The following is a 134,913-nucleotide window of genomic DNA, read 5'->3' on the forward strand; positions in this document are numbered from 1 at the left end:
TGGAAGTCCCTGCCTGAGGGCACCCTCTATGGGGGCCACTTCTGGTATAGTTCTGCCCTGAGGAGCTCCATCCCTCATCACTCCATCCTTTGCCCAAACATGAATTGCCTGTACACTGAGCTGGGCCCTACACTGGGTGTTGGGACCCAAGAATGGCTGAGGAAAGTTCTGTTCACAGGGTTTTCAGTCTGGCAAGAGACACACTTAAGCTGGTAAATTACTAGAGTTTAAGTCGATTTGCTGGAGGACCCATCCATCCAAGTACTCTTTTATTTCTTAAACACTGATGACTATACTGTGTTAAGTGCTGATTACTAAGAAAAATAAGATGTATTCCCGCCTTTAAAGAGCCTTCTGGTCTACTAGGTTCCAGGCTTCTGTGTGTGTGCAAAAGCCTTCCATCAAATAATGGAATCATAGGTGCCCCCCCCATAATATAACATAAAGTTGGAGCTGCTCTATGAAAGGAACCAGACATAAAAGAGTATAAATTATAATATTCCAGTCCAGCAGCATCAGCTGGGATGGAAATCCGTTAGAAATGCAAATTATTGGGCCCTACCTCAAACATACTGAATCTGAAGCTTTGGGAATGGGGCAATCTATTTTAACAAGTTTTCCAGATGATTCTGATCCATGCTAAAGATTGAAAACCAGGACTTCCCTGGTGGAGCAGTGGTTAAGAATCCGCCAGACAACACAGGGGACACGGGTTCGAGCCCTGGTCCAGGAAGATCCCACATGCCGTGGAGCAACTAAGCCCATGCACCACAACTACTGAGCCTGCGCTCTAGGGCCCTCAAGCCACACCTACTGAGCCCATGTGCCACAACTACTGAAGCCCATGCACCTAGAGCCCATGCTCTGCAACAGAGAAGCCACCGCAATGGGAAGCCTGCGCACCGCAATGAAGAGTAGCCCTGGCTCACTGCACTAGAGAAAGCCCACGTGCAGCAACAAAGACACAATGCAGCCAAAAATAAATTAAAAAAAAAAAAAAAAAAGATTGAGAACCACTAGAAAGTATACAAAAAGGCAAAACTAATCTATGCTGTCAAATTAGGGTAGTATTACTGAAACCAAGTCCCCCTAAAACCAAGATTCCTTACTGAGTTTATGATTAATCTCTCTATCCAAAACTTTACTCTCTTTTATGTTCCCTCTGACTTCAATCCTGTGCTAAATGAACACTAATCAACCAGAGTCAGGGACTTCCCTGGTGGTCCAGTGGTTAAGACTCTGTACTTCCAGGCTTCCCTGGTGGCGCAGTGGTTAAGAATCTGCCTGCCAATTCAGGGGACACAGGTTCGAGCCCTGGTCTGGGAAGATCCCACATGCTGCAGAGCAACTAAGCCTGTGCGCCACAACTGCTGAGCCTGCACTCTAGAGCCCGCGTACCACAACTACTGAAGCCCGCGTGCCTAGTGCCCGTGCTCCACAGCAAAGAGAAGCCACTGCAATGAGAAGCCTGCACACCACAACAACTAGAGAAATCCCGTGCCCGCAGCAATGAAGACCCAACACAGCCAAAAATAAACTAAATAGAATAATAAAAAAAAGACTCCACACTTCCACTGTAGGAAGCATGGGTTCCATCACTGGTAGGGAACTAAAATCCCACGTGCCTTGTGGCATGGCCAAAAAAACAAAAACAAACAAACACAGAGTCAGAAGTCTAAAATTGCTGCTGTCAATAACATCATTAATGTACTGAAACTGCTATTCTAGATATCATCATTAACATACAAATTCAAGTTGTTTCTCTAAGACAAGATGAGGTAACAGCTCATCAGCCCCTAGCTGTGGACCACCTGGCCAGATAATCATAAACCAGAGACATTCTGACTCCTGAAACAACGATTAAGAAATGTCACAGGTGCTTCCCTGGTGGCGCAGTGGTTGAGAGTCCGCCTGCCGATGCAGGGGACATGGGTTCGCGCCCCGGTCCAGGAGGATCCCACATGCCGCGGAGCGGCTGGGCCCGTGAGCCATGGCCGCTGGGCCTGCGTGTCCGGAGCCTGTGCTCTGCAACGGGAGACGCCACAACAGTGAGAGGCCCGTGTACTGCAAAAAAAAAAAAAAAGAAAAGAAAAAGAAAAAAGAAAAAAAAGAAATGTCACAGAAACAATTACGAAATGTCACAGAAACGTCACAAGATGATGGCTAATCTCAGCCTCTTTGTTCTTCCCCTGTTTTTTTTTTTGTTATTTTGGGGGTTTTTTTGGTCACACCACGTGGCATGCAGAACTTCCCCCACCAGGGACTGAACCTGTGCCTGTTGCCGTGGAAGCGTGGAGTCTTGACCACTGGACCACCAGGGAAGTCCGGTTCTTCCTCTTTTTTATTTTTTTACTTTATTTTTTATTTATTAAAAAATTGTTTTTCTTCCCCTTTTTTAAAAAAAACCCAACATTCAAAGACCGAGTTGGAGTGGAGCTGAGGCTTGGCTTTTATTCCCCTGCTTGGCTCCCTGCAATAAACCCTTACTTTGCTGCAAACACCCTGTCAGAGCTTGGCTTTTTGCGCTGCAGGCACATGAGCGAGCCCTATGCTTGGTTACATTACCCTTAGGAGAGTTGTGATAGGCCAGGAGCACAAAAGAGGCTTCCTGGATGATAGTAATACTCCTTTGCTTGATCTAGGTACCACTTACATAAGTGTGTTCAGTTTGGGAGAATTCAGCAAGCTATGTATTTATGACATGTAAATTTTTCTGTGTGTGTTATATTTCAATACAAAGTTTTAAAAAGGGAACCGTTCTGGTTGAAGCCCTGGGAGGGGCAGGGAGAGGAAGGTCTAGGAGCCCATCCACAGCTGTGCCCTTACCCTGCACACAGTCCTTGAGGGATTTCCAAGGGAACCAAAAGTTCCTTAGAATATAGCTTGAAATCATTGATCTGTCCCAACAGAGAGTCAGTGACTTGTCCAAGGTCCCACAGATCTAGCACCAGAACCCAGTTCTCCTGACTCCTGAGCCAGGGATCTGGACCCTATTCCTTTGCTGAAGGGCCAGTGTCATAAGTGAGGACAGGGGGCAGCTTGTCAGCCTCCTATCCCTCCCCAATCCCTTAACTTGGGTCTCAGGAAGAGGGCCAAGGCTCTGGTGTGGATGATGCTTTTCTTATCCTGGAGCAACTTCCTTTCTGGGAACTGGGTGTCTCCTTCTGGGCAAAGACAATAAATTTTATCCAAGGGGTCAGAGGAGCAGGGCTTCTCCTGCCCCCGCCCGGACAGGCATCACGTGGCTCCCGGGTTAGCAGTGTAGGAAAATCCCAGCCCTTGCACACTCAGCCTCCCACACCCATCTACCTACCCACCCCGACACACTCAAGCCTCCCTGACCCACCTTGAACATTCACCAGCGCACACTCCCTGCACATTTCTTTCACCCTCAGCTTCTGCCATCTCTTCCTGGGTAATATTGCCAGCCTTTCCTTAATCCCAGAGCTGCAGACTTGCCCTGTCCCTCATCCCCAACCATGTCCATGGAGCCACTGAAATTCCAGGCAGTGGGTGAAGAAGATGAGGAGGATGAAGAAGAAGAGAGCCTGGACTCTGTAAAGGCGCTGACGGCCAAGCTGCAGCTGCAGACACGGCGGCCCTCATATCTGGAGTGGACGGCCCAGGTCCAGAGCCAGGCCTGGCGCAGGGCCCAAGCCAGACCCGAGCCCGGGGGACCTGGGACCATTTGCGGCTTCGACTCAATGGACTCTGCCCTTGAGTGGCTCCGACGGGAGCTGGTGAGTCTGGTGGGGAGGGCAGCCTTGCAGAGGGCCTTGAGGGCAGTCCTTAGGGCACAAGACACTGGGTATGGGGAGGGGATGAGAATGACCCTGCCTCTAGCAAATGCCCACTCTTGTGGCTTTGTCACAGGGCTGAGGAGCCAGGCATGGACTTGTCCAGTGTTTTATTCAGGGAGCCTTGCTGAAGAAGGAGTCCATCCAATCTACTGACCTTGTGGTCCTGTGGCTCAGGGGACAGAGTCTGCCCTTGTGGGACAACCAGTTATAGCTGGGGAAGGCATGGCCTCCCATACTCTGGGAATTGCTATACCCCAAAGATACAAAGGAGGTACTGACCACGCTGTACAAGAGGCCAGTGTTGAATAGGTGGTTCAATCCAGTATGTGCAAATATAAAAATGTCCAGCCTCCAAATTGGAGATTCCATTTAGTTGATTTAGGATTGGGCCCCAGGTACCTGTATTTGTTTATCTTGGTTTTAGAGCAAGATCTATGAGATGGGATGGATAGAGCTGGGGTGTGAGGGTGTGGGGAGGACATAGCCGGTGCAGAGACCCAGGGTGTTGACCAGGAGGGGAAAATGGGAGGTTCAGCAGGCTCACGCCCCCTCTCGGCCGCAGCGGGAGATGCAGGCACAGGATCGGCAGCTGGCACGGCAGCTGCTTCGGCTGCGGGCCCAGCTGCACCGGCTGAAGGTGGACCAAGTCTGTCACCTGCACCAAGAGCTGCTGAACGAGGCCGAGATGGAGCTGGAGCTGGAGCCGGGAGCCGGCCTGGCCCTGGCCCCGCCACTGCGGCACCTGGGCCTCACGCGCATGAACATCAGCGCCCGGCGCTTCACCCTCTGCTGAGGGGCACCCGCGTGCCTGCCTCGCCACCCGCTTCCCCAGCCCACCTGGGAAGAAGGAAAGGAGGGGTGCCCCAGAGGAGCCAGCACCTGGAAACCGGTTGGGGGAGAGTCCGGGAGATGCTCAGAGCTCTGGGAGCTTAAAGCCCCTGCATCCTGTTGCCCCTGCTGCCCCAGATAGGGGAGGGGGGACGGTGTGGAGGAAGGGGAGGAGTTCACAGACTCCCAGGCTTCTCAATAAACCTCTGCTTCCCATCAAGGTCTCTGCAGTCATTTATTCAGGCCCAAGGTGGCTGTATGTCACTTGTTGCTGGGACCAGGGATTCTACTGCCTGAGAGAAGGCTGACCTTGGGGGTGGAGATGGACAGATGGATCCCCATCTTCCCCACAGCTCCACTTCTGTTGCTCTATCTTATCAAGATCAGAACTGGAAAAGAACTTAAAATTCTAAATCACCCCCACGGAAGGTGACTTAGGTCAATGGGCAGCTGAAGAACGCAGGATCTGGTAGACCTGGGTTCAGTGGCAGCTCCACCGCTGATTTCTATTGATATGAGACTCTGAGGAGGTCCCTTAACCCCTGCATCTGTTTCTTTGTCTTTAAAATGGAAATGCTAATTCTCACTCCACAAGTAGTTGAATACCTCTGAAGTGAGATAATGCCCTGTAAGCCCTCAATAAATGTGCATTATTATGTATTATTACCAGCCCCAGTGGTGTTCTTGCTGTTGCTCTGAGGCCCAGAGATGGACTGTGACGTGCTCAGGTTCACAGCAAGGGGAGCTGGGGCCCGCAGCTGAGACTCTGGGCCCTGTGTCATTCGGTAGGTTTTTGGTTTTTTGTTTTTTTGTATTTCTCGGCTTTTGTTTCTGTGTTACCCTCTTTGTCTGACTTTCCAGCTCAGGCTTCCTCTTCCCCCCACCCATTTCCTGTCTCCCCCTTCCCTCTGCAGCTGAGGTGCACACAGCCTCGCAAACCCCAACAATGCTCTGTGGGCTCCCCTCCCCCAGCCCGCTCCCCCAGGGCAGGCTTAGGCGGTGGCAACATATTTATGCTTTCCGCCGGGTGGGATCAAGGCCCAGCTCTTGGGCCTGAGAGGGGCCACCTAGAGTTCCTCATAATGCTGGTGACCTGGCCCTCAGCCTCTGACGGGTGTCACCCTCAGCCTGGCTCCTGAAGAAAGGGAGATTGTTGACCTGTTTGCTGCTGTGACAAGGTCCCCGCCTCCTGCCTATAACAGAAGGCGCGGCCAGTCTGCTGCCTGCACCTGGGTGCCTGGGCAGGAGTGTCTGTTCTGTCTCCCACCTGTTGCAGGAGGTGGTGTCAGGCCCTGTGCCTCTGACAGGAGCTGTGGTCTTGCCTCTACCTGGTTAGAAGGGTTGCCCTACTCTCCAACTATAATTAGGGGGGGTTGTCCTGCCCTCTGCCCACGACAGAGGCTGTTTCTCTGCCCCCTTTAAAGACAAGAGGTTGTTCTGCCCGCTTTCTTAAACAGCCTGTTGTCCAGTGTTCTGTCCGTAAGAGGGGTGTTAGCCTACCCTCTGCATATAATAAACTATTGTCCTGTGCCCTGAGATGGCATGGCTGTGTCTAGCAGCTGTGTGAGCCTGGTATCTATCTGACTGGAACACGGGTGTCTGCTCTCCAGTGATGTTACAGGGATGCTGTCCTCTCCTCTGACTCTGAAGTGATGTTAATTTTGCCCTCCGACTATAATGAAAGGGTCACCCAGCTCTCAGACTGTGACAGCAGTGCTACTTGCCCTTCACTGCAAGCTGAGTGGGTGTCTGTTTGCCTCCTGCTCAGTGGGGTTTCAAGGCTGCCCTTGAATCTCTTGTCCAGGTGCACCCTGGGAGGGCGGGGGGAAGTTCTATCAAATATCCTCCCTCACCTCCAAGTGCCACCCTCAGGGTGAGTAGGACCTGGACTGGAGACGTATAGGACCCCTGAGGGCTGAGAGGCGGGGGGCTATGGCAGCAGGAAGCTTGGGGTGCTGGAGGCCTGTGGTTGGGCTGCTGGGGCCCTCAGGAGGTGGCAGGAAGTCAGGGTGGGACGTGGGCGCGGGGAGACACGCAGTGGCTACGACGGAGAGGGGAGCCGAAGCTGTGTCTGGGCAGCCAGGCTAGGCCAGGAAGACCATGTGAATGGGGCCAGAGGGCTCCTGGGCTGGGCAGGTAAGGAGTACTGGGAACAGGGGTCTAGGGGCTGCGGTGGGGACCTGATAGCAGAGGGCTGCAGCTGGACCTGGGGCCAGGCTCCCCAGGTATGCAGCAGCCCTTCAGGCTGGGGGACAGAAAAACCTGGCTGGAGGTCAGGTGGAAGACAGGCAGAACAGCCGGATGACCTCTTTCCTGCGTAGCTGTTACCTCCTGCCTCTGTCACACTGCCGGCCATCAGGCCCCACCTCACTGGGAGCATTTTCCTTGGGGATATGGCACATGGACCGTCAGGTACTACAAAGGCCTTCAGAAATCCCTAAATCCAGTCCCTCATCCCATGATGGATGAGCCCTCCTGAGGCCCAGACTGGGGCAAAGCACTCCCTCCCTGCAGTCCGTCAGCAAGGCAGAGGCAGGGAGGGTGATGGCCCTGAGAGAGGGTGATATGGCCTAGGGTGTGACACACACCCCCTATGGAGCAAGGTGATGGGCAGGCTTGAGTCAGGGGTCCCAAGAATACTTCCGGTTGCTGGGGCTGACCCCAATGACAAGACTGTCCTGAGAGAGAGAGAGAGGAGTCACCCAGAGCATCCAGATGGACACGTGAGAAGTGATTTTAGCCTCAGTGACCAACAGTTTTTGAGAGAAGGAGGAGTCTTCCTTTGGGAATGGATGGGCATGAGAAGGGATATTTATCATCTGGCATGGGGCCTCCCGGGTGGAAGTACCTGACCGGACTCTGGGAAGTTGGGGGGTGAGAGAATGATGGGAGACGGGAAGAGGAAGGGCTATTTTTATCCCGGACAGGGGTGCAGTTGGCCCCGGGCAAGGACCACGTGGACTTCCATCTGGAAAGTTGCCATTGTGTCCACAGGAAGTCCTCCCCTCTTCCCTTTGCTCCCTCCCGCTCTAGCCCCCCTCCCACTGCTGCTGTCTGTGTAGGGCCAGTGGGTCCTGCTGATTCCTGCTTCAAACCCCAGGAAGGTGGTGGCAGCCCAGGGAAGCAGAGTCAGCTCCCTGCCCACCCCCTCACTTTCTACCTCTCAGCCTGCTGTTTATGGGGCAAATCCCCACCTGAGCCACACTTTGCTGGTTTCCCCTGCCTCCCTCTCTGCCTTTGGAGTTTTTCTTGAAACACAGTTTCCACCGAGTCAGCATGTCCCAGCCTTTCTTTTGTCCCCAGCTCCAAGGCCTGCAGCCTCTTGTGGGGCCTGAAAAACATGCTGGGTCTCCCTACCCTCATCCAGACTCTGGACCAGCATAAGCCATCCCCTCTCCCACCCAGCCTGTGCTGATAGATGACTCAGGGTCCCTCACCCTCGGGGCTCAGGGACAGAGATTCTTCTCTAAGGGAAAAAAGGCCAAGTGATGGAGCAAGAGAATAGGCGGAGGGTTCAGAGGACGGGAGAAGGCTTCCCTTAGGTGATCCGGGAGGCTTCCTGGAAGAGTCAAGGCAGTTCTGAGAAGGATAAAGGCCCATTCTGCAGAGTACCTAGGACATGAAGCCAAGGTCACTGTCCCTGGGTTGTTTCTTGGGTCCCAGGAGGGCAGAGGCCTCAGGGCAAGACCAAACACAAGAGAGCCAGCGGGTTTGGTGTAGCGTGAGGGACATGCATTTCAGAGCCAGGTGGACCCAGGCACAGTTCCAGTTCTGCCATTTCCTTGAACAAATGGCTTCATTTCTCCGAACTCCAGTTTACTTATTGGTAAAGAGGCAATAATAAATCCCTCCTTACAGAGTGCCTGTGGGGAATCAAAGAGAAAATAATGGCTGTGATGTGCCCTGGGTGGTTCCTGGCATGCAGTAGGTGCTTAACAGAGGTTAGGCACCCCCTTCTCCTGCAAATTGTGCGCCAAAGGGTGGGGGGGATGTCTGCACCAGAATTACTCCTACTCAGCACCTTGGGCAGGCCAGTGAGCCACCCATTCCCTCACACTTGTGGTGTGGCTTTGCAAACGAGCTTGTTTCCTGTGTGTACTAGTGGGTGTGAGAACTCTAGACTGGGCCACAGGGTCTGTTTTAGAGGAGGGTCCCACACACAACTTCACACAGACACACACATGAACCCTCCCTCCCTAGCCAAAACACCATTCGTATCATCATTGGAAAATGTATGTGTGCACGTGTGTTCAGAGGCAGAGGCAGGGACCGCAGATCCATCATACACTGGGTCTTACAAATCCATCCACACACCCACAAGCTGATGGCTTGAAGGCCAAGCTCAACCTAGTGAAAGCGATGCTGAGGGGAGCTGAGTATGTGGGTGGGATGGGGGCAGGTGGGACAAAGATACCATCCAGGTGTTGGTTTGAAAGCACCTGGAGCTGCATTTCCAATGCTTGTTCTAAAGAACGCTAGTCCCATGAGGCACCTGGGAAGAAAACGGTCTGGGGCCAAATCGACATGGTCTAAGCTACAAAATGTCCTGCATTAACTTCACCATCAGCATTAGCTTGTTGAAGCTCTGAAAGTCTCCCCAGAGAAGGTGGCTCTTTGATTTTGTCTAACCCAGTGTTTTTCAGACTTCTGTGGTCGCAGAACCTTTTTTCCTGTATCCCCTATTCCATGCCTACACCTCTTGAGACAAGGAGAAGAGTGGAAGGGCAAGTGTACAGTTGATTCTCCTCAAATGCTTGTGTCTCTTAGCAGAGTTTTTGTGTTCGTGGGAGCTTTGTTGTTTTTTGTTTTTCAACTACAAAATTAGCACATGGCAGTTTTTAAAAATTTAAACAGTACAGAGACATACAAAGACATATAAGAAATACAGCTCCCTCCAATCTCACTCCTGGGCTATGCTCATTGTGGGCAATTTGGTGCACGTCCTTCCAGATTTTCCTATGTGTGGCCGCTGGAAAGCATACTGGTTAAGAGCCTAATCTCTGGAGGCAGGTAGACCGAGGTTCAGCTCGCCTCTCTACCACTTATTTGTTTGTTATGAGGCCTCAGACAAATACCTTTACCCCACTTGGGCCTCAATTTTTGCATCTGTAAAATGGGGGTAATAATAGCACTTACTTCATAGGATTATTATGAGAATTACATGAAGTCATGCAAATGAAGGCTTAGCACAGAGCCTGGCTTAAAAGAATCCCCTATACTCCATATTTAAATGCAAACAGACTTAAACTCTACATTCTGTTCTGTAACTTGCTTGCCGTGTTGTACCTGGGATGTCTTTCCATGTCAACACATGGAGATCTACCTCATCTTTTCAGCGGTTTTAGCTAAATGTCGTTAACTTGGTTAATGGGTAAGGGTGGTAATTTTGAGATGCTACTTCCTGGCAAATACTGCTGTTTTGTGTTGTCAGTTTGTCAGGGTCACAGACGTTACCGATCAGTGAGCTGAAGACAGGCCTTACTGCCTCCTGTGAAAATGGAGTGACCCGCCAGAGGGGCACCCACCTCTAACACAGCAGGCAGGGCCGAGTGGATGGGAGCCTCTCTGACTGCTCACCTCTGTGTCCCCAGCTCTAGATCAGAGCCTGGCACATAAGACATACCCATTAAATTTTTGTCGATAGGCTGGCCAAGTAGGAAGAAAATTATGTCTCCTCTAACTTACCAACAGAGGCCTAAGTCCAGAGTTCTGTCTCACAGTGTGGCATTTCCCCAGATATGGCCTGTGCATCACTGATGCAGGTGAGTGATTTTAGGGGGGTAAGGAATGAATATTTACAAATGTGAATTTAGGTATTAAAGTATGTGTTTATTTTAATATATACAGATTTCTATTTATGGCTGGTGATACTGGTTTTCCATTGTTTTTTTTTTTTTAATTGAAGTATAGTTGATTTACAATGTTGTGTTCTGGTTTTCCATTTATGGTAGTGAAGTTTCCATTTGAGGTAAATATATTAAAGGTGAAAAAGTGGCTCGTGGAAGTGCCAAAAATCAGAAAGGAAAATGAATGTATTTAAGGCTGGGGTAATGAAATACCCACGCAGGCCTCAAATAACTATTTTCATTTACTTAGTCCTTACTATGTACCAAGTACCATGTTAAGTACTTTATTATATGAGATCATCTACATATCACATATTACGTTCACAACGGCCCTAGACGCAGGTTCCTTTTTTATTCCCATTTTGAAGATAAAGGAACTGAGGGAGGTTCAGAGAGGTGTAGTAACCTGCCCGAAGGCCCTCTGTCAGTGAGTGACTGGGAGGCCTTGGGAATGAACTTGGTTCACTATGATATGGATATGATGAGCTGAGCCTCCCTGACCTGCAGAATTCCAGAAACTTTAATAAAGTGGTGTGGATCGCCAAACTGTAAGTAAGGCTTCATCCTGATAAAACCCCCATGATGCAAGATACAGACAAAGGTAAATGAGGAAGGGGGCTCAATAAAAGAAATTACTAGGTACATATAAGTTACTAGTTGGAGGGTCTCTATCAAAAATACCAGCTTTAGAATAATTGCTCTATAGCCCTTGTTTATGGCAATAACTAACCAGCAGAATCAGTTCTATGTTTAAACCACTCCCAGTTTATGAGAATAAATCCATCTTGTTTGCATAAGAGAAGGCTTATCTTTTTGTTCTCTTTTTTGTGAACTCTGTGAATTCACAGAGTTTATTCCAAAGTAGTATTGTATCAAAGAGGAACACACAAAAAAGGAGGGAATTCAGGAGACATCCTTGTTTTACCCACTAGAAATTATTTACCATGGCTGTCAACCCTGACTCTCGAGTACCATGGTGAGGGTTCTGCGCAGGTATCCACAGCTAAGGCTATTCATTGAACATATGCAACTTTGCCAATAACCAAATCTTGGCCAAAGAAAAAGGGCAAGAAAATGTTTTAAATTATTCCTGACAGATTTTGCCACAGGGTGGCCCAGAATGCAACAGTGGTCTGCAGTTGAAGAGCCTGCCTGCCCTTGACATAAAGCGTTAGCGCAAGAAACCCAGGCAAGAAGCTGGCACACATTTTGGACAGAATGTTCAATAAATGAATCGGTTTACGGTTTAGGGGAGGAAAAGTGTTAACATTTTTTTTTAAGGGGACAAAACACATTCTAGGCCCAGCCAGGCGAGACAATGTCTATGGAGTTGATAAAAGTGAACAAGTTGGCAAGAATCAGAGCTCATTGTGATATGATTCCTAAACAACCCTGGGATCAGAAACTCTAGTCCAGGAGCTTCACGCAGCCTGGGATTTTTGATCAATTCTATACAGAGTAAGAAGGGCCACTCTGTGTGTTGGGCTCTGTGCAAAGAGACAAGAGGGATGGTACCTGAAATCTAGCCCTCACTCCACTCTCCAAGTTTGAAACCCCAGGGAGGGGTGGCCCTTTATAACTGGCACAAGGTGCTCTGTGAACCATGGACAGATCTTGAGTTTGACCGAGAACATTTCAGACGCTAGTCAGATGAGGTCTAGAGTCTACAAAATTCCTCCTATTGACCTTGAATTCCTGAGTTGGGAGAAGAGAATGTCCTGTTTCATTCACCACAGAATCTGCCTTTGTTACTGGTTCTGAGGGTCCTGGGGATTCTCTGGATTTGTTTCCTTTTTCTTTCTTCCTTCCTTCCTTCCCTCCCACATTTCTTTCTTTCTTTCTTTCTCTTTCTTTCTTTCTTCCTTCCTTCCTTCCCTCCCACCTTTCTTTCTTTCTTTCCTTCTTTCTTTCCTTCTTTCTTTCTTTCTTTCTTTCTTTCCCTCTCTCTCTTTCTTCCTTCCTTCCTTCCTTCCTTCCTTCCTTCCTTCCCTCCCACCTTTCTTTCTTTCTTTCCTTCTTTCTTCCTTCCTTCCCTCCCACCTTTCTTTCTTTCTTTCCTTCTTTCTTTCTTTCCTTCTTTCCTTCCTTCCTTCTTTCTTTCTCTTTCTTTCTTTCTTTCTTTCTCTCTTTCTTTCTTCCTTCCTTCCTTCCTTCCTTCCCTCCCACCTTTCTTTCTTTCTTTCCTTCTTTCTTCCTTCCTTCCCTCCCACCTTTCTTTCTTTCTTTCCTTCTTTCTTTCTTTCCTTCTTTCTTTCTTTCCTTCTTTCTTTCTTTCCTTCTTTCTTTCTTTCTTTCTCTCTCTCTTTCTTTCTTCCTTCCTTCCTTTCTTTCTATGAGAAATTTATATTAAGCTTTAATGTTTAAAAATTTATTTATTTTCTTTATCTTTTTGGCTGCGTTGGGTCTTAGTTGCAGCATGTGGGATCTTCTGTTGCGGCGCGCGGGCTTCTCCAGTTGTGGTGCGTGAGCTTCTCTCTAGTTGTGGTGTGCGGGTTTTCTCTCTCCAGTTGTGGCACGGAGGCTCCAGGGCGCGTGGGCTGTGTAGTCTGCAGCATGCAGGCTCTCTAGTTGAGGTGCACGAACATAGTAGTTGTGCCCACGGGCTCAGTTGCCCTGCGGAACGTGGGATCTTAGTTCCCAGACCAGGGATCCAACCCGCATCCCCTGCATTGGAAGGCGGATTCTTTACCACTGGACCACTGGGGAAGCCCATAAGCTTTAATTTTCTTTTTGCCGACCTCATTTATTAACCTGGTTGAATCAGACTAGGATGGGACCCACATTTTGTACAAATAAATACATGCATATATGACCTCACAATTACATAGGGACACCCACACACTATACATGCCCCCATTTTGTTGCACATCCATCTGCACACAGGGGCTCCTACATACCCACGGGTATGTACATAAGCATGATGCTCAATGCTTCACATGCCTCATTGTGTGCTGACTTGCATTCACCAGGCCGGTAAATGTACACTCAGAAACATGCATTCCCAACAGAGGGAGAACTGCCTTAGAGAAAAAGGCTTTTGTTAACAGCACAGTGATCACATCTTGATGGAGAGTGGACCCTACTCTCTCAGACCTCCCTCCCTGCTCCATTGTCTGCATGACCTCTCAGGATTCCCTGCCCCCTTTAGTCTCCAGGGAGGGAAGAATAGAGCAGAGTACCTTGAAAAAGGAGGTGGGGCCTGATTGGAGTCCCGCCTCTGCCAAGAGCCCTCTCGTGCTATTGGGAAAACCACTTACCTTCTCTGATCCGCCACCTTCTCCATCTTTAAAATGAGATGGTGACTTACATGAGTGCTTCTCAGCTCTTCCCTGCAAGGACTCCTTTGCCCTTCCCCTGTTGTACTTTTCCCCTCTTCCCCCGTGGATCTCATGATTTTGAGGGTTTTGCTGACTGAATGACCTCATTTAGGTACTAATTTTCTTGTTTTCTAGTTCAAATTTTCATCAGAGACTTAAGTATGCATTGAAGAAACGATAATGCAATTTGTCATACTGAGAAACAAATCATAGTACCATTTCCCTTCAGATTTTTGAAATATTGAAATAACCTTCAACATTATCCTCGGGCTTCATAGGAGCATGTAGCTCCCAGTGGCTGAGAGCCACTCACCAAAATAACCTCTGGCATTGCCAGGTCTTGGGGTCTTCTGATTGCTGCCAGGCCCTATACTCCAAAACTCACGCTTTTGTATACGGCAGGGCCTGTTACCTGCAGCTGGAGGGCTCCAGGTGCACTAAATAAGCCACAGAGGAAACACGGGGGGTCAGATACCCAGCAGAGTTACTGAGTACCTTTTGGCTTAATTTAACACAGCTTAACTTTTTCTCGCTCCTGGCCCCAGTCCTTTTATTTATTTATTTATTTATTTATTTAATTGACGTAGAGTTGATTTACAATATTTTGTCAGCTTCAGGTGTATAGCAAAGTGACTCAGTTATGCATATATACATTTTTTTTTCTGATTCTTTTCCATTATAGGTTATTATAAGATACTGAACATAGTTCCCTGTGCTATACAGTAAATCCTTGTTTCTGTGCTATACAGTAAATCCTTATTGTTTATCTATTTTATATATAGTGGTGTGTATCTGTTAATCCCATACTCTTAATTTATGCCCCACCCCCTTCCCCTTGGGTAGCCATAAGTTTGTTTCCTATGTCTGTGAGTCTGTTTCTGTTTTGTAAGTAAGTTCATCTGTATTATTTTTTAGATTCCACATATAAGTGATATCATACAATATTTGTCCTTCTGTGTCTGGCTTACTTCACTCAGTATGATAATCTTAGGTCCATCCATGTTGCTGCAAATGGCAATATTTCATTCTTTTATATCTGGCCCCAGTCCTTTATGGCAGGCTGAGATTTATCCAGGGTATAGGTCCTGCCTGCATGCTCTTCTGGATGCTGGCCCAAGGCCTTGTGGCTCCTTTTCCCTCCCCACGTGACCCCAGCCTGAACAGGTACAGTTTCCATTCTTACGAGCTTCAGCCTTCAGAAGGTTCCTTCTGCCCCGTCTACCAGCCTCCCCTCACTGCTGCACCCCAGTTCATCCCATTTTCTCAACCCCAAACTTTTCTCATCTTTCTCTTACCCTTTTTCAAAGCCTCTGAGAATGTCAAGCCTGGAAGGGACCTTACTGATCTAAGTTGACACCTCATCTGACGTTGGTGTTCTCTGTGTAATATAACCAACCTGTGGTTTTCCAAGGCCTATTTGAATATCACAATGGGTTGCTCAGGACCTTACTAGACAGCTCGGCTCATCTTAGGCTGGTTCCAGGTTGTTATCAGTACTTTTCTGGAGGCTTTTGCTGCTGATCAGTTCTTAGCCATAATAAAATTAGCAATCAAAAAAATTAAAAAGCCATTTGCAGCCACAGAGCCGAGCAAGATTTCTCAAATGTCTCCCCAGGACTCCTAAAGTAGCGGGAGGAGTATATGCGTGTACATCTTTCCTTGAAAGTCTCTTGATTTGGCTTAAAATTCCATGTACATTTTGTATTTTCCTCTATTTGTAATAGATCTATGTCTGTTTAACTACGTGAACAAGGTTTAACTATGTGTTTGACACTCATGCTTTGGGAGGTACACACCTGTGACTTCCGGTACGCATGAAAGGTTATAAGTATCTCAGTTTAAAAAACATAAGCTTATCAACTATACTCCAATATAAAATAAAAATTAAATTAAAAAAAAAAATAGGGCTTCCCCGGTGGCGCAGTGGTTGAGAGTCCACCTGCCGATGCAGGGGACACAGGTTCGTGCCCTGGTCTGGGAAGATCCCACATGCCGCGGAGCGGCTGGGCCCATGAGCCATGGCTGCTGAGCCTGCGCGTCTGGAGCCTGTGCTCCGCAACGGGAGAGGCCACAACAGTGAGAGGCCCGTGTACCGCAAAAAAAAAAAAAAAAAAAAGAAACATGAGCTTAAAGCCAAGAGGATTATTTACCAGTCCCATTCTCCCACCCTCCAAAGCAGGGGTTGGTAGGGCAGAATGTGCACTGGTATAAGTCTTTCTCAGCTCTAAATCAAGCCAAAATTCATCTAAGCTTATGAGAAAGGGATGACAATCCCCAGTTGACAGAAAAGGCAACGTGAGGCTGGGGAAGAATGATTTCAGCAAAGAGACACAGTAAGTTATCAGAACCAGAATTTGAACATAACTCCGGGACCTATCCTTGAATCTTTTTTTTCTTTCTTTAATTAAGATATAATTAACATAGGTCCTTATGTCTTTTTTTTTTTAATTAATTAATTTATTTTTGGCTGCGTTGGGTCCTCGTTGCTGCGTGCGGGCTTTCTTCAGTTTTGGCGAGCAGGGGCTACTCTTCGTTGTGGTGCGCAGGCTTCTCATGGCGGTGGCTTCTCTTGTTGCAGAGCACAGGCTCTAGGCACGCGGGCTTCAGTAGTTGTGGCTCACGGGCTCTAAAGCACAGGCTCAGTAGTTGTGGCACACGGGGCTTAGTTGCTCCACGGCATGTGGGATCTTCACGGAAAAAAGTTTCCACTGCTAAAGCAGGGTTCAAACTCTTGTCCCCTGCATTGGCAGGTGGATTCTTAACCACTGAGCAACCAGGGAAGCCCCAGATCTTAAGTCTTGCTAACCAAAAAACCACCACTGGTCCCCATTTCTACTTGGTCCCAGCATGTATTAGCAACGCTAGCTTTATTCTGCCCCAAACAATTGTGTGAGTTTAAGCAGGCCTTTCTGGTCCTCTGTTTGCTCATCTAAAATCAGAGGTTAGACCTGGTGGTTTCTAAGACCTCTGTAGATGGGAGAATCTGTGCATCAACCCTCCACATACCAGTCAACATTTATTAACAAGAATAGTTCCGGGTGCTGGGACATTCAGGCAAATAAAATACAGCTTCTGCTCTTGATGAATCCCCCATCTCATCAAGGGGGTAGGAGAGGCAGGGGGACTGACACATAAATTAGCGTAATCATGGCACTCAGTGCCTAAGTTGATGATTGTGGTCTAAGTGGAATGCTGTAGGAGCAAAGAGCTTTGGGCATTGGGAAGGCTTCACAGAGAAGGTGATATCTGAGTTGAGGCTTGAAGGTTGAGTTAGAGTTCAACAGATGGGCAAAAGCATTCCAAGGCAGGTGAACCACATAAACAAAGGCACGTTGTAAGAAAAGAGCGAGAACTTTTTGGGAAGACAAGCTCAGAGCACAGGCTGTGTGAGTGTGTGTGTGTGTGTGTGTGTGTGTGTCTAGCAGAATAGACTGAGGAGGTGGACTTGATTCTGATATTAAAGGTTCTTGAATGCACAGTAAATTCAATTAAACTTTACCTGAGCAGTCCTGAGGAGCAGCCCTAAGGGAGGAGGTGCTGCAGGGATTCCCAGGAGCTTCAGAGTGAGGTCCCGCCGCATTCTGCTTCAGGCAAAACAGCTCCACTTTTACCTGCTTGAGCTATGAGGTTCGGCTTGATTTCATCTGACAAAAAGTTTCCATTGCTAAAGCAAGCAAACGAGTAAAAGGTATGGCCAAGAGGGCCGCTGGAGTGTTTTCTGCTGGGGAGAAGCAGAAAGAAGCCTCTGAAGGAGACTTCGTGTGTGGGGGCGTTTGGGGGAGCAGAAGCCTGATGGCTGACATTCGGGAGAAAGGGTCTCATATTCAGCTTCCTCGTCTGGAAAGGGGAATTGTAATTAGGAGGCGGGGCGCACACACCCCTCTGGTAGGGGAGGATCAAAACTTAGGTCTTCCCTAGGGCTTGGGGAAGTGTATGTGATCTCTAGTAGGTAGTCCCCCAACTTGGGGGATGGGCAGAGAGAGCGGGAGTGGGGAGAGGCAGGAAGTGGGCAACTAGACTAACAAAGGTGCCTGTGGCGGTTTGCCCAGCCCAGGTGGGAGGGTGGGGCCTAGGCCTCAGAAGGAGGGCATGTGTGACTTTACTGGGAGCTAGGACCCCATTTCAGCTTTTCTGTGGCTTATGAATGGGGGCTCTGGGGCTGCCAATCTCGGGTCCTTCTGGAAGTTCCCAGGGCTAGGCCTTAGCATGTCTGATGTTGCAGGGGTAGATCTTGGGGGAGCCCTTTCAGCCCCCTCTCCATTCCCCCAGGGACCATGGGCTGTAGCTGCAGCTCAAACCCTGAAGATGACTGGATGGAAAACATCGATGTGTGTGAGAACTGCCATTACCCCATAGTTCCACTGGAGGGCAAGGCCATGGTAAGAGGCAAGACAGGGGGCTTGGTGTGGGAGTCGGGTGGGTGTACGACCCGGAGAAGAGAAACGGGCCACCACTATAGATCCTTGAGATAACAGCGAGCCCTCTCCCCTGCAGCAGAAAGGAAAAGAACCCCGGAGAATGAAAGGGGTTCTCATAAGGTCACACAGCAAGTGGTTGGCAAATTCAGTGATAAGACCCAGCCAAGCTGAAGTGAAGGAGAGCAGGGCAGTGGGGAGGCAAGCCAGGGTCTGACCCAGCCCCCAGCTTTCTGACTCCACTTATACCCCACCCCACAGCTGTCCACCTGGAATGGCTCTGAAGTGCGGGATCCACTGGTCACCTACGAGGGCTCCAACCCCCCAGCTTCTCCACTGCAAGGTGACTTCAACCAGCAGGGCCTGGAAGAGAAGTCCTGTGGATCCTTGGCTGTCAGCCTCCATCTCCTCACCTACTCACCACCTGTCCTTCCTCCTTCCCCCTCAGTGTTGTCAGCTACCATGTAACTCCTGAAGTCGCTGTCCCAGCCTATTCCAGACAGGTTCTCCCTGACTCCCCCTGTCTTTACAGACAACCTGGTTATCGCCCTGCACAGCTATGAGCCTTCCCACGATGGAGATCTGGGCTTCGAGAAGGGTGAACAGCTACGTATCCTGGAGCAGTGAGTGTCCCCTTCACCCCATCCATCCTTGCCCTGCGGTAGAGTGTGAGGGAGTGGGGATCTCCGGTACTGCAGCCCCCCTGCGGTCCCTGATCTGGCTTGCAGTGGGTGCCCTTAAGACAAAATGGGAGGCTTCGGAGTGTTGAGCTGAAGGGTGGGGTGGCATGGCCTAACTGGGGGCTCCGAGGGGGGGTTCCAGCCAAGTCCAAGGCTGAGCAGAGCGTGCTAACCGCCGCTGTCGCGCAGGAACGGCGAGTGGTGGAAGGCGCAGTCCGTGACCACGGGCCAGGAAGGTTACATCCCCTTCAACTTTGTGGCCAGAGCGAACAGCCTGGAGCCCGAACCGTGAGTGGGGACTCATCGTGCGGGATGGCTGGGCGTAGATCCAGGGACCTCGGAGCAAAGGAGAGATGCTAGGGGTGGTGTGAATGCTGGAGGGTGATGGAGGAAGAACGGACCAACAGACGAAAGAAGCCCTCGCTTCTGCCTTGCTCAGCTGGTTCTTCAAGACCCTGACCCGCAAGGACGCGGAGAGGCAGCTCCTGGCGCCCGGGAACACGCACGGCTCCTTCCTGATCCGAGAGAGTGAAAGCACCACGGGTGAGCGGCTGGGCTGGCCGGGGGGCGGGGGGCGGGGCCGCGGGCTGGGGCAGCGAGCAGAGGTCCTGGCGCGAGGAGCCCGCGGGGTTGGTGTGGGATGGGTGTGTGTGTGTGTGTGTGGCGCGTCGGCGGAGGTGCGATTCGCTGGAGGCCACCGCCCCCCTCTTTTGCGCTCCTTCACCCTTTCTTTTTTTCAGGATCGTTTTCACTGTCCGTCCGGGACTTCGACCAGACCCAGGGAGAAGTGGTGAAACATTACAAGATCCGTAACCTGGACAAAGGCGGCTTCTACATCTCCCCCCGCATCACTTTTCCTGGCTTGCATGAGCTGGTCCGCCATTACATGAGTGAGCACGGCAGGGTTAGGGTTAGCACCTGTGCCCTGTCAGCCTGCCTCCCCCAGTGCCTCTCGGAGTACCCTCCAACCATCTCTCAGTATGCTCCTTCATTCCCCCCGCGGTGGGTGAGGTGCGGTACCTTGGAGCCCCAGGGATCAGGTGACAGCTCCACACACCTCCCCTGCCAGTCCATTTCCCCAGGTGGGGACTGGGTGGGCCCCAACCCCCAGTCCCGCCTTATTCACAGCCTTACCCTCCTCCCTTGTCCTCACAGACTCTTCGGACGGGCTGTGCACGAGGTTGAGCCGCCCCTGCCAGACCCAGAAGCCCCAGAAGCCCTGGTGGGAGGATGAGTGGGAGGTTCCCAGGGAGACGCTGAAGCTGGTGGAGCGGCTGGGGGCTGGCCAGTTCGGAGAGGTGTGGATGGGTGAGTGAGGCCCTCCAGGACTGCGGGGAGGGGAGGCATCTAAGGTCGTGAGAGTCCCACGACAGTGCCCTGTTTCGGGGCAGCTGCCTGGCTCTGGGGGAATGGGCTCCGAGTGATTCCCCCAACCCCTCCCTGCCCCAGGGTACTACAACGGGCACACGAAGGTGGCAGTGAAGAGCCTGAAGCAGGGCAGCATGTCTCCCGATGCCTTCCTGGCCGAGGCCAACCTCATGAAGCAGCTGCAACACCAGCGGCTGGTCCGGCTCTACGCGGTGGTCACCCAGGAGCCCATCTACATCATCACGGAATACATGGAGAATGGTGAGCGCCGCCTCCGTGCGCGGCCGCTGGGGGGCACTGCCGTCTCCTCTGCCCCTGCTGGAGGGCGGAGGAGATAGGCCTGGCTCAGCGCTGAGGTTTTTTAGAGGAATTTTCCTGAGCCCCCAAAGACTCACTTCCAAGAGCGACTATAGGGCGTGTGGAGAAGAGGGTGTGTTGTTCGAGCCCCGTCTGGGAGCCCAGCTTGAGGTGGCAGGCTCTGGAAGAGCATTCACCCCCACCCCCCACCCCCCTTCTTCTCTGACCTGCAGTCAGTCCTGTTTGCCTTCTTCAAACCCCACCTTGATCTAAGGATGCTTGATCTCAGGAGATGAGTAGGTCCCTAGCCCCATCTCTCTCCCTTCTGCCCCTGAGCCTTGGGAGTGCTCCAAAGCCCTCTTTTTCAGTTCTGGGTGAGCCCCTCCCCCTCCCTCAGTCCACTGTCGGACAGATTGAGAGCTCCAGGAAGGTAAATAGGAATTTCTAGGCCCAGCTTTGGGCCAAGTCCCTGTGCCACCTCTGATGCTCAGTCCCTCCAAGAATAACAGCAGAAATCTAAACAGGCTTATCCAGAAATAAGAGTAGTCATTAAGGGCTCTAGAGTCTGACTGCCTGGGTTAGAATCCTGGCTTCAGGACTGTGTGGCCTTGGGCTTGGTCACTTCACTTCCCTCTGCCATGGTTTCCTCATCTGTAAAATGGTGATAATAATGCAATAGCAACTTTCTTACAGGGCCTTTTTTTTTTTAATTTATTTTTGGCTGTGTTGGGTCGTTGTTGCTGCTCGCAGGCTTTCGCTAGTTGAGGCGAGCGGGGGCTACTCTTCATTGTGGCGCGTGGGCTTCTCATTGCGGTGGCTTCTCTTGTGGCGGAGCATGGGCTCTAGGCGCGCGGGCTTCAGTAGCTGTGGCACACGGGCTTAGTTGCTTCGCGGCATGTGGGATCTTCCCAGACCAGGGCTCGAATCCGTGTCCCCTGCATTGGCAGGCGGATTCTTAACCACAGGGAAGTCCCCTTATAGGGTTTTTGTGAGGATGAAAGTTAATGCATATAGAGCAGTTAAAACAGGGCCTACCATATAGTAACAGCTTAGTAAGTTTGTTGTTATCTGGCTCTGATTCTTTGGGAGTATAAGATCTGTCCCTCTTTCAGGAAGGGAAAAAAGCTGTTAATTGGCTAATGGATTCTGGAAATGGCAAATAGCGGACCACCTTCAATTGGTAGTTGCTTGGAGTTCTGTGTTGAGAAGGATTCTGAGGTTCATTGGAAGTGAGTACTGGGAATGATTAGCAAGATCTGCCATGGATACAATGAAGGAATGGCAGTTTATGTCCACATATTTGCTGCCTCTGGGTGAGGTCTTTGCCTTCAGTGACTAATTCGGCACTCATAGTGGAGACACTCAAGTTGTTGTCATCTTCACATAGGGTTTTAGTCTCTTGAGAAGGACCAGCGGTCACTAGCTCTGTTCCAGCCACTCCCATCCCTGGTCTTCTCCGAGTTACCCTCTGCTACCCTCTGAGGTCTCTCAGTCCTCCAGGATACCTCTTTCCAGATTCCATTTACTACATTCAGCATACATCTATTGCTGCTTACTGTGGGCTGGGAACATTGATTGATTGCTGCTATGAGTTACGCACACTAGGAAAACCAGAGTTTGTGCCATAGGAAAGTTCCAGTATACCATGGAGAAGGAAGATGATCATGTAATTTATTATACTTGGTAGATCTAGAGAGTCTTTCTAGAGGAATAGTCTAGCTGGGCCATGAACAAAAAGAATTTTTAGCATGAGACATGGGACAAAGAGACTTTGGGGTGAGAACCCAGGGGTCTATGTGGAAAATCTCACAATTGTCTAGGGTGGGTGGAGTAAAAGAGGCAGGAGTGGAAGGAAGAGAAGAAACTACAGATGTGGACCATGCAGGGCTTTGGATGACTCGCTGAAGAGTTTGGGCTCCACCCCATTGGTGACAAGAAGCTTGCAGACCCCTCCAAGTAGCCCCCTAGTCCCCGGGAAAAGGGCATCACTCATCCCGGGCATCCTCACTCTGAACACACACTCCTCCTTTTTCAGCTTTTACTCTTCCTTTCCACACATCAGACACTGCTTCTAGACTCCCAGTTAGGGGAGAAGGGTCTGAGGGCTTTCCCCTGGGGCAACTTGGGTCAGCAACTCTTGCTTCTGCCCACAGGGAGCCTGGTGGATTTTCTCAAGACCTCCACAGGCATCAAGCTGACCATCAACAAACTCTTGGACATGGCAGCCCAAGTAAGGAGACTGGGGAGGGGATGGGCATGGGCACAGGGCAGTGGGATAAGGATGTCGGGTCCAGGGCTGCTGACCTGTACCTGGCCTGCAGATTGCAGAGGGCATGGCATTCATTGAAGAGCGGAATTATATCCACCGTGACTTGAGGGCCGCCAACATCCTGGTGTCTGATACCCTGAGCTGCAAGATCGCAGACTTTGGCCTAGCACGCCTCATTGAGGACAATGAGTACACAGCCAGGGAGGGTAGGTACGGGACATGAGGGAAGTCTGCGGCCTGCAGGGTCTGGCCAAGCAGACCCAGGTGACCGCACTTCCTCCCTCCAGGGGCCAAGTTTCCCATTAAGTGGACAGCACCAGAAGCCATTAACTATGGGACATTCACCATCAAGTCAGACGTGTGGTCTTTCGGGATCCTGCTGACGGAGATTGTCACTCATGGCCGCATCCCTTACCCAGGTCAGGGTCAAGGGCAGGAGCTGAAAGGGTGATGGGGAAGGGCAGCAAATTCATGTCTTTCCACTTACTTCTTCCCAGGCTAAGAATCTGAAACTCTCTAGCTGCTTCTCCTCCATCATCTCAGGGGTGGCACTCCTACATCCCCGATTAGGTGCACATCTCCCAGGCCTGGCTTCCATCTCTGTCTCTGGATGTCTCTTCCCTCAACAATCCCAGCTCTTTTCTTTAGTTCTAACACTGGCAGCCTAATATGTAGAAGAGGATCTGGCCTGCGAGGTAAGAGGCCTGCTTCTTATTACCAGGTCTGCCACTTATGCTTTCTGTTTGGCTTTGATCAGATCATTCCTTTTTTCTCCAGTTGTAAAACGTGAGGTTAGAACAGTACCTGACCCATACGAAGCACTCAGGAGTGTTAGGTTTTATTATTAATCACTATGGGCAAGTGACTTGGGCAGGTGACTTTACCTCTCTGAGCCTCAGTTTCATGATATGAGAAACAAGATTATTTGTGAAAGAGCTTGACTCATAGTAGGTGTTCACTAAACACTGACTTCCCGTCCCTCTGAAGCCTTCCATGTAGAGTGAGAGAGACGTGTAAACAGCTAATTCCCACCCTCTCCCATTCCTCCTTCTATCTCCTGGACAGTCCTTTACCCCTGAATTCAGCCAAGACAGGAATGAAATTTTTTTTGGAAGGAACTTGCTAGGAAACTCTGGGGAAAGGAAATAGGATACAAAGACAGGGTAAGGAGGTCATGGAGCACAGTGGCCAGACTTGCAGAAGCTTCCTACATCCCCATCAGTGTGCACAGTACTTTGCTCCTGGGAAGGTAAAGACACCTTAGAATCAGGTTAGGGTATGCAGGCCTTCCCTGCCCTGGACTTGCCCCATCACAGAGTCCAGTGGCAGCGCCGGGGCTAGAAACACACTCGTTGTCCTGCCAAGAGTTCACAGTGCTCCCTTAGAGAATTTTTCTATTAGAAGAATAAAGGCAGTGAAAGCATGATGATAAATGGCAACTGACACATGGCTTCAGGGTCAGGGAAACTATGGGGAGTAATGGGGACCTGGGTGAACTTAAATCTTCTCTAGCAGATGGCTCCTATTAAGACATGGGGGCCCAAAAAACAGATCTTTGTTTTTTCAAGAGAAGCCAAAACTTGGAGTTTTAGGAAAATGTTCCCATTTCCAAATATTGGTGATGATTCACATTGTTTAAAAATGCCAAAAGGGGAGACATCCCCGGTGGTCCAGCAGTTAAGATTCCATGCTCCCAATGCAGGGGGCACGGGTTCGATCCCTGGTTGGGGAACTAAGATCCCGCATGCCAAAAAAAGAAAAAAATATATATATACACACACACAATAACAAAAAAAAAAAACACTATAAGGGACCAAGCCAAAGTAGGGCTGTGGGCTGTATTTAGGCTGGGTGTAGCCAATAGGTTTGTACCCTTGTTCCCTGGCCTATGTCCTTCAGTGTCCTGATTTTGAAATCTGAGTGACACATAGCTAGAGGTCCCCCAGGGGAAAGGCCTGGGGAAGAGAGGTCTCTATTGACTAGGGTCCAGTCTGAAGCTTTGTAGGAGTAAAACTTCTGTTTTGCTAGGACCCTCTAGGGGTTAGGCTCTGGGGACTGCCTGTCACAGTCTCTTCTCAGGAGAATGAAGGAGAAACCAGAGGCCATACAGGTAATTTAGAAACAGGGAGCTATATTTCTGCTGCGACCATGCAGTTCTCCAGAGCAGCTCCTCTTGGGGGTCTACATGCAAAGAGCCTACTATGGGGGCCAGGATCAGCACCAAGGGAAGGAAGTGGCCCAAAAATGATTTCATCTGGATCATGGAGGGGCCTAGTGAATCTTCTCTGCCCCATGCAGGGTCTGCCTTGCTGGGGTCCAGGGTCCATCTGGATTCCTGATGCAGCATCTCATGTGCCTGTTCGAAAAGCTGGAGAAGCCTCCCCATTGGCCTGGCTGTGGTCCCCCATCCTGCCCTGGGCCCTGACCACTCCATCCTTCCCTACCAAATAATCATCACTACAGGTACTCTTTATGCTGCATCTCCTCTTCCAGGCAGCATTCTCAATGCTATATATACACTTTCTCTTTCAATCCTGATAACACCTCTATGAGGTAGGAGCTACTGTTATCCCATTTTCCAGATGAGGAAACTGAGGCTTAGAGAGGTGCCGTGGCTCACCCAAAGTCTCACAGCCACATGTGTGCATTATTGAGTGTTTAAGCCACAGCAGACACTACAAGTGGCACGACTGACATTTAGCAATTACCGCGAGTATAGCTTTACCACTGATGAAGACCAAGATCCCTTTGGATTGGTGCTCATACTATACCAGTTGTCAAATATCTTGACCATCACCCCTGCCTGTGGGCTTCCAAAGCCTGGAGCCTTGATGTCAGTTCTCCCATCAACCTCTAGGGATGACCAATCCTGAGGTGATTCAGAACCTGGAGCAAGGCTACCGCATGGTACGACCTGACAACTGTCCAGATGAGTTGTACCAACTTATGATGCTGTGCTGGAAGGAGCTCCCGGAGGACCGGCCCACCTTTGACTACCTGCGCAGTGTGCTGGAGGACTTCTTCACAGCCACAGAGGGCCAGTACCAGCCGCAGCCCTGAGGAGCCTAGCTGGCTGGGGCTTGGAGCCCTCCCCCTGCCTAGCCAACCCGGCTTGGGGAGATGCAGTTCCTGTGTTACACCCATGTGGCCTATGCACATATGGACTCTGCATGTGAATCCCGCCCACATGCGACACATACACTTCTCGTGTCCTGTACCCGGGTTCTGTAGTTGGGTGGGCTCTGCACATGTGTCTTGTACATGTGTGGCCTGTGCATATATGTCTTGGACACTCATCCAAGTTGTCCCTTTCTGGGCCTGCCCACTTCTGAGACCACCAAAGAAAGGAGAGAGGCCTGTGATTGACACCAGCTTCTCTCCACCCCCTTTTCCTTTCCCCTGGTCATCAAGAAGCTCCTTGAGGGCCGGGACCTTATCTAATACCTCTGTGCGCTCCTCTTTGGTGCCTGGCACCCATAAGGAGCTCAATAAATGTCTCTTGGTGAAGATTGCACATCTTTCTGCTTCCCACTCCAATCTCCTTTTCCTTGGGAGTGGGGAGTGAGCGTTCAGAAGATGGAAACTGGGGCACCCTGAATTGGGGTGAAAGACGGGGTGAAGGGATGTCTGAACTTTTTCCAGCCCTGCTGATGTTGGGGGCCAAGAAGAGGTCCCTATACTTTGCTGTATGGGTTCTTTGAACCCCTTCAAACCCCCACCCCAAAAGGATTATGGGCAACCCCTACCCAGAACCTCCTAGAGAGTAGCTGTGTCCCAAGACACTCCCCCCTCCCATTATATAAATGCAACAGCATTTTTGAGAGCTACTGATTCAAGGACTATATTTGACCTTAGATATGTTCTGATTCACCTTCAAGGTGTTTTTAAACGTGAGTTTATTCACTCACCTAACAAATATTTATTGAACATCTACCGTGTGCTAGGCATGATTCTGGGCTCATAGGATATGCAGTAGATAAAATCTCTGGAGCTTACTCTGTGTAAAGGAAGATAGACAATAAGCATCACAAAGAAGTAAATGGTATGGTATGCTACAAGGTGATAGTGCTAAGGGGAAAAAAACAAGGTAAGGGGAATTAGGAATGTCATGTTTGAGGGAGGTTTGTAGTTTTAAAGAGGGTGGTCTGGGAAGGTCTCATTGAGAAGGTGAATTTTTTTTTTTTTTGCGGGTACGCAGGCCTCTCACTGTTGTGGCCTCTCCCGTTGCGGAGCACAGGCTCCGGACGCGCAGGCTCAGCGGCCATGGCTCACCGGCCCGGCCGCTCTAGAGCATGTGGGATTTTCCCGGACCGGGTCACGAACCCGCGTCCCCTGTATTGACAGGCAGACTCTCAACCACTGCGCCACCAGGGAAGCCTGAGAAGGTGAATTTTGAGCAAAGATTTGAAGGTCAGGGAATGAGCCACGTTGTATGTAGGATGAGCAGTCAGGCAGAGGGAACAGCCTGAGGCAGAAGCTTGCCTGGCAAGATCTGAGAGGTAAAGGTAGCCTGAGGGAGGGGGATAGATCCTATGGGGCCCGGGGCCTTGTGGCCTTTGCAGGAGCCATTTTGAGGAGCCTTTGCAGGGTGCAGACCCATGACTTGAGCTGACTTACATTTTAAAAGGATGGCTCTTACTGCTGTCTTGAAAGTAGACTGAGTTAGCAGTCAGTTTATAAAACTGAGGTAGTTTTGCATAAAACTCCAGATTTCTGCCTCCTCTTGAAAAAAATAGGAAGATTTGGCTCTTTTGGGCTTACCTGTCCTCATGGAGCTGAATAAGTGGCTAATGCCTTCAGGTGGGGTATGAGCTCTCCCATTGCCAGAGTCCCCTTCACACCCTATTGCTCCCAGACAATGAACCTGAGTGTTAGTGGTTATTTATCATCATGTTCGTGCTGTTGTTTTTATAAAAAGAGGAAAATGAAAAAAATTTTGCACCCATATTTCCATTAAAAAGTGGGAAAATTAAAGATCCCTGAAGATGGCAGTGTGTTTGAAGAAAGATGGGGAGAAGGACATATTTCTTTAGAAAGTGAAAAAGAATCCAATATTAAAAACAAGCAAAGTACCTGAATCAAACCAATATAAATATAAATCCACTCATTTACATCACCTGCGTGACCTCTGCAGGCATCTGAGTTTGTGATTCCTGTTCTGCATTTTGTAAAATGCTGCCACACCCATGACCTCATCTGATCCCCACCCTCCTCCTCCTTTGGACACTGCTGCAGCCACAGAGTTGGTGAACTTTGTTTTCTTACACTCTCCATTTTACTAAGAGGGAAATGGGGGCGCAGAAAGGTTCCTGGCTAGGAAGCAGCAACACAGAACTGGGAATAGGGTTTATTCCCTGGTCTTTTGCTGCTTCTATAATAGAAGTGCCCAGTCTTAGATCTGTTACGTTTGTAATTAGTGGCCCAAATGCAGTTCCCAGGTGAGGAACACAAGTGCCCAAGCAGTCTTTAAGCTGTAAAGAGGCATAAAACATATATCTATAGATCCTATAGATCTCTAGGATCATGAGTAACTTACTTCACACATAGTAAGCACTCACTAAATATTAATATCGTTGTAGTTGGTTTTTTTTTTTTTTTTTTTTGCAGTACGCGGGGCCTCTCACTGTTGTGGCCTCTCCTGTTGTGGAGCACAGGCTCCAGACGCACAGGCTCAGCGGCCATGGCTCACGGGCCCAGGCGCTCCGCGGCATGTGGGATCTTCCTGGACCGGGGCGCGAACCCGTGTCCCCTGCATCGGCAGGCGGACTCTCAACCACTGCGCTACCAGGGAAGCCCTGTGTTGTTATTTTAATAGCGCATCACAGTGCTTTTCAGTCTGTAGCTTTCAATAATGATTAGTTGATGACTGATCTAGTGCAGTGGCTCTCAAGGGTAGGGTGGGGGGCACTTTTACACTCCCTCCAATCCCCTCCCCCTTGCCCTGGAGACATTTTGCCACGTCTGAGGACAATTTCTGTTGTCACAGCTGGGGGTGGGTCAGGGTACTACTGGCATTTAATAAGGAGAGGCCAAGGATGCTGTTAAAAATCCTACAGTGCACAGGACGGTCCCCTACAACAAAGAATTATCCAAAATATCAGTAGCTTCAGTATCCTGAGAAACTCCGCTCCCAGTATAAGGGGACAATCAGTTTCCTCCCAGCTAAATGCACTCAGTTCTCACAGGTGACTGCACCAGGGACGTAGGCTTTGGAGTAAGAAAGGCTGGGTTCTGCCACTTTTTTTTTTTTTTATGCGTTACGCGGGCCTCTCACTGCTGTGGCCTCTCCCGCCGCGGAGGACAGGCTCCGGACGCGCAGGCTCAGCGGCCATGGCTCACGGGCCCAGCCGCTCCGCGGCACGTGGGATCCTCCCAGACCGGGGCACGAACCCGTGTCCCCCGCATCGGCAGGCGGACTCCCAACCACTGCGCCACCAGGGAAGCCCCTGCCACTTTTTAAATGTGCCTCTGATGCATAGTAGGCATTCAAAAAATTACGATTGAAAATTGAACGTAATTACTGTGTGACTCTGAGGAAGCCACAAAGTTCCGAACTTCATTATCTTTGTCTGTTAAATGGTGATAAAAAGGCCCCCTCCAGAGCCGTCGTGAAGAATAATGGAGATGACTGAGGTAATGTCGGTAAAGCTATTGCACAGCGTTTGGCCTACAGCAGTTTCCTGTCCTTTGTCAATTTATTTCTCCTGCTCCAAACTCAGCTGAGTGACCTTGCGCAAGTCACTTTCCACCGTAGGCCTCTGTCAAATGACAAACTTGGTCTCTGATCTCCAAGCACTCTCCCAAAGCCTAATGGGACAGCGAAGTTTGCAGTCCGGCTTTCTTCCCCCGGGACGAATGGTACGGTCCTGGGGCAGCCCCACCCCCTGTCGCGGACCTTGGTACAGGCCCAGGGGGCCCTCCGAGGCCTCGCCGGGCTGCCCTTGTCCCCCCCCGAGTTCCGGGCCGTCCCGGCGCCTCTGATTGGCTGGAGCAGTGCCCGGGCTGCGCGGCTATAGGTGAGCCCCGGCGGGGACGGGCGGAACGCGCTGGAGGCCCGCCCTCTCTCTGCTGGGTCTGACGCTGAGCGGAGCTGCAGGCGGGCGGGAGGGTGGACGGACAGACTGACGGGAGGGACGGGAGGCGAGCAAGATGGCGCAGACTCAGGGCACCAGGAGGAAAGTCTGTTACTACTACGACGGTGAGCACAGTCCTCGCGCCGGGGTCGGGGGCGGGGGCGGGGCCGGGCTAGGCGGCATCTGGGAGAGGGAGTCGAGGAGATCTGAGGGGGGAGGCTGAGGCGTTGGGGAAAGACTGAGGGAGGAGGCTGAGAGAAGGAGGCTGAGAGAAGGAGGTCGAGGCTGAGGGCGGAGGCTGAAAAAAAAGGAGGTCGGGGCTGTGGGAGGAGGCTAAGAGGAAAGGAGGTGGAGCCTGAGGGAGGAGGCTGAGGGGAAGGAGGTCGAGGCTGAGAGGGGATGCTGAGGGAGGAGTCCGAGGCTGAGAGGGTCGCCTGGAGAAGCCTGAGGTCACTTTGGAGGGGAGTTCTGAAGTCTGATGTGGAGTTTGCGGCGGCCTCCTAGAGGGGAGGCAGAGTCCGAGGGGGGAGGCAGAATCTGGTGGAGAAGGTTGCAGGGTTACGTGTTACTGCTGAGAATCCGAAGGTCTCTCACTGCCCCTTTCCTTCCTCATCTCTTCTGGTGAGAGGCCATCAGAGCTCACCACCTAGAGGTCACCAGCATCCCTCCCCATCTCCCAGCAGGCCCTGCAGTTGCTGCTGGGAAATGGAACCCCTGAGGTTGGAAGGAGAAGGATGCAACTTGTTAGAACAAACTTTATCGTTGAACAGAGATCTGTGGAGCAGCAGCTTCCTCTGTTCTAGGTAGCATTTAGGGGCTGGGGCCATGGGAAGACCAAAGCACTTGCCACCTTCCTCGCAGTCCGGAGGAGCAGGTAGACAATGACAAAGAATTGCTCTCCACTATCAGGCTGGGAGGAAGGACAGCTCAGAGTGTTCTGGGAGCACAGAGAAGAAGCACCCGCCCAGCCTGAGGAGTCAGGCAAGGAGGTGCCGTCTCAGTTAGGACCTGAAGAACAGGAGTTATTAGCCAGGCCCAGGAAGGGCAAAGATAACAGCAAGTTGAGAGGTAAGAGAGAGGACAGCACGTTTGAAAAACGGCAGGTCTATGTGCAGAACGGTGGAGGCATAGATTTGAGGGCACAGTGTTAGAAGGTAGAGAGCAGGGGTGAGAGAAAGGTTGCAAGTGATGAGGCTGGAGAAGTAAATGGGGACCAGATCATGAAGGGCTGGGCATACCACCCTAAGGAAGTTGGACTTTATTCTAAGGGCACTTGTGAATCATTGAAGTTGTATGCAGGTTAGTGACATCATCAGATTTATACCTTGGAACTATCACTCTGGGACAGAAATTAAACGCATGAATGGAGAAGTAAGGAAGAAGACAAGGATCCCGTTTCTGGTTTGGGCAGTTTGATGCTGAGTGTTTGTAGAAGGCAGGGTCAGTTAATAACTTTGGGTTTTGTTTTATTTATTTATTTACTTATTTGGCTGCTTTGGGTCTTCGTTGCTGTGTGCCAGCTTTCTTGAGTTGCCTTGAGCGGGGGCTACTCTTCGTTCGGTGCACGGGCTTCTCACTGCAGTGGCTTCTCCTGCTGCGGGGCTCGGGCTCTGGGCGCGGGCTCAGTTGTTGTGGCTCGCGGGCTCTAGAGCACAGGCTCAGGAGTTGTGGCTCATAGGCTTGGTTGCTCCGCGGCATGTGGGATCTTTCCGGACCAGGGCTCGAGCCTGTGTCCCCTGCATTGGCAGGCAGATTCTTAACCGCTGCGCCACCAGGGAAGTTCCGTTTTTTTGTTTGTTTTTTTCGGTACGCGGGCCTCTCACTGTTGTGGCCTCTCCCGTTGCGGAGCACAGGCTCCGGACGCGCAGGCTCAGCGGCCATGGCTCATGGGCCCAGCCGCTCCGCGGCGTGTGGGATCTTCCCGGACCGGGGCCCGAACCCGTGTCCCCTGCATCGGCAGGCGGACTCCCAACCACTGCGCCACCAGGGAAGCCCCGGGTTTTGTTTTTTGAAGAAATACTTGTTGAGATGTCTGGGGGATATCCAAGTAGAGGTGTCCAGTAGGCAGTTGGCCATTCAGGTCTGCAGTTTAGAAGACAAGAAGATAGAGATTTTTGGTGATTGTCAGAATACATACATACAGGTGATAATTTTATTTATAGGAGAGGATGCAGTCACCCTCACATCCCATGTAAGAAGTTGTATAGGGTGAAAAGAGAAGAGGGTCCAGGGCGGAATTCTAAGGAAGTGGACTGAGAAAAAGTCTAGTGTTCTTCATGCTCTGCACTCTCTTGCCATAGCATTTCTCAGTGTGTATTGGAATTGCCCATTTACTTGTTCATACTTCTTAAAGACAGTAAGGTCCTTAGGGAAAGTGATCATGTTTTGTCTACCTTTGTATGCTCAGTCCCCAAAACAGTGCCTAGCTCATAGTAAGCACATATTTTCTCAAGAAATACTTGTTGATTAAATGAATAAAGATACAAAGGGAATGACCAGAGATGTAAGTGAACCAAAAAGTGTTGGGTTACAGTAGCCAAAAGAGGGAGGGAGTGGCCAAGTGTTGGCAACAGCTGTTTCCTGTGCAGGATTTGGAACTGAAGCTGAATTGCAGTAGATTGAAGAATGAATGGATGGGTTAAGAGGAGACATTAGGTTGAACTTTTAAAATTTTTATATATTATTTTTGGCAGCGCTGTGCAGCATGCGGGATCTTAGTTCCCTGACCAGGGATCGAACCCGTGCCCCCTGCAGTGGAAGCACAGAGTCCTAACCATTGGACTGCCAGAGAAGTCCCTAGGCCGATCTTTTAAAGGAAGCTTGTTGGGACAGAGAGAGAGGGTTGTTGATAAAGGGGAGATGTAGTGGCTGAGAGTTGAGTCTATGCAAATTCTTAAGGAAAATAGCCAGATATTGGAGAGAGGGGCTAGTAATGATGGAGATCCCTGAGAAGAGACCAGGTGAGATGGAAACCAGAGCACAGGTAGGGACACTAGTCTTGCCAGGGGAAGTTCCTCCAGGACAGAGAGGTTAAGTGGCAAGGAAAAGTTCAGAGATAAGTTTGAAGGGGAAATGATGGGGAGAAAGTGGAGGGAGTTTTCAAGATGAGGTAAGAGAATATTCCTTTTCCTGAGAGTGGGGGAGGGCAGTTGGTAGAGTAGGAATCTTGAAGAGAGATAGCTGTTATGAAAGAGGGAGCCAGGAAAAAAAATTGGAAGGATTGCTGGACAGTGGTGAGGGCCCATTTGAGGCTGGTGTCTGTGACTCTGTAGCCTTATCAGTTTGCACAGTTTTGTGATCTCTACACTCTCAGTTTAAAAAGAGAAAAAGTGGAAAGACATCAGTCTTTAGAGAAGGGAGATTTCTTACTTTTTGAGAAACTACTTGTGAGTTTTGCAGTGAGGTCACTAGTTTGGGGCTCAGATTTGTCTCTACCACTCAGAAGCTTTGAAGTATTGGGCAAGTCATTTTACCTTACTGGGCCTCAGGTCACTCCCCTATAAAACTGAGAAACTATAAGAACAGTGCAAAAAGCTCTTTTTAAAAAAGTTTTAAAAAGTTTAAAAAAGCTGGATTGGTTCCACGACCCCAGTGCAAATATCAAAAGGATGCTCAAATTCCTTACATAAAATTGCATAGTATAATAGGCCCTCCTTAGCCAGGGTTAGTGGATGGGGAGGGCCAATTCTATATAAAAAGCATTATTTCTTTTTTTTTTTTTGTGGTAAGTGGGCCTGTCACTGTTGTGGCCTCTCCTGTTGCAGAGCACAGGCTCCAGACTCACAGGCTCAGCGGCCATGGCTCACGGGCCTAGCCGCTCCATGGCATGTGGGATCTTCCTGGACGGGGGCACGAACCCACGTACGCTGCATTTGCAGACGGACTCTTAACCACTGCGCCACCAGGGAAGCCCAAAAAGCATTATTTCTTTTTAAAGTCTCTCAGCAACCTGATTAAAAACTGTTAAGGAAAATGGTATCTTTGGGCCCCACCCTCAGGTACTCCCTTAGCTTTCTACATAAGTTATCTTAGTTCCCCAGGTCTAAACCTTGGCTGGATTCTGGGTTGATAGGCCAGAGATATGGGTAAGCAGGAAGCCAGTTATATCACATAGTAATGACCTTGTGACTCCTGACTGCCCACAAATTGGGGTCTGCATCTGGATGTCTCTGCCAGTGCCTTGAGAACCTGTTCTACCCACCCCACCCCGCCCCCGCCCCACCCCCCCCCCCCCGCCCCCGCCCCACCGCCCCCCATGGCTGATAAGATTGTCTGAGGAGCCCTGGGAACAAACTCTTCTGCCTGCCTTCCCTGCTACTGCGTCTCAAAGTCTGTCTGTATGGGACAATGGTCCCTCTTGAATGCCACTACATGCTGTGCTCTGGCTTGTGGCTCTGGTTGAGAGCACAGGCCTCACTAAGATTAAGAGAAGAGGATGGAAGGACATTAGGTGAAAACTAAGGAAATATAAATAAGGTATGGACTTTTAGTTAATGATAATGTATCAATATTGCTTCATTAATTGTAACAAATACTTTTTATTTTACTAATGTAAAATGTTAGTAGTGGGGAAATAGTATTGTAGTATCTAAGAATTCTGTACTTCTTTGCAATTTTTCTGTAAATCTAAAATTGTTCTAAAAAATAAAGTTTATTTAAAAAGAGAGAGAAGAGGATGAGATCCTAAATATCCAACTGTTTAGAAGTTTCCCATTATCCCAGGCCATGTCTGTGCCAAAGAGAATTGGAGTGGCTTGGATGCTGTTGGTGGCATTCCCCACAGTGCATTGCTCCCTGGAATGAAACCTGTTTCTGGCACTACCAAATCAGTGATTAAGAGGTTGGGGCCTTTTTTTCACTGGTGCTGAAAGATCTGCCTCATCCTGATGGACTTCCAAGGAGAGAACTTTGGGTGTGCAATTCACGTGATTTTGAAATATTGTTCCAGGAACTTTCTACCAAGTAGACTCACAGAGCCCTATTAAGTGCGAACTGAAGTAGGTACCTGGGAAACCCAATGTAGTTTTTAGCATTCCGGATTTGGAGTTAGAAGGGTTGACTCCCAGATCATTCATTAGCTGTGTGATCTTGAGCAGGCACATAACTTCTCTGAGTCTCACCTCAGTTCCTTGAATCTTTATTGAGCCTCTATGATGTACAGGGCATATTTGTCCTTGCCTTCAAGGAGCTAGTCTTGTAGACATAAAATAGATATGTAAATAGTTTAGATACAAAACAAAATTACATGCCATATATAAATTGCATGCAGAGGAAAAGACCATTTATTCTGATCAAGACTATGGTTGGAGCTTGAGCTGGGCTTTGTAGTATGAGGATCATCAGAGAAGGAATGACATTCCAGGTCCAAGGGACAGTCTGAACAAAGGATACTTTGGTGTGAAGATGAATGCCATGTTCAGGAAGCTGGTAATAATCTAGTGCATTTATAGCAGAGATTGGCAAACTTCCTGTAAAGGGCCAGATAGTAAATATTTTAGGCTTTGTGTACCATATGGGTGGGTCTCTGTAGTAACTATTTAACTACTCAACTCTGCCTTTATAATATGAAAGTAGTCATAGGTAATATATAAACTAATGGGCATCGTTGTGTGCCATAACATCTTATTTACAAAAAACAGGCAGCTAGGGCTTCCCTGGTGGCACAGCGGTTGAGAGTCCCCCTGCCGATGCAGGGGACACGGGTTCATGCCCCGGTCCGGGAAGATCCCACATGCCGCGGAGCGGCTGGGCCTGTGAGCCATGGCCGCTGAGCCTGCGCTTTGGGAGTCGCAAGGGGAGAGGCCACAACAGTGAGAGGCCCGCATACCGCAAAAAACAAGAGGTGGGGGGAGGGAGGGAGGGAGGGGGAGAGAGAGAGAGAGAGAGAGAGAGAGAGAGAGAGAGAGAGAGAGAGAGAGAGAGAGAGAGAGAGAGAGAGAGTGTGTGTGTGTGTGTGTGTGTGTGCTGGGGCAAGGTGGTGGTGGTAGGAAGTTGGAAAAGTGGATTAAGAAACTCCTTTAATGCCAGGCTACTGAAGTTGTTCTTTATTCTTTATCCTGTAGGGGATGGGGAACCATTAAGGATTTTTGAGTAGGCGAGTGATCTTATCAAAGCTGTATATTAGGAAAATAACTGGTAACAGTGTGGCAGATAGTTTGAATTGAAGGCAGAGGGACCAACTAGAAGGTTATTGCTATAGATGAATCAAGAGATGGTGAGTTTAGTCTTCTTATATATAAACTGGGAATAATACTCCCTGTCGTAACTATTTTACAGGGTTTTTGTGAGAATCCAGTAGGAAAATGAATGCGAATGTACGTTGACACCATAAAGTGTCATGATGTGCAAGAGGTGAACTGTGACTTACAGTAATTCTAAGTAGTGATGGTTATTTTTCTGTTGTGGGAATGAATTCCTTGGAGATACAATGAGGTGAGTCACCTCACTCGCTGCTGTTCCCCAGTAGATTTGGAATGACCTCCTCACACTATCCTAGTGCCTGTAGGCTCCAGGGGAAAAAACTGGGCTAGACAGACATCCTTAAATGCTCAGACATCCTTAAAAGCAAGGTCCCCTGCTTTTTGTTTGTTTTTTTCTTTTGGAGTTACCCTTCCTTGAGGTGGGAGAGAATCTTGGAGTCTAGGATGAACCAGAAAGAGAGTTTGCCTAGAAATTTGTTGTAAATATTCATGGGTTCTCCTGGAAGTGTATGTCTAACTGTGTCACTGAAACTGTCACTCTTTCTTCTTCAGGGGATGTTGGAAATTACTATTATGGACAAGGCCACCCAATGAAGCCTCACCGAATCCGCATGACTCACAATTTGCTCCTTAACTATGGTCTTTACCGAAAGATGGAAATCTATGTGAGTTACTGGGAGCGTCACCCCTCCCTAACCTCGTCAGCTCTGGTTCCCCATATGTCACTCATTATCTCATTTTTTCAACTACTCATTTATCAAATGTGTTGAGTGACTGTTACATGGCAGACACTGTAAATGATAGAGATTCTCTGTTTTTAAGGAGCTCACTCTAGTGCTGGTGACTAACATGTACACAAATAAATTGTACAGTATGTAAGTGCAACAATGAAAAAATGTATAAGATGCAGAGATAATAAGGTGTGAAGGTGGAAGGGAGCCTTGGAATGTTTTCTAGAGGTGATATCTGAGCAGTGTTTTAAAGATTGAATAGAATTTAGCCTGGAGTTCAGGAGGGGACTGGCATTCTAGGCTGAGGAAAGAACATACACAAAAAGGCAGAGGGGTAAGAACAATATGGTGTGTTTGGGGAAAATATAAGTAGTTCAGTGTGCAGGTATTGTAGTATAAAGTTCACAGGTGTGAGAGAGGGGAGCTAGAGCTGGAGAGGTCAGCAAGGATTGGATGTACTAAGCAACTCTGTGGCACCAGGGTCAAAAAATCCAATGGCTGGAGAAAAAAAAAAAAAAGAGTGATTGGAACTGTGTTGAACTAGATGCCAAGTCTCTAGTTACTAGAGAGTATGGACTGTCTAACATCTTGACTCAGCTCCATCTGATGACTTTTGCTCCATCTATCAGTTTTTAAAGAGAAGCCAGAACTCTAGATTATTATGTAAAATCTCCCAGGTTTAAAATATTGGCCCAAGTTTGTTTGTTTGTTTTAAATGTGTGCAAACAAAAGCACATGAGCATATCTGTGGACCAAATTTGGTCCAGAGGTTTCCAATCTGAACCTCTTCTGGAAGCTGTGAAGAGCAAGTGAAGTATTTTATTTATTTATTATTATTTATTTAATTTATTTATTTTTGGCTGTGTTGGGTCGTTGTTGCTAAGCACGGGCTTTCTCTAGTTGCGGTGAGCAGGGGCTACTCTTCATCGTGGGGCGCAGGCTTCTCATTGCAGTGGCTTCTGTTGTTGGGGAGCACAGGCTCTAGGCGCGCAGGCTTCAGTAGTTGTGGCACACGGGCTCAGTAGTTGTGGCTCGCGGACTCCAGATTGTAGGCTCAGTAGTTGTGGTGCACGAGCTTGGTTGCTCTGCGGCATGTGGGACCTTCCCGGACCAGGGCTTGAACCTGTGTCTCCTGCATTGGCAGGTGGATTCTTAACCACTGCACCACCAAGGAGGTTCCACAAGTGAAGTATTTTAAATGAGAGATAGGAACAGGCATGCATTTTAGAAGCAGGGAGGCCAGTTAGGAGGCTGTCACAAGGGTCCAAATGAGAAAATAAAGAGGGGCTGGAGGCCTATGTTGTCTTTTTTTTTTTTTTTAAAAATTAATTAATTTATTTTTGGCTGCATTGGGTCTTCATTGCTGTGCGAGGGCTTTCTCTAGTTGCGGTGAGCAGGGGCTACTCGTCGTTGCAGTGCGTGGGCATCTTGTTGCAGTGGCTTCTGTTGTTGCAGAGCACAGGCTCTAGGCACGTGGGCTTCAGTAGTTGGGGCACATGGGCTTCAGTAGTTGTGGCGCACGGGCTCAGTAGTTGTGGCGCACGGGCATAGTTGCTCTGCGGCATGTGGGATCTTCCCGGACCAGGGCTCGAATCCGTGTCCCCTGCATTGGCAGGCGGATTCTTAACTACTGCGCCACTAGGGAAGCCCCCTATGTTGTCTTACGGTTAGAGCATAAGAGTCTTGTTAAAAGTCTGTGCTGACAGCTTAAGTAACCTAGCAACAGCAGTATCCTTCCTCACCATTCCAGAGACTGAAAGGAATAAGTCTCTGCCCCAGATGGCTGTGTCATGTCTCTAGAGCCACTGGAGGAGGCAGTTGGGGAAGCAAGGAGGGAAGGTAGATAGAGGAGCAGACGGATCTTGGGACTAGAGAGCATTTTCAGGTGTGAAGGGCATCTGGGAATGAAAAACATAAAAGGTAGCAGAGGTTTCCAGGAACTCTAGGGAGCAGACTAGCATTTAGATAAAGAGACGTTACCTGAATGTGGAATAGTAAGCATCAAGGCCTTATGGCGCTTCCTGTTGCACACCTACACCATGCTGACCTGGCCTCAGCTTGCCTCCTTTCCTGCCACTCCCCTCCTCAGAGCCTCTCCAAGTCAGCCAGATCAGATTCTGCCTCTTTCCACCCCATCCTGATTGGGAGGATTATTTACTCTGTCCAGTTATATCCTACTCATTTTCAAGTGTTACCTTAAGCACTCTTTTTTTCATTTAACAGATTTTTGTTGGGTACTTGTCATACCCCAGGGACTATATCAACCTCCGTGAGTGATATTGAGATATTAAGAAATGGATCCTGGGCTTCCCTGGTGGCGCAGTGGTTAAGAATCCACCTGCCAGTGCAGGGGACACGGGTTCAAGCCCCGGTCTGGGAAGATCCCATGTGCCAGAACTACTGAGCCTGCGCTCTAGAGCCCACGAGCCACAACTACTGAAGCTCATGCGCCTAGAGCCTGTGCTCCACAACAAGAGAAGCCACTGCAATGAGAAGCCCGCGCAACCGCAATGTAAAGTAGCCTCCCCAGCACCCCCTCCCTCCAAGGGGCGAAGAAACAAAGACCAAAGGCAGCCAAAAATAATTAATAAATTAATAAATTAAAAAAAAAGAAATGGATCCTGGGACGTCCCTGGCGGTCCACTGGTTAAGACTCCAGGCGTCCAATGCAAGAGGCAAGGGTTCTATCCCTGGTCGGGGAACTAAGATCCCACGTGTCGCATGGCGCAGCCAAGAAAAAAAAAAAAATGTATATATATATATTTGAAATTTATTTATGGCTGTGTTGGGTCTTCGTTGCTGTGCATGAGCTTTCTCTAGTTATAGCGAGCGGAGGCAACTCTTCGTTGTGGTGTACAGGCTTCTCATTGCAGTGGCTTCTCTTATTGTGGAGCACGGGCTCTAGGCACGCGGGCTTCAGTAGTTGCAGCATGCAGGCCCTAGGGCATGTGGGCTTCAGTAGTCGTGGCGCGTGGGCTCTAGGGTATGTGGCCGTCAGTAGTTGTGGTGCACGGGCTCAGTAGTTGTGGCTCACAGGCTCTAGAGTGTAGACTCAGTAGTTTTGGCACATGGGCTTAGTTGCTCCATGGCATGTGGTATCTTCCTGGACCAGGGCTTGAGCCCATGTCCCCTGCATTGGCAGGCAGGTTCTTAACCACTGCACCACTAGGGAAGTCCCCCAAGAAAATATTAAAAAAAAAAAAAAATTGATCCTATCTTTAAGTGAGAAGAAAAATTAACTAACATTTATTGGTGATTGCTAGGTACCAAGCCAGAGCTACTTGTTATTTCCTTAATGTTTACAGCAACCCTAATTTGGATCACTCTCCACTGTCCTCACCCCACACTCTTATTTTTTATTAAAGAGGAAAACTCGTCCTAGAAGCTTCCTAACAGATTTCCCCTTAAATCTCCTTGGGTCATTTGCTGTCCTTAGACCATTCACCAGCAATTTGATTCTTGGGGGCTGGGTACACACAACCAAATTGAGATCTCTTAACAAGAAAGAAGGGAAAGAATGGCTCTTTGGGAAGCAACCAACAGTAGCTATCATAGGAGATAATAGAGATTATTGGAGATTACTTCATCTGTGTGGTATGCTTATTGTAAACTTCTAAGGCAAAACCCTAGTATAATCTCTTTCTGAAATCTCTAGACCTCGTTCTCTTTCATGTGATCTTTTTCCTTCTCTGGCTCTATCTCTTTATTGAGTATGAATCGTTAGTCCTCTTCCCCTCAGCAGTATTTCTTTGCATTCATCCCTTCTTTCTTCTCCTGTCTCTGGGCTATGATTCTAGCATCCCTTTCCCAAAGCACAAAGAGCCATTTATTTTAGTGTCTGTCCTGAAATTAATGGCTTTTTTTTTTTTTTTTTTTTGCGGTACGCCGGCCTCTCACTGTTGTGGCCTCTCCCGTTGCGGAGCACAGGCTCCGGACGCGCAGGCTTAGCGGCCATGGCTCACGGGCCCAGCCGCTCCACGGCATGTGGGATCTTCCCGGACCGGGGCACGAACCCATGTCCCCTGCATCGGCAGGCGGACTCTCAATCACTGCGCCACCAGGGAAGCCCAATTAATGGCTTTTGAGAGTCAGTCTTGAAAGAAGTTCCCTAGACTGCTCATAGAAGTTTCTGTACCTGAAGGAGACACGTTGAAGTTGTTTTCACACAATTTCACCCTCTTTGTTTCCTTCTCCAATTCTGTCTCTACACGTCAAATTAATCTGTCCCAGAATCTAAATCTTCACTTTTCATCCAGGCATCTTCCTATTTACATAATAAAAATCCTGCTCTCTTCCTTGCCTTGGATGCTAATTTTGTGTAGTCCCAGTCTTCTTATTCATTGCCTTCTGTTCTTTTTTTAATGTTTTTATAAAATATTGAATAGATATGAAAGAATTTTTATAAAATATATGTAGGGTATAAAGAATCACATTATTATTAATACCACCTAGTTTAAGAAAAGGAGTATTTCCATGACTGCTAAAGCTCCTGTATGCCCTTCCCTGATCCTGTCTTCTTCCCAGAGTTAAACTCTGCCATGAACTTGGGATTTATTATTTGCTCGCTTGTCTTTATAAATTTACCATTATGTAGTCTTTTTTTCTTTTTAAAATATTTATTTATTTATCTTATTTGGCTGTGCTGTGTCTTAGTTGCGTTACTCAGGGTCTTTAGTTGCGGCATGTGGGATTTGGTAATACGGGATCTAGTTCCCTGACCAGGGATCAAACCTGGGCCCCCTGCATTGGAAGTGTGGGGTCCTAACTGCTGGACCACCAGGGAAGTCCCTACCCATATGTATTCTTAAATAGCACATGTTTTACATGTTTGAATGTTACATAAGTGGAGCCATACAGTATTTATTATGTGACTTGCCTTTTTTGCTCAACATGTTCCTAAGAGTCATTCATGTTGATACATGTAGCTGTATTTATTTTCACTGTATTTCATTGAAAGAATATACTACAAGTTGTCTATTTTATTATTATTGGTGGGCATTTGGTTTGTTTCTAGTTTTGAGCTGCTACAAACACTGCTGCTGTGAACATTCTTGAGCATGTTTCTTGGATGCATATATGCTACAGTTTCAGAAGGGGATGTACTAGGAGTAGAATTGCTGGGTCAGGACCTTGGTACACAGTAACCCTTATTAAATAATGCCAAAATGGTTTCCAGTTGCCACCAGTGTAGAAGAATTACAGTTGCTCCAAGTCCTTGCCAACACTTGATTTTGTTATATTTAAATTTTTTTGCCAGTTTATGTTTCGCTTGTTACTGGTGAGATTGAGGATCTTTTTACAGGTTTCCCTATTGAAGTTCCTATTCAAGCCTTCTGCCCATTTTTCTTTTTGATTGTCTGGTTATTGTTTTGTTTCTCTTTTAATTGGACCTTGGATACACAGAATTGGGTTAATCATTATCCTTGGCTTATAAGCATCTAAAGAAGGTTCATGCTTGGTCTTCTTTTTAAAAATGTTATTTTATTGTTTATTCATTCATTTTACTTAAATATTTTAATAATGCTGTGAACTTCCATATTCCTACAACCCAATCACTCTTCTAAATTTCGTGTTTATCATTCTCTTGCTTATCATATTTTTATGTTTATCATGTATGTACGTGCCTAAACAAGTTATAGTATTTATTTACTTGTGTTTGAATTCTTTAAAAAAGGTATCATGCTACGTGTAGTCTTTGGGGACTTGCTTATCTCTCACAATATTATAACTACTAAAATCCATCCACCTTGTTGCATATAGCTATAATTCTTTAATTTTTCTCTGCTGAATAATATTTCATGATGTCAGTATATTGCAATTTATCCATTCTCCTGTGGTCTTAATTTGTATCTAGGTTTTCAATGTTAGGACCAGTGTCACTATGAATATTCTTGTACATGTCTGTTAGTGCATATAGGCAAAATTTTCTTATGGCTCTTTCTCTGGGAGTGGAATTGCTGGACTGTAGAATATGTGCATATTAAATGCCAAGTTGGTTTTCAGTGTGGTTGAATGAACTGGCAATATATAAGAGATACCGTGATTCACATCCTCTCCTACACTTAGAATCAGACTTTAAATTTTACTAATCAAATGGGTGTAAAAAAAACAATATGTAATTATGGTCTCGATTTGCATTTTGCTAGTGACCAGTGAAACTGAGCATCTGTTTATATGTTTATTAGCCATTTGTATGTCCTCTGCTGTGAAATGTATTTTCATGTCTTTTGCCCATTTTCCTCTTGGGTTGTTTGACTTTCTTTTGCTTAACAATTTGTAGTAGTTCTTTATATATTCTGGTATATATAGTTCATTGTCAGTATATTGCTGTAAGTATTTTCTACTTTGGTTTTGTTTTTTCAATCTAATGTATCTTTAATGAACAGAGATTGTTAATTTTTTTAAAAAATTTATTCATTTATTTATTTTTGGCTGTGTTGGGTCTTTGTTGCTGCGCGGGCTTTCTCTGGTTGTGGAGAGGGGGGCTACTCTTTGTTATGGTGTGCAAGCTTCTCATTGAGGTTGCTACTCTTGTTGCAGAGCTCGGGCTCTAGGCCCGTGGGCTTCAGTGGTTGTGGCACGTGAGCTCAGTAGTTGTGGCTCACGGGCTCTAGAGCGCGGGCTTAGTAGTTGTGGTGCACAGGCCTAGTTGCTCTGTGGCATGTGGGATCTTCCTGGACCAGGGCTCGAACCTGTGTCCCCTGCATTGGCAGGCAGATTCTTAATCACTGCGCCATCAGGGAAGTCCCGAGATTCTTAATTTTAACATAGTCATATTTGTTGTTTCTTTTATAAGTGCTTTTTATGTCTTAATAAATCCTTCCCAACCCTTAAAGTATTATCCTATATTAATCTTTTAAAATCTTTATAGGTTTCCCTTTCACATATAGATATGTACTGTATTTGGAATTGATTTTGTAATATGGTTTGTTATGTATCTCTTTTTTTTTTTTGGCTGCACTGCACAGCATGCGGGATCTTAGTTCCTCGACCAGGAGTGCCACCTGCAGTGAAAGCGTGGAGTCCTAAGCACTGGACTGCCAGGGAGTTCCCTAATATGATTTTAAGTAGGGAATCCACTGAAACTTTTCCCCCCATATTGTCCCAGCTGATTGGTTGAAAAGTCTGTTTTCTCCCCGCTAAGTGCCACCACTTTTGTATCTGAAATGTCCGTATATATTCATTTATTCCACAAATACTTATTAAGCACCTACTTAGTGACAGGTACTATGTTTGAGTCTGTTTCTGGGCTCTCTGTTCTCTTGACTTGGTCTGTTTATTGCCCTATATGCCATTGCCACAGTGGCTTAATTATAATAGCTTTTTATGAAGTCTTGGTATCTAGTATTAAATCCTCCCACTTCATTGTTCTTTAAAAGAAAAAAAAGTGACTTGCTCCTTGCGCTTTGTACTTTTGTATAAATTTTAGAATTAACTCATCAAATGCTACAAATAAATCTACTAGGATTTTTGTTGAAATTTCAATGACTCTGTGCCTCAGCTTAGGGAAAATGGGAAAATTGATATCTTGAGAATATTAAGTCTTTGAATCCATGAACATGGTATATCTCCATTTATTTAGGTCTTTAATTAATTAATTTGCACCGGGTCTTAGTTGGAGCACGTGGCCTCCTTAGTTGTGGCATGTGAACTCTCAGTTGCGGCATGCATGTGGGATCTAGTTCCCCGACCAGGGATCGAATCCAGGCCCCCTGCACTGGGAGCGCGGAGCCTTATCCACTGTGTCACGAGGGAAGTCCCTATTTAGTTCTTTTTAAATGTCTCACATAAAGATTTCCTTTAGCTTCTTTATTATGAAATATAACACATGCACAGAAAAGTGCATAAAACAAATATGCAGTTTAACAAATTGATATAAAGTAAACATACATGTAAACACAAACTAGTTCAAGAAATAGAACATTGCCAGTACCTCAGAAACCTACATATGTCCCTTCCTGATCACAGCCTCTTCTCTTCCCCCAGAGGTAACTAGAATCCTGACTTTTCTGTTAATGCTTCCTTGCTCTTCATCATAATTTAATTACCTAATTACCCATCCCTAAATAATATAGTTTAATTTTGCTGAACTTGATATAAATGGAATTATACAATATACATTTTTGTGTGTAGCTGTAGCTTATTCATATTAATTGCTGTGTACTATTTAATTGTAGAATATACTATATTTATCCATTCCACTGTTGATGGGCAGTTGAGATTTTGGCTATCAATATAAAGTTTTGTAATTTTCTCTATATAGCTGATGTACATCTTTTATTAGATTTTTTCCAAGTACTTCATTTCTTTAATGCTATCATAAATTGTATCTTCTGAATTTTTTATTTTTTAATTGCTTACTGGTGTATAGAAATTCAGTGCTGTTCTTTTTTATTTAAACTTATATCCAAGGTCCCTGAGGATCTGATTCTGCTATTAGTTGTTTCTATGGGCTCTTACCTCTGGTGCTTTGTTTCCTTGTGTGTTTTGTGGTTTTTGATTGTGAGGTCATATTTCTTGGAACTTTGTGGCCTGGGATAAAGATGGGTTCTTAGGGTGAGATTTGCGTTTACTTTGTAAAAGAGGCAGTTTTTGAGGTGGGCTTTGTCCTTCAGAGATTTAGGATAAGGATGAATTTCAAATAGTAGGAAGGCTTGATTACAGTCACTGTAGTGGGAAGCTCTGTAGGTCTTGTTGCAGAAGAGTGGTTTGTCTGGAGTATAATATTATGAAAGAGGGTTGGGGGAGAATTAGATTGGAAAAGGAACCTTGCAAAGTTCTTTGATTACTGTGTTAGTCTTTAGAATCTTTTCTTTTGTCCTGAATGCTTTAGAGGAGGGCATTGACTTTTTCAAAGATTTCTGTGACACCATTATGGATGATGGATTCGAACAGGGTAAGGCTGGATATAAACGGAACCAATTAGGAAACCAAAAAATAATCCAAATGAGAGTTAATTTATTATGACGACAGATTTTTATTGAGCACCTACTAAGTGCTGGGCATCTGTGCACAAGCCGCGCAGGATCTCAGTTCCCCATCCAGGGATTGAACCTGGGCCATGGCAGTAAAAGCCCAGAATCCTAACCACTAAGCCACCTGTGAACTCCCCTGTGCTATTTTCTTAGAATAAAGATAGACCTGCTCCTGGCCTCCCGGAGTAGAGCAAGCAAGCACAATTTCTGTGCTGTTTGAATGACAAGAGAAGTACAGGGTTCTCAGGGGAGCACTTCAGAGAGTTACTTAACTGAGACTCTGGGGGTCAAGGACAGCTTTCTGGGGAAATTAACTTTTCAGTTGCAACTTAAAGATTGAATAGAGGGTGTGAAGAGAACTGTATTCTAGGCTGTAGTATGTGCAAAGGCCTAAAGATGGGAGAGGATTCCCTTAGAGAATTGCTAGTAAAATTGTGCTCAGTAGATTGGTACAATTAATTCATGAGATAAATTCAACCCCTCAAACATTTTTGTTTAACCCATAAAGTATTTTTTTAATTTAATTTTATTTCTTTATACAGCAGGTTCTTATTAGTTATTCACATTATACATATTAGCGTATATATGTCAATCCCAATCTTCCAATTCATCCCACCACCACCACTCCCCCATGCCACTTTCCCCCCTTGGTGTCCATACGTTTGTTCTCTACATCTGTGTCTCTATTTCTGCCCTGCAAACCAGTTCATCTGTACCATTTTTCTAGGTTCCACATATATGCGTCAATATACGATACTTGTTTTTCTTTCTGACTTATTTCACTCTGTATGACAGTCTCTGGATCCATCCACGTCTCTACAAATGACCCAATTTCATTCCTTTTTATGGCTGAGTAATATTCCATTGTATATATGTACCACATCTTCTTTATCCATTCGTCTGTCGATGGGCATTTAGGTTGCTTCCATGACCTGGCTATTGCAAATAGTTCTGCAATGAACATTGGGGTGCATGTGTTTTTTTGAATTATGGTTTTCTCTGGGTATATGCCCAGTAATGGGATCGCTGGGCCATCTGGTAATTCTGGTAATTCTAGAATTCTAGAATTCTAGAAATCTGGTAATTCTATTTTTAGTTTTTTAAGGAACCTCCATACTGTTTTCCATAGTGGCTGTATCAATTTACATTCCCACCAACAGTGCAAGAGGGTTCCCTTTTCTCCACACCCTCTCCAGCATTTGTTGTTTGTAGATTTTCTGATGATGCCCATTCTAACCGGTGCGAGGTGTTACCTCATTGTAGTTTTTTTTTGCGTTTCTCTAATAATTAGTGATGTTGAGCAGCTTTTCATGTGCTTCTTCTCTCTTCTTTGGGGAAGTGTCTATTTAGGTCTTCTGCCCATTTTTGGATTGAGTTGTTTGTTTTTTTAATATTGAGCTGCATGAGCTGTTTATATATTTTGGAGATTAATCCTTTGTCCTTTGATTTGTTTGCAAATATTTTCTCCCAGTCTGAGGGTTGTCATTTTTTTTTGTTTTTTTTTTGTTTTTTTGCAGTAGGCGGGCCTCTCACTGTTGTGGCCTGTTGAGTTGTGGAGCACAGGCTCCGGACGCGCAGGCTCAGTGGCCATGGCTCACGGGCTTAGCCGCTCCACAGCATGTGGGATCTTCCCGGACCGGGGCACGAACCCGTGTCCCCTGCATTGGCAGGCGGACTCTCAACCTCTGTGCCACCAGGGAAGCCCCCTGAGGGTTGTCTTTTCATCTTGTTTATAGTTTCCTTTGCTGTGCAAAAGCTTTTAAGTTTCATTAGGTCCCATTTGTTTATTTTTGTTTTTATTTCCATTTCTCTAGGAGGTGGGTCAAAAAAGATCTCACCATGATTTATGTCAAAGAGTGTTCTTCCTATGTTTTCCTCTAAGAGTTTTATAGTGTCCAGTCTTACATTTAGGTCTCTAATCCATTTTGAGTTTATTTTTGCGTATGGTGTGAGGGAGTGTTCTAGTTTCATTCTTTTACATGTAGCTGTCCAGTTTTCCCAGCACCACTTATTGAAGAGACTCTCTTTTCTCCATTGTATATCCTTGCCTCCTTTGTTATACATTAGTTGACCATAGGTGCGTGGGTTTATCTCTGGGCTTTCTATCCTGTTCCATTGATCTATATTTCTGTTCTTGTGCCAGTACCATATTGTCTTGATTACTGTAGCGTTTTTAAAAATTTATTTATTTTTGGCTGCGTTGGGTCTTCATTGCTGTGCGTGGGCTTTCTCTAGTTGTGGCGAGCGGGGGCTATTCTTCGTTTCAGTGCGCAGGCTTCTTATTGCAGTGGCTTCTCTTGTTGCGGAACACAGGCTCCAGGCACGTGGGCTCAGTAGTTGTGGCTCATGGGCTCTAGAGCGCAAGCTCAGTAGTTGGGGCACACGGGCTTAGTTGCTCCGCGGCATGTGGAATCTTCCCAGACCAGGGCTTGAACCCGTGTCCCCTGCATTGGCAGGTGGATTCTTAACCACTGTGCCACCAGGGAAGCCCCAATTACTGTAGCTTTGCAGTATAGTCTGAAGTCAGGGAGTCTGATTCCTCCAGCTCCGTTTTTTTCCCTCAAGACTGCTTTGGCTATTTGGGGTCTTTTGTGGCTCCATACAAATTTTAAGATTTTATATTCTAGTTCTGTAAAAAAATGCCACTGGTAATTTGATAGGGATTGCATTGAATCTGCAGGTTGCTTTGGGTAGTATAGTCATCTTCACAATATTGATTCTTCCAATCCAAGAACATGGTATATCTCTCCATCTGTTTTTGTCAGCTTTGATTTCTTTCATCAGTGTCTTACAGTTTTCTGCGTACAGGTCTTTTGTCTCCCTAGGTAGGTTTATTCCTAGGTATTTTATTCTTTTTGTTGCAGTGGTAAATGGGAGTGGTTCCTTAATTTCTCTTTCAGATTTTTCGCCATTAGTGTATAGGAATGCAAGAGATTTCTGTGCATTAATTTTGTATCCTGCAGCTTTGCCAAATTCATTGATTAGCTCTAGTAGTTTTCTGGTGGCATGTTTAGGATTCTCTATGTATAGTATCACGTCATCTGCAAACAGTGACAGTTTTACTTCTTCTTTTCCAATTTGTATTCCTTTTATTTCTGTTTCTTCTCTGATTGCCGTGGCTAGGACTTCCAAAATTATGTTGAATAATAATGGCGAGAGTGGACATCCTTGTCCTTTTCCTGATCTTAGAGGAAATGCTTTCAGTTTTTCACGATTGAGAATGATGTTTACTGTGGGTTTGTTGTATATGGCCTTTTTTATGTTGAGGTAGGTTCCCTCTATGCCCACTTTCTGGAGAGTTTTTATCATAAATGGGTGTTGAAATTTGTAAAAAGCTTTTTCTGCATCTATTGAGGTGATCATATGGTTTTTCTTCTTCGATTTGTTAATATGGTGTATCACATTGGTTAATTTGCATACATTGAAGAATCCTTGCATCCCTGGGATAAATCCCACTTGATCATGGTGTATGATCCTTTTAATCTGTTGTTGGATACTGTTTGCTAGTATTTTGTTTAGGATTTTTGCATCTATTTTCAACAGTGATATTGGTCTGTAATTTTCTTTTTTTGTACTATCTTTGTCTGGTTTTGGTATCAGGGTAATGGTGGCCTCATAGAATGAGTTTGGGAGTGTTCCTTCCTCTGCAATTTTTTGGAAGAGTTTGAGAAGGATGGGTGTTAGCTCTTCTCTAAATGTTTGACAGAATTCACCTGTGAAGCCATCTGGTCCTGGACTTTTGTTTGTTGGAAGACTTTTAATCACAGTTTCAATTTCATTACTTGTGATTTGTCTGTTCATATTTTCTGTTTCTTCCTGGTTCAGTCTTGGCAGGTTATACCTTTCTAAGAATTTGTCTGTTTCTTCCAAGTTGTCCATTTTATTGTCATAGAGTTGCCTGTAGTACTGTCTTAGGTTGCTTTGTATTTCTGCAGTGTCTGTTGTAACTTTTCCTTTTTTATTTCTAATTTTATTGATATGAGTCCTCTCCCTCTTTTTCTTGATGAGTCTGGCTAATGGTCTATCAATTTTGCTTATCTTCTGAAATAACCAGCTTTTAGTTTTATTGATCTTTGCTATTGTTTTCTTTGTTTCTATTTCATTTATTTCTCCTCTTATCTTTATGATTTCTTTCCTTCTGCTAACTGGGTTTTGTTTGTTCTTCTTTCTCTAGTCCTTTTAGGTGTAAGGTTAGATTTTTTATTTGAGATGTTTGCTATCTCTTGAGGTAGGATTGTATTGCTATAAACTTCCCTCTTAGAACTGCTTTTGCTGCATCCCATAGGTTTTGGATCATTGTATTTTCATTGTCATTTGTTTCTAGGTATTTTTTGATTTCCTCTTTGATTTCTTCAGTGATCTCTTGGTATTTAGTAATGTATTGTTTAGCCTCCGTCTGTTTTTGTTTTTTATGTTTTTTTCCCTTAATTGATTTCTAATCTCATAGCCTTGTGGTCAGAAAAGATGCTTGATATGATCTCAATTTTCTTACATTTACTGAGACTCGATTTGTGACCCAGGATGTGATCAATCCTGGAGAATGTTCCGTGTGCACTTGAGAAGAAAGTGTAATCTGCTGTTTTTGGATGCAATATCCTATAAATATCAATTAAATCTATCTGGTCTGTTGTGTCATTTAAAGCTCTTGTTTCCTTATTAATTTTCTGTTTGGATGATCTGTCCATTGGTGTAAGTGAGGTGTTAAAGTCCCCCACTATTATTGTGTTATTGTCGATTTCCTTTTAGAGCTGTTAGCAGTTGCCTTTTGTATTGAGGTGCTCCTATGTTGGGTGCATATATATTTATAATTGTTATATCTTCTTGGATTGATCCCTTGATCATTACGTAGTATCCTTCCTTGTCTCTTGTAACATTCTTTATTTTAAAGTCTATTTTATCTGATACGAGTATTGCTCCTCCAGCTGTCTTTTTTAATTATTATTAATTAATTAATTTATTTATTTATTTATTTATTTTTTTTTTTGTGGTACGTGGGCCTCTCACTATTGTGGCCTCTCCCATTGCGGAGCACAGGCTCCGGGGGCCCAGCCGCTCCGCGGCATGTGGGATCCTCCCGGAGCGGGGCACGAACCCATGTCCCCTGCATCAGCAGGCGGACCCTCAACCTCTGCGCCACCAGGGAAGCCCTAATTAATTTATTTTAATTTATTTATTTTTGGTTGTGTTGGGTATTCATTGCTGCATGTGGGCTTTCTCTAGTGGCGAGCGGGGGCCACCCTTCGTTTTGGTGCCCAGGCTTCTCATTGCGGTGGCTTCTCTTGTTACAGAGCACAGGCTCCAGGCTCACAGGCTTCAGTGGTTGTGGCACGTGGGCTCAGCAGCTGTGGCTCATGGGCTCTAAGCGCAGGCTCAGTAGTGGTGCACGGGCTTAGTTGCTCTGCAGCTCGTAGGATCCTCCCGGGCCAGGGCTCAAACCCGTGTCGCCTGCATTGGCAGGTGGATTCCTAACCACTGGGCCACCAGGGAAGCCCTCCAGCTTTCTTTTGATTTCCATTTGCATGGAATATCTTTTTCCATCCCCTCACTTTTAGTTTGTATGTGTCCCTAGGTCTGAAGTGGGTTTCTTGTAGACAGCATATATATGGGTCTTGTTTTTGTATCCATTCAGCAAGCCTGTTTGTTTTGGTTGGAGCATTTAATCCATTCACGTTTAAGGTAATTATCGATATGTATTTTCCTCTTACCATTTTCTTAATTGTTATGGGTTTTTTTTTTAGGTCCTTTTCTTCTCTTGTGTTTCCCACTTAGAGAAGTTCCTTTAGCATTTGTTGTAGAGCTGGTTTGATGGTGCTGAATTCTCTTAGCTTTTGCTTATCTGTAAAGTTTTTTATTTCTCTGTCGAATATGAATGAGATCCTTGCTGGGTAGAGTAATCTTGGTTGTAGGTTCTTCCTTTTCATCACTTTAAATATATCCTGCCACTCCCTTCTGGCTTGTAGAGTTTCTGCTGAGAAATCAGCTGTTAACCTTATGGGAGTTCCCTTGTATGTCATTTGTCATTTTTCCCTTGCTGCTTTCAATAATTTTTCTTTGTCTTTAATTTTTGTCAATTTGATTACTGTGTGTTTTGACATGTTTCTCCTTGGGTTTATCCTGCCTGGGTTTATCCTGCGCTTCGTGGACTTGGGTGGCTATTTCCTTTCCCATGTTAGGGAAGTTTTCTACTATAATCTCTCCAAATATTTTCTCGGGTCCTTTCCCTCTCTCTTCTCCTTCTAGGACCCCTATAATGCGAATGTTGTTGCATTTAATGTTGTCCCAGCTGTCTTCATTTCTTTTCATTCTTTTTTCTTTATTCTGTTCTGCAGCAGTGAATTCCACCATTCTGTCTTCCAGGTCATTTATCCATTCTTCTGCCTCAGTTATTCTGCTATTGATTCCTTCTAGTATATTTTTCATTTCAGTTATTGTATTGTTCATCTCTGTTTGTTTGTTCTTTAATTCTTCTAGGTCTTTGTTAAACATTTCTTGCATCTTCTCGATCTTTGCCTCCATTCTTTTTCCGAGGTCCTGGATCATCTTCACTGTCATTATTCTGAATTCTTTTTCTGGAAGGTTGCCTGTCTCTACTTCATTTAGTTGTTTTTCTGGGGTTTTATCTCATTCCTTCATCTGGTACAAAGTCCTCTGCCTTTTCATTTTGTCTATCTTTCTGTGAATGTGGTTTTCCTTCCACAGGCTGCAGAATTGTAGTTCTTCTTGCTTCTGCTGTCTGCCCTCTGGTGGGTGAGGCTATCTAAGGGGCTTGTGCAAGTTTCCTGATGGGAGGGACTGGTGGTGGGTAGAGCTAGGTGTTGCTCTGGTGGGCAGGGCTCAGTAAAACTTTAATCTGCTTGTCTGCTGATGGGTGGGGCTGGGTTCCCTCCCTGTTGGTTGTTTGGCGTGAGGCGACCCAACACTGTGGAACCTACCTGGCTCTTTGGTGGGACTAATGGTGGGCTCTGGGAGGGCTCACGCCAAGGAGTACTTCCCAGAACTTCTACTGCCAGTGTCCTTGTCCCCATGGTCAACCACAGCCACCCCTTGCCTCTGCAGGAGACCCTCCAACACTAGCAGGTAGGTCTGGTTCAGTCTCCTGTGGGGTCACTGCTCCTTACCCTGGGTCCCGATGCACATACTACTTTCTGTGTGCCCTCCAAGAGTGGAGTCTCTGTTTCCCCCAGTCCTATGGAAGTCCTGCAATCAAATCCCGCTAGCCTTCAAAGTCTGATTCTCTAGGAATTCCTCCTCCCGTTGCCAGACCCCCAGGTTGGGAAGCCTGATGTGGGGCTCAGAACCTTTACTCCAGTGGGTGGACTTCTGTGGTATAAGTGTTCTCCAGTTTGTGAGTCACCCACCCACGGGTTATGGGATTTGATTTTATTGTGATTGCGCCCCTCCTACCATCTCATTGTGGCTTTTTTTTTGTCTTCGGATGTGGGGTATCTTTTTTGCTGAGTTCCAGTGTCTTCCTGTCAATGATTGTTCAGCAGTTAGTTGTGATTCTAATGCTCTCGCAAGAGAGAGTGAGCCTGTGTCCTTCTACTCCGCCAGCTTGAATCAATCCCCTAATCCACAAAGTATTTTTAAGAACTTTATGTTAGTATCCAACCTTCGAAAAAAATGAAATTTAACCTGAAAGACTCTGGCAGTTGGGCCCAAATTCTTTCATAGCAGCAATCAGCTAGAGCTGTGTAAAAGCTTGTCCTCTGCTCACTAGTTTTTTGTTTGTTTTAAGCATCAAGTTAGCTAAACTGCCTGGCCCTTATAAGTGCTCTGAATTTGGTGTTCCCTAGGCTAGAGCATAGAGTATTTAGAGAGGTTCTAGAGAGATGAGCAGGGACCCAATTATTTTGGTTTTTCAAGCCAGGCTAAAGAGTTTGGGCTTGATCTTTTGAGTAATGAAGCCACTGAAGGGTTTTTAGAGGGGAGTGACGTGATTCAGTTTGAATTTTAGACAGATTACTCTGGCTGTAGGATTGAGAATAGATTCACGATTGTTAAGACTGAAGGAGGCATACCAGTTAGGAGATTGTTGCCACAATCCAAGCCAAAAATGTGTGGCCTGGGGATGGAAGTGGACAGGTTTGACAGATACGTTGGCAGTAGTTTCAAGAGAAGTTGAATGTAGTAGATGAGGAAAGAGGAATCAAGGGTGATGCTCTGACTTCTGTCTTGAGCAGCAGAGTGGATGGTGGGGAGAATAGGAAACCTGGGAAAGAGGAGCATAGGAGAAATAAGGTAGTGGATACAGTCAAGATTATGGAGGTATAATGAAAGGGATTGGCAATGGACTGAAATGGAAGGCAAGCAAGGGCAGAGTTAAAGATGACACTTATGTCTTCAGTCAGAGTGGATGTTTGTATCATTAACAAAAATAGCATAAGAGAAGTTCTGGAAGTAAAGTTAAATTTGAATGCCTCTAGGCTCTCAACAAGTTGTAATGTCCAGTTGAATTTGAAGTGCCTCTAGGATTCGTGAGTGGAGCTGGCTGAGAAGCTGTTGGAATTGTGAATCTGAAGCTCAGAACATCAAGATGGAGTGAAAGTCTGGGCAGTCACCTATCTAGAAGGGAGTAGTCAAAGCAGAGCTTTGACGACATTGCCAAGAGGGTAAAGGGCTTCGTATAGTGAAAACAACTTAGTATTGGAACCACTACTTGCTTCTTTCACTATGGGTTTTTTTTTTTTTGTTTTTTATAAATTTATTTTATTTATTTTTTTATTTTATTTATTTATTTTGCGGTACACGGGTCTCTCACTGCTGTGGCCTCTCCCACTGCGGAGCACAGGCTCCAGATGCACAGGCTCAGTGGCCATGGCTCACGGGCCCAGCCGCTCCGCGGCATGTGGGATCCTCCAAGACCGGGGCACGAACCCGTGTCCCCTGCATCGGCAGGCGGACTCTCAACCACTGTGCCACCAGGGAAGCCCTATTTATTTATTTTTGGCTGCGTCGGGTCTTCATTGCTGCGCGTGGGCTTTCTCTAGTTGCGGCGAGCAGGGCCTACTCTTTGTTGTGGTGTGCGGGCTTCTCATTGCGGTGGCTTCCCTTTTTGCAGAGCACGGGCTCTTGGCGCGCGAGCTTCAGTACTTGTGGCTCGCAGGCTCAATAGTTGTGGTGCACGGGCTTAGTTGCTCCATGGCATGTGGGATCTTCCCGGACCAGGGCTCAAACCTGTGTCCCCAGCATTGGCAGACGGATTCTTAACCACTGCACCACCAGGGAAGCCCTCTGTGGGTGTTTTTTAATAAAACAATATCTGTCTTTCAATTTCAGTATTTCTCTTTATATTAAGTGAGGATTAAATGAGAGTCAAATAGTCCATGGAGCCAGACCTTTTGAGTTCTTATTCCGGCTTACTAGCCATGTAACCTTGGGCAAATTATGTTTAACCCCTCTCTGCTGTAGTTTCCTTACTGCAAAGTGAAGATAATAATAGTATGGACTTTAAAAGGTTGTGCCTAAAACAGTGACTGGCACAGAGTAAATAATTAATGTTAGCTGTATTGAAAATGCTTTATAAACTATAAAAGTATTGGTTATTAGAAAAGAAGAGGGTTGTCTTTGAAGGAGACCCACCTTTAAGGCAGGAGAGCAAGAGAATTTTTAAAAAGAAGACAGGCTGAATCAGAATGTTGGGATAACCTGGAAATTACTATGTCAAGGAAGTTCTTATGGGGAGGATGTGATCAGAATTGTTGGTGTGGTGATGATTCATAAAGGATTTCCCATCTATTTCAGTTATTACTAGCCACCCCTTCTTCTTGAACTCTTAGAGCCATTTGGCCCATAATTATATATTGTTATATTGAATATTAAAAAGAAAGTTATTTGTAAAACAATTTACAAAGAGATTTAACAGTCTCATCCAATTCTCACCACTTCCCTGTGAAGTACATGTTGTTATCCCTATTTGGTAAATGAGGAAATTGAGGCTCAAGAGATAGACTTGCCACCATAATTAAATACTTAAAACAATTTTTTTTTTTTTTTTTTTTTTGCGGGCCCAGCCGCTCCATGGCATGTGGGATCCTCCCGGACTGGGGCACAAACCCGTGTCCCCTGCATCGGCAGGCGGACTCCCAACCACTGCCCCACCAGGGAAGCCCTTAAAACAATTTTTTAAATTAAAAAATGGAAAAAAAGAAAGAAAAGATAGACTTGCCTAGGCAATAGAGCTTGAGATGCCATCTAGGTCTTGAGATACGGAATCTCTTTTGATAATCTTATTTGCTTAAGTGGATTGTGAGTTTCTTGAGGACTGAATCTAATCAGTCATTTCTTTTTATTCTGTACAGCACCTAGCTCAGTGCTGAGTGAAGACTGGCAGTAGTCAAGAATAACATGCTGTTTTCTCCCCTCTGCCCTCTAGCGCCCTCACAAAGCCAATGCTGAGGAGATGACCAAGTACCACAGTGATGACTACATTAAATTCTTGCGCTCCATCCGCCCAGATAACATGTCTGAGTACAGCAAGCAGATGCAGAGATGTAAGTCTATTCTGTTCCCTCCCTACTGTCAAGCCCCCAGTTGGATCTCCCTTCAAGTTGGAGAGACTCACCCTACCTTCCCTTGTATCCCCCATTTAGCTGACACCTGATTTTCCCTGCTTCCTGAGGGTACCAAAGTGTTTCTTTTGTCTCAAGACTGGTTTTCTTTGTTTCCTGATTGTAAGAAATAGATTGAACTTTGTCTAGTTAGGTTCAAAACATTACCCACCCATCCCCCCCCAAACTGTAATTGTTGTAATGGAAAAAGCACTGACCTGGGTTGGGGAGACAGGTGATATAGGTCCCGGCACTGACTCTTAACTGACTGGGGCAAGTCACTTCCCCTCAGATTTTTCTTTTGTAAAATGGACTGGATGTCATCCCATGCAACTGTAACTGCTCTCACTATGTGAGTATTAGTTAAGAACTTAGCAGCCACTTAGACTCTAGGTCATGTAATCTTTGAGTTAAGGTGATTCTGCCCCTGCCCCTTGGGACTTGAAACTCAGAACAGGTCACATCTCAGAAGCCACACTCAGCTTACAGGAATTATGGGGATTGTTTTAGCTGTGTGGAAAAATTATGTTCAAATTTGGGAAGAAACTATCATCCCTGATTTCTCACTTGTGTTATTTTAGAAATTATCCCTTAGCACCTAAGATCTCATAATAAAACAATGTAACAGTATTGTCTAGAAGAAGTTTTGAATAGTTTATGACAGCTTATTTTGAAATACCAGGAAATCTATGGCACTTTTTTGTTGCTACTGGCCACAAGGTAGTCTGATTCCCAAGGCAGAAATTTATTTGTTACAATAATTGTGCACTGGTAATGATTAGAGAACCACAGAGACCTTTCATGAAGCATTAAGCTTCTTTGCCACCCACAACTCCAGGAGCTGCCACCGCATCTAAGTGAGGTACTTACTGTCTGAATTGACAGGGTCTTATTTCCTTCTCAGGTGAGACAGATTCATTCCTTTGCTTTAGATGGCTTTAGGGCCGTTCCATAACTTATTTAGGCTAGCGATAAGGCTCTACTCTCAGTAGAGAGGGCTCTCATTAGAGAAGCAGCTTGGTATTAAAGCAAGAGAATGAGCTTTGATGTCTTGGTTTGAATCCCATAGCTCTGCCACTTAGCTCTGTGTTCTTGAGTATGTCCCCTAGCCTTTCTGAGCCTTGTTTTACCTTCTTTAAAAGGAAGACAGTAGTGCCTGTTTCATAATGGAGTTTGGGGGGATGAGTAAGATACTGTATTTATTTATTTATTTTTAAAATATTTATTTATTTATTTTTAAAATATTTATTTATTTATTTTTGGCTCTGTTTGGTCTTCGTTGCTGCATGAGGGCTTTCTCTAGTTGTGGTGAGCGGGGGCTACTCTTCGTTGTGGTGTACAGGCTTCTCGTGGTGGTGGCTTCTCTTATTGCCGAGCACAGGCTCTAGTAGTATGGGCTTCAGTAGTTGTGGCATGCGGGCTTAGTAGTTGTGGCTCACGGGCTCTAGAGCGCAGGCTCGCAGGCTCAGTAGTTGTGGTGCATGGGCTTAGTTGCTCCACGGCCTGTGGGATCTTCCTGGACCAGGGCTCGAACCTGTGTCCTCTGCATTGGCAGGTGGATTCTTAACCACTATGCCACCAGGGAAGCCCAAGATAATGTATTTAAAGCAGTGAATAGTAGCTTTTGCTGTTATAACTTATTGCTTTTATTTTCAAATCTATCAAGACAGACGACATATTAGGCCCTCAGGAGTGCGCAGGTTTGGTTCTGGCTCCCAGTTTGCTCCAGTTTTCCTGAAACCAGCATTCTAAAGTTGTGCATTGAAAAATGAGGTCTGAGATTTTTTTGTCATTGAAGGTGGGGGTAAAAAGGATTCACATTCAATGCAATCCCTATCAAACTACCAATGGCATTTTTCACAGAACTAGAACAAAAAATTGCACACTTTGTATGGAAACACAAAAGGCCCTGAATAGCCAAAGCAATTTTGAGAAAGAAAAACGGAGCTGGAGGAATCAGGCTCCTGGACTTCAGACTATACTACAAAGCTACGGTAATCAAGACAGTATGGTACTGGCACAAAGACAGAAATATAGATAAATGGAACAGGATAGAAAGCCCAGAGATAAACCTACACACATATGGTCACCTTTTTTTTTTTTTGGCAGTACGCGGGCCTCTCACTGTTGCGGCCTCTCCTGTTGCGGAGCACAAGCTCCGGACACGCAGGTTCAGCAGCTATGGCTCACGGGCCAAGCTGCTCTGCGGCATGTGGGATCTTCCCAGACTGGGGCACGAACCTGCGTCCCCTGCATCGACAGGCAGACGCTCAACCACTGTGCCGCCAGGGAAGCCCGGTCACCTTATTTTTTTATAAAGGAGGCAAGAATATACAATGGAGAAAAGACAGCCTCTTCATTAAGTGGTGCTGAGGAAACTGGACAGCTACATGTAAAAGAATGAAATTAGAACCATACACAAAAATAAATTCAAAATGGATTAAAGACCTAAATGTAAGGCCAGACACTATAAAACTCTTAGAAGAAAACGTAGGCAGAACACTCTATGACATAAATCACAGCAAGATCCTTTTTGACCCACCTCCTAGAGAAATGGAAGTAAAAACAAAAATAAACAAATGGGACCTATTGAAACTTAAAAGCTTTTGCACAGCAAAGGAAACTATAAACAAGATGAGAAGACAACCCTCAGAATGGGAGAAAATACTTACAAATGAAGCAACTGACAAAGGATTAATCTCCAAAATTTACAAGCAGGTCATGCAACTCAATAACAAAAAAACAAACAACCCAATCCAAAAATGGGCAGAAGACCTAAATAGACATTTCTCCAAAGAAGATATACAGATTGCCAACAAACACATGAAAGGATGCTCAACATCACTAATCATTAGAGAAATGCAGGTCAGAACTACAATGAGGTGTCACCTCACACCAGTCAGAATGGCCATCATCAAACAATAAATGCTGGAGAGGGTGTGGAGAAAAGGGAACCCTCTTGCACTGTTGGTGGGAATGTAAATTGATACAACCACTATGGAGAACGGTATAGAGGTTCCTTCAAAAACTAAAAATAGAACTACCATACAACCCAGCAATCCCACTACTGGGCATATACCCTGAGAAAACCGTAATTCAAAAAGAGTCATGTACCACAATGTTCACTGCAGCTCTTTTTACAATAGCCAGGACATGGAAGCAACCTAAGTGTCCATCGACAAAGAAGATGTGGCACATATAAACAATGGAATATTACTCAGCCATAAAAAGAAATGAAATTGAGTTATTTGTAGTGAGGTGGGTGGACCTAGAGTCTGTCATACAGAGTGAAGTAAGTTAGAAAGAGAAAAACAAATACCGTATGCTAACACATATATATGGAATCTAAAAAAAAAATGGTTCTGAAGAATCTAGGGCCAGGACAGGAATAAAGAAGCAGACGTAGAGAATGGACTTGAGGACGTGGGGAGGGGAAAGGGTAAGCTGGGACGAAGTGAGAGAGTGGCATGGACATACATACACTACCAAACATAAAATAGATAGCTAGTGTGAAGCAGCTGCATAGCACAGGGAGATCAGCTCGGTGATTTGTGACCACCTAGAGGGGTGGGATAGGGAGGATGGGAGGGAGACGCAAGAGGGAGGAGATATGGGGATACATGTGTGTATAGCTCATTCACTTTGCTATAAAGCAGAAACTAATACAACATTGTAAAGTAAGTACACTCCTGTAAAGATGTTAAAAAAAAGAAAAGATGAGGCTCTCTTGATAAACCTTTAGCCAGACACATCAAGAAAAAGAGGGGAAGGACTCAAATCAATAAAATTAGAAATGAAAAAGGAGAAGTTACAGCAGACACCACAGAAATACAAAGCATCATAAGAGACTACTACAAGCAGCTCTGTGCCAATAAAATGGACAACCTGGAAGAAATGGACAAATTCTTAGAAAGGTATAACCTTCCAAAACTGAACCAGGAAAAAATAGAAAATATGAACAGACCAATCACAAGTAATAAAATTGAAACTGTGATTAAAAATCTTCCAACAGGAGCTTCCCTGGTGGCACAGTGGTTAAGAATCTGCCTGCCAATGCAGGGGACACAGGTTCGAGCCCTGGTCTGGGAAGATCTCACATGGTGCGGAGCAATGAAGCCCGTGCACCACAACTGCTGAAGCCCACGCGCCTAGAGCCCATGCTCCTCAACAAGAGAAGCCACTGCAATGAGAAGCCTGCGCACCATAACAAAGAACAGCCCCTGCTCGCCGCAACTAGAGAAAGCCTGCATGCGGCAACGAAGACCCAACGCAGCCAAAAATAAATGAGAAAAAAACCCACAAAAGAACCACATATTAAAAAATATATATATATATATTCCAACAAACAAAAGTCCACGACCAGATGGCTTCACAGGTGAACTCTGTCAAACATTTAGAGAAGAGCTAACACCCATCCTTCTCAAACTCTTCCAAAAAACTGCAGAGAAAGGAGCACTCTCAAACTCATTCTATGAAGCCACTATCACCCTGATAACAAAACCAGATAAAGATGTCACAAAAAAAGAAAACTACAGGCCAATATCACTGATGAATACAGATGCAAAATCCTCAACAAAATGCTAGCAAACAGAATCCAACAGCACATGAAAAGAATCATACATCATGATCAAGTGGGATTTATCCCAGGGATGCAAGGATTCTTCAATATACACAAATCAATTAATGTGATATACTGTATTAACAAACTGAAGAAGAAAACACCATATGATCATCTCAATAGATGCAGAAAAAGCTTTTGACAAAATTCAACACCCGTTTATGATAAAAACTCTCCAGAAAGTGGGCATAGAGGGAACCTACGTCAACATAATAAAGGCCATATACGGGGCTTCCCTGGTGGCGCAGTGGTTGAGAGTCTGCCTGCCAATGCGGGGGACGCAGGTTTGTGCCCCGGTCTGGTCCGCGGAGCGGCTGGGCCTGTGGGCCGTGGCCGCTGGGCCTGCGCGTCCGGAGCCTGTGCTCTGCGAGGGGAGGGGCCACTGCAGTGGGAGGCCCGCGTACCGAAAAAATAAAAAATAAAGGCTGTATACGACAAACCCACAGCAAACATCATTCTCAATCGTGAAACTGAAAGCATTTCCTCTAAGATCAGGAAAAGGACAAGGATGTCCACTCTCGCCACTATTATTCAACATAGTTTTGGAAGTCCTAGCCACGGCAATCAGAGAAGAAATAGAAATAAAAGGAATACAAATTGGAAAAGAAGAAGTAAAACTGTCACTGTTTGCAGATGACGTGATACTATACATAGAGAATCCTAAACATGCCACCAGAAAACTACTAGAGCTAATCAATGAATTTGGCAAAGCTGCAGGATACAAAATTAATGCACAGAAATCTCTTGCATTCCTATACACTAATGATGAAAAATCTGAAAGAGAAATTAAGGAACCACTCCCATTTACCACTGCAACAAAATGAATAAAATACCTAGGAATAAACCTACCTAGGGAGATAAAAGACCTGTACACAGAAAACTGTAAGATACTGATGAAAGAAATCAAAGATAACACAAACAGATGGAGAGATATACCATGTTCTTGGATTGGAAGAATCAATATTGTGAAGATGACTATACTACCCAAAGCAACCTGCAGATTCAATGCAATCCCTATCAAATTACCAGTGGCATTTTTTACAGAATTAGAACATAAAATCTTAAAATTTGTATGGAGCCACAAAAGACCCTGAATAGCCAAAGCAGCCTTGAGGGAAAAAAACGGAGCTGGAGGAATTAGACTCCCTGACTTCAGACTATACCTCAAAGCTACAGTAATCAAGACAATATGGTACTGGCACAAGAACAGAAATATAGATTAATGGAACAGGATAGAAAGCCCAGAGATAAACCCATGCACCTATGGTCAACTAATCTATAGCAAAGGAGGCAAGAACATACAATGGAGAAAAGAGAGTCTCTTCAATAAGTGGTGCTGGGAAAACTGGACAGCTACATGTAAAAGATGAAACTGGAACACTCCCTAACACCATACGTAAACAAATCAAAGGACAAAGGATTAATCTCCAAAATATATAAACAGCTTATGCAGCTCAATATTAAAAAAACAAACAACTCAACCCAAAAATGGGCAGAAGACCTAAATAGACACTTCCCCAAAGAAGAGAGAAGAAGCACACGAAAAGCTGCTCAACATCACTAATTATTAGAGAAATGCAAATAAAAACTACAATGAGGTATCACCTCACACCGGTTAGAATGGGCATCATCAGAAAATCTACAAACAACAAATGCTGGAGAGGGTGTGGAGAAAAGGGAACCCTCTTGCACTGTTGGTGGGAATGTAAATTGATACAGCCACTATGGAAAACAGTATGGAGGTTCCTTAAAAAACTAAAAATAGAATTACCAGATTTCTAGAATTCTAGAATTCTAGAATTACCAGAATTACCAGATGGCCCAGCGATCCCATTACTGGGCATATACCCAGAGAAAACCGTAATTCAGAAAAACACATGCACCCCAATGTTCATTGCAGAACTATTTGCAATAGCCAGGTCATGGAAGCAACCTAAATGCCCATCGACAGACGAATGGATAAAGAAGATGTGGTACATACATACAATGGAATATTACTCAGCCATAAAAAGGAATGAAATTGGGTCATTTGTAGAGACGTGGATGGATCTAGAGACTGTCATACAGAGTGAAATAAGTCAGAAAAAAAAACAAATATCGTATATTAACGCATATATGTGGAACCTAAAAACATGGTACAGATGAACTGGTTTGTAGGGTAGAAATAGAGACACAGATGTAGAGAACAAATGTATAGACACCAAGGGGGGAAAGTGGCACGGGGGAGTGGTGGTGGTGGGACGAATTGGGAGATTGGGATTGACATATATACGCTAATATGTATAATATAGATAACTGATAAGAACCTGCTGTATAAAAAAATAAAATTAAATTAAAAAAAAAAAAGGATGAGATTCTCTAAGTACTTCAAGGCACCTTACTGACTTGATTCAGAGAGATGTCACTAGTGCGGTGCTTTATAACCAGGGGTGTCTACAGGGACAATAACAGGGATGAAGAGCTGAGTTTTTTTCAGTATTTATCAACACCTAACCTAGGAAGTTAATACATGTAGTAAGACCAAATAAGTCTGGTTTCCTTGATCTTGCTAGGATGTAATTTAAATGCTTTATGGTCACTTTGAGAATCTTAAGCAGACGTTCTGACATAATTTTTAATAATTAAAAATGGGAACATAAATAAATGCAATTTTTATTTTTGGCAGATAGTCTATCAAAACATGAGGCTTATGGTAGAAACGTGATAAAAGGGACTTGTGCTGGTAAAATTTGGAGGCATTCTTGTCCATTTTGTAGATGTATAAACTGAAACCCAGGGAGGTGAGATGACTTTCCCAGGGTCACACAGCAAGATAGTGGTAGAATGGAACTCTGGTTTCCTGATTCTGGACTATTTTAAAATATGTTGCACATAAAATATTTCAGACACACACACAAAACTATAAAAAATTATACGATGATCAAACATGTCCCTACAACCAGCCTAAGAAAGAAAACATTGCCAGTACAGTTGAAGCCCTCCTGGGCACCTCTCTTTGATCACATGCCCTTCCTCTTCTACTCCACTCTCCACCCCATTCCCACCACCACCAAGGTGTAAGCAGTATCCTGAAGTCAGTGTTTAATCCCATGTGTCTCTTTCTGCAGTATATGCTTTTTAGTGCCTTGACCTACGTCTGCTCCCCCATCTCTCACCCAGTATTGCTCCCCGTCAGTCTAAAGCCAGCCTAAGAATGAGAGAAGTATTTATAGTGAGAAGAGGGAAAACCCATAGAAAAGTCCTCCCTAGTCTCACAGATTAGTCCCAAGTGAGGGTCTGCTCTCCCATTTTACCCCTTTTCCATCTGTAATCACACAGCTCCCTTGAGCTGGGAATAATGGACTGGCCATCTGAGCCACATGTTGGTTTGGGGCCTGAAGGAATATATTTTTTCTCGTTTCTAAAATACCAATTTCTTGTCATGGGAGCTCCACATCTCAAATAGGAGTATAAGCAAAGCTTTGGGAACCCAGACAGGCCAAGCCCACTGAAGGAGGAAGCAGCCCGAGAGGGAAATCAATTGCTGATGGATAAATGAATAGCCTGGCCTCAGGGACCAAAGTTCTTGTTGACACAGCCTCCCAGTGTTTACCTGGGAAGTGGGGGAGAGAGCCACCTACTGCTTACCCCTGTACCCGCCACCTTTCCTCGGAGCACTATGCTTGGCAGGGCACCAGATCAGAGCACCCTCCCAAGTTCAGGGCAGTGGTAACTTTTGTGGTTATTGCAAACCTTGAGCTTCAGCTGTGTCTCAAGAGGTCACCACAGTCTAAGCTGGGCTCTCCTACCCTCCTCATCCTAGGGCTCCTCCTCCTTGCTCTACTTTGGGAACCCCTGTTGATAATAATGCATGCAATGGGAAGGCTGGGACAAGAGAACAAGAATTTAGCCCCACCCCTGCCTCTAACTTCTGTATATCATTGACATCTCAGCAGTTTCCTTTTCTGTGAGAGCAGACTTGGAGCCATAAGGTTCCTCTGTAGCTCTGAGTCTACAGCCTTCAGGTGTGCTTCCCTTCCTGTCTTTTTCATTTTATTTGCATTATTGTTTGCATGTGGTTCCACATTATGTGTTAGTTTGTACTTTTACCCCTTAGGCCTGAAATAACTTTCCTCCAGTTGTCACTTGGTATAGTAGAAGAGCACTGGACTGTGGGAGTCAGGACACCTGGACTCTGGTTCTACCACTGCCTGGTTATATAACCCTGGGCGAGTCACTTAACTTCTCCACATCTGTTTGTTCCTCTGCAGAGTGGGGTTGATATTTGTCTCGTCCAGCTTTTATGGGTTGTTAGGATCAAATGAGACTGTGTATGTGAAATTACTGCGGAAGAGGCCAGAGTATATTTTCGTAGGCTTTTAGGACAGGCAGACCAATCCTTGAATACCGCCTCTGCCATTTACTGACAGTTCACCTCTTTGAGCCTGTTTCTCCATTTATAAAATAGGACCAAACCCTACCTCAGGTGTGTGAAGATAAGCGACACCAGGTACTTAAAGCACTGAGCATAGTGTCTGGCACGTTGTTAAGCATCCAGTGGATGACAGTATAGGTCTCTGTTCTTCACTTCCTTGTTGGTCAGCTGGAGTGAGGTCCAGGAACAAACCCAGGCTGGAATAAGAGGCTGTATTTTTCTCCCTCAGGAATGAACCAACATTTTCCAAGTATTTACTTGCTAAATGCTTCCCCATATAAGATTTCTATCAATCTTCTCAACAATTGGGTAAGGTGGATGTCAATATTGCTAGTTATAGATAATGAACGAAAGCTCAAGAAAGTTAAGTGACTGGACCCAGTCACACAGCCAGTAAGTAGTAGAGCCTGGACAAGAACCCAAGCCTTCTGAATCCAAATTCTGCATTTTTTCCATCAGCTCATAAATATGTAAACAAAAACTAAAGGAAATTGTGGAAACTAACCTTTTCCTATGTTTTTTCAAGTTAACGTTGGTGAGGACTGTCCGGTATTTGATGGCCTCTTTGAGTTCTGTCAGCTATCTACTGGTGGCTCTGTGGGTAAGGAATATACATCCCTCCTTAAAGGCTGTGCTGGGTTGTACTAGTGAGGTCTGTCTTTTAGGCCACTATCCCAGTGAGGCTGACCTGTGACCATGTAAAATGGTCCTGTGAGTTTTTACCTTAGGTCTTGAAAATGTCCTGGTTTAGTCCCAGCCCAGGTTCAATCTGACATGGAACAGAGAGGTGTCCTTGGCTGTCCTCTCCTACCAAGACATCCTATATACAGGAACTCTCTGCAGACCTCATGGCCTTGTTGAGATGCTGTACATAAAAGTAACTTGTGAACTGCACAGTGCTATAAAAATGGGAAGTGTCATCATCTGTCTTACAAAAGAGTATGGTAATTACCTTTGGAGGTCAGAAATACTCCCCACACATCTCCCACTTCCATTTGTAATGTCTAGATTACCTCCAGGATCACTCTACGCTTTCTTTTTTTTTTTCTTTTAAAATTTAGGAAGTTTATTTATTTATTTATTTTTAATTAATTAATTTTGGCTGCACTGGGTCTTAGTTGCAGCGTGCGGGATCTTTAGTTACGGCATGCATGCGAGATCTAGTTCCCCAACAGGGGAGTGAACCTGGGCCCCCTGCATTGGGAGCGTGGAGTCTTACCCACTGGACCACCAGGGAAGTCCCACTCTACCCTTTTTTAACAAATGTTTATTTTTCTATGATCATTGTTTTTTCGCCTCCCCCTTCGCTACCACCTCCTAATATAATCTCAGAAAACAAAGAAGTGCACAGGGAAAAAAACTGACTACAATCACACTGTCCACAGATAACCATCGTTACCATTTTGGTGTTTGTACATCCATGCTTTTTTCTGTGTGCATATATCTGGACATAACATATATACATCTGTATTTTACAAAAAATGTGTCATATATATGTATAGTTTTGTGCCTACATTTTTTACGCAGTAAATCTTTTTATTTATTTAATTTTTTAATTTATTTAGTTTTGGCCACTCCATGTGGCTTGGGGGATCTTAGTTCCCTGACCAGGGCTTGAAACCCGGTCCCCGGCAGTGGAAGCGTGGAGTCCTAACCACTGGACCGCCAGGGAATTCCCTCTATGTTTTTTTTTGTTTGTTTGTTTTTGGGGGGTATGCGGGCCTCTCACTGTTGTGGCCTCTCCCATTGTGGAGCACAGGCTCCGGATGCGCAGGCTCAGCGGCCATGGCTCACGGGCCCAGCCGCTTCGCGGCATGTGGGATCTTCCCGGACCGGGGCATGAACCCGTGTCCCCTGCATCGGCAGGCGGACTCTTAACCACTGCGCCACCAGGGAAGCCCCTCTTCAAAATGTTTTGACCATGAACCACATTTAGAAGTATTTACACTTGCAATCCAGGTTATGCATGCACGCGCACAACACCCTCTCTCACTCTGCAGCCAGTTTCACAAAACAGTGGTTACCTTTACTATTATTCTGATATTTTTATTCTAGTCTGTCTCATTTAAAATATATATACTAATCATAACCCACTAAACCAATTTTAAGGCCTACTAGTGAGGTACCACCTTCAGTTTGGAAAACAGTTTTTTTAGAGTAGCCATTGTCATGTTTATTCCTGTTGGAATAGGGTAGGGGGAGAGGACTGGCTTGTGAATTGTACAATACAGCTGTTGAATAGGCAGGTCCTACCTCTCACTGGGTTCCCTTGGCTTCTTGGGGGAAAGGGAGAGAGTGGCTTGATAACAGGCTTGTGTTCTTTCTTCCCACGTCCAGCAAGTGCCGTGAAACTTAATAAGCAGCAGACGGACATCGCTGTGAATTGGGCTGGGGGCCTACACCATGCAAAGAAGTCCGAGGCATCTGGCTTCTGTTACGTCAATGATATCGTCTTGGCCATCCTGGAACTGCTAAAGTATGCCTTCCTGGCCTTGTCTCTTGGAGGAGCACCTTAGGCCAGGTTCCCATTTCCCCCTCCCCCGGGCTTGCCTCCCTAGTTTGCTTTTCCTAGCAGTGTGCTGGCTAGGATGTGTTCAGTGAGTGTCTCTGGCCATCCTCTCCTTGACGGGGTCTTGATTTGATCTGAGCCCACGGCAAGATCAGGGGCAGGCGCTGCTCAGATCCTGCCTCCAGAGTGTCCCTGTGTGGCTGGAGTTGACCCTGGCTGTAGAGTAGGAAGATCGGACTTGATCGGCTTGGTCAGGCCTCTGGAGACACCCTGCCGCTCTTCCACCTTCCTTCAGCCAGTTTCCGCGTCTCTGGTGCTTAGAGATACCTGAGGGAGGCAGCCAGCCCGGTAAGCTGGGACCTGGCGCCCTTGGCGCGTCCCACTCCCAAAGAGCCCCCAGAACCCCCTGACCCCCTTCTGATCCTAGGTATCACCAGAGGGTGCTGTATATTGACATTGATATTCACCACGGCGATGGCGTGGAAGAGGCCTTCTATACCACAGACCGAGTCATGACTGTGTCCTTTCATAAATATGGAGAGTACTTCCCAGGAACTGGGGACCTACGGGTGAGAACTCCCTTCAGGGGCCAACCAGCTCACCCTCAGCTGCCAGCTCTTAACTCTCCTATCTCATGTCACCAAAAACCACTTCCTGCGTCTTCTGCCATTCAGAATACCACACCCCAGCCTGGGACACCTGCCATGGTCTCTTTCCCTCTCTTATTCTGGAGGAAGGGAATGATGGTACATAAAGGGTTGGAAGGGATGGGGGTCTCCTGACTATTGCACTTCCCTCCTGGCCACAGCTGAGTTGCATTACACTATTCACATGTCCCAGACAGCTTGAATTTTAGGCTAGAAACATCACGTTCTCTCCCATGGGCTAGGAATTGGGACCTTTATGGACCATCTCAAGGGTTCTTAATGTTTTTAGGTTACCCTCCCCTTTGACCATCTGACTGAAAGCTATGTACTCTCTCCCCATAAGTACATGAAATTTTACATTTGTTATCAAATAGTTAATAGACGCCTCCTCCTACTGAAGCCCATCCAGGGACCTCAGGATAAGAATCCCTGGAAGCTGATTCATTAAGCTGTTCTGCTTTGTGAGAGCATGACTACAATGAAACCAGCCATTTTGCCATGCCAGTGGCCCTTGGGTGAAAAAGTGGCACTAATTCAGTTGTTTGCCATGGCAAGCATTATAATAACTGAGCCTTTACAATTTTGAAGAATTCTTCTTCCGTTTCTGCTTTCCTTCCACACCTCCCTAGAGAGGAGAGTGGTGGGTAGAGGAGTGAGCAGTAGACCGCTCTGGAAAGGAAAGGGTTGTTTTGGGGTGGGTGTTATTTCTATGGTCCAGCCCCCAGCCACCTTTAACCCAGTCCAGGGGGAGAGGTCTCATGCTGTGTGGTAGGATATTCAGTCTCTGGTTCCATAAATGATTCTCAGTCTGGATGCAGACTCAGTGGTGTGTCCAGAGACGTGAGCTAGACTTGTTCCACCAGTGAGGGGAATGGTGCTAACCTGCTCTGTCCCTGGCCCACCTCATGGGCCCAGCTTATCTCTCTTAGAACCACTGCTTCTTTCCTTAGCCTTCCAGCCCTCATCCTTGAACTTCCTCCTAGCTTCATCATCTTTCAGTTTTACTTTAATGTGCTTCTTGATTAGGATATTGGGGCTGGCAAAGGCAAGTATTATGCTGTGAACTACCCGCTCCGAGATGGGATTGATGATGAGTCCTATGAGGCCATTTTCAAGCCGGTAAGTGGCTTAGGCTTATCCACCACTGGGCTATAAACAGGATTGATCTAAGGGAGGGGTAGCAAAACACCTCCAGTGTACTTCGGGATCTCTCCCCACTGAGAGGCTGGCTGGAAATGAGATGTATTTGAGCCCTGGATTGCATGCTGTATGGCCAGTTAGGGGAACAAAATTCATCCAGATATTTACTGATGCCTTCTGTGGGTCAGGCCCTCTGCTGGATACAAGAATAGCTAAGACATGATCCATGCCCTTGAAGACCTCACAGTCTGTGGTGTGGGAGGCAAGCACATCCCTGACAGCATGTGGTCAGTGCTGTTTTTGAGGGATGAACATGGGCTGGGGAAAGCGTAGTCAGAGGTGATTTCACAGAGGTAGTGACATTTGAGCTGGACTTTGAGAAATGAGGAGTTACCCATGTGAAGGAGGCGGAGGCTGGAGGGGAGGGGTGGCATTCAGCAGAGGGAACAGCACCAGCAGAAGCATAGAGGTGTCAATACCTGGTATGTAGGCCAGTATGGTGTGGGGGAGGAGTGTTGAAGGATGTGGTGGGAAATGTTTGTGGGGTCAGTATTTCAAAGGGAGCCTTGAATGCCATGCTGAGGAATTAAATCTTCACCTGTAAGCAATAAGGAACCATTACTAGAGTAGTAACCTAGTTAGGTTAGGTTAGGTAGTTGTTTAGCAAACACCAGGTGCCTACTATGTACCTTGTAGTAAGGGCAACAGAAAAGCCTAAGTTATGGTCTCTGTCCTCAGTTACATTAGAATCTAGTGAGAATGAGATAAAAAGTGAAGTGCCTCCTCACAGTATAAGGCTCAAAGTCTGTAGGACCAAGTGCGTAGAGCAGATGCAGCTAAGGGCTGCATCAGAAGGGCTTCTTGGAGCAACGAAAGAAGGGAAAGATCTAGGGAATTGATAAGGTTGTTTTAGGTTCCTTATTAGAGCTAGAAGGCTCTTGGAGATCCTCTCAAATTGGAAAACTGAACAAACTGGGGAAATGAGAAGCCCAGGCTTGTACTCGCTTTTCTCTGAGGGAGAGTGGAAGGTAGCAGTGAGTGATAAGGAACCGAAGAAAGTGCTGCACCCACACTTTTCAGCCTGAACCTCAAATAGCTTTTCTTGAGGCTGGTAGTGACCAGGTTGTGTCCTTTCAGGTCATGTCCAAAGTAATGGAGATGTTCCAGCCCAGTGCAGTCGTCTTACAGTGTGGCTCTGACTCCTTGTCTGGTGATCGGTTAGGTTGCTTCAATTTGACCATCAAAGGTGAGGCCAGGTAGCATAGAGACGGGAGGGCAGGGTCCTGCTGGGTGCTCCTGCAACTTGGCACACCTTCTCCTACCAAAGGGCACGCCAAGTGTGTGGAATTTGTGAAGAGCTTCAACCTGCCTATGCTGATGCTGGGAGGAGGTGGCTACACCATTCGTAATGTCGCCCGGTGCTGGACATACGAAACAGCTGTGGCCCTGGACACAGAGATCCCTAATGGTAATAGCTGCAGGGCCAGATTGGGCTGGGCAGCGCAGGAGCTCACGTGCCCCTTTCCCATTGGCTCTACAACCTCTCCTCTTCAGAGTCTCATTCTCCTGCTATCCTCTTGTGGTTTTCAGACCGTAGCTGTCAGATTTTTTCTGAGTCCTTTAGTTGACCCTGTCCCCTGTCCCTCAGCTGCTGGTCTGGACAAAATTATCAGTGCTTATCTATAGCTTTGGAATTCATACTCTGTAGGGTAACTGGGGTAGTGATTGAGGGAGTGCTCGCAATGAATATTGCCTAAATTTTTCTAAACCAGGGGCTTCAGCCTGCTCCATACACACAAACACACAAACACACGCGCGTATGCAAACACACCACTGGTGTGGACACTGGAGAATGGCTTTAAAAAAAATTGAAATCCTATAGGTACCCAAGCCTCACCCTATCTTGGAGGCATGCTTCTCTGTTTGATAGTTGGGCTCACAGGTCCAGATAAACCTACAGATGCTTTTCTCAGGGTCCCATGGTGGCCAGGTCTCTTAATTCTCTCACCCTCTGCCCCAATTAGAGCTTCCATACAACGACTACTTCGAATACTTTGGACCAGATTTCAAACTTCACATCAGTCCCTCCAATATGACTAACCAGAACACTAATGAGTACCTGGAAAAGATCAAGTGAGTATATCCTCCCCCACACCCCTAATTGAACATTCCAGGCTCTGGTTGGTCCCTGACCAGAGCCCAGCCACCTCTCTACCATTGGCCATAGACAGCGACTGTTTGAGAACCTGAGAATGCTGCCCCACGCGCCTGGGGTCCAAATGCAGGCCATTCCTGAGGATGCCATTCCAGAGGAGAGTGGCGATGAGGATGAAGAAGACCCTGACAAGCGCATTTCAAGTAAGACCGAGACCCAGGGGCCTCTACCTTCCTACTCTGCAGGCAGTTCTGACTTCCCTCCACTGTTCCTGGCTCCACATTCTCCCCAAGCTGCCCACCTGTTGAGAAACCCAAGTACCTGTGCCTGTAGGGATAATTTAGAGGGTCCAGGTCCCCTTCCCTTGGTGTCTTTTGGGGGAACATGCAAGAAAGCGCTGGGCAGACCCTGAGATAAAAGAATCTGCTCTCCCACCCATATTTTCCAATACTTCCCAGTCTGTTCCTCGGACAAACGAATTGCCTGTGAGGAAGAGTTCTCCGACTCTGACGAGGAGGGAGAAGGCGGTCGCAAGAACTCTTCCAACTTCAAAAAAGCCAAGAGAGTCAAAACAGAGGATGAGAAAGAGAAAGACCCAGAAGAGAAGAAAGGTGGGTTTGGGTTGGGCCAGGACTTGGATCTTGAGCCCCAGGCCCTGGAGGAGGAATTTATGTAGGGCACTGGGAGGAGGGAGCTGACTCAGGCCCTGCCAGCTCCTTAGGGCTCTTCCTTAGCTACTTGGGCCTTTCACTGGTTCCCAGAAGTGGCAGGGCCCACAAAAGAATGAAACTCAATTCGTCATCTTCACTGGCTGATTGAGCCCTGCCAGGCTCCAGAGCCAGGGACATGCCTGGGCTCCCCGTGGTCGGGAGCATGGCTCTCACATACCACCCAAGACCTTTTCTCAGTGCTTCACCCCAGTTTCCCAGGGGGCTGCCTCCACCCACCGGGTTCAGGCTCTAGCAGGCTGGGAAACCGGTCCAACCTGTTTGTCCTCTGCAGGGCTCGCTGGAGGGCCTGGGATGGGCTTTTCTCTCTTTTGTATGTCCAGTGAGCTGTAGTGTTGGGGAAGGGGTTTCAAAGTGGAGATCCCATGGGTCTTTCCAGAGGGGCTGCCCTTGGCCATCCCTGCACTCTTATGTTCTAGAAGTCACAGAAGAGGAGAAAACCAAGGAGGAGAAGCAAGAAGCCAAAGGGTGAGGAAGGAGCTGTCTATCATCTCCCTGGCATTGGAGCACCAGCCCCTTTGTCCCACCACGCTGAGAGGGAAGGCGCAGGGACAGCTGGTCCAGCTTACAAAGGCCTCTTTCAGGGACCAGTCTGTCTCTGCAGTTCTAGGCAGAGCTAGGAAGCCCCAGCCTTTAGCAGTCACCTGGGCAGCCGGGGTCCTGTGGAAGTCATTGTACCCACACTTTTGCCTTAAAGCCTCTAGGGTGGGTTATCTCATGCCAATCTCTGCTCTCTCCACAGGGTCAAGGAGGAGGTCAAGTTGGCCTGAACAGACCTCTCCAGTTCTGGCTTCTTGCCAAGTTCCCCACCTTTATCCCACAACCCCTCAGATTTTATATTTTCTATTTCTCTGTGTATTTATATAAAAATATATTAAATATAAACATCCCCAGGGACTAGACAGGAACCAGGGCCCTGAGCTCAGGGCACACGTGTTAGGTGAGCTTTTCTAGTAGCTGCCTTGCCACCCATCCCTCCCGAACTCTTTAATTTTGAACCATAACGGATGCCAGGTCTGGGTGGAAGGGATACACTTAAAGCAGGACAAGATCTTGAAGTGCCTGCTTTGAAAAGGTGCCCTTATTGAGCATTTTAGAAGGGGTGGCTGGGTCTTCAGGGACTCCCTGTTGTTCTCAGGCTCTTGTCATCAGCCATTTTTAGATTGATTCTGTTCTCATACCTTCCCACTGGCCCCCAGTGAGCCAAGAAACTCAACACTGCCTGCCCTCTCTGTCCTCCCCCAATTCTGCAGATGGAGATTGGTAGTCTAGTTTCCTTTTTGAGATACTATTTTCATTTTTGTGAGAATCTTTGTAATAAAATGGTACATTTCTACACCCTCCTGAGCTTGTCTCCTAGTAGTATCCCTGGGTTCATTTCGACTCCACTTCCCTGCCCTTCTGGTGTCCATGAGGATCTGGGCAACCCCTCAAAAACAAAAGAACCCCACAAACTTACCTGTCTCAGTTCCCCCTCAAGGTTTGAGGTAGACCAGTCTTCTCACCCTACCCCAGAAGACCACTCATTAAAAAGCACCACTAAAGGGACGACATTTATTCCTTTTCCAAATGTTACAGTAAAACCAGGTGGAAGAGAATGGTTTTAGCAGTTAGAAAAAAAAAAAAAAATTACAAATCTGGGGTTTGGCCATTAAAAGTTATTTACAACAATGGGAGGGGGAAAAAAAAAAAAAAAGACAACAAGAAGTTGTTTCACATTACATACCTCCCCCCCACCCCAAAGCTTAATACTTGCTTACCAAGTCAAAAAAGAGACACAGTTGATTCACAAGCTGGAGGTTTGAACTTGAGTAAGACATTTAGAAAAACCTAGACAGGGGCAGTGTCCTCCCCAGCCCAGGGGCCACTAGGCCCAGCACAGGAGACTACAAACAACAGGGGAAGGTGGACACTCAGGGCGTGGGAGTAGGCACCCCCACCTCTGGCTCAGGGATTTGGGGAGTAAACAAAGCCTACTTGGAAAAGAATTGGGGAAGAAAACCAGCAACTGCCTTCTGCACAGGTGGGGACAGGGAAGGAGGCAGGGACAGGGGCAGGAGCATTTCACATCACTAACCTAACTTGGGAAACTGCAAGGGACCATCTTCGACTGGCCTTAGGAAGACCAGATGGATGATGGGAGAATCCACAGGAGGGAGAGGAGGAGAGGGAACGTGGCTAGGGGGCAACAGCCCCTTCCTTTCTGGGCACAGGAAGGCAGCCAGGGCACCAGGTCCAGGCAGTGACCTCACAAGGGCAGCACAGTTTTTGCAGCTTAGAGATCACCCACCTGCCCCCACCCAGCTACTCATTCTGCTCGCTCGCTGGTGTAGGGCCACTCTCCGGCCCCGAGGGAGTGGATGGCTCTGCGGCCTGGGGCCCTGCCTCTTCTGTGTCTCCTCCCTTGGAGGCAGCGCTAGCCTCTGCCCCTTTGGCCTGGGGCTCCTGGCTCTCAGGGGTGGCGGCATCCTTCCCTTCCAGGGCAGTGCCTTCCTCGCTGCAGGCACCGATCTCCCCCTGCTCCTGCTCTTCCTCTGTGGGTGAGGAGGCAGACGAATCACCCCCTCCCTCCTTCCGATTTCTCTTGAAGGACAGGCCACTCAATTTGAAAGGCTTCTTGAAAGAGAATTTCTTCTTCTTCTTGGGGGTCTCCTTGGGGGGGACGTCCCCCTTGGCCTCAGCGCCCTGGCTAGGGGGTGCCGGCTCGATGGCATCACCAGTGGCCCCGGCTGCCTCCTCTGTTCCGTTCACGGGGGTCGACTCCCCTTCACCTTTGGGGGATAAGTCTCCATTGCTTTTCACGTGGCCGTTCTCCTGCAGGGCAGAGGAGACAGCAATGAGGGCCGGGGCTCTTACTCCCCTCCCCCAGCCCGCCTCTGATCTCTTCCACGCAACGGGGTCCCGACTCATTCCGCCGCACCCCCAGAGCCTGGTTGTAACCTCACCCCACAGCCGGCATCCCGTCAAACCTCTCCCTCCTGCTCCGCACAGGCGCGCAGGGGCCACGGCCGACAGGAGGCGCTGGGGTCCCGGGGTCCCGGGGCCCCCACCCACCTCCCCCGGGGCGCGCTCTCTATTCCGCGCAGGGCCGCCCGCGGCCGCGGATCCCGGGCTGGCGGGTGAGCCGTGCAGCCGATATTGGGCGGGAAGCCGCCCCGGGGCGCTGTTCCCCACACCTGGACGGCCTATTTTCCCAGCCTCCTGCTTTGTGTAAACGGCCCCCACCCACCTCAGGCTCTCCCCACCTCGCGGCTCCTCCCTAAAAAAAGCCGTAGGCTATCGAGGTCGAGGCTGCGGGGGGACTGCCCTCCCCTCCGGCCCCCGCCCCGCGGCCCCCAGGCGCCCCCTTGGCGCGGCCCAGCAGCGCCTTTGTTCCCCGCACGGCACTCCGGGCGGCCAGGGGGCAGCGCCGGGGGCCGAGGCCGCGAACAAAGAAGGCGCCGGGGCCCGGCCGGCGCCCCCTCCCCGCCCCTCCCCTTGCTTCGCCCGCGGGGGCTGCGGCGCCGAGAACAAAGGGACCGGGCGGGGGAGGGGGCGCCGCGTGTCCCGGGCCGGACAAAGCGCGCGGCCCCGGCCCGAGGCCCTAGAGGGGGCGAGGTACGAGAGGAGGGGGACGAGTCGGGCCGTGCCGAGCGCACCCACCTGTCCGTTGACCTTAGCGGGGGAAGCGCCTGCTGCCTCCTCGGCGGTCACGTCGCCCCGGGGAGCCTTGGAGCTCTGGCTGCCCATGGTGGGGGTTCTGCTGGGGGGCGCCCGGAGCCGCCCCGGGCTCGCGCCGCACGGGATAGTTCGGTCGGGTGGGCCTGGCCGGCGGAGGGGTGGGGCTCGCGCCTGAGGGGGAGGGGTGTCGGGGGGAAACCTAGCTGCACCCCCGCTCCGCGCAGGACCCGCTAGCTACACCCACCGCCGCTCCGCTCCGCGCCAGAATGCCGCCCGCCGCCCGCCGAGCCGCCTATATATATGCGCCCGGAGCTCGGGGCGGGGCCGGACATTTAAATGAGCGCCCAATCGAGGGGCGGAGGCGGGCTCAAGTCGCGGGCCCCACTTGAGCGGTGAGCGACGCTAGCGGTCTGGTCTCCCCAACCCGCACGGCTACCGGGGGCAGGTGGGGTCCAGGGTGGGAAGGGGAGAGGCGGGTGCCTGAGGCGAGCCCAGAGGCGAGCTGGGTGGAGGGGGGCTCCTAGAGGAAAGAGGACAGAGCAGTCGTCCCTTCCTCTCACCGCCCACCTCTCAGGTGGACGCCCCAGCTCCTGGAGTGGCCCCCATCGCCTTGGTCCCGCATTGGCAGCCCCTGGCAGTCTCCCCCTAGAACTCTTCGAAGGGCTCACATGCCCAGACTCGTCAGCCGGCTGGTCCCGAGTTATTATGCTCCAGAGAATATGGTCATGGAAGTCGCAGGGCCCCAGCTGGGTTTTGTGCCCCCTCAGGCCGGGAGACCGGTCCGAGGTCCCGCCCACGTGCCTGCTTGTCCAGGGCAACTTGGGAGGTTTGACCAACCGCAGGGTCACTCTGGTCAGACTGGTGAGGTCGTGCCTCATCCCTCCTCTCAGTCTCTTGGTGGCCTGTCACACTAAGCCCCCACAGATAAGCTCACCTTTGGTCCCTCCTGCTCTCAGCCTGGACCATGACAAAGTCCCATCTGGGGTGGTGCCGTGATCTTGAGGGGCATCTCCAGCCCCATTTGAAAGCCGAGGAGCCTGAGGCTCAGAGACCTGGACATAACCTGTCTGACTTCGGTGCTCTCCCTTCACATCTGCTCCCCTACATCAGGGCTCCCCGAAGGGGGGGCGCTCAACAACCCTTAAAACACTCCAGTTCCTGAGGAGGAGGAGCCTTGGATGGCCCCTTCAGGACAGCCCTCAAGCTGCCCAGTCCAGCTGTCAGCCCCGCCTGAGTAGGGGAGCCCGGGGACAGGGGCAGGGGGGAGGAGGCTGGAGACTCTTCAGCTGGAGTCTCGTGCCACTCCCCCTAGCCCAGGCCAGGGGGAATCCCAGAGTCCTGGCTGGCCCGGGTTGTGTGTCTGGCTGCCTGCCCTCGGCCCCCAGGAGGAAGGGGATGGGGGCTGGAGGAAGCAAAGTGTTGCAAAAGCAAGGCTGTGTCCGGGACAGCTCAGCACGTCCCTCCCTTGCTCCCTCCCTCCTACAAGTATGGCCTCCTGGGAGGCCTGAGGCTGTGCGGTGTGGAGACACCCCAGGGACTGAGAAATCAGGAACTCCTACAGATCTGACAACAGAGGGGCGGGGCAGGCTGAGGTGGCTTCTACATACCAACTCCCTCCTGTAGCCTCCATCCCCACCCCCACTCTGAGACTACGGAATACTCTCGGCTTCATTAGCACCCCCCATTTTACAGACTAGGACACTGAGGTTCGGAAAGGGAAAGTGACATGTCCAAGGGCACATAGAAGATACCAGTAGCTGAGGCTAAGAGTTTGGAGAGACCTGCAAAAAGGGGCTGGGGGCTGTAAGGAAAGTCCTGGAAGGAGTCTCTGTTGAGATCTGGGGCTGCCTGGTTAGCGTGGGAGGTGAGAAGAGCTAGCTTTGGGGAGAGGAAGGGACATCATGCCCCACTGCAACTCACTGACAGGACGGTGACTTCTCTACCCACTGCCACTAAGAGATGGACATTGTGACCCACGTCTCTGTCTCGGCCACAATAGGGAGCCCACAATGCTGCCAGGCACGGCCCGCACCGGCTGGCAGGGCTCAGAGGGAGGGTGTGTGAGTCCTGGAGGAGTTGGAGTCCGAGGTTAGGAGCAGATGCTAAGGCTCCCGATATCCAGGCGTTGCCCCGTGGGGATGAGAGGCAAATCGCCGGGATGATTCCAGGAGGACAGAGGAGCATCAGGGCTAAAGGATCCCGTGTCCCCAGAGCCCCAGAGGGAGGCTGGTCCACAGGGGAGCCCAAGCGTCCCCCACCAGACATCGAAGGAGGCTGGGGAGGGGGCACCTGGGAGCTGAATCCCTCAGCAAATCCAGGTCCCAGCCTAATCCGGCTTCTGGAAGAGGGAAGAGGCTTAGGATGCTGTGGGTGTGAGTGGGGGTGGTATAGCAGACCCCACGGCCTCCTCCATCCACACTCGGGCTCCTTCCTCCCCAGCTGCTGCCCGCCCAGACAATGCGCCCATTGTTCTGTATCTCCAGGGGCCTGTGTGCAACTGTGTGTGTCTGTTTTTCTCTGTGTGTGACTGTGTATTGCTCGGTATCTGTCTGTGTGTGAGAGAGACTTTGTGACTCTGTGTATGTGTGTGTGTGTGTGTGTGTGTGACCAGGTGTGTACTTTTGTAGTTGTGTGAGTCTGCATCTTTGTTTGGCGATGTGTATTTAGGGTGAGAGAGAGAGCCTTGGTGACTCTCGATGACTTTCTGAGTCTTTCTGCGTATGTGCCTTGCCTGTCTGTCCTTGAGGTTGTGTTGGTGACTGTGTCTGGCTGTGATCGGGTGTGTAACTATGAGTTATGTGCATAAGAGAGTGGCTACTTTGTGTTTGTGTGAGTGGCTGTGTGTGCCTCAGCCAGTCAGGTCGTGGTGCTTAGGACCTTTGAGATGTGAGCTTTTGCCAGGGCAGAGTGGCAGGGGAAGGAGGAGTGGGGAAGACAGGGGGGCTCGAGTTTGGATGGCGGAAGCTGCAGAGTCTAAACTGTTTCGCACATCCCCCATCTGTCCCAGTTCTCCAGTAAAGGCTCAGACACTGGTCCTGTCCTGAGATGCTCCTAGTCCCCATGGACAGAAGGGAATGGGACCCCAGGAGAGCACTGGGTGGGGCTGAAGGAGGGCAGGAGAGAGCACCGCCTCATAGAGAAGGCTGTGGGGACACTTTGAGGCCTCTGAGGAGGGCCCTGTGGTGGTGATCAGGTTAGATGCGAGGTGAGGGGTGAGGGCAGTATCTTGTCAGAAATGGAGGATGGGCCTTCCTAGGGGAGGGACCAGCATATGCCAAGGCCTGGAGAGGGGAGGAGACACCAGGGGATGGCCAGGTACCAGTGGAGGCCTCAGGAATGGTGACTTGGCACAGCACAGTTCCCAGCCCCAGGGTCCCCATCTCCTTCCAGGGAGCATCAGCTGGACTCGGAGACCTTAGTTCTGGCCCCAGGTCCGCCTCCTGCTTTTATTTATTTATTTATTTAATTTTTGCGGTACGCGGGCCTCTCACTGTTGTGGCCTTTCCCGTTGCGGAGCACAGGCTCCGGATGCGCAGGCGCAGCAGCCATGGCTCACGGGCCCAGCCGCTCCGCGGCATGTGGGATCCTCCCGGACCGGGGCACAAACCCGTGTCCCCTGCATCGGCAGGCGGACTCTCAACCACTGCGCCACCAGGGAAGCCCCGCCTCCTGCTGTAACCGTAAGCCAGTCCTCTCTCCTCTTGGGCCTCAGTCTACTCATCTGCACGGTGACAGCTTGGCCTCTGTGATTCACACTCATGGAGACTGGAGTTCCTCCTTCTGCTCCTGCATGGCAGTGAGTCACGCAGGGCCTCTGCCTCAGGGCTTTCCTGGCAACGCCTTACGAGGAAAAGAAAGAGCCAGAGCAGGGTCAGATGAGGGGCCTGTGCGGGGGGCGCTGGGGATGGAGGAAGGGCTTCGAGGGCACAAAGGGGAACAGCAAATGGTTTGTGTGGGGTGGGGATGAAGGTAGAGGCCTTGTCTGGAGCAAGATTTAAGGCACAGGATCCTAGGATTTGGGGGCTGGCTGGTACAGGGATGGGAGTGGGGATATGGGAGTGATGATGTTGTAGCCCACATTTCTGTTTTGGGTGACACCTGCCAAAATGGATCCATGACTGAGATAGGGCATCAGAGGAAAAACAAACTTGGGAGGGAGTTGCTGAATCTAGCCTTGCTGAGTTGGAGGTGCCCAGGGAATATTTGGGGGGGGATATCCAGGAGGAAGTCTGCAGTCTATATGCTTCAGCACATAGACATGTGATCATGTTTCCTGAGCCAAAGGCCAGGGCCCAAAGGCTAGGGTCTGGCTGGTGACCTTAAAGGGATAACAGATAGAAGGTTTTCAGCCAGAACTGACCCCAGGAAATCTGGATCTCTGGTTGCTGCTAGAAAGAGGGTGACTGGAACCAAGCAGTGCATGAGGTCACCCAGGAAGTCCCTGGACGGTGGGAGCTCTGCCACTGGTGGGGACAGCAGCAAGAGAGGGCCCTGGGAAGGGAGCCAGCAGGGAGGAGGAGGAAAAACCCTAGAGGACAGAATCATGAGATCCTTGACCACACGGGAGAGTTTTACAAAGGTAGGAATGGGGACTTCCCTGGTGGCGCAGTGGTTAAGAATCCGCCTGCCAATGCAGGGGACAGTGGTTTGAGCCCTGGTCTGGGAAGATCCCACATGCCACGGAGCAACTGAGCCCATGCACCTCAACTACTGAGCCTGTGCACCACAACTACTGAGCCCGAGCGCCTAGAGCCTGTGCTCCGCAGCAAGAGAAGCCACTGCAATGAGAAGCCCCGGCTCGCTGCAACTAGAGAAAGCCGGCTTGCAGCAACGAAGACCCAATGCAGCCAAAAAATAAATAAATAAAGTAAAAAATAAATAAATGTATTTTTTTTAAAAAAAGGTAGGAATGACCAACGGTGATAATGATCATAGCTGCCAGCATTGATTACATGCCTACTGTACACCAAACCCTGTGCCAACTGCTTTCCATACATTACCTCATGACCCGGTGAGCTGTGTGGCATCATTGTTCCCCCTTACAGAGGAGGACACAAGCCCAGGGAGGCGGAGTGTTTATGTGAGCAGAAGAGGAGGAGGTCAGGACTAAGAGGGGTGTGGCCGTGCTGGGTTCAGCCGCGGCCTCCACAAAGAGTCCTGATGCTTCTGATTTGGGAGAAGCAGTTAGGGATGTCGGCAGGGAGAGGCAAGGCAGCTGCAGGGCTGGGATCCCTGGGACTTGACTCCCCAGCACCCTGGGCACGCTGGGTTCTGGCTTGTTTGTCAGCAGGACCCAGGTGTGCAGCCTTCCTGCCAGTCCTGGGCCTTGAACCTGGGTCTGGATACTGGGGCACCTCAGGGGCCCTTCACTGGGACCCACCATCCAACCAGTCACCACATGACAGAGACAAGGGATTCTGGAAATTCCCTTTCAGGATTTTAGGCCACCCAGACCTTTCATTTCTCCCTTTCCCTCCCTCTTCCCCTGGTCTCTCTCTCTCTCTCTCTCTCTCTCTCTCTCTCTCTCTCTCTCTCTCTCTCTCTCTCTCTCTCTCTCTCTCTCTCTCTCGCGCGCTCTCTCTCTCTCTCTCTCTCTCTCTCTCTCTCTCTCTCTCTCTCTCTCTCTCTCTCTCTCTCGCTCTGTGTGTGTGTGTGTGTGTGTGTGTGTGTGTGTGTGTGTGTGTTGCGGGTGGCTGTGCAAACTGGACAGGACCCAGCCACTATCTAATAGAGCTGTATCTCTGGGGCTCAATTTCTCCAATAGCTAAGAGGTGTGTAATCCCAGCTTGCCTGCCTATCTCCCCCAGGCTCAGTGAGGTCACCAGAAATTCAACCCAGTTATTCTGGGCTGCCCTCAGCCTCTCCCTTCCTCCCTCCCTCCCCCGCTCCCCTTTCCCTAACTTTCAGTTTCTTTTCAGATCCTGGGTGCCTTTGGGGGAAGAGGTGGCCAAACCAGTGGAATGTGGACTGCTAACAACTTTCCAACCAAAACCCCCCATTTAGGGGAAGTCCCTTTAAAAGGAAAACTGAAACTCTCTCCTAGTCCAGTTCCAGTCCCACCCTTTCCTCTCTACACTGCTCAGACCTTGACTCATCACCTCTCCCATTCAGCTTCTTCCCCCAAATGATCTGGATCCAGACTACAGCTACCTTCTAGCTTTGTGACTCTGGACGAGTCCCTTCCCCTTGCTGAGCCTCGCAACGCCCACTCTGTAAAACGAGGACACCAGGCGCCACTTTGAGTTGTGGCAAAGGGTTCAGTGAGGTACTGCTGTGCGGAGGGAACTGTAGTGGTGAAGAGCTGGCTCCGTCATATCCCAGCGGTGTGGCTTTAGGCCCTATCTGAGCCTCAGTCTCCTCATCTGTAAAATAGGAATGATGATCATACCTACTGCCTCAGGGTTATTGTGAGACAAATGACCTAGTACCATGACGTAAAGCCCTGAGGACCAAGCACTTGAGGCGCAGAGCACGCGGGAACATTCGACAATGTTCCTAAGTGCGAGTACGTGAAATGCTGGGCAAGGGCCATTCCCTTCCCTTCTCTTCTCTTCCTGCCCTAGGGAGAGGAGGTAGGTGTCTAGGACCACCCTGGGATAACCTTGCGCCCCCTCCATCAGCTTTCTCCTGGGGCGGGTGGTGGGGCTGGTGCTGAAGTGTTCAGAAGGGAAATTTATTTGGCTCAGTCAATTCCTTAAATGGCAAAGGAATCTGCCTCTCCCCAGAACCCTGAGGATTTTCTTTCTTTCCTCTCACACCCCAGAAGTGTCCCCCGGGGACCGCCTTTTGGTGACTATTCCCAGAAAAGACATACTCTGGACCCCCCTCCAACGCACACGTTGTCTGTCTGTCCCCTCCCAGCCTCTCACATTCTCCTTCCCTCCCATCTGTCTGCACAGGGAGGCCTTACCTCCCAGGGACTGGCCCTCAATGCTCCATGTTGTGCCTCCGAGAGATCGGGCTCCCAGCCTCACCTCCTTCTTCTTGCTCCTTGGCCCACTGACCTTCAACTCTCCTGACTTTTTAGTTCATCAGAGCTGAGCCTCTCCCACCTCAGGGCCTTTGAACAGGCTGTTCCCTCCGCCTACAGTGTCTCTCTCCACTTCTCTACTTGCTGAATTTCTACTCTTCTCTTAAACCACTCCTGAGGACTTTCCAGATTCCCCAGGAGGAAGGGATGGCTCTCCCACCACCTGCTCCACACCTTTGGGCTTAGGGTTCCCACCACTCAGTTTCCCACCACTCGGTACTTGGGCTGCATCACCAGGCCACCCCCGTCAGCTCATCATCCCCTGTCTCCACCTCCATAACTGGCCCTTCTCACATGGACCTGGGCCATTTCATCAGCTTTCTCACTTGTCTTTCTGCACAAGTCTAGCCCCTCTAGCTGTTTTCTGCCTCAGGGTCACTTTCCAGTAGAGGGTGCTCAATAAATATCTGTTGACTGATGGAGTAAATGAGTGAAGGAACGAATGAGAGAGTGACAGAAATGTAGAATCAAGCATATCCCCCTTGCCTTTAAACCTTTCCATGGCTCCCTACTGCCATCAGGACAAAGTCTGTGCCTTATATTTAAGGTCCTCCCTGTCTGATTCCCCACAGCGCACTCTGGGCTTTTCCCCAAGCCATACCCTGTTCTCCTTCCTGCATTCATGTAGCTTTGTCCTTCTTCCCTGCTATGCAGCAGGGAAACAAGATTGGTTGTTGAAATAATCCAGGCAAGTGATGATGGGGAACTTGCACTAAAGAGAGAAGGGAGAGTCAGCCAACACCAACATTTCCTGAGCTAGACTCTGTCCTCAGTGCTCGGGACTGCGAGTGTAGCCTTGGAGCTTAAGTTTGAGATGACTATTAGGGTCCCCGTGGAGACATCAGGCGGGCACTTAATCGATCTATGAGCCTGGATTTCAGAGGAGAGCTTGGAGGCCTCCTCCAATTTTTTAAAAAATAAATTTATTTATTTATTTTTGGTTGCATTGGGTCTTCGTTGCTGTGCGCGGGCTTTCGCTAGTTGCGGAGAGCAGGGGCTACTCATTTTGCAGTGAGTGGGCTTCTCATCGTGGTGGTTTCTCTTGTTGCAGAGCATGGGCTCTAGGTGCACAGGCTTCAGCAGTTGTGGTACACGGGCTCAGTAGTTGTGGCTCGCGGTCTCTAGAGCACAGACTCAGTAGTTGTGGCACACGGGTTTAGTTGCTCCGCGGCATGTGGGATCTTCCCGGACCAGGGCTCTAACCCGTGTCCCCTGCATTGGCAGTCGGATTCTTAACCACTGTGACACCAGGGAAGTCCGGCCTCCCAAATTTGAAGCCACAGGACTGGATGGGATCCACCGAGAGGAGCAGCTCAAGAAGACAGTGCCGGGGGCTCTCCAACTTTGACACTCTGGGTGGGGAGCCAGCAGGGGGATTCAGCTTGTGGGCAGAGAAGGGAAGAGAACAAGGAGCAGGGGTGTCCTGAAGGCTGAAGGAGGAAATGGCTTCCAGAAGGATTGCGTGATCTGCCATGTCAAATGCTGCTGAAGGTGGAGGAAGACGGAGGGGGAGAGGTATAGGAGGGGTCCAAGGGCAGAAGTGACAGGTCTTAGCAAAGGACTACGGATGTTGGGGGTGAGGAGGAAGGACCGAGGATGGTGCCTGAGCGTCTGGCTTGGGAAATGGGTGGAAGGAGATGTCAAGCCATACACAGAAGGCCTAGGGAGGAGTAGCGGGGCACCATGGAAAAGGAGAGGTCAGCTTTGGACAGCTTGAGTTGAGGTGCCTTTGGAATGTCATTAGGATCTATGCGTCTGGAATGAAATGTGTGTTGGAGAGAAAAAGAGAAGATCCCCCTGTGTGTGTGTGTGTGTGTGTGTGTGTGTGTGTGTGTGTCTGTCTGTCTGTCTCTGTCACTCTCTCCTCTATCCTTTTTTTTTTGGGGCCGTGCCATGTGGGATCTTAGTTCCCTGACCAGGGGTCAAACCTGTGCCCCCTGCATTGGGAGTGCAGAGTCTTAACCACTGGAACATCGGGGAAGTCCCTCTCTTCTATCCTTTTCTATGTGTATTTTTGAAAGAATCTGTACGCTGACTGTTATTAAATCTTTATCTCCAGCCCAGGTCTCTCCAGAACTCTGGCTGCCCTTGGAGATCACCCCACATGTCCCACATGGACCTACAAGACACAGAAAAACAGGCTCAGGACACAGATTAGAAAGGACAGAGTTGGAGGCGAGATAAACCAGGGAAGAGTTGATCAGACTGGTCCAGACAATGGCAAAGGCAGCCTGAACTAGGCAAGGGCAGAGGGCAGAGGAGATGAAGTGCAGAGACATTCAGGGAGCGGAGAGCACCAGAGATGGGGGTGAGGTTCCATGTGGAGGGAGAGGGGCTAGAGGAGGAAGGGAGACGGCTCTAGGGGTCTGCTGGGTGTGGAGAGTGGGGGCAGCTGCCCTGCAGTCACCTGTTTATCTGACTGAGACCCCTCCCAAAAGGGCAGGGGAGGGGTCATAAGTGGGGAGGGGGCTGCTGTTGACCACAGAGTGCATGAGTCAGGGTGGACACCCGAAGACTCCTTCCTTTAACCATCAGCACCCTCTGCCGAACCCCTGCAGGGAGGCATGAGCGGGATCCACTCCCAGCCTCAATCCCAGGGAGGACCTGCGAGAGTGAGTAAAGGGGAACACAGGGACAGGTGCTCAGGGCCTTGGACCTAGTTGAGGGTCAGAGACCACTCGTTGCCCACCAGAGTGGACTCTGAGACCCCGGGAGGGCTCTAGGCTTAGAGATGCCACAATGGGACCATGTCCCTCCCTTCCTTTAAACCTGTCCATGGCTCCCTACTTCCTCTTGGAGAATGTCCACCCCCTTGGCCTGGCCTTCAAGGTCTTTGAAGCTCCAGTTCCAGCTAGCTTCATCTTAGGCAGAGCCCTCCTGGCTGCCAGTCTCACGGTTCTCTCAGCGGGATGACCGCTTTGATGATACCATTTCAGGCTGCAAATCACCAAGCCTTTCTCCATGCTGCCAGTTCTGCTTGCATTGCTACTCCCTTTGTAGGTCTACCCAGGGCCTGCCCATCTGTCAAGATTCAGCTCAAGGTACCCCTCCAAAAGGCTTTCCTGATCTTCCAGAGGAGTCACTGTGCCCCAAACAAACTAATGTCACCCTCTGTGGCACTTTACTGAGCTGGCGTATGTCTCTGCCTCTCTCCTTCTATGGCCTGTGAGAGTCTGGGGAGGAGGAACAAGTCGGGTTCACTCAGTCTACCCCATGGGGGGGTGGTCACGGGTGCAGTGGGACATTCAGGGGCGGCTACAGAGGACCTCCCAGCCCTGTGGGTTCAGTCTAACTCAGTGTGTGTGGATGGGGAGAACAGAGATCATCATCCCCCAAAGTAGGGAGAGCCAGAGAGCAGTGAAAGCTGCTTTATTTGGGCAGTGAAGGGCAGAAACATGGAGATACCAGGGGAGAGGGCAAAGGTGGACAATCTTCATCCACTGAGAGGGGACACAGGACTGTGCAGTGTTCCAGGCCATCTTCCTGCTCATCCTGGCTTGGCACAAGTTAGCCTCGGGACCATGAGGAGATGAACCTGAAGCCTGTCTTCCCAAATCCCTGGAAAACAGACATCTGTGACACTCCTCTGGGACCTGGGGCACAGTTTGTGTAGCTGAGCACCCTAGACTGTCTGGGCTGTCGTGCAGCTCTGCTGTGAACTCGCTGGGTGTCCTCGGGCAAGTCATTTAATGGCTCTGAGCCCTGATCAGTCTTCTTATCTGAGAATAATGGGAATAACAATGGTACCCACCTCATAGGGTTGTGATGAGGCCTGCGAAGTGTTAGCATAATAACTGGCTGAAAGTAAATGTGGAATAAATATGAGTTGTTAGGATTATAACTATTCTATCAAGAGACCTGGGTTCTGGTCCCAGTTCTGCCATGTTTTCCTCACTGGACCTGCCTGAGTTTCCATATAAAAAATGGGATATTGGGCTTCCCTGGTGGCGCAACGGTTGAGAGTCCGCCTGCTGATGCAGGGGACGCGGGTTCGTGCCCCGGTCCGGGAAGATCCCACATGCCGCGGAGCAGCTGGGCCCGTGAGCCACGGCTGTTGAGCCTGAGCGTCCAGGGCCTGTGCTCCGCAACGGGAGAGGCCACAACAGTGAGAGGCCCGTGTACTGCAAAAAAAAAAAAAAAAAAAAAACAGGGATATTGAAGGATTAAATGAAATAATGGATGTGGCAGAGACTCCTAAGATGAGTGATGGTCTCTTTCCCTCTGAGGTTCATCTCACTGGGGCTGCAGAGGGGTTGTCACCTCCACTCTGTCAGGCCTTTACTGGGCTCTCTGTCCCGGCAGGATCTGCTGCCGTAGGGCCAGCCCATCTCCTCCTCTTGGCCCATGAGGCAGAATGAGAGGAAAGGGCTGTGGTTGCCCCAGCAGGGACTGTGGTTACGCAGGACGAAGGACTTCCTTCCAGACTGCAGGATGCTATCTTGGGAAGGAGCCAGAGATCGTGGGACAGAGGCTGCTGAGGGGAGGGATTGCTTCCAGGGGAATGTCCAGATTAGGCTGGTTAGGCCAGAGTGGGCCAGTGGAGTGAATGAGCTCAGCAGTGACCTCACTTCCAGAGAGCTTGGAGGGGTCCTATTTAAACCTGCCCCATGGCTCCCAAGATCACAGAGACAACAGACAGGAACAGAGACATAGCCAAAGGGGTATTCCAGGACAGACAGCCAGGGGCAAAGGGCCACCCAAGAGACATATGCATGCTATTCCCTCCACCCAGAACACTCTTCCCAGGTCTGGAGTGGCTGATCTCTCATCCTTCAAGCCTTGATTAAGAGTTACCTCCTCAAAAAAAAAAAAAAAAAAAAAAAAAAAAGAGTTACTTCCTCAGACTGGACCACTCGGCCAACCGATTCATTCATGCAATCTTTAGTGAGCCCCAGTTATGAGTCAGGAACTGTTCTAGATCTGTGAACAAGACACAGTCCTTGCCCACTCCATATAATGTAGCACCTGGCCCACCTCGATCTTCTCAAACACAGCACACTGTTTATCTCTTTTTTTTCTTTTATTAAAATATATTTATTTATTTATTTTGGCTTCGCCGGGTCTTAGTTGTGGCACGCAGGATCTTCATTGTGGCATGCAGGATCTTCCAGTTGCGGCATGCGTGATTCTTAGTTGCGGCATGCAGACTTCTTAGCTGCGGTATGCATGTGGGATCTAGTTCCCCGACCAGGGATCGAACCTCGGCCCCCTGCATTGGGAGCACGGAGTTTTACCTACTGGACCACCAGGGAAGTCCCCATATCTCTGACTTTTTTATTGTTGTCTTCCCAACCAGAATGTAAGTGCCATGAGGACAGGGACTTCAACTGTTCTTTTCACCAATGTGAACTCAATGACTCAGAGTATAAACCTGGCACAACCGTCTAAAATAGGCCCTTGATAAATATTTGTTGAAGAAATAAATGGACACAGAGACCAGGGATAGACAGACACACAGAGAAAAAGAGCCATGCTCACATGCTCAGAGGTGATGCAAACATTCAGAGATGCCCCAAAATATCAAGCACACACAGACACACACAGGACAGTGTCCTTCAAGCAGGCCGCTTCCCTTAGGTCATTCAGTTTGGTCATCAGGCCTGGGGCTGGGGTGACTCCTGTCCTGGGACCGACCCAGTTGGTGCCCAAGGGCATGACCTATTCTGGTTCCCACACTCCCTGCGTGGGGCACCAAGTTGGCATTATGTTTGAAGAGCCCTCTTTGGAACTCTATTTTACTCCTTTTGTTGTCTTTTGATGAACAGAAATTTTAATATAGTCGAATGTCAATTTTCCAAAAAATGTTTGTGGTGGTTTGAGAAGGGCAGGGCTGAATAACCCCGAAGAAACCCACGCCCGGCCCGCGGGGCCTCTCTCACTGCGGCTCGAGCCCTCTGGGTCCTCGAGCCTGTAAGGCAGGGAGGACTAACCTCGTGCCCGGGTATCACCCTTTCCCCACCCCAACCTCCGTCAGGCCCCGCCTCTAGACCCGCCCCTCCGAGGTCGCGCCCTCTTCTGGCCCCGCCCCTCACCGGCTCTCACGGGCGCAGGGGAACTAGATGTCTCTTCCTCTTGCCCAGATATTGGTAGTTAATATTCTGCCACCGGTGCTTCCACCTGGAAGGAGGGAAAACTGGGCCTACAGGACGGCGGCAAGGCTCCCCGCCCCCTCTGAGTCTACGCCCGCTTCGCCTAGTCCCTTCCTTGGTCAGCCGCTTCAGGCCCCGCCCTTCCCACCTAGTTCCTCCCACTCCTCCCGCTCCTAGGTACAGTCAAGCCCAGCCTGTCCAACCCCTGTCCGACCCTCGCGTCTGGGGATCCGCCCCTTCCCACAGACCCCTCCCCTGCCGTAGGCACCGCCCCTCCCTCCCAGGGCTTCCGCCCCGCCCCCGCGCGCTCACATGAGGCGCGGGCGCGCGCCGTAGCAGCTGGGCCAACGCGCAGAGGGTAAGTCCGCCTGCCCGGTGGTACCCGGCAGCAGCAGTAGGTTGCGCGCGGGCCAGCGCCAGGCGGCGCCCGGCGGGCTGCGGCGCTGCGGGCTCAGCCAGTAGTCGCCCAGGCTGCGGTGGGCGGCGGGCGCCGGCATGGCCGGGCCCCGGCAGCCCCGGAAACACAACTCCTGGTCAAGGCGGTGCGGGGGCGTGACCCGGGGGCGCCTGCGGGGTAGACGGGCAGCGGTCACCCCAGGAGGCACGACAGGCGGGGAGTAGGCGGCCGCCTCGTGTCAGACGCGGCGGCGCGAGGGTCGGGGTCACTCCTGGCCCATGTGGAGGGGCGGGGAGGGGGATTGGAGGCCCCCCTCGGGCCTTCCCAAGGATCTGGACTCCTCCCCCGCAGCTGCCAGACCGGGGCCCTTCATCGAGCCGACACCCTCCTCCGGGCCCCCTCACCGGGACAGAAGAAAATTCACCGCGAAGTGGGCAGTCTCGGTGAATAGCATAGTGTCCAGTCCTCCTGGCCCGGCTTCGGCCTCTTTAATACCTGCTGGGACGTGGAGGGGGAGGCCTGAAAGCCCATAGTCCCCCCGGGCCCCGCTGTTTTTAGCAGGAGGCGTCAGCTGGCAGAGCGGGGTGGGGCAGCGCCAGCCCCTCTGGCGGGGTCTAGTCTGTGGTGTCTTCAGCTGCTTCAGTGGGAGGGGGTTGGTCACCAGTGCTGGAGGATCCCCTGAGACCCTCCTCCCCCAGGATCAGGGACAGAAAGGCAAGGACAGGCAGAGGCAGCAAGAGGGGGCCCAGGATAGGAAGGTCAGCTGCCGTTTGGATAAACCCTTCCTTATTTCACCCAGGGGCCTCCAGCTTCTGCTTACACACCCCTGATGGTGTGTTCAGGAAGAAACCACACCTCAGAAGGCCTCACTGCTCCCGGGCTTAAGAGCCTCCCAACTCTGCCCCCATGGCCCTTACAGGAGCCTTTCCCTTGCTCTGGGGCACTCTTAGATATCAGAGGCAGAAGGCTTCTCAGCCACCTCTAGTTCAGGAGTTCTTATCTGGAAGCCAGGACTGAGTTTTTGGGAGCTTCAGGAGGCCCGATACTGTTTGCAAAGTTCAAACACACATATATTTCTGGAAGGAGTCTAGAAAGGGTCCCTGACACCTCCCCCAGCCCCACCCCCCCCACCCTCCCACCAAAAAAACAAAAATTAAAAGCCTACATTCTTTGCAGAAAGGAAAACAAGTTCAGAGAGGGGCAGAGAAAACCCAGTAGTAGGACCCAGGCTTCCTACTACTCTGCCCATCCTTACAAAGGGTGAGACAACCTCTCTGTGCCCTCGTCCTGCTCAGAGCATGGGGTTCCGGGCTCAGAGCCCAGGCTGGGCCCTGCTGCCCCACCCTCTGGGGATCCTGGGGAGCATGCTGGCCCCGCTCCCTTTCCCACACTGCCTGTTTGGGCTATTTCCCCCCAGTGACTCACACTGGCTGCTGGGGAGAGTGGGCAGCTGTTCTGAGCCCCAGAGCCCTGTATGGCCCTGACTTGCCCCCCTCCCAATTGTGTGGCTATATTTGGGGATTCCACCTCCTCTTTTCCCTCCTTGGGGAATTTCCCTCCTCTCATTCCTTCCTCCTTTACCTGTCTCCAAGTTCTCCCTCCCTGATGGCTCCTTCCCAGCAGCAAACAAACAGGCTCTGGTCTTTCCTATGTTTGAAAAAGAAGAAAGCCCTCCTTCGACCCCAGGTCCTTCTCCAGCTCCCCTTCACAGCCAACATTCTTGAAAGAGTTGTGTACACACGTTTCCACTTCCTCACCCAACCCCTGCGGTCTGGCTTCCTCCCCCACCATTCCACAGGGGCAGCTCGTCAAGGTCACCACTGACTTCCCTGTTGCTAAATCCAAGGGATGCTCGTGAGTCTTTATCTGATTTGACCCCTTAGCAGTGGCTGACTTTGACACAAACACTCCCTCCTATTTGAAACACTTCTGTGCCCTTGTTTTTCTGGACACCGTGGACTCTTGATTTCTTTGCTATTTATTTGCAACCATGTGGTTGCCGCCACATGGCAAATTTCTCATCCTTCGCTCACTGCCTAATCATGGGTGTTCTTGGGGCTTCTACAGTCTGTCCCAGGGGATCTCATGGGTTCCCATGCCTTTGGTGTCCACCTGTGTCAGAGACTCACTTCTCTCTTTCAGCCCAAGCCTCTCTTCCCTGCCCAACACCTATCTCCTGGCCCCATCCGCCTGGATGTTTCACCTCACAGCAAACATGCCCCACACCGGCCCTTCCTCCCATGTTCCCCAGCTTGGCCATTTTCTCGGTTGCCTGAACTGGAAATCTGGGCTTGGTTCTAGACTCTTCCCTGTCCCTCCCTTTTCATATTCAAGCAGTTACAAAATCCTGTCCTCTCCAGGATATGTCTAAAATCCAATTGCTTCTCTCCATCTCCACTGCTACCACCTGGTCCAAGGCCCCATCGCCGTTCACCTGGGAGGCTGCAGCAGCCTCCTGGATGATCTCCCTGCTGCTACTCTCAATCTCTTTTGTGTTCTGTTCTCACAGAGCAGCCAGGATTGTCTTTCCAAAACATGAATGTGTCCCTCTTCACTGTGTCTTCACCACCACGTTCACTCGTGGCACAGACCAGTCCCAGGGCCAGGGATATTTCTCACCGCCATGTCCTTGTCTGGGTAACTGCTTCTCATCTCAGTTCCAGTGTCGCTTCCTTAGGGAAGCCATCCCAGATCCCGCAGCTGGCTCTGCTATTCCTTCTCACAGTGCTCAGCCTCTCTGTAGACCGATCAAGCAGTCATTCACTAGCCAGTCTAATCTGCAAACATTCTACCAACTCCTGAACGCTTCCATTCTAGGCCCCGGGATGTTAGGATGAATATGACACAGCCCCTTCCCTCCGTGAGTCCATAGTGTAATGGGGTAAACAGGCACTCAACAGGGATCAAGGAAGAGATGAGTACACAGTGGGACAAGCAGGTGCTATGGGAGGGGAAGGACAGGTGGTCAGAGGAGGCTTCTTTGAGGAGTGACAATTGGTGGAGATCTGAGAGGTAAGGGGGATGGGAGGAGGCTATTCCAGGCAGAAGGAACAATGTGCTGAAAGGTGGGAAGAAGGTTTTGTGAAGAACTCAGGGGTGTCCACGTGGCTGGACAAGTGATGTAAAGAAGCCATTGATGAGATTTAAATAGGAGAATTACATGGCTGGGTTGTGGTCTTTATAGAATAATTCTGGGCTAGAGGAATCAAGAAGGGAAGGAAGCACAAGACCAATTAGGGGGCTGCTGGAGTAATCAAGATGAGTAGCGATGGGGGTCTGGTTCAGGGCAGTGTGGTGGAATTGGAGCAGAATAGACTGTGGGCACCAGGACTGGGAATTGGAGAAGAGAGAGGGAGTGAGAATGATTCCAGTATCCTTACCCCAAGGGCAGGTGGGGAGAGGCCAGTGGGAGCTGGGACACCCATATTCCTGTGGGGTCCAACCCACTGATCTACCTGGTGTTAGGTTGCCTGATGTCTTCCCACGGCCCTCATCCCTGCTTTTTCCTAGAGGAGCAGATGGAGTCCCGAGTGTTAGATGCCTGCTAAGGAGGCCTAGGAGGAGGCCGGCGGGGGGAGGAAGGGGAAGTTGGGTCAGGGTCCAGATGTGATGGGGTTGCAGGGAAAGTGGCATTGGGGTTTCCTCAGGGTCTGGAAGCTCCACGGTCTCTGGCTTCACCCTGAGACCCCCCCAGTTCTGAATGCTCAAACTCAGGGCCCAGTCCTTAGGGGTTCTGGGGGCCTTTTAGGGGCTTCGAGTCTATATCTGAGAAGCCACAATGCCCTGACAAGTCCCCAGGACTCTAGAGAGTTGCTAGCATCAGTGTGCACTTCCCACGAGCTGGCCCACTGCCTATTACCTGCATAATCCCCTGCAATCCTCACATTAACCCTCGGAGGCATGTAGCTTACTATCCCTGTTGTACGTACTAGACTTCCAGGGTTAAGGGACTTGCTCAAATTCAAACAGCTAAAACGATGCAGAAGGAGGATTTGAACCAAGGTTTGACTGACATCAGAGTCTGTGCTTTTAACTCCTGTGCTATATTAAGCCTGTCGACCCCTTGGTTGATTGGCTCGGTAAAGGAAAGAGGCTTTGTGGGGGATTTGCTTGTGGTTGGGGTGGCTGCCCCCTTCTCATATCAAGCGATGGGAAAGGGTAGCGCTGACGTCAATTGTTGCCATGGAGATATAGCAACCCTTTCCCTGCCATTTCCATGGTAACCTGGGGGGTCCATCTGTACTTCGCCCCCTCCTTCTAAAAGAGGGTCCCTTAGGGAGGGGCTGCCTAATAAGGTGTCTGAGAGAGAAGTCAGGGAAGGCAGTGATTCAAGTATCCTCCTTTCCCTGGGCCCCTCCTCATTTCTCAAGCTGAGAATGAGGCTGGGATGTGGGGGTCCTGCCTGGGGGTCTGGGGAAAGCTTTACCCTCTAGGGTGAGGGAGGCAGTTCTGCCTTTCCCACCTGGGGATTCCCCTGGAAATGACACCCCCGCCCCACTCCCCACCAAGTTCCTCAGCACCTGAGCAGGACTGTGAGGAACTTGGCAGAGGGAGGCGAGAGAGATTCCCCAACCCTCTCCAAGGCTGGGCATCACCCAGCCCCTGGGGACGTGGCTGGCTGGCTCTCTGCTGCCCCTTGAAGCCAAAGGTAGGAGCAGCAGCAGCCTCTCTTGCTCAGTGCTAGAGGTGCACGACATTCCTGCCTAGTGCTCTATGTGCATGACTTTACTGAAAGCTTCCACCAGGTTTCATTAGCCCCATTTTACAGATTTGGAAATAGAGACTCAGAGAGGCTAAGTATGTAGCCCAAGTTTGCACAGCTAGTAAATGGCAATCAGGACTCAAATCTAGGACTAAAGTTTAGGCCAGTGACTTTTCCAGGGGGAAAAAAGGAAGAAGCAACAGAGAACGTGATGGAAAAGGAGAAGAAAAATAGAGTGAAGTGACCCAGGTTGGAGCCTGTCATTCTCCCTGTCACCTACAGAACAAAGTTCAAACACAAGGCCTCCCTGATTCAGCTTCTCTTCTGTTAACTCATCCCTGGATCCCTTGAATTCTGAGCTCTGCAAGGGCAAGGGATATGTCAGATAAAGGCTTGGGTTCTCTGCACCTCGTGTGGCCCAGGTAGGTGTTGGTGAAAGTTGATCGAACTGAGTTCCTTGAAATTGTCTTCCACTTTCCTGCCTCAAGGCCTTTGTCCACAGTGTTCCACCTGGAATGCCCTTTCCCCTTGCTCATGGCCATTCTAGAGCTGTGTAGCCCCAGGGTCTGGCCCACTGGCAAGGTGTTTGTCTGTATTCTTTGCATCCCTCACTAACCAAACATAGCGGTAAATCTTGTTTTTCTTTTTCCTTTTTTGGCCACGCCACACAGCATGCAGGATCTAAGTTCCCTGACCAGGGACTGAACCCGTGCCACAGCTGTGAAAGCTCGGAATCCTAACCACTAGGCCACTAGTAAATCTTTTTAAATTTTATTTTATTTTAAAAAATTAAAAAAATTTTTGGCTGCATTGGATCTTCGTTGCTACGTGCTGGCTTTCTCTAGTTGTGGGGAACGGGGTGCACAGGCTTCTCATTGCAGTGGCTTCTCTTGTTGCGGAGCACGGGCTCTAGGTACGCGGGCTTCAGTATTTGCGGCACGCAGGCCCTAGAGTGCACGGGCTTCAGTAGTTATGGCCTGTGGGCTCAGTAGTTGTGGCACACAGGCTTAGTTGCTCCGTGGCATGTGGGACCTTCCCACATCAGGGATTGAACCCGTGTCCCCTGCATTGGCAGGCAGATTCTTAACCACTGTGCCACCAAGGAAGTCCCAGTAAATCTTTCTTTAAAGGAAAGGAGTGTCGAGAAGATTGGAGAAAGGAAGTGAGGGAGATAAGAGAGAAAGGAAGAATGGGAAGGATTCAGCATTTGTGGGCTGGCAAGGTCCATAGAGATCACTGGTGCTTTTTTTTTTTTTAAACTAGTGAGGAAATGGCCCCAGAGGGAAGGGATTTGCCTCCCAGCAGGTCATTGCTAGGCCACGTGAGTTCCATGAGGGTCAAGGCCCATGTTTGTCAAGTTCATCGTTGAATCCCCAGTGTCCTGCACAGGCCTGGCTGGTAGACTTGTATTGAATGAAACAGGGACGAAGCCTGAAGGAGAACCCAGTCACACAGAACTCCTGGTCACACTTCCTAAGGCTCCTCATTGCCTTCAAATTGAGTTGTTACACTGGCCCCTGCCACTCTCTATCCCTTTTTTTCGGGCTTCTTTTCCTCCCAGGGGTACTTGATCTTTATATAAGCTGTCTCTGCTCCTGGAATGTTTTTTCTCCATCATTACCATTATTTTCTGGTGATGCTGTCAATCACCTGGCTGTGCTTGCATCTCAAGTGTAGGCTTACCTGTAGTTCAGCCTGGTCAATTGTAGTCTCCCATCTCCCTGACAGTGGTAATTGGCCCAAGGAATGTGCATGTGATTTAAAAGGGCCAATCACTGGCCTTCCCAGGGATAGGTATACTGAGACTGGGAGAAAGCAGGTCTCCCTTCCTGGGATTTAAATTTTTTTTTTTTATTTAGGCTGTGCCGGATCTTAGTTGCAGCATGCGGGATCTTTTAGTTGCAGCATGTGGACTGTTTAGTTGTGGCATGTGGTCTTCTTAGTTGTGCATGCATGCGGGGTCTATTTCCCTGACCTGGGCCCCCTGCATTGGGAGCACAGAGCCCTAACCACTGGCCCGCAAGGGAATTCCCCCTTCCTGGGATTTTTTTTTTTTTTTAAGCTGATGCAGCCATGTTGCCATGTTCCCTGCCCAGAGGAGATAATCAGGGATGAGAGGAACAAAGCAACAGTCCTAGTGGGGTTGAATCCTTGATTCCAGCCCAATGGATGCCCTGGTTCCTATAGTTCTTCCTTTAATCACTAACATATCCTTCCCAGCAACCTGAAACAATCAATTCCTTTTTTGCTTAAGCTAACATCAGTTGCTTGCAATGGAGAGACCTTATCCATACAGAGGCCGTTTTTTTTCCTCTCTAAAATTACAAGGGCCTCCTAAGGAGGGTGAGTACTGTTTACTGGCAGGGAGGCCCTTTTTCTGCAGAGCAGCAGAATGGGTTGTTAAACGGAGTAGGACCTGCATGGAGTTTGGTGGGGATTGAAACAGCTGGATTACTTCACTTAATAGAAGAACAGAGTCCCGGTGGCAGGGCGGAGGTTGGGGGTGGTCTCCAGTAGGTAAGGGTGAAGGGGGAGAGGAGGGAGGGAGAGAGAAGCCAGCACTATGGCTTGAAGCCAGGGATTATTCTGGTGAAGGGGAAGGAAAGGCATGGAGGGGCTTTTAAGAGCCAGGATGTTAAAGGATGTCTAAAGTCCAAGTAGATCCTTTTTGACAAACATCCTCTCTTCTTTCAATAAGCCTCCTACATCTGGGACTGCCTGGGAGGGAAGTCGTGGAAGTCGAAAAGGGTGGCCCTTTCTGGTGACCATGGGATCTGAAGTGCTCTGGGAGGCTTAGACTTCTACTCCATGTGGATTAGAGGAGGGGTGTTGAGTCAATCGTACTTAAATCTCAGGGGACAGGAGACTGAACCTGACCTTTGGGTTACATACATTTTTTCCTGTATTATTTTAATATTGGAAAGTGGGAAATACTCATTCAGCTTCCAGGCAGCCTTCCTGTCATGGGCCCCTCCTATGCATGGATTTTGGGGCCTCAAGTCTGAGGACGCTGAGGAGTGCACTAGCATCACCTGTCATCTGGGGGACCCCAGGCACGTTGCTTAAGGCTCAGTTCCCTCACCTGTAAAAAGGAATAAGAAATCGAAGTTTTTCAAACGACTTCTTCCCCAGTCTTCTGGCCCCACCAGTCTTAGGAGAAACCAAAGCTCAAGATGGACGGGGCAGCCCCTAGCCCCTTCAACAAAGCCAGGGGTTCCCAGGGTCACAAAACAGCAGGTAGCAAAACCGAACTCCATCTTGGGAGAATTAAATGGGCCTGGTGTGGGTGGCCATTCTTATTAAGTTCTCTGTCCACCTTCTCCAGTCCCAAGCTTCTCTGGGCCCCCAGAGTCCAGCACAGTATATGCTAATTTTACTGGAGAACCAAGGAGAGTGTTGGGGAGACGGATGAGGGCAGAGCCTGAGCAGAAAGGCGGCCCTGAAAGGGATCATGACCAGCAAGAAATGGGGGAAGGGCTTGGTGTCCAGGGAGAAGAAAGCGGAGTCGGAAGGGCAGGCCCCTGGGGCTGGGTCCAAGTGAGGAGGCAGCAGAAGGGAAGATGCCTTTGGATGAGGCGGAGCAGCGGGCGGGCCCGATCCGACGTGATAAACATACACTGGCCGGAGTGGAAAGAACAGTTTATGCTGTGCTTTATTAAAATGTGCATCGTTCTTTTATTTTAAAATGTGCATCATTGTCTCCTGCTCGGCGCGCGCGATCTCAGCGTGGTGGCCTGCGGCGGGCCTCGTACACGCCCGGCTCCCGCGGAGCTGTCGTGCGCAGGCGCACTCAGGTGGCGCGGACCCGGGGGCTCCCGCCCAAGGCCAGGTAGACGTCGATGGGCACGTGCAGCAGCGTCAGGCAGTGCCAGCCGGGGCAGCGTCGAAGCGGCCTGGGGAAAGCGGGGTGCGACAGGGGGCGCTGAGGCGGGGCAGGCTCATCCTGTACGGGACGCATCGGGGAGTGCACTTGGGGTCCCTGAGGTTCGGGCGTGGATGTGGGACCTTACGTGGGGCGGGGTTGGGGCGGTCGGGGGACGGAAAGTGGGCCGGGGTGGGGCGGCGGGGAGGAGCGCTGGCCTCACCTGACCGGGTTGTGCTCCGTAGCTACCCGCTCCGGGCTGTCCTGGGTCTCGCGGGGGAAGGCAAGGCCAGGGGAGTCTCCGGCCTCAATGGGGAATCTCCGACCCTGCGGGGGCTCCTGGGCACTCATGTCCGAGGCGCTCTGAGCGGGAGTGGCGGTCAGGCAGCTCGCGGGCCGCCGGGCGCCCCCTCCCCGCGCCAGCCCCGTGGGCCGTCGCTTACCTGCCGGAGGCCGAGACCGGTCCCAGGCAGGAAGTAGCTGCCCGAGCCCTGGCCGCGAGAGGACGCTCCGGTCCAGGCGGAGCCGGGCAGGTGTCTGTGGCGCGCCCGGGGCCCGGGCGTCGAGGGGGAGGGCTGCATTGTGACCCGGGCCTTGGCGCGCTGACCTTATAGAACCCGTTCCTCCCGCCGGGGAACCCCACGCCGCGCCGGCACTTAGCGCGGCGCGAGCCGGTACTTGGAGGGTTCTTGCCATGGGTCGCGCAGACCCCCAGCTGCCCGTTGGGGGGAGCAGGAGGCTGTGTCCACAGAAAGGAGCCTGGCATCCCGGGCAGCGCGCAGACGTCCGGAGCGCCCCCCACAGGCGGGGCTGCGACTCACTACCTGGCGCGGGGGCTGAGCGCAGCGGTGACTTAACCTGTTCTGGGTTTGGTGGTGGTGGCGAGGGCAGGCAGGGGGCATTGCCAATTTTGGCTAAGGGTCACACAACACCTACATCACAATTGGGCCAGAGTTTTAAAATGTCTGACCCACTCCCTCTCCACCACCCACGGCTTGTGTGTCCAGACGGGGAATGTTCTAGCGCTGGGGGCGGCTGCGGATGAAAAGGAGCAGGCCAAGAGCGATGGTGGAGTAGAGCTGCCTCGCAGAGGCAGCATGAGCTGAGAGGGTGATAGGAAGGAAGGAGGTGCTAGACAGCATGGAGGGCTTTCTGCTCTCCAATGGGTACCGGCTGGGCAAGACCATTGGGGAAGGGACCTACTCAAAAGTCAAAGAAGCAGTTTCCAAAAAACACCAAAGAAAAGTGGCGATTAAAATTATAGACAAGATGGGAGGGCCAGAAGGTGAGCTGGGGCCCCTTTGGAGGAAGTGAGGGCTGGCTGAGGTGGGTGGGTGCGTGCTTCCTCCAGTGAGAAGGATCATTCCCTCCTCCCCTTTAGTCTGGAACCAAGGAAAGCAAGACAAACTGTGGCTCTGGGGTAGGTCAGTGGGGAACAGAGGGATGCTGGGAGTCCAGGAAAACCACACCCTCTAAAATCCAAGATTAAAGTGGCAGGAGGTGAAGGATCCTCAGAAGCAGAGCCGGAGACCACAAGGCCTTTCCTATTCCAGGAGGGGAACAGAGACTGGCAAGGCCATGGCCACGGCTAGCAGAGGGCAGGAGCTGGAGCCAACAAAGGCAGAGATGGGGAAAAGACAGGGCTCATGGAAAGAACTGTGGGTCAGGAAGCAGACGTGAGAGGAGCGGGCTTACCACGCTGTGGGCAAATCAGGCCTCGTAACTGAGATTCAATAGCCTTGTCTAAAAGTCCCTGATAGTCTAAAAACCTAAAAGCACTTTGATATCTGTGGTCTCACAGGCTGCTCACAACAGTCCCTGAGGCTGACAGGGAGTAGTTCCTTTCAGTAATATATTAACTACAAAAACAATAGAGGTGAACATTCTTTGCAGTGTCCAAGCAGACAGACATTAAAGACTATGAAAGGGAACCAAGGCACAAGACCCAGACATAGTGGGGAGATAGGCAGACAGAAGTTGGAAGGCAGCAGACAGGAGGGAGGAGTTAGGCCCTTCTGGACTTGATGCTCCATCTCTTTTCGCTTGTTTCCATAGAGTTTATCCAGAGATTCCTGCCTCGGGAGCTCCAGATCGTCCGTACCCTGGACCACAAGAACATCATCCGAGTGTATGAGACGCTGGAGTCTGCAGACGGGAAAATCTACCTGGTGATGGAGCTGGCTGAAGGAGGGGATGTCTTTGACTGTGTGCTGAATGGGGGGCCACTGCCCGAGAGCCGGGCCAAGGCCCTCTTCCGTCAGATGGTCGAGGCCATCCGCTACTGCCATGGCTGTGGTGTGGCTCACCGGGACCTCAAGTGCGAGAACGCTTTGTTGCAGGGCTTCAACCTGAAGCTGACAGACTTTGGCTTCGCCAAGGTGTTGCCCAAATCATGCCGGGAGCTGAGCCAGACCTTCTGCGGCAGCACAGCCTATGCCGCCCCAGAGGTACTTCAGGGTATTCCCCACGATAGCAAGAAGGGTGACGTCTGGAGCATGGGCGTGGTCCTGTACGTCATGCTCTGTGCCAGCCTACCTTTTGATGACACAGACATCCCCAAGATGCTGTGGCAGCAGCAGAAGAGGGTGTCCTTCCCCACTCATCTGGGCATCTCAGCTGAATGCCAGGACTTGCTCAAGCGGCTCCTGGAACCAGACATGATCCTCCGGCCTTCAATCGAAGAAGTTAGTTGGCATCCATGGCTAGCAAGCACTTGATAAAAGCAATGGCAAGTCCTCCCCAGTAAAGTAGGGGGAGAAAGCAAACCCAAAAACCCACTTCTAAAATGGTGATATATATTTTACACTTTGTTTACTTATCCTAAAACTTACCTACACCCTCTCCAGCCTTACTTCTCTTTCCCTTTAAAGATCTTCATGGAACCAGAGGGCCTCATTCAGACTTCCCTTTTATTACAGCTGACAAGTGATTTTCATACAGGTGTTTAACTAAAGTTAATTAAAAACAGACCCCAGAATCATACACATACAGGGGGAGGAGAGGAGAAAAATGACCAAGAGCAACTGGAACCACTGTTGTTGCAACTTCCTTTCCAAATAAAAGCAGAAGCATTGGGAATGCAGTAACGGCCTCTTGACTCCTTGTCTTGGTGAGAGGCCTGTTGGGGGCCCTGTCCCTTTCTCATCCCAAAGGCCAAGGTGAGCCTGGGATGAGGACAAGGGACTTCCTCAGAACCCAGGCTACCTCCCATCCTAACCCCCAGGCTCCAAGCAGGAAGCCACCCTGCACATAGTGTGTTTTCTGCCCTGGCTCTGGGGCAGCTGCCGTAGGGTACAAGAACAGAGCCCCAGACACCTTCCAGCTTCTGTTGAATCTCTTTAATAGCTGTTAACGGCAAGTCTGGAAAAGGTTCAGGACAAAGTTCTTTTTTCTTTCTTTTTTAATTACAAAACTAACAGCTGTTAGAGTCTTTTTTTTTTTTTCCTTTTTTCTTTTCCCGGCTACAAAATACTCTGGGGAGATACATTATAATTTAAAATATATAATATTGCACAAACAACCAAAAGGTTAATTAAACTAAAGAAATAATTACAAAGAGAAAAACCCCATCCCATCAAAAAAAGATTCAGCATTCTCTCCATCCCACCCCCTCATTGAAGGTTTGAAGTGGAAGTGACCACCACTCTCTTGGCGCCCCTGACCACAATCACTTTAAGTCATTGGTGAACACACCAGATTATATATAAGAATCACCAGAGCAGCATCGTGAAGCACCAGGGTCTCCAGGGATTCCTGCAGCCCCTCATCCCCCCAAGAGAGGTGCAGCTTTTACCAGAGTGGGGGGTGAGAGCCACAAGGATTGGATCTGCCTTCAGGAAGAAGAGCTTTTGCAGAAACCTGATGACAGTCTCAAGAAGCTCACCCCCAGCATATCCCTTCAAGATGCAGAAGGGATGAGGCGGAGAAGTTAGGCTTACCAGAGTTGTAAGTACTCAGCTTTGATCACTGCTCTGTACCGCTGGTAGCTGGCTTGTGTCCTACGCTACAGGGGAGTCAAGGTGGGTAGCTGGTTGGACAAGGTATCCCGCCAGGCAACACACAGAAGGGCCTGAAGTGGCCCCCTCCCTTCTTGGGGAGGGGAAGAAGAGCAAGAGCACTCCTGCAGGTGGCACAGCTGGGCTGAGGACTCGGGTGCATCTGACATGAAGAAGCCTTGGGAAAGGCGTTGGGGACATACCAGCCTGGACTGGGTAAAAGGAGGGAGTTTGGTCTCTAGATTCTGAACCACAAGGAACCTTTCCAGGAATGGAAGATGCCTGGGAGGGGGAGATTCCTAAGAGAGGCAAATTTCCCAGAAATGAATGCCTCTTACCCGCTGGGATAGGAACCAAAATGTGTTCACCATCCCTGTCTAGCCAAGGGCAGGTGGCATGGCCTTCTTTGCCTGCTTATGGGTGACAGAGTGTGTTTTCTCGGCGTCCTCCAAGAGACTGGTAGCTTGGCCTCTGCCTACACAGGCAGATGGGCTAGGGCTATCCATTGGGACTTCCCAGCAAGAGTCCCCAGGAACAGTGGATGTTCAGCAGAGAAATGTAGGCTCTTCTGGTGAGTGGGGTAGGTTTCCTCCCCCTCGGGTCATCCTATGATTGGCACAAGTCAGAGTTCCCAGTTTGGATTTAGCAAGCCCCTTCCCAGATGTGAGCAGAGGCCCAAAGGGCCAGCAAGGAACAACCCAGAATCTGCCTAGAGCTCTGGCTGACAGAGGCCATGTGGGGGACATTCTTAGTCAGTGTCTTCCAGGGCTGGGCGGAGACGAGCGAGGGAGGTGGGAAGTGCTGTGGGTAGGGGAGCGGCTTGCTCTGGCTCCCCTCATTCCCAGTCCTCCCACTCTACATCTTCCAGCTGCAAAGGGAGGGGATAATGGAGAGCACAAACACGTATTACTCCTCTGAGTCAAGCTGAGACCCAAGCTCCCCGGCTGCCTCCAATTCGGGACAGCCCTCCCTGCAGCCCCAGCCCCAACTCCCCCGGGCCATACCCGGCCTCCTCTCAGAGCAAACCACTTGCTTCAAGGAATGTCTGGGGAGCAGAGCTGCCCTCTGCCCAAGCGGTGGGCCTGCTGTTCTGATGGTTCCAGACTCAAAGGAAATGCTTCTATCAACCAACACTGGACACCACAAGGGGACGCCCTGACTACAAGAAGCCCATCAGTCAATCCCTGAAGGAGAACTTATCTTCTGCGGAGCAGGTAAGAATATGGCCCTGAGAGGCAGGGAACTTTACAGTGGTGCTGTGATCAGAAGCAAGCGTGGCACTGGACTACAGGTGCTTGCAGGGCTTTCACTAGGGGCTCCAGCACCCTAATCCCCAGCTGAAGTCTCCCCAGGCAACTCTCTCTTGGCCTCTCTCTTCATATCAGCAGATCCCCTGATATAAATAATTCTGTTCAGATATATTGTATGTTGGGTTTTTTGGTTGTTTTTTTTTTGCGGTACACAGGCCTCTCGCTGTTGTGGCCTCTCCTGTTGCGGAGCACAGGCTCCGGACGCGCAGGCTCAGCGGCCATGGCTCACGGGCCTAGCCGCTCCGCGGCATGTGGGATCTTCCCAGACCGGGGCACGGACCCGTGTCCCCTGCATCGGCAGGTGGACTCTCAACCACTGCGCCACCAGGGAAGCCCTGTATGTCAGGTTTTAAAGAGGGCTGCAAAGACACCAAAGCCATGAAGGCCACGTGGCATAAGAGGTGCCATGGGCCTTCTCTACCCCGGGTATAGTGAGGTCACAGGTGTAAAATACTCTTGTGTAGGTCACTACCTCCCTCTGGGCTTCAGTCCCTCAGCATGAAAAACAAGGCCCTTCCCATTCTCTCTACTCTGTTCACCTCTTTATAGCAGGTTCCTGAGCTACATGTTGGAAGGAATCATGGGGTTCTTGTGTGACAGTGGATATAACACTGACTTGAATCAGATGTGTGGGCTGGAGCCTCAGTCCTGTCCCTTATTAGCTATGAGAGATTTTTGCCCAGCCTCTCATTCAAAACGACCATCCTTGATTCTGAGAGGAAGTGAAGAATAAGAATAATAGGCCTCTGAGCTTGTAACTGGTTGGTGGTGGTTTCAGGGACGTCTGTCAGTGCGCCCGTGTCCGCAGGCACTACGCCTAAGACGTGCACATGCACCATCTGCCACAGCGCATGAAATTATAAGGATCAGTGCCATGTTTTAGACGGGAACAGAGGCTCAGGTTAAGTGAGCACGTCGTCTTTTGTCTCCAAGGCCAGAAATCTGCTCAGGTCCCACACCTGGCGACCATGAGTCAAAAGGTCTGGGGCAGGGTTTGGCATCTGTATTTTTTATTTATTTTTATTTTTTTTTTGCGGTACGCGGGCCTCTCACTGCTGTGGCCTCTCCCGTTGCGGAGCACAGGCTCCGGACGCACAGGCTCAGCGGCCATGGCTCACGGGCCCAGCCGCTCTGCGGCACGTGGGATCTTCCCGGACCGGGGCACGAACCCGTGTCCCCTGCATCGGCAGGCGGACTCTTAACTACTGCGCCACCAGGGAAGCCCTGGCATCTGTATTTTTTAGTAGTTCCTCAGGTGATTCTGATAGGAGCTAAGGTCAAGAACTCCCCCATCCATCCCCCTGGAATTGAGAGGAAGCAGACCCTGCTAATGACTACTGTTCAGGGCCTGAGTGGGAGGCCCTAGCTTCCTTCCCACAGCCTGCCACCTCAGACAGGAGTGGGATCCACCTTGCAGGGACAGTCGGGCTTGGCAGGGAGAGTCCTCAGACCCGGAATCATTGTGCTTGCCTCCCTGTGGCCAACCAGGCCGACTCACCTCACCGGAAGCATCCACTTTGGAAAGTGCCATCTGCACTTCTTCTTCAGTCATGTCCAAGTCAAAGTCCTTCTCCCAGTCCTCACTGATGTCTGTGCTTGAGCCTGGAACCATGATCCATAGTGTGAGAGACAGGAAGGGGTATGTGAAGAGGTTGTAGCTGGGGGTGATGGAACTCTTTAGAAAGGCCTGACAAATACACACCAAAGGTCTTTACATTCTGCTTTTTCTGGCTCAGTGATCCCACTTTTAGGAATCTATTTTAAGGAAAAATCCTGGATTCAGTAAAAAAATTTAACCAAAAGGATGTTCACTGTAGTGCTGTTACAGTGATGAAAACTTAAAAAACGACCTGAAAGTTCACTGATAGGGAATTACAAAAATAAATGGTATAGTCATATGATGGAACATTATGTGGCTTTTAAAGGTTAGGCTATAGAACATTTATATACATGGCAAAATAGTCTTAAACTATTAAGTGAGAAAAAGCAAGTTACTGAATAGTGGAGAAGTACTGTGGTCCAGAAGCTCCCTAGGGACCATGGAAATCTTCCAGAAGAAATAAACAATGAACCTCTTCCTCCTCAATCACTCCCTTCTACCTACACTGATCCTGCTACTGCTGAAACACACCAGGCACATTCCCACCTAGGGCCTTTGCAAGGACTGTTCCATGTACCTGGAACTCTTCCTCAGATACCCACAGGCCAACTCACTCGCTTCCTTCACATCTTTACTCAAATCTCACCATCTAAATGTGGCCTACCCAGACTGTCCTATTTTCAGTTGCACCCTGACCCCTCACTCTGCTCTGGTTGTTCTTTTTTCTATTGTATTTACCACTTTCTAGTGTATTACATAATCAGATTCACTATGCTTACTGTCTAATAGTAGAGGAGCTGGAATGTGAGCTCCCGAGGATGGGGATCTTCTGTTTTCTTATGTATTCCAAGTGACTAGAACAAATAGTTTGTACTCAGTAAATATTCGTGGACTCTTTCTCTAAATCAGGGGTTGGCAAACTATGGCCTGTGGACCAAATCCAGCCTACTGTCTGCTTTTGGAAATAAAATTTTGGAACACAGCCATGGCCACTTGTTTACATATTGTCTATGACTGCTTTCATGCTGAAACGACAGAGCTGGGACAGAAAATGTATGTCCCCAAAAGCCTAAAATATTTGTGATCTGGCTCTGTACAGAAAACATTTACTCCTCCCTGTTCTAGGTAATTCTGATGCCTGCTAAGGTTTGACAACTACTGCTCCAAACATTCATATTTGGGTATGCTTTCTTACAGGCAATATAAAAAAAATGTACATGTGAAAGTTATTAGTAAGAAGAAAACTACAAAAATAGTTCCTGTAAAAAAAGAGTATATGCAGTATGATTCCATTAAAAAAATACGCTCACAGATGCATGTACACATACAGAGAGAAAGAGCAAAAACACCCACAAGAATACTAACAATAATTATCACTAGGTGATGAGGTCATGGGGTAATATATTTTTTTAAATGAACACATATTACTTTGTACTCATTTTTTTAAAAAGCACCTTTAAAAAGAGTAAGGTCTAAAAAAGAAAAAAGAGTAAGCTCTGATCCCCCAATGGCACCACCTGTAAATACCTTGTTTCTTCCTGTCCAGCTTGTTCCTCACCAGGCACCCAGGCTCTGAGACCTCCCCAAGCCTGGCCTCCGCGTTCCTTATTCGGGTTCTTGCACTGTTCTCTAGTCACCCAGCTAGCCATAAGTGGTGTGGTAACAGCAGGGTCTCTGGAGCCAAGCAAACCTGGGTGGAACCCTAACTCTTTTATCTATTGTGTAGTCGTGGGCAAGTTATTCTGGGCTTCAGTTTATTTATAAAATAAGGATAAAACCACCCTCTTTGCGAAGAACCACTGGAGGAGCTTATTAGAATGCAGATTCCTGTCTTCCCATCCCCCCTCATTTAGATTCAGCAGGTGTAGGTGGTGACCCAGAATTCTGCATTATAAACAGGTACCTAGATGATTCTGTATAGACCTTGGCCTGCAGTTGAGATACAACAGTGTTAAAATTAGCAGTATCATGTAAAGTGCCTGTAACATATATACACAGTGGATATTTAACAAATGGAGCTGTTAAAGGCCTGGTCCCAGAGTTAAGTAATTTTACACATGGTCCCACACCCAGTCAGGGGCAGATCTGCAACCAAGACCCAGTTCTTCTGACTCCACATCTAAGGCTCCCTGTGCTTTCAGGACACTCTTGGTGGCTTGCGTCTGGCTCCCTGTCAGTGCAGGTTTCCTGTGGGTTAGAATCTGGACTCCCGGCTGATCTCTCCCTCCAGAGCTGTGGCTGTGGTCATGACAGCTTTTCCTAACCCTAGGTTGCCCTCTAGGGATTTGAAACTCTCCTCTTCAGGCTTAAATGCTAGGGTAGACCCTTTGGGGTAAAAAAGAAAGCATCAGCTAACATTTTTGGAGCACTTTACACCCACCCTCTGGGATAGGTATTAACAGTCCCAATTTACAGGTGAGGAAACAAAGGCTCTGAGTGGCAGAGATGTGAATCTGGGCTTTCTCTGTCACCTGCTTCCTCCCACCACGCTGTCCTGTCACACAATGAGAGTACTAAGTTCTCCTTTACACTGTGCATGTGGCAGAGAACTGATCTATGCAACAACAATTTAAGATTTCATGATGAAGTTTTACTGTTTTCTTTTGTTTGTAAGAAAGGGGAGTTTTCAGGTGATTTTTTTTTTTTTTTTTTTTTCAGGTGATTATTAACCTCATGGTGCTGTCACTCACAGCTCATTTTATTCTGTTTAATTGGCTCTTTGCTTCTCCAGAGAAGAAATGGAAGCAAAAGCCACTCCTAGGTCAGTCAGTAGTAAAGTGGGGCTTTAAGCCCAGAGCTCCTTCCAGTCCGCAGGCCACAGGGCCTGCCCTAATCTCCCCTCTCTGCTCCCTGCTGAGGGAGCCTGAGCAGGGTAAGTCTAGTCTCCTTGCTCAAATGGATCTCGGCACAATATACAGGTGGGAAGCAGCTCTGCAATGACAGGCATCACCCTGGGACCTTAGAGGTCCCTGTGGCTGGGCCACCTCCAGAGACTGCTGTATCCAGAGACCAAGCCTCCCTCATGTCATCTGGACAAAGAGGGAGAAGGAGTCACTCTGCCTCCAGGCCTCTTTTAATATTCTTCCTCCCTTTACTCTGTCCCTACTGTCCCACTCTAGTCTAAGACCCCAGCTTCCCCCTATTAAGTGACTACAACTACTTCTGGTGGGTCTCCTGCACTGAATCCCCCGGCCCTCCTTTTGCGAATCCCCCAGTGCATTAGAGGAAGTATAGCTCACTGTTAAGAGCTTATGCTGCATCTTCCCCATAATCTCATTTCTTCCAGTCTCTACCCACCATTCATTTTTTCTCATCACTCTCTCCAATAGCCCAATTCCCAATGGAAACAATAATTCTTTAACCTTCCAACTGTTTCACTGTTATTCCCTCCCTTACCCAGCTCAGATTCCATGAACCATCATTCTGATCACTTCTTGCATACACTTGGACTCTTGTCTTTTTGAGTTCACCTGGGTAAACCTGAACCCTGATTAAGTCCAACTCCCCATCTGCTCTGTGCCTGCACCTGAGCAACTGAACGTGGCTGGACAAAAGTACAACTGTGCTGACTGGTGTCTCTTAAAATTCACGACCGTTATCTCAAATGGACCCTTCGTACCATCCACCCAGCAACCACACAACACATATTGGGTCCATCACCTACTCTTCACTCTCCTAAAGGCAATGTTACACTTTTCTAAATACCTACTGGATGGGTGATTGATCTCAGTTTCCTACCAGTAAAAAAAAAACAAAAAAAAAAAGGGAAAATCTCACAGATCTCAGGATTTTTGTGAGGATTGAGTGATATGCATATCAAGTGCTTAGCACAGAGCTATACAGACATATGGAAAGTGCTCAGGGAATGGTACGTCTTATTATCTGCATCATCTCCCCAAAGCAGGGCTCTACCCAAATTTCTTCCCTAACTGAGGACCTATCAGGAAATAATTACCCCCAACTTACAGAGGAGAAAACGGAGGCTTAGAGAAGATCAGTGCCTTTTCTGAAGTCACATGGCTTATGAGCAAAGTTGGGATTTGAACCCAGAACTGTCTGAACTCCAGAGCCTGAGCCCTTAGCCTCTATATGTAAAGCTTGTAGTACAGGTTGGGCATATAAGCAGCATGCCCTGCTGCTTTGTGGCACCAAGTCCAACTTTCTGAATTCGGCTTAAGATTTTAAGTTCTTGTTCCTCCCTCTCCTGGGAACAATACAGAAACGTGGGCTTTGGTCACCCGCTTCAATGTGCCCCATGTCCCCAACACACGATCTGACATGTGGGGGACTTTGCAGGCCCCCGCAGCTTGGACTACCGCTCCCTGCGCACCTGCCGCAAACTCTCCAACTCTCCTGTACAATGCCTGTCTCCTTGGTGAAACACCTGCTGATGCGCAGAGGTTCCTTCTTTCTCTGAACTCCTCCTGTACCAAGCCTGTCTCATACTGCTTCGTGCCTCATCACAGACTGCAGCCTTTACCCCTCCCTCCTCAGTGTCTTATAAAGAGTAGGTAGGAGCTCAATGGATGACCTCACTGAATCAGAGTCAGAAGGAAAACACTGTGTTGGAAACTGGAAATCAGCCTGTTGCCCATCCACTGCAGTAAGCCATTCCCTCACTGCCAGTAGGCCAGTGCTCACCCGCTGGGCAAGCTTTGTGGCCAACTGGTGCTGAGTGTTGGCAGACGGGATGCCTGCGTGTGAGGAGCTGAGGGGAGGTCTTGCTGACAATTGGCTATCTCTGGAGAGGTATTTTGGATGTGGCAAAACAAGCTGACACGAGAGCCATCACTGTCCTTTAATTGCAGGAGTTAGAGAGAGGTCCCCCCTTGACATAAAGTCAAAGTGTCTACAGTCTAAAATTTCATTATGCAGATAAGAAACTAAAGCTCTATTACTTAAGCTGGGTCACTCCAAGTTCATGAGTATTCATTTTATTCTTCTTTAAGCTGTACATGTAAGTTTTGTTTATATATTTTATAATAATAACAATTAACACAGGCCTAGGGAAGCTAACTGACTTTCCTGAGGTCATCCATTGAAGAAGACCCTTGACAGCAATCAATGTCACAGGAGTTCCCACCCCAAAGGATAGAAACTGACACTGTGGTAGTTAAGGGCATGGGTTTCAGGTCAGACAGAGCTGGGTCTGAATCTGGGCTTGCTACTTCCTGGCCGTGTGAATTTGAGCAAGTTACTTAACATCTCTGAGGCTCACTTTCTTCATCTGTAAAATGAGGACAGTTATATGGAGTTGTGAGTTGTAAACTGGAAATTAACAAGCTCCCCTGGTAACTGAGAAATTAAATGCAATATTACATCCTTAACACATGATTTGACATAAACCTTATTTTGTTGAATCTAAAACCCCAACAACTGTAAGATGCATCCTAATTTCAGAGAATAAATGCATCTTGGAATTGATGGAATAGAGTATAATAAATACTATAGTAGCTGTCATCATCATCATCAGTAGCACAAATGAAGGCCATCTGCTCCTAGGATCATCACATGGGACAAGGAGACAAGTCTGCCTCGTGAGGTGGCAACTCTCACCTGCCCTGCCCGCACACGCTCCCTGGGCTTTGGCCTTGGCTTACCTTTTTTTTTTGCCATACGCGGGCCTCTCACTGTTGTGGCCTCTCCCACTGCGGAGCACAGGCTCCGGACGCGCAGGCTCAGCGGCCATGGCTCACGGGCCCAGCCGCTCCGCGGCATGTGGGATCTTCCCAGACCGGGGCACGAACCCGTGTCCCCTGCATCAGCAGGCGGACTCTCAACCACTGCGCCACCAGGGAAGCCCATGGCTTACCTTTTTTTCCATTGGAGGGTGTAGACTTCCCGCTGTCTGAATTCAGCTCAAACACCCGTAAGTCTGTGAGTACCTCCTCCCTGAGAGTCTCTACTCTGGCTGGAGGCCGGGGCTCTGGACCGCTGGGGCGGCCAGCAGGGGTGTGGGGCTTGGACTGAGCTAGGGGTGGGGGTCCAGTCTCGCCCACATCCACAGCCAGGTCCTGTTCCTCCAAAGATGCCTCTAGAAGCTTTTGGGACAGGTCCTTGGGCAGCACTGGTGCCTCAGATACAGGGGTGGGTTTGGCAATCTGTGTCACGAGGGAGATGCTCTCACTGCTCTCCGATGGAGTCACCTCTGTTGGAGCCTCAACCGGGGTCACCAGATTCTCTTCACAGGGGCTCTGGGGGCCAGGTCCTCTTTCAAGGGATGTGGAAGTTTTGGCCACAGGAACCTTGGCCTCTTTTGGAGATGTGGGTGAAATGCCCACAAGCTCCTCTGTCAAGAGAGAAAGGTAGGGAAAGAGAGTGATGTACCCTGGTTAGCCCCAAGACAACCTTGGAGCTCTCTGAAAACAGACCTCAGGTTCCCACCAAAGTTTGCTCTAACCAAAACTAATGGGTGCCAGTTTCCTCACCTCCTTCTCCATCACAATTCTTCTGCAGATAATCCCTGTTGGTCAAAGTCTCTCCCACCCTTGAGGCATAGCACATGCCTGGTGGGCACTCAGCTTTTAGCAGTGCAGCCCAAGATAATATTATAGCTTAGGAAGCCAAGACTTTAAAGTCAGTCAGTTTGAGGTTCAGGCTGGGCTCTGCTATATCCCACGTGCATGACCTTGGGCGAGACACTTAACTCTTCTTTAACCTATCTGCCTCATTTGCAAAAGAGGGATAATGAAGTTGCGGTAAGGACCATACATGTAAAGCTTTTAGTACAGGTTGGGCATATAATATAAGCACTTAGTAACTGTGTTAACATACCATGCAGGTGGCTCCCACACTGTCCTAAGCTGAGCTACCAGGTAGAGGAAGCTCAGCTCTGTCCCTAAGCCAGCAGTTCCCAAGTCTGGCTGGTCATTAACATTACCAGTGGAGCTTGTTAAAAATACAAGTTTGGCCACATGTCCATAGAGTCTTATTTAGAAGTGGAAGAAGGGAATCTGGAATTTCAATAAGCATCCCCTACTCTTAAGTACTGGTCCATGGGCTAGCAGGGAAATCTGCTTCAAGTGACACATGTGATTTCTGTACCTAAACCTGGGATCCACCAGCCTTGGTAAACAACCCCTTGTTAGCTCATTGTATCCTTGGCATGAGCAAACACCATATTCATTCCCTCCTCTTCCCTGGGGTGCTATGTCCCTCCAGGCTTCAGAGAGAATGGCCCAGACAGTCTCCCACAGGCAGGACTTGGTACTTTCTCATCACCTCTCAATACCTCTTACCTTCTTCCTCCTCCCAGCCAGGCTCTTCAGAGATGCTCTGTTCTGCACGCTGCTTCAGGGCATCCCTCCGGGCCTGCTCCTGAATGTGGGGGAGTAGATGGCCAGGAGCAGTCAGGGAACCCTCTTTCCCAGACTCTGGTCCTGACCCCAGAACTCTTGGCACCCTCTGTCCCCTTCTTCCCTCAACAAAATTCAGCCCCCTTCCCTCATGGCTGAGTGGAGGACCTTCCCTGGTTAGGCCAGCATACCTGCTCTAGTTGATGGACTTTATAGAAATACCGCTGCCAGAATTCTGAATGGGAAACAGCTGCAGGCACCTGGAGGGAGGGGACAGTAGCGATGAGACTTTGGGAGTGGTTGTGTGGGGGTCTATGTTCCCAGCCTCATCAGCCAGCTCCCAGCCACTCTGGATATCAGATGGGATAAGTGGCTGAGTAGTGATTCTTAGAGCACTTCCACCCCCCCAGACCCACCTTCCTGGCCCAGCTTGGCCAAGGAGGGAGAAAAGAACTCCCACCAGGCTTTGCTAGCCCTTCCATTTCTCACCGTGATTGCCAGAAGCCTGGCAAATTAGTTTCCCCCACGTGGATTCTTGGCTCAAGAGCTGGCTGGTTTGGCTCCTCAGGGCCTCCTGCTGCTCTCTAGGCCAGAGGACTCCACAATGACTCTGGACATGTCCCTCCCACCTCCCCACACCTCAGGCTGGGAGTTGGTTGAGGTCCTGCCGGCTAGGCCCTCACCATCTTGGTGTAGAGGGCCCGGATGGAGGGGCTGCCTACAAGGAGCTCTGAGATCTCCCCCTTCTTCTCCTCCAAGCAGAACTGGGAAAGCCAGGTGTCAAACAACTCCAGGGGCCCTGCAGAGGGACAGACACTGATGGTCAGTTCCGTGGGTCTGGAGAAAGAACACTGGGCCTAGAGAAATCACACCTAAGCCTGGACATGGACAATGAGGAAAACTTAAGGTTTTTCCAAAGCCATATGGCCCAAGCTGGGGGGTCAGGCAGGGTGAAGGGGTGGGTAAGCTTGATATCAGGGCATGGCCCCTAAGTGATCACTGGGAGGGGCTGGAGTCTCCACTCTCTCCCATGCCTGCCTGCTTTTTATCCCACTGCACTTGGCTACTGAATCCTCTCCTCTCTGAAACAGCTATTCTCAGGTTACCACCAGTGACCCTATGTTGCCAAATCCAGTGGCAGATTCTCTGTCCTCCTCCTCATGTGACTATCCTACGGTTTCTGCCCTGGGAGCCACTACCTTCTTCTTGAAGCCCTCTTCTCTCCTGGCTTCTCACTCTTTGTATATTTCCTCCCACTTCTCTCATTGTTCCATCTGAGTCTTCAGCGGGCTCCTCTTTTTCCTTTCCTTATCTCTTCTTGTTTTCCATTTTCTCCCAAGATAACCTCCACTAAACCACAAGTTTCAACCTCTTCCTCCCACTGACAATTCTTTAGTGTGTCTTTGCAGCTCAGGCTGCCTTTCTGGGCTCTAGGTCCAGAGGTCCAGGTGCCTGGACACATCCACCTGCACATATGCTGCAAATACAACGTGTGCTCATCTTCTTCCCCCACCTACCTGTCCTACCCACTCATCCACTAGAGAGCTGGAGGCCCTCCCAGACTCCTCCCTTATGGAGTCACTCTGGATTCCACTTCCTCAGCGTCTCTTATACATGCATACCTTCTTCTTCATTCCACCCGCCCCTTCCCTGGTTCCGGCTTTACCTCTGACATGAAGATTCCTATCAAGCCTCCTAACTGGTCTTCCCATCTTCCGTCTCTCCCTCTCTATTTCATCCTACAAAACACTGCCTGAAGGCTCTTCTATAAAATGCAAAATCTGATCACATCAAGTCTCAAAACGCTTCAACAGTTCTGTACAGGAGGGCATTTCAGGCTATGGTCTAAAGATGGGCTTCAAAGGGTTAAAAAATTCCCATATGCATATAAAATTCTGTTGAGAGAGGGCTTGTTATTTTCAACAGATTTTTAAAGGCCTTTGTGACTTAAAAAAAGGTTAAGAACCACTATCTTGAGCCTTTTAGGACAAAATTCCAACTGCTTAGTCTGGTACCCAAAGCCTTTCCAGTCTGGTGCCCCTGGCAGCTCTCACTGCCCTCATTTCCTCACATGCACCCTTTGTCTGGCCTTCCCAGATGCCTAGGTTTTTCGAAAACTTCAAATTCCTGTTGTCCCACTTGAATACCCTTCCCCCACTTCTAAAAGTAAAATTACTTTACTTCTAATTCATCGTTAAAACTTCAATTCAAAAAAAAAAACAAAAAAAACCCTCAATTCAGGTGTCACATCCTAGGTTTCCCAGGCTGGGTTACATGCCATCTTCTGGGATCCCACTGCTCCCCTCTTTCTGTGGAAGCAGTCAAGTCACTCTATCTCTAGTATCTTTGCTTTATTCCCTGTTTCTGGCTCCTAACAGCAGGTTCCTGGAGGTCTGGACAGGGTTGATTGAGGGCTTGACTCATTTCTGGTGTCTGGTTCCCAGCCTGGGGCTTGCTGCACAGCGGGAGCTTAGCGAACAGGCCAAAGGGGAGGCAGGCAGGGCAGCAGGGCTGAGAAGCCTAAGCTGAGGATGAGGGGCGAGAGGAGCAAAGCCTCTGTAGAAGGGGATGAAGACAGTCTGGGTTCAGGGAGGAAGGGGGACCATCAACCCATCCCACCAGATGTAAGGGTCAAACTAGCCCCACTCTGGTCCCTCTACACAGGGGGTGCCTGGCCACTGCTACCAGAGACAAACAGGGTGCGCAATCCAGACCCGCTTGGTCTCCCTGCCCAGCAAGCCTGCCCCCTCAGCGCTACCCCCTCACCATCTGGTTCATTGCAGTAGGTTGCTGGGTCTGACTGCAGGCTATAAAGGCGAGCCTAAAAAAAACAGAGAAAAGAACAGAAATTCTGGGGTGATGGGGATAGACAGCAACCCCTCTCTGCCAATCAACCACAACCGAGCTTCTCCCCTGTTGGCTACCATATCCACAGGGCACCTGGCAATTAACACTGTGGGCTATGGAGTGGAGCTCTGGGCTAGGAGTCCAAAACTGGGGCTCCTAGAAAAATGGTCTTTCACCCAGTATTCCACCCCTGGAAAGTAAGAAAATAAAGGGTAAGGAGGCTATAAAATTATATGTATAAAATAGTTTTGAATTATGTGAGATATGAAAAATGTTAGTGCAAATATATTAATAAAGTCCAAAATTTATTGGCAAATTTTGAAATATTTAACTCCCTCAAACTAAAACAATTCATCAAGAATTTCTTAATTTCATAGCCAGTCTGCCAAATGAACTGCAATCTGTGTTCCCATTAGGGCCACAGGAGTGGCAAACTTTAGCTGGTAAACGGAAAGCCCCTCCTTCCTTCCTCATTATTGCAGGAAGCATGGGCTGGCTGTATCACAACTTCAGCAAGTGATTTTGGTGATTCACTGTTATAATGTAAAATCCTATAATTAAAAAATTTTCACAATCCACTTAAATGTGTACTAAGTGGTGATGCTAATACTAGTGCTGAAAAACATGCTTGAAAAATCATGTTTGGAATTGAAATTCAATGTGGTAAAATGCTATGAAGAAGGCCAAACTGCTGTGACACCACACTGTGAATCTGGGAGAAAACGCTCCACAAAATATAAGAAGTAATGGTGAGAAGATAAAATGCAATAGAAATATACTACCATTCTTGCTGATTTAATTGCTTTGAAGATACCCTCCCCCTGTACATTTATTCCTATTGGAAATTAGTCTTAAATAACACAAATGTGGAGATCATGCCCATAAAGATGCTGTCCAGAGCATTCCTTATTATGGATGAAAGCTGAAAGGAATCCAAATGTGCAGCACTAAGGAAATGACTGAATAAATTATGCTATATACACTTGCAAGAATTTAAAGACATTAAAAATGATGGTGATTAGGAAAGATGCTAATAGTTAATTGCAAATTTTTAAGTGGGTTACAAAATTGCATGTATAAAGTGCTTTTTCTGTTAAAAAGAAAAACTCCAAACTATCTTTACCAGTGTTTGCAAGCAGAAAGAAATGGAAGGTTATACACCAACGAAGAATCAGTGGTTCTCTTTGAGTGATGGGATTACGGGTTTAGAAACTATTATCTTCTTGCTTATTGGTATTCTCCAATTTAATTATATACATGTATTTATTTTTTATGAACATGTACTGCTTTGTGAGATCAGGTTAGAAGCTAGAGCCCAGTGCCGCTAGTGAATACCTTGGTGCCATCATAGGGCTCAGCCGTGCCAGAGGGTGTGCCCATCAGGGTGATGACATCGCAGTCAATGGTTTTGTCTGGTGAGGGTGCAAAGGTGTCGGAGATCACCCCTAGGAAGTCAGACAGCCCTTTCTTCATTTTTTCCGTTGCTCCTGAGGAGCCTTCAGTCTGCAGAGAGAAGCCAACAGAGGAAACAAGTGGCCCAGGAGCAGGCTGCAAACTGGGGTACAGGGTATGGAGGTATGAAGCATCAGGGGTCAAAGTGTACTGTGTGTGGGGACCAGGGAAATGCTCACGACCTTTCACCCCCATCTCTGGGGCTGGAGAAGGAGAGAGGGGCAGCCAGAGTCCCCATTCCCCAGATGGGGATGAGGAACAGGGCCACAGTAGGCCTGTGTAGGTCAGAGCAGAGCTCCTTGACTGGCTGTTTCAACAAAATTTCAAGGTCGACCAGGCTGATCACAAATTGACAGGGGAGGATCCATGCCACAGACATTCAGTGGGGAAGAGGACTTATGGGTAGAGTGATGGAAACGGTACTAGCTTTGGGGTCAGTCTTGGATCTGAATCCCAGCTCTACTACTTTTTGGTTATGAGACCTAAACCCTCTCAGAGTCTGTTTTCTTATCTGTAAAATGCAGATAAATATACTTCCTTCAGGGGGGTACTGTGGAGATTAAGAGATAAGGTGTGTACAATGCCCAGCACATGGCAAACATTTAATAACTAGCAGTACTGTAATATTACAATCTCGTCATCATCATCGCTCAGGAAGTATCTTGTATGAAAGGTTGAGGACATATGGGTAGGATGAGAACAAACAGCCTTGTGTAGAGGTAAACCTGGGACCAGCTGAGGGCCAATGTATAGACCTCCTAGAAGAGGCAAGTCGGGCACCAATCTTGAGCCACACTGGTCAGAATGCTCTTGAGCAAGAAGGGATGGGATGGGACTTTCCTGGTGGCGCAGTGGTTAAGAATCTGCCTGCCAATGCAGGGGACAGTGGTTCAAGCCCTGGTCCGGGAAGATCCCATATACTGCAGAGCAACTAAGCCCGTGAGCCACAACTACTGAGCCTGCGTGCCACAACTACTGAAGCCTGCATGCCTAGAGCCCGTGCTCTGCAACAAGAGAAGCCACTGCAATGAGAAGCCCATGCACTACAATGAAGAGTAGCCTCCACTCGCTGCAACTAGAGAAACCCACATGCAGCAATGAAGACCCAATGCAGCCATAAATAAATAAATACATACATACATACATACATAAGTAAGAAGGGATGGGAGGCTGAGAGACAGGACCAGGCTCTGCAAACCTTGTAGAAAAGTGTCACATTTACTCCTGATTAGGCTGCCCAGGTATTTTAAACCTAGAGACTATCAATAGTGCCTGGCCCATGTTGGCACAGGTATATAATCATATTTGTTGAATGAGAAAAGGAGTAAATAAATGAAAGAAACAAGTGACATCTCTGCTACTGGCTGGACTTGCAGCAGTTCAGCTCAATTACTACTTGTCATTCACGCTCATCAGTAGCTGTGGTTAGCAGGCAGACAGTATTTTACAAGATTCAACAAAAGAAGCTTGGCTATAAAAACTCCATAACATGTTTTCCATAACATGGCCTCTAATTACAAGGCAACTGATTCAGCTGATGATCAAAGAAACTGAAATCTGTTCCAATACTAAAGGAGAAACTGTAATACAAAACCAGTATACTATACTTCATTGGAAATCTGAGGTTTGCAGGGATATCTTTGACCATATACAATTTTCAAGTTCCATGCTGACTTTAGAATCTAACTCCTATCTCACAAGAGAATTCCACTATACATCTCTGATTGATAAAACCAGGGCCAATAAGAATATAAGTTGGCAAAACCTTTCTGGAGGGCAGTTTTACAGTAGATATTAAAAGGTCTAAAACAATTCTATTCACCCTATATCCTTTCCAATACCTTATTAGGAAAAAAATATTAAGGGGAAAGATTAAGCAATCAGCATGTTCACTGTAACTCTGTTTACAATACTGGAAAAAACAAACAGGAAACTAGGAACTGGTCAAATCCACATAACAGAATACCATGCCATTTATGCATGCTCTAGAACGAGGTTTGCAATGATTAAGTCAAAAACTAGGTTATGAAACATGGTGTTCATTTGATCCCAGTTTTGAAAAAGAAAGTATACATAAGGGATATACTCCTCAAATATTGACAGTAGTTAATCTCTGGGAGAGGGACTTATGGGTATCTCTAGGTCTTTCTTTTTCTTTATCTGTATTTTCTAAATTGTCTACAATGAATGACTTTGCTGATCTGCTAAAACAATACAGAAGTGGGAAAGCTTATTATTACTTAACATATGTAGCTTGTTTACTTGAGGGACATAATTTTCAAAATGGGAGCCTATGGGGAAAAATAATCACTTAACGGTAGAAAGGTTGGGAGCTCCCACCAGGGTCCCAGGCAGGTCAGGCTATGTGGGAAAGTCACTTGGAGGGTGTAGGTGGTACTCACAGCCAGCTTCTCCTTGACCACGCTGGCAGTGGCTGCAATGGTGCAGGCTGTGTCGTGCTGCACCACCTGGGTGAACTCTGTCAGGTCCCGCTTCATGAACTCCAAGGCTTCGGAGGACTAAGGGAAGACAGAGAGGGATGACAGAGCCGGCTGGTGCCACCACCCTTTGTTCCTATTCCCTGTGTGTTAGTATCATACAGAAACATGGAAAACTCAGTGACATGGGAAGCCTGGGCTCAGAAACAATGCTTACTTGTCCCAATTCCATGACCTGGGATTACCCAACAGCAGAGAGCACAGAGGAACTTCCTGCTGCTCTGAGAATGGGGACTGAGCTCAGCCCAGACACTTATAAGCTATGTGGCCAGGAGGAACTCTCATCTAGCCCTCGGTTTTCTCCCGGGAAATGAGGGAGGTGGAAGAGATCAGTAGTTCTCATGAGCAGAATGGGGAAGGGGGCACAAGCAGTCTGAAAACAAAACAGACTTTGATGCATCACTTAGCTATGCTGTAAGTCATGACCTTTGTTTCCAATTTCAAACACAAAGAGAAGGGGTGTGTGTGTGTGTTTTTAATCAAAGGAAAGTGTTTTCTATTTTTACTTTTATTGTCACAGGGAAATTCAGTTGAAACATGAGACAGTAGATGAAATTATTTTTGTGAAAGGTTTTATAAATACGTTGTACTGGTAACAGCAATAGTTTAGAAAGCTTTTATGAGCAATTTTTGACAACACCAGTGAAAAAGGTGTGTGATGTTTTACATTCAACAAAGGGGGTGTAAAAAGAAATACTGGATCAGATTCTCTCCTAGGCCGCCTTGGTTCCACCATTCCCCAAGGTTCTGTTCATCCATAGAGCTCCTTTGGGCAGAATTGATACTTGCTTGTCGGACCAGTCTGACTCTCACTCTGCACTCAAACCCAGTGTGAGACAGCAGGCCCTCAGCTCTTGTCCAAGTCTTACCTTGTCTTGCTTCATCCTCACCCACTCTAAGACACGTTCCCGGACTATCACTGTGCTCACCCCTTCAAGCCCTTTCATTTTACACAGGGATAATCACCTTCATTTTAAAAACATGTTTTTGAATGTTCTGGTGATTTTTTTCTTTGCAGAAGAGCCTGCCTAGTTTTCATCATCCTGGGAAGTCTCTGAATGGGACAGTCTCATCTATCAGCCAGAGGCTTCTCTGCGAGTGGGAATGGCTTCATTTCAGATTCGGGACTCCTTAACTGGAGTGGAAGAGTCATTTATCAATTCTCTCTCCATCCACACCACCACCACCTTAGTCCAGGCCAACCTGCTCTTTCAACCAGACTCCTTTCCCAGGTTGCATCAGATACCTCTATTATCTTCTCCTCGTGACACCAGTGGGAGCTTAGTAAGTCAGAGCAGACCATGATGCCCCTGCTTTACATTCTTCAGTGATTACACGGTATCCTATGGCAAGTATAAAATCTTTACCTTCACTTACAAGGCCCATATAATCTCACTTCTGGCGGACTCTCATCCCCTCCCACGATGCCCCTCACTGAGCTCCAGCTGGCCTTCCTCAAGTTTCCCAAATGTTCTACCATCTTCCCTAACTCAGGGTATCTGAACACATCATTCCCTCTCCTTGACACATAGTTCTAACTCTTCAAAACAAGCGAACAAACACAATGAACGAACCCTCTCACCTGGCTATGTTTACATGTCACTTCCTTCAGATGTAGGTTGGCTCCCCTGCTCATGGGCACCTGCACTTTCTCTTCTTTAACATTTACTGTCCTTTAGATTTATAATTACCTGTTTGTGTCTATCCTCCTGGATAAACTGTGAGCTCTGTGAACATAGAGCGTTTGTTTTTTGTTCACTGATGCTCTCCCAGTGTCTGACATAGAGCCTGGCATAAAGTAGGCACTCAAAAAATGTGTGCTTGTTAGACTGGTATGTACCAGGGCAATTTTAATTATATAACCATTTACATGATTATTTGATGAATGCTTGTCTCCCTCACTAGACTGTGAGCTCTTAGGGGACCTATATGAACAGACACGATGCCAGCCCTCCAGGTCACAGTCTACTGGGGAAAATGCTCACGTAACAGTGCTGATGTGCAAGGGCAGAGCAGTGACTGGTGTATTGTGGGGAGGTTGGAAAGACTTGTTGACAGGCCTGGTCTGAGCCTTAAAGAATGAGCAGGAGTCACTAAGGAAGCCTGGGTGTGGTGGGGCCTGGGATTTACTGAGGCCTACAAGCACTTCAGTCCTAATGAAAATAAAGGGTAACACAGAAGTGGTGAGGGATAAAGCTTGAGAGGGCAACCTTGGAGGGCCTGGTCAGCCCTGTTGGTGATGGGGAACCACCAAAGCCTGAAGCAGGTGGGACATGATGAGACTCGCGTTTTTGACAGGTCACTCCAGAGACTGGCATGGACTATAGGTCCAAGAGTGACAAGATCAGAAATGGAGGAAGACCTGTCAGGAGGCTGTTGCAATAGCCCAGGAAAGGAAACAGAAGAAAATGAACAAGGACAGTGCTGGTCAGGATGAGAAGATGGGACTGGTTCAAGAAATACTAGGCAAAAAAGGTGGATTTGGTGATTAAATAGATGTTTTGACTCAGGACAAGAAAGAGTCGGGAAGAGCTACTGGCAACTAAACTAGGTGACTGGATGGTTGCAGTGCTACCAGCTGAGGAAGAAAATGCTGAAGGGGGAGCGGGTTTATGGAGAGGATGGTGACAATGATTTTGGTATGTAGTATCTGCAGTGACTGTGGGATATCTGGGACACCCGGCCAGCCAGAGCTCTTCTCAAATACTAAATCTCACAGAAAAGGATTAGGAGTCTTCCTAAAATGAAAGAGTTTGTTGAGTGAACAAAGCAATGTGTGAGGATAAGGTTCCTCAAACACCACCTTTAAGGGGCAGGCAGAGGAAGAAGAATTCGTGAAAGAGGAAGTGAAAGCCTGGAGAAGTATGTGGAGAACTGAGAGAGAATCATGCCACAAAAGCCAAGGGAGTAGAGTTTCAAGAAAGAGAGAGTGATCACTAGCGTCTAATGCAGCAGAAAGGTCCAGAAAGATAAGACCTGAAAACCACCACTGGATTTGGCAAGTGGTAGGTGAAGCTGAGTGTTTATATAGATAAGTCTATGTGTAGTGGCTGCAGGGGTGGGGAGGGAATTAGGAGAGATCATGTTATTGACTTCAAATTTTAAAAAGTAGGAGGTGAGCTTGTCTCCTGGAAGTAAAAGAGGAAGTGGTTGGACAGGGGACTTGAGGAAGAGTTAGGTTTGGGGAAAGTTTCTGAAGGCAAGGGGAGAAGCAAATTTGAGACTGAAAAAAGTTGCTGGGGCAGGGGTGGAGGGTGAGGGGCTCCAGCCCAGAGAGTTTGGGGAATCTGCAGTGGGCCAAAGAGCATCGTGACTTTCCCTACTAGTGTCTGTGGGCAAGCACACACACACACACCCCCAGAGGAATGAAAGGGCAGAGGGAGGCAGATCACAGCACCAAGGGCTGTATTTTCTGGGGCAATATATGCTATTGGGTGCAAGAGAATTGGGGGTGCTGGGAATTGAGTGGTCCAGACGGAGCCAGCATAGGGAGGGAAGGAAGCAAGGCCAGGAAAGCACTGAAAGACCAAGAACAAAATGGAAGGAAAAATGGACTGCAGGTATTTAAGAGGTTTCCCCGTGGCTCTCAGTACTTAATAATAAGTACTTATTTAGTACTTACTGTATGCTAGATATTGTTCTTAGTGCTTTACATATATTATCATTTAATCCTCACAACAATCCTAGCAGATAGTTATTATTAGTATTCCCACTTTACAGATGAGGAACTGAGGCTTTGAGAGGTTAAATATCTTGCCTAGGTTCAATAAGAATAGGAAATTTAAGTTTTCTCTTTCCAAATGGGGAACTGTCAAAGGCAGAAACAACACCCATTCCCCTTGTTTCAAATGAGAGAACAAAGATGGAAGGCTAATCAACTACCTATTTTTCATGAGTTATGGTAAGACCAACGTTAAGGGTAACACACAGGAGGCCCTCACACAACATTTGCTAAATGAACATCAGACTCTCCTTCCAGTAGACTACTCAACAAAAAGCAAGCTCCTTTGGGGTCTCTTCTATTAAACCTCAGCTTGAAATTCTCTGAGTCTTCATCAACAACACAAACAGCTCAGGTCACTCTCTGATTTTGCTGGGCTGTAGTGATGTTACACTACAAATGCTCCCAGAATAGAGGATTGATTTAACTGAAGCCAGAAGCCTCTTGGAGTCTGCCCTGAAGCAGGACTCACCCCAGTTGCTTCAGCTAAACAGTAATTAACTTTTTCCAGAATTCAGTTGGGTTGGTTTTGACGAACTAGCGTGGACTGAAACAGCAACACACAATGGCATTGCCCACCGGCAGAGCCAAGCCTCACTCGTGCCACAGGGATTGCTGTTTCCCCACTAGACTGTGAGTTTTGGGAGGTCCAGGATTGCACCTGCTTGGCTAACGTCGGTATCCTCAGGACCACAGAGTCAGACAGTGCTGGCTGTGGCATATACTCTAATATTTGAATGACTAGAGGAGAAGGTTTCTATCGCTAGAATCCTTTTTCTTCAAGGCCGAGATCAAATGTTCTCTCTTCTACGAAGTTGTGAATTTCCCAAGCGGAAATAAACCGCTCCTTCCCACGGATTCCTACCACAGGGTCGGCTGCAGGTTTTAACACCGTATTTATTTCACTGTAGCTAGAGTCACACTGGTGTGAGTTGGGGTCTGTCTTTCCGTAGGGCCCAAGTCGGCCTCATCCCTGAGGCCCGGCGCCCACACGGGTCCGGCGGGACGGCTCGGACCAGGCTGCAGTGAGGCGGCGCGGGGCCCTGCCGTAGGAAGGGCGCCGGCCCGGCTTACCTTCTCCTTGACTGCCTGGTAGCTCTGCTGCAGCCAGCTCCGCCACCATCCCACGTCCTCCCTGTGGAAGACAGACACATCTGGCGGCCCCCCAGCGCGACTCTCGCCCGCGCAAAAATCGGGTCTCAGTTCCCTCCTCAGATGTGGCCCGCGGGCCGAGACTTCGCAGGCCGCTTCCCCACCCCCTCATGCTGAGACTCCACCCCGTCCTTTCAGCTCCGTCCAGGCCCGCGCTAGCCTCCTGATCCCCGCGGGGACCCTGGCCCAGCACCCCAACCCTGGGAGAATTCAGGGCCCAACGCCCGAGAAGTGGATGACTGGCTCACCCTTCCGCCATCTTGCCCGCATGACATCACCACTATTTACTGACCTTTGACCTCCGACACGACACCGCCCCCTCAAGCACCGCCCCCGAGCGCGCGGCCCAATCCTCGCGCCGACACCGCCCTCAGCCCAATCTCCACCCCGCTCCCTCATTAGGCTCCGCCTCCTCGAGCTAGGTCCAGTCTCGGTCCAGAGTTCGGACTTAAAACTCGGCTCCTGGGAGACGCAAGAGGGAAGAGATATGGGAACATATGTATGTGTATAACTGATTCACTTTGTTATAAAGCAGAAACTAACACACCATTGTAAAGCAATTATACCCCAATAAAGATGTCAAAAAATAAAAAAAACATAAAACTCGGCTCCTGAACGCTCGGTCCAATCCTCACCCGGCACTGTCTTCAGGCCCCACCCCAAGTGTTAGCCCCACCCCCACCAACTTCGAACCTCTCTCGGTATCCCCTGACACCCGATATGGTGGCCGCTTTGGGTCAAGATCAGCCTTGCGACTGGGGTCTCGGATTGCTGGGAGTAGAGGGGAGGAAGGGAACGAGTCGGCTTGGAACTCGAACGTCTGCGTCCCTGAGCGCTGGGCTAGGACCGCCTCCGTTTATGAAACCCGCCACGTAGCAGCTGCGGTCTCTTCGGGCTAATTCAGCAAGCGCAGTCTGCGGAGCTCTAGGCCGGGGTTTGGAGGTGTGTGGAGGAAAATTCAGAGGGGACTTCGATGCAGCCTCTGCGGGGATCTCTCAGGAAATGGGGGAGACACATTTAGTTACCTCAGCCCTTGGCGACCCAACTCAAAACAACGTGAGCTGGATGTGGTCTGGAGGTATCCTGAGACAGTCTGGAGGAGGGGGATTGAGTGTGTGTGTGTGTGTGAGAGAGAGAGAGTGAGAGAGACACGGAGGGCGAGACAGAGAGACACGGAGGGAGAGACAGAGAGAGAGAGGCAGAGATTTTCCGGAGGAGGCCTCCCCTGCTCTTACTGCCTCATCTGCTACCAGCCTGCGTCTGCGCCCTCATACTTTGGCCTAGATCCCATTGCCTCTCTCTCTTTTTAAAATTTTTATTGCAGTACAGTTGATTTACAATGTTATGTTGTTCGTTTCTGCTGTACAGCAAAGTGACTCAGTTGTACATACATACATATCCAGTCTTTTTTAGATTCTTTTCCCATATAGGTCATTACAGTGTATTGAGAAGCATTTCTTGTGCTCTACAGTAGGTCCTTATTAGTTACCTATCATCCCTTGTCTATGGGTGTAGCTTTAGTAATTCTCCCCCCCACCCCCCGTCATTTTGTTTTCCCTCTTTCCAGTATTCTTTCTTTCTTTTTCTTTTTTTTTATAAATTTATTTATTTATTTTTGGCTGCGTTGGGTCTTTGTTGCTGTGCACGGGCTTTCTCTAGTTGTGGCAAGCAGGAGCTACTCTTCATTGTGGTGCTCAGCCTTCTCACCGCGGTGGCTTCTCTTGTTGCGGAGCATGGGCTCTAGGTGCGTGGGCTTCCGTAGTTGTGGCTCGCGGGCTCTAGCGCACAGGCTCGGTAGTTGTGGCGCACAGGCTTAGTTGCTCCATGGCATGTGGGATCTTCCCGGACCAGGTCTTGAACCCATGTCCCCTGTATTGGCAGGTGGATCCTTAACCACTGTGTCACCAGGGAAGCCTGGTGATTTCAGGATTATTTCTGTCATCATGCATGCTATTATTTCTCTCATCTTAATAGCAAGCAAACAAAAACTAACCCTCTCTTAATCTGTCACTATTTCCCTACGCCCCTTTACAGCAAAACTCCTGAAAGAATTCCCTATACTCACTGTCTCCGTTCTTTCTTGACCTCACTTCACTGAGGTTTTTGCCTCCCCACGGTCCTTTGAATCACTTTTGGTAGGGTTCCAAGAGCAATGGCCAATTTGCAATTCTTTTTTTTTCTTTCTGGCTGCAGTGCCCGGCTTGTGGGGATCTTAGTTCCCCAAGCAGAGACTGAACTCAGGCCCTCGCAGTGAGAACTTGGAGTCTTAACCACTGGACCGCTAGGGAATTCCCTGCAGTTCTTATCTTACGTGAACCATCAGTATCTTATTTAACACAATTGATCACTTTCCTTCTCCTTCACACATTTTCTTCACATGGCTTCCAGGACATCTTGTTCTTCTGACTTTCCTCCTACCTCACTGGCATCTCCTTCTCAGTGTTCTTTGCTGTTTTCTTTTCACACCCACTTCTTGTCGCTGGAATGTCCTAGGGCTCAGCCCTTGACCCTCTCCTTTTCAATGTCTGTAATCATTCCCCAGATGAGGTATCATGATTTTAAATGCCATCTATACACTGGAAACTCTCAAATTTTCTCTCCAACCCACACACCTTCTCTGAACCCCAGGATCATTATCTCTATTTGGTTGTATAATAGACATATTAAACTTAACATGTCCCTAAATTCCTGATGTATCCACCTCAACTTCTTGCAAACGTCCCCAAAGCTGTAAATGGCAACCCTATCCCTCCAGTTGCTCAAACCAAAAACCTGGGAGACAATTCGATTCCGCACTTTTTTCATACTCCAAAGCTAATTCCTTGGCAAATCTAGTTGATGCTACCTTTAAAACAAAACCAGAATCCCGTCGCTTTTCACCACCTCCACTGCTACTATGCAGGTCCAAGCCACCATCATCTCTCACGTGGGTAACTGGTATCTCTGCATTCCCACTCGTGCCTTCGTTAGTGTAATCTTTTTTTTAAAATTTATTTATTTATCTATTTTTGGCTGTGTTAGATCTCCATTGCTGTGCGTGGGCTTTCTCTAGTTGTGGCGAGCGGGGGCTACTGTTCATTGTGGTGCGCGGGCTTCTCATTGCGGCGGCTTCTCTTGTTGTGGAGCATGGCCTCTAGGCACGCAGGCTTCAGTAGTTGCAGCACGCGAGCTCAGTAGTTGTGGTGCATGGGCTTAGTTGCTCCATGGCATGTGGGATCTTCCCGGAACGGGGATCGAAACTTTGTCCCCTGCACTGGCAGGTGGATTCTTAACTACTGTGCCACCAGGGAAGCACCCCATTAGTCTAGTCTTAATTCATCCTGAAAGTAATCTTTTAAAAAGCATAAGACAGTGGGAATGTGAAATGGTGCTGCTGCTGTGGAAAACAGTATGGTGATTCCTCAAAAAATTAAACACAGAACTACCATATGACCAGAAATTCCACTTCCAGGTACATACCCAAAAGAATTGAAAGCAGAAACTCAAACAGGTATTTGTACACCCATGTTCATAGCTGCATTGTTCACAATAGCCAAGAAGTGGAAGCAACCCAAGTGTTTGTTGACAGATGAATGGATAAACAAATGTGGTATATACATATGTTGGAATATTATTTAACCTTAAAAAGGAAGGAAATTCTGACACATGCTACATGTAAGAACCATGAAGACATTATACCAAGTAAAATAAGCCAGTCAAAAAGGACAAATATTGTAATATTCTACTTATATGAGATGCCTAAAATAGTCAAATTCATAGAGACAGATAACAGAACGGTGGTTACCAGGGGTTGGGGGGAGATGGGAATGGGGAGTTATTGTTTAATGGATTCAGAGTTTGAGTTTGGGAAGGTGAAAATTTTCTGGAGATGGATGGTGGTGATGGCTGCACAGCAACGTGAATGTACTTAATGCCACTGAACTGTACCCTTAAAAATAGTTAAAGTGGTAAATTTTATGTTGTATATATTTCACCACGATAAAAAATATATATGTAAATCAGATCACAATCTTCCTCTGCTCAGAATTCTCCAGTGTCTTCTTATTTCACTCAGAGGAAAAGCCACTAAAGCCTCACAGTTTCCTTTAAGACCCTACATAGTTGATCTGACCTTGACCTACAAGGCCTCTCATTCCCTCTGCTCCAGCCATACTGGCCACTTTGATGTTCCTTGAAAATTCCCAGCACTTTCCTGACTCAGGGCCTTTGAGTTTGCTGTTCCCTCTGCTTAGAATGCTCTTCCCCCAGACATTCATGTGCTTCAAATCTTCACCTCCTTCAAGTCTTGATTCAAATATCATCTTCTTATCCACCCTGACCACATTATTTAAAATTGCAGCTTGTACCCACAGTATTCCCATTCCTCTCCACTGCTTAATTTTTTTCTCCACACCATTTATCACCATGTGATGTACTACAGTTTTTACTTTTTTAAAAATTGTCTGCCCCACTATAACTAGAAATATGACCTCTGTGAAGGCAGGGATTTTTATTTATCTTGTTTACCTGTCTACCCCTAGCATCTAGAACAGTACCTGGAATAGAATATTTGTTGAGCAAGTGAAGTAATAAATGTAAGGAGAGTAAGGACAAAGACAAGTCTAATTGGGAGTGAGCTGGAGTGGCTAAAATGAAAAGGGAAAAGAGAAGATGGAGGTGAGGCTGTAAAGGTCATTAACATCTAGATTCCTGAGAACCTTGGATGAAGAACTAAAAATTCAAACTTAATCCATGGACAGAGGAGAGTCACCAGAGGTTTTTGAATAAGGAAGTGACTTGTGCTGTGAAGGTGATGTGACCTAGTGACCACGCACTAATGGTGCCATTTATTAATCAGGTGATCATTTTACACAGTGTACCTTGTGTAATCTTCCCAATAGTCCTATGCGGTAGGAAATATTTCTGATCTCCGTTTGTCATGGAAGAAGCTGAGATTCAGAGAGATTCAGAGATTCAGAGAGATGGAGTGAATGACTTTTTCCAAGGTCACACAGCTGGGAAATGGCAGAACTCTGATTTGAATCCAAGGCTTTCTGATAAACTCAAGTTTCTGCACATAGCGTATGCCTTAACTTTGTCCAGTCTCGTGTCCTGTCTCCCCACCCAGCCACAAGCTGCAGACAGACAAGGACTGCATCCTCTCCTTCTCTCTACTCACTTTGCCTCCTTCCCTCACCTCCAGACCTAGCACAGTGCTTGCCCATGAGGTCCTCAGTGTGTGTGGACTGAGTAGGACTCTCGTTGGGTCTCTTTGGTCTTCCCCATCTGTTCATCCCTGCACCTTGACCCTTGGCTCCCTTCAATGGCATCAAGCAGATCTGGATTCAAATCCCAGCTCAGCCACTTCCCAGCAATGTGGCCTTGGGCAAGTTAACTTCCCCTGGCTTTAGTGTCTTCATCATTAAAATGGGGATACACTCCTGGTTGTTGTGAGAATTAAGTAAAATAAGTAAAACACAGGGAATTCCCTGGCAGTCCAGTGGTTAGGACTCCATGCTCTCATTGCTGTAGGGCCCGGGTTCAATCCCTGGTCCAGGAACTAAGTTCCCACAAGTCACGTAGTTCTGCCAAAAAGAAACAAAAAAGTAAAACACCCAACATATCTTATGGCATAAAGTCCTTAATGTGGTAATTATTATTGTCTTAGCCTTACCCCTGTCCTAGGCACTGGTATAGGATTTATAAGCATCTGTTGAATTAAATGTTATGTTGAAAAATCACTGCATTGGGAGTCAGCAGAGGTAGATTTTAATCCTGGGTTATGGGCATTGGTCATTTTTTCTCTCTTGCACTGTTTTTTCACCATCCTTAGGACCTCCAAGTTCTCTTCTATCTCTAAGGTGAAGTATGAATGCATCATTTTATACCGTCCCTGACCCTCAAACCCTCCTTTGACCCACATCTCCTCTCCTGCATTGTTGGATCCCTCCTGGCCAACAATTCTTTTCCCTGGATCCTTCTAGCTTTGGCTCCCAGGGAACACTAACACCCAGCTGCCACCAGATGGTGCTATGGACTCATTCAAGTGAAGCTGGCGTCTAGTCTCCAGCCGGGCAGATGGGAGCGGTCCTAGAATGACCTGGTTCCCCTACAGAGGCTGGGCTTCCTCAGTGGAAGGCAGCCAGGTCCGGGATGATCCTAGGAGGTGAAGTTTCCAAAGCCAGCCCTGGTTCTGCAGTGGAAATTCCAGCATAGAGTTGGCAGCAGGACAAACTACATAAATTGTGGGACCCAGTGCAAAATGAAAATGCCTAAGTTGCTGGTGGAAGCAGCACAGGAAATATCTAAAAGCCAGCAGAACGGTTCTAGTTCAGCCTTCTAGAGCTGACTGTTAGAACTTTGGGAATTTTATGAGCTGGTTGTTGAACACAGCCATTACCAAAACGTAAATTATAAAAACTTACAATTAAATGAAATAAAAACAAAAGGTAATAAATACCCCAAACTCATATTTTTATACATTTCGCTATCATTTATGCTTTTGAAATAACTTACATTTTTTGTATCTATATGTAAGAAATACTATATAATGGTGTGTTACTTACTGTAATCTCTTCCCAACTCTGCATTAGATAATGTCACATTGGTAGTTCAAAATCAATGAAGGTGGGAGTGTTTACATCATCAAATCTACAAACGCGACAAATCATGTCCCCCGCCCCCAAGCCAGTTGTTAAACTTTTCTCAGTACACCCCTGGTCCTCGTTGTACTCCTAACACGCTGTGTTGTATTATCTTGGGCAGAGCCCTGTTCCTTCCAGCCTCTGATAAGTCTATGCATCACTTTATAATTTACAAAAGGGGGGCATCCTTTCTGTGAGGGGTACTGTTGTCTCATGTAACTCTTACAGCAATTCAGGAGGTAGATTATTGTGGTCCAAAGAGCAAAGGATATTTCTGCAGAAGAGCTGATGACTTTGGCTCCCAGGGTGGCTGTCACCAAGGCTCCCAGAAGGTGGCGCTGTGGACTGACTTCAGGGAAGTTTTTTTTTGTTGTTTTTTGGGTTTTTTTTGCGGTACACGGGCCTCTCTCTGCTGCGGCCCCTCCCGTTGCGGAGCACAGGCTCCGGACGCGCAGGCTCAGCGGCCACGACTCACGGGCCCAGCCGCTCCGCGGCATGTGGGATCTTCCCGGACCGGGGCACGAACCCGTGTCCCTTGCATCGGCAGGCGGACTCTCAACCACTGCGCCACCAGGGAAGCCCCCACATTACCTTTCTGTGCCTCTTTTTTTGCGTTGGAAAATGAGAACAACACAACAACAATAATAATAATATATTTCCAGCTGCTTCCAAGCATTGTGCTTGGAACCTGTGCATCATAAGCTTGCTCCATGGCTGTATCTGAGAGCGGGTAGAGGAAAGAGCTAGCCCGCTCTGCTTCTGTAGGACCTAGCAGTGGGAGGTGAGAACTAGCATTTCCTTCCTACTGTGACAACAGACAGTGAGGGTTTTTCCCAAAAGGGAGACTGCGGTTGGATGCTGAAGGAGTACAGGAAATGTCAGCCCAAAATATGTTGACTTGGTATATTGATTATTTTGCACTGAAGGCACTTGAAAATCAGCAAATTCAGGGAGAGGCTTTCTCTGAACCTCCCTCATCTGCTTGGAGACAAATCCTCCAAAAGGAACTAAGTTATCATAAATCCCCTCCCCTGGAGTTTCATTAACCAGGGAAGATAAACTTTTATCATAGGGAGACTAGAAGTTGACCCCACACTCAGACAAACTGTCATAAACTGTCATATCTACCATATATTCTTCTAAGGGCCCATTCATCTTTCCCCCAAAAAATCATTTACTCTCTCCCCTAAGTTCCTTACTTCTTCCCTCCCTTTTTCCTATTAAGGCAGTGTATAATCTTTCAAATCTCACCACTTTTTTTGGTATTTACTTTTTTTTTCCTGCGATGTCCTATGCCCTATGCACATAATATTAAAAAGGAGTAAATTTGTATACGTTTTCTCCTGTTAATCTGCCTGTTACCAGTTTATTTCATAGGCCCAGCTATGGAACCTGGGAAGTAGAGGGAAAGTCTTTCCTTCCCTGCAATGTGGATGGCCCAAACATTAATTATGTACCCCATTTGTTGCCAAACATATATACCCTGTGTCCCAAACTTAGACTTGCTTCCCAATGAGTAGAAAGTGGCTATCACTCCTGTAATTAAAAATACCCTTAACCCCCCAGGAAAGGCACCCCAATGCCTTGATGTTCCCCCTGTAGCTTTCTCTGAATCCCTTCTCAAAAAGCTGTAATCTATGACTGAATGGTGAAGATAGTCTCCATATACAACCACAAAGAGACAATAGTAGGGAAAGGAGAGAAGAAAGAGAAGAAAATGTATTTAAAATATGTTAAATATATACACGGAAGGAAGTTCAAGTAGAGGCTGTAATCTTCACCTCCTTGAATTATTCTAAAGCTGATCTTATATTTATGACTTTCCTTCCTCACTATCCCAGATTCCTTCTGCCTTCGGTCAGCAATGATGGTCAAGTTCTTTTTCCATGGAAGAGCCAGATCCTCTTGTACAGAATTGCTGTAGTCTTGCAGTAACTTTGATCACAGGATTTGTAGTAGGACTATGATCCTTAGTGAATACAGGTGAGTCTATCCCTAGGCCTCCCACGCCCATTGTGTGGTGACAACTTATTTCTCCTTGATAGCCAAAGTTTTGAACCCCAGAAAATACCTTGATTTCTTTTTTTGCTTATCTTTCAGCAGCATGAGGTACTCAAAATGGTTGAGTGGCAGTTTCAACTTCCAGTATGGCGGAAAAACTGCATCACTTGGTGGAGGCATTCCCCCCTTGGACACTAGAGGCTTTTAACATACCTCCCCTCCCTGCAGTCATGGGGTCAAGAAGCAGGTTATTTATTTATTTATTTGTTTGTTTATTTATTTGGTTGCGCCAGGTCCCCTTTTTTTTCTTTTTCTTTTTGGCTGCGTTGGGTCATCATTGCTGTGTGTGGGCTTTCTCTAGTTGCGGCGAGTGGGGGCTACTCCTCATTGCGGTGTGTGGACTTCTCATTGCAGTGACTTCTCTTGTTGTAGAGCACGGGCTCTAGGTGCGTGGCCTTCAGTAGTTGTGGTGCATGGGCTCAGTAGTTGTGGTGCGTGGGCTCAGTAGTTGTGGTGCATGGGCTTAGTTGCTCTGTGGCATGTGGGATCTTCCCAGACCAGGACTTGAACCCATGTCCCCTGTGCGCCAGTCTTAGTTGCAGCAGGCGGGCTCCTTAGTTGTGGCTCTCGGGGTCCTTAGTTGTGGCTCACTGGCTCCTTAGTTGTGGCACGTGGGGTCCTAAGTTGCAGCAGGTGGACTCCTTGGTTGCGGCTCGAGGGCTCCTTTAGTTGCAGCTTGCCAGCTCCTTAGTTGCAGCACGTGGGCTCCTTAGTTGGGGCAGGAAGGCTTCTTAGTTGCGGCTCACTGGCTCCTTAGTTGCAGCAGGCGGGCTCCTTAGTTGTGGCTTGCTGGCTCCTTAGTTGCGGCATGCAGCCTTCTTTGTTGTGGCATGCGAACTCTTAGCTGTGGCATGCATGTGGGATCTAGTTCCCTGACCAGGGATCAAACCCGGGCCCCCCGCATTGGGAGTATGGAGTCTTAGCCACTGTGCCACCAGGGAAGTCCCCAAGAAGCAGATAATTTTTGAGTGAGTAAAAAAAATTGCATTGTTAGAGGAAGCCACCCCTACATTCAGCCCCTTGGTTCTTGAACTCTGTGTCTGGCTAAAGGAGAAACAGTTCAGAGCATTACTGCATCTTGCAGATGGCTCTCTATCTCCCAAAATGTTGTCTAACAGCTGGTACTTTATCCGGACCTTCAATATGCCTTTCTGTCATTCTAGAAGGCTGACTAATGGAGCACATGGTAAGACCAGTGATTCCTATGGATGTCAACTCACTGTCTCATTTCTTTTCTTATGAAGTGAGTTCCTTGGTCAGAAACAATATTGTGTGGGATACTAAGACTGTGTACTTAGTCCACAGGTGGAGGTTCTGGCAGAGGCATATGAGGCAAGGAAAGCAAATCCAAATCCAGAATAAGTGCCTCTTCTAGTGAGACAAATTCCTGCCTCCATCATGGGGGTCCTATATAATCAATCTGCCCAAGTAGCTGGCTGGTTCCCTTAAGGCGTGACACCAAATCAAGAGTCCAGGGCTGTTAGCTGCTTTGGACAAACTGGGTATCAGTCCTGGTGGTTGCCCTATTGGCCTTGGTAAGGGGATATCCCTGTCCTTGAGCCCATGCCTTATCTTCACCCCTGTCATCATGGTCCTTTGTCCATGAACCCATTGAACAAGAGCTAGACTAGCTGGGGGAAAAGGCCATCAAGTTAACATCCACAGAGCATGTTATTTGCTGGTTATTAAAAGCTTCTCCCCAGTGGAGGCCCAAGGTGAGCATTCATATGGCATATCTGCTGTCTTATGATCTAGGGTCATTCTAGAAATCCATCTTTTGCAAACCTCTTTCTCATGAACTTCCAGTCTTTATGACTGAGCTGCTCACATCATTAGTCACTGTCCATGACCTGTACAGACCCTGACCTCAAGCCTTCTCTCCTTCTAGGCAAAGTGGACAATGAGCTGTACTGCTTACAGTTTTACCTGCTGAGGGATTTCCTTCTTCACTAGTCTTTGGGGCCACATAACCATTTCTATAAAACCATTTCTTGCTCTTTCAGAGTCTGCCATCGGAAAACCAAGCTCTAATAGTTTTTCCTTTACAGGGAGCCTTGGT

At 48.4% G+C, this 134,913-nt stretch overlaps 7 protein-coding genes across 17 annotated transcripts; 4 read left to right on the forward strand and 3 right to left on the reverse strand.

The window, feature by feature from the left end:
* Window positions 1-3,258: 3,258 nt before the first annotated feature.
* On the forward strand, window positions 3,259-4,844 carry FAM167B (family with sequence similarity 167 member B). The gene is made up of 2 exons (XM_032643323.1): window positions 3,259-3,740; window positions 4,363-4,844. The coding sequence occupies exons 1-2, from the start codon at window positions 3,480-3,482 to the stop codon at window positions 4,591-4,593; spliced, it is 492 nt and encodes a 163-aa protein (XP_032499214.1). The 5' UTR covers window positions 3,259-3,479; the 3' UTR covers window positions 4,594-4,844.
* A 1,776-nt stretch (window positions 4,845-6,620) lies between these two features.
* LCK (LCK proto-oncogene, Src family tyrosine kinase) lies at window positions 6,621-26,334 on the forward strand. The gene is made up of 13 exons (XM_032643237.1): window positions 6,621-6,764; window positions 18,061-18,170; window positions 18,468-18,549; window positions 18,739-18,829; window positions 19,076-19,174; window positions 19,326-19,429; window positions 19,627-19,776; window positions 20,042-20,194; window positions 20,336-20,515; window positions 22,705-22,781; window positions 22,873-23,026; window positions 23,108-23,239; window positions 25,678-26,334. Exons 2-13 carry the CDS (start codon window positions 18,066-18,068, stop codon window positions 25,878-25,880), a joined length of 1,530 nt encoding a protein of 509 aa, XP_032499128.1. The 5' UTR covers window positions 6,621-6,764; window positions 18,061-18,065; the 3' UTR covers window positions 25,881-26,334.
* A 3,546-nt stretch (window positions 26,335-29,880) lies between these two features.
* On the forward strand, window positions 29,881-73,907 carry HDAC1 (histone deacetylase 1). Of its 4 annotated transcripts, none has more exons than XM_032646457.1 (14): window positions 29,881-30,018; window positions 36,646-36,758; window positions 56,175-56,292; window positions 65,908-65,982; window positions 67,719-67,857; window positions 68,318-68,459; window positions 69,564-69,656; window positions 70,815-70,923; window positions 71,005-71,145; window positions 71,702-71,810; window positions 71,905-72,035; window positions 72,291-72,443; window positions 72,980-73,028; window positions 73,303-73,907. In XM_032646457.1, exons 1-14 carry the CDS (start codon window positions 29,970-29,972, stop codon window positions 73,328-73,330), a joined length of 1,449 nt encoding a protein of 482 aa, XP_032502348.1. In that variant the 5' UTR covers window positions 29,881-29,969; the 3' UTR covers window positions 73,331-73,907. The 4 variants fall into 4 exon arrangements, with proteins under 4 accessions (XP_032502348.1, XP_032502341.1, XP_032502366.1 ...); XM_032646466.1 differs by lacking the exon at window positions 29,881-30,018 and adding an exon at window positions 31,267-31,333; XM_032646450.1 differs by lacking the exon at window positions 72,980-73,028 and having other exon boundaries at window positions 29,897-30,018.
* Window positions 73,908-74,100: 193 nt separating this feature from the next.
* Window positions 74,101-77,288, reverse strand: MARCKSL1 (MARCKS like 1). 2 transcript variants are annotated; one of them, XM_032613402.1, is made up of 3 exons: window positions 77,155-77,288; window positions 76,203-76,391; window positions 74,101-75,374 (listed from the first exon to the last, which is right to left on the reverse strand). In XM_032613402.1, the coding sequence occupies exons 2-3, from the start codon at window positions 76,287-76,289 to the stop codon at window positions 74,865-74,867; spliced, it is 597 nt and encodes a 198-aa protein (XP_032469293.1). In that variant the 5' UTR covers window positions 76,290-76,391; window positions 77,155-77,288; the 3' UTR covers window positions 74,101-74,864. The 2 variants fall into 2 exon arrangements, with proteins under 2 accessions (XP_032469293.1, XP_032469286.1); XM_032613395.1 differs by lacking the exon at window positions 77,155-77,288 and having other exon boundaries at window positions 76,203-76,491.
* Window positions 77,289-98,065: 20,777 nt separating this feature from the next.
* Window positions 98,066-100,751, reverse strand: FAM229A (family with sequence similarity 229 member A). Of its 2 annotated transcripts, XM_032628886.1 has the most exons (3): window positions 98,744-100,751; window positions 98,524-98,663; window positions 98,066-98,331 (listed from the first exon to the last, which is right to left on the reverse strand). In XM_032628886.1, the coding sequence occupies exons 1-3, from the start codon at window positions 98,879-98,881 to the stop codon at window positions 98,229-98,231; spliced, it is 381 nt and encodes a 126-aa protein (XP_032484777.1). In that variant the 5' UTR covers window positions 98,882-100,751; the 3' UTR covers window positions 98,066-98,228. The 2 variants fall into 2 exon arrangements, with proteins under 2 accessions (XP_032484777.1, XP_032484767.1); XM_032628876.1 differs by having other exon boundaries at window positions 98,069-98,331; window positions 98,524-100,434.
* Window positions 99,412-101,814, forward strand: TSSK3 (testis specific serine kinase 3). The gene is made up of 2 exons (XM_032628911.1): window positions 99,412-99,585; window positions 100,356-101,814. Exons 1-2 carry the CDS (start codon window positions 99,441-99,443, stop codon window positions 101,015-101,017), a joined length of 807 nt encoding a protein of 268 aa, XP_032484802.1. The 5' UTR covers window positions 99,412-99,440; the 3' UTR covers window positions 101,018-101,814.
* Window positions 100,832-124,459, reverse strand: BSDC1 (BSD domain containing 1). 6 transcript variants are annotated; one of them, XM_032628845.1, is made up of 11 exons: window positions 124,419-124,456; window positions 124,093-124,153; window positions 119,202-119,318; window positions 116,683-116,850; window positions 115,267-115,321; window positions 113,184-113,299; window positions 112,692-112,760; window positions 112,444-112,522; window positions 111,018-111,494; window positions 105,104-105,207; window positions 100,832-100,945 (listed from the first exon to the last, which is right to left on the reverse strand). In XM_032628845.1, the coding sequence occupies exons 1-11, from the start codon at window positions 124,427-124,429 to the stop codon at window positions 100,913-100,915; spliced, it is 1,290 nt and encodes a 429-aa protein (XP_032484736.1). In that variant the 5' UTR covers window positions 124,430-124,456; the 3' UTR covers window positions 100,832-100,912. The 6 variants fall into 6 exon arrangements, with proteins under 6 accessions (XP_032484736.1, XP_032484719.1, XP_032484727.1 ...); XM_032628828.1 differs by having other exon boundaries at window positions 100,834-100,970; XM_032628836.1 differs by lacking the exon at window positions 100,832-100,945 and adding an exon at window positions 101,624-103,163 and having other exon boundaries at window positions 124,419-124,459.
* Between the last annotated feature and the right edge of the window lie 10,454 nt (window positions 124,460-134,913).

This window comes from Phocoena sinus, chromosome 1 (assembly GCF_008692025.1).
Source record: "Phocoena sinus isolate mPhoSin1 chromosome 1, mPhoSin1.pri, whole genome shotgun sequence".
NCBI lineage: Eukaryota > Metazoa > Chordata > Mammalia > Artiodactyla > Phocoenidae > Phocoena > Phocoena sinus.

Coding starts and splice junctions, on each gene's coding strand:
- LCK (XM_032643237.1), top strand. CDS start 18,066: ATGGGCTGTAGCTGCAGCTCAAACCCTGAAGATGACTGGATGGAAAAC. Junction 19,175..19,325: donor AACAGCCTGGAGCCCGAACC/GTGAGTGGGGAC, acceptor TGCCTTGCTCAG/CTGGTTCTTCAAGACCCTGA. Junction 23,027..23,107: donor TGAGTACACAGCCAGGGAGG/GTAGGTACGGGA, acceptor TCCTCCCTCCAG/GGGCCAAGTTTCCCATTAAG.
- FAM167B (XM_032643323.1), top strand. CDS start 3,480: ATGTCCATGGAGCCACTGAAATTCCAGGCAGTGGGTGAAGAAGATGAG. Junction 3,741..4,362: donor AGTGGCTCCGACGGGAGCTG/GTGAGTCTGGTG, acceptor TCTCGGCCGCAG/CGGGAGATGCAGGCACAGGA.
- TSSK3 (XM_032628911.1), top strand. CDS start 99,441: ATGGAGGGCTTTCTGCTCTCCAATGGGTACCGGCTGGGCAAGACCATT. Junction 99,586..100,355: donor CAAGATGGGAGGGCCAGAAG/GTGAGCTGGGGC, acceptor TTGTTTCCATAG/AGTTTATCCAGAGATTCCTG.
- FAM229A (XM_032628876.1), bottom strand. CDS start 98,996: ATGGCAAGAACCCTCCAAGTACCGGCTCGCGCCGCGCTAAGTGCCGGC. Junction 98,332..98,523: donor ACGGAGCACAACCCGGTCAG/GTGAGGCCAGCG, acceptor CGCTTTCCCCAG/GCCGCTTCGACGCTGCCCCG.
- MARCKSL1 (XM_032613402.1), bottom strand. CDS start 76,289: ATGGGCAGCCAGAGCTCCAAGGCTCCCCGGGGCGACGTGACCGCCGAG. Junction 75,375..76,202: donor CCGCTAAGGTCAACGGACAG/GTGGGTGCGCTC, acceptor TCTGCCCTGCAG/GAGAACGGCCACGTGAAAAG.
- HDAC1 (XM_032646450.1), top strand. CDS start 29,970: ATGGCGCAGACTCAGGGCACCAGGAGGAAAGTCTGTTACTACTACGAC. Junction 56,293..65,907: donor CAGCAAGCAGATGCAGAGAT/GTAAGTCTATTC, acceptor TGTTTTTTCAAG/TTAACGTTGGTGAGGACTGT. Junction 72,036..72,290: donor CCCTGACAAGCGCATTTCAA/GTAAGACCGAGA, acceptor AATACTTCCCAG/TCTGTTCCTCGGACAAACGA.
- BSDC1 (XM_032628817.1), bottom strand. Junction 115,322..116,682: donor AGCCCTATGATGGCACCAAG/GTATTCACTAGC, acceptor TGTTTTTTTTAG/GCTCGCCTTTATAGCCTGCA. Junction 105,208..111,017: donor ACCCTCCAATGGAAAAAAAG/GTAAGCCATGGG, acceptor TCATGGTTCCAG/GCTCAAGCACAGACATCAGT.